The sequence below is a fragment of the Dendropsophus ebraccatus genome, chromosome 8 (assembly GCF_027789765.1).
Source record: "Dendropsophus ebraccatus isolate aDenEbr1 chromosome 8, aDenEbr1.pat, whole genome shotgun sequence".
In the NCBI taxonomy this organism is placed as follows: domain Eukaryota; kingdom Metazoa; phylum Chordata; class Amphibia; order Anura; family Hylidae; genus Dendropsophus; species Dendropsophus ebraccatus.
The window spans coordinates 32,150,762-32,276,058 of record NC_091461.1 but is presented as its reverse complement, the minus strand read 5'-3'; the positions used below and the strand labels follow the sequence as shown (position 1 = coordinate 32,276,058).

Sequence of the window (125,297 nt, the reverse complement as noted above, 5' to 3'; positions counted from 1 at the left end):
TTTCTGTACCTTTTCACCCCCAAAAAATTATAAATTATATATATATATATATATTCCTGTAGTTTTATAAAGAAATCAATTTAAAACCTGTAACTGTACATAGCTAAAAAGGAAAAAAAAAAGATATGTTAACGAATGCATATATAGTAATGTGATTATAACTTATAATAATATGATGGATGTTCCGTCATACGCTGAGGTTCTCCAGCTTTCTTCTCCAAGTGCCGGAGCCTTCCTTTGGCCACACAGCATGATGCCAGTTTGTGGTCATCTTTAGTCTATTACATAGGCCGATTACTGGATGAATGAACAATGGTAAGAACATTAGTTCCCGATGATTGCCCTGTGTAAATGCCCGCCAATCGGCCGTTGAGCAACTCGTTCATCAGCTGATCGCATCTTTTATGCTGGGCTAAAAATTATGATTGTTTCTCAGCAGCACATTTCCTCAAGAATAGAGCGGATGTGGCGACAGTAATGGAAATGAATAGCCACTCGAATGATTGAACCATCGTTCATGCAGCCGTTCACTCATGATAATTGCCAAGTGTTCATTGTGATTACTGAAATCAAAGCCAGAAATGGATCATGCATGCAGGACGAGTATAAAGGAAAGAGTGAGACGTATCTTCGCATTCCTGGCTTGTTATTCTGTAATTGCAATTAAAAACCTGAATGTGTGAACACAACCTTGTTAGACTTACTACATGGTCCATTGGCTGTCATAACGAACAATTATCTGCCCATGTAAAGAGCTCCTTAGGTTACATCACTCCGGGTAATTTTGCTATGTTATAAAAAAAACTGGGCTTTATGGTGCCTGGAGGTCAGATAAAGTAGTGATCATGAAGTCGATAACTCCTGCCAGACTCTTCCCAGTCCGATTGATAACAAAGGATTATCGATTGCATTTAACTTCACGGCAGAGAGATAAGACTGGCCATAGAGTGGAACATCTGTCTGGGATACATCCAATGTTACAGCATTTTAGGATATTTCTTCCCCCACCCAACTGAGCTCATGGCATTTCCTGTAGTAGGAAACAGGAATAGGGCAGACTCTAAATTTTTTCCCTTGAATTTATTTATTTTTTTTGTACAAAATAATGATCCCTAAAGAAACAGCAATTGATTACATTAAAGTGTATGGAACATCGGCCTTAGTGTGTACTCTCTGTATACACTACGGCCGTTGTTCTCTGTGGCCTCACAAAATAATTGACAGGTCTATATTGTTTTTTTTTTATCCTTTATTTAAAGTGATGTCAGACAAAAACATTGGAAACAATTCCGCATCCAAATAGGGATAAAGGACATAACAACCAAAGAGTATACACAGTAAGTCAAAATCACTCCTTGGAGTGAACATTGTGTTCCATGGTAAAATCCACCGCGTGGGGGAGAGGCTCTGACCCCTCTGCCCAACATACAACAATTTTTTAAATGTTATGTAAGAGGAAAGAGCCCTAGGATCGAGGTCCAGAACCCAAGCAAAGAACAGAAGTAGAAGTTTCCCGTTAAGGAGAACTGAAAAGATACAGGAGAAGTAAGAAAAATATAATTAAATGAAAATAAATAAAATAAAATACAAAAAAATGGGGTATTTTAGATAAGGCAATAACCAAATAAAATTGAACAAAGTAAGACAGGGTAAGGAGGGATGGAGGAGAAAAAAAGTCAGTCCGAGGAGGGCCACCGTCCCAATGTAGCAGGGGGCACCCAACCTAACAATCGGCCTCAAGCCGAAGGGGTGTCTCTTAGAAGATCCTTATAGGAATCAGAATCCTGATAGGTCAATATTGTACAGCCGCTATTCATTGAAAATTGACAGTGCTCACAATGTAAAGTACAGCTTCCGGATGTACTTTACACCGTGCCTATGGCAAATTGGAGTGCGGGCACACCTGAATGTGCCCGCATTCCAGTTAAAATAAAGTGATGCAGTATCAGCCGAGTGAACATGTCAGACATCGGCCTTTGTTTGACACGGCCATGTCAAACAACGGACAATGTTCTCACAGTGTGTGAACATGGCCTAAGACTGTATTTTGCTATCTTTTTTTAATGTGTGTGAACATAGCCTTATAGTGGCCCTTATAACCCATGAGCATGCTGACACACTTTGCATAAATACCAAGTCGGTGTGTACCTTAATGTGACAAGGCTGATTATAAGTCTCACGACAGCCCTACATAGACTACAGCAGAAGTGCAGTGTGTTCAGTGTATACAGATGAAGCAGATGTCATTCCCCTACAGCAAAATATTCCTGGATGTTGGACCATTTAATCAGCACTTAAGTGTTGGCAATATGCTGCCCGGCCTATGCGTCAGACCTGAGTGACTTTCCTGTTGACTGATCGGAATTAATGTTTGCTCTTTAAGGTAACAGGGGGGACAGGTGGACAATGGGCCATGTAACAAAAGACATAGTGGTAGAAGGGTCAGCGTGTTAATGAATAGGTATTCACAGCTCTGCCAGGCCAGGGAGATCTGATAAGAGACAAGGAGGAGGGAGGCGTCTACCAGAGCCGCTTTCATCTTCCATTAACTCCTTCTGCAGTGAGGAAATTGTAGCCCAGCCGTTGATGATGATGACATTTTAATGTAAATAACTGCGAGATGCATTTACATTAGCACACGGACCAGACAATGAGTCCACTGTAAATCAATAAAGAAAAGCTTTGCTTGAAAAAAATTCTTAAAAAAACACCAGCATCATAGACGACGTCACCGGTCATCCCCACTTCCAAAAGTATGTGGCCTAAGAAGTTGCTAATATATGTTAATGTATGTTTTAATCTTGTTGGCAGCCTGAATACATAGAGAATAGTGGATCCCCCAAATGGGATTTAAAGGGTCTGACATTTATTTTACTGATTGGGGCCAGATAGGAAAACCTTATCTGTTTCTATTTTCTCATTGTTGAACCAATGTTTAAAGGGATTCTTTAGCAATTTTTTTTTTTTTTTTTTCAAATCAACTGGTGCTAGAAAGTGTTACTTCTATTAAAAAATCTCAAGTCTTCCAGTACTTATCAGCTGCTGCATGTCCTACAGGAAGTGTTGTGTTCTTTTCAGTCTGACACAGTGCTCTATGCTGCCACCTCTGTCCATGACAGGAACTGTGCAAAACAAGAGTCCGTGGAGCCTCGGTTGCGAGTCTCAAAACACAGGAATAGCCAGATATCTCTAGCCTGTTGCCACGGGGTGCCTACATGATGGGGAGAGCAACACCACCACCCTGATAGGTAGCCGCTTAAGCCCCACTCGGGTGCGAGTATTGGAACATAAATAGGGAAACAACAGGGTGGCCCCTTTCTGTCAAAGTCTAACTCAAGGTGCAAGTATTGTGACATCAAAAGGGCTTGCCAAGGCAGGCATCCATCCATAGACAGCTGTTTTGGGGTATTTGCCCCTTGTCAGCGTGGAGCAGGATTCTGGCTGGTTGGGGCAATGACAAATCAACCAACAAAACACAGTAATGACTGAACTCAAGGAGATCAGTGAAAAAATTCTCAAGTACTCAATCAAGAGTCTCCACTTATGCCCCCCAAAACATGACAGGAACTGTCTAGAGCAGTAGCAAATCTGAATAAACCTCTCCTGAAAAGTAAAAACAGATTTTTTATTAACATTATCATTTTTAATATTAGTTTTTTTTTATTTTTAATTTTAGATGCTTTAGGATATGGTTTAAAAAACTGAAGCACCCTTTAAGATTCTGTAATTTCACACAAGGCCCATTGTGTTCAGCAAAGAAATGACTCGCCACCCAGTGTCACACTGATCAATGCTTTAAAAGAACCATTCACATTCAAATGAAGAATTGCATCTTGTAAACTGGGTGTACTTGTGGTTGTAACCATCATAATATTGAGAGTGCAGCATCTACAGCAAGCGATGCCTGCCATTCATATGCTAAAAAATGGCAGACAAAAGATTTTTCAGATGTCATTTAAGAGGTATAAATACTCATTCTGACTGAAAAGTGCATGTAAACTAATATAAAGGAGAGGGTCTGTTAGATGGTGCTCATCCCAGGAAGAATATTTTTTATATTGAGGCATATGGACATGAGTGAAAATTGTGGTGTTTACATCTGGACGTGTTCTCTTAGGGTCCTAATATAAGGGACGATTATCGTGCAGAAAATCGCTATATTGTTCAAATTAAAACAATAACCAGTTCATGTGTATGGCCGGCTACAATTGAAAAATTGTTTGTGTGTCATTGATCGCATATCTCTCCGGTATTAAGGGCGTTTTATAAATTATTATTAATAATAATAGTTCTAAGCTGACAATAAAATCATCATCAGTGGTTCGCTAATTGTTCGCAAAATGTACACATTGGGGAGATTTATCAAACATGGTGTAAAGTGAAACTGGCTCAGTTGCCCCTAGCAACCAATCAGATTCCACCTTTCATCCCTCACAGACTCTTTGGAAAATGAAAGATGGAATCTGATTGGTTGCTAGGGGCAACTGAGCCAGTTTCACTTTACACCATGTTTGATAAATCTCCCTCATTGTTCGTTCTTTTGCTGGGATCACAAAGAATAAACGATTGTAACTAATGACTATCGTTTTGTGTGTTATGTGATCGATTTCAGGTTGTCCCCACAAGCTCTTATTAGCAATCTTTATTGTTTGTCATTAAAAATTGCTTTGCTAATAGGACCCTCAGCTGATATTCTGTCATATAGTACATTACTGTCACTTTGAGGGTATGTTCACACAGAGGGGAGGGGAGATGGTCACATTGGGGGGGGGGGGGGGGGCGATAGGCTCGTCCCTAGTGCATAGAGCTGGGCCAGTGCATAAACAAAGAAAGGCACAGCGTGTGGGAATTGGGCAGTGTTTAAAAAAAAGGACCGCGCCACCGAGATCCCTGTGCCACCACCAATCTGCTACTTGAAAACAAAAAAGAAACGATGTACTTAATGGTAAATTCGCTTGAAGACCCCCATACACGTTCAATAACTGATGGGCTATCGATCAACAAGCCGTCAGTTATCTCTCCTGCCGAGCCACCATCCTCCGCATGCACAGGAGCGTTCGGCACGGCTGAGCGTTTCTGTTCTCTGTGGGTAGGGGATTGGTAAGCCACAGCATGAGCACTCTCGCTGTGGCTTATCTCTCTATGAACAAAGGGGTCGGCTATGATTTTCCATCACGCCCAACCACTATCACCATCTACCTCATCTGTCGTTGTTTTTTCCTAACGGCCCCATACACCTTAGATTGACGGCTAAATCGGGTACAGGCCATCTGAAGTCTAAGGGCCATACTACACGGGATAATTATTGTACCGAAAATCGTTATATTGTTCGTATTTAAACGATAATTGTTATGTGTGTATGCAGGCAACCATCTAAAAATCATTTGCGCGTCATTGATCACATCTTTTGAGCTGAACCTAAAATCATTGTTAATTGTTGGCTGTAATTCCACATTCGTTCGCTAATCATTTGCTGGGAACAGATGGAGTTAATGTATATAGTAATGATTGTAACCAACGAATATCGTTATGTATAATATGGTGAACAATTTCAGGTAGCTCTCGTTTGCAATCGTTTATCGTTAAAAAACGCTTCATCTACTAGGACCAGAAACAGAACAATAATTTATTGATGAAGTCAACAAGTTCAGAAACTGTTTCTAGGAAGAAAATAATTTATTAACAATAGGGTGTACAGAAAATGACTGTATGCTTATGTTTAGCACAATGCATGGAGGAGCTCACTTCCTCTATGTGATACAGTTACGCAATGTATTTGTAGGGTACCTCCCTATGTTATAAACAAGGCCAGGAAGAGAGCGTAAAAGAAATGTGAACACCACAGGGGTTCTGCTGAGTAGATTAAGAGAGGAACTTAAAGGTAATGTATGGCCAAGATTTGTTTTTACTGATTAGATCCTGATACTGGAAGAAGGAACATGGTCTTTTTTTCTAATCAGTTTCTATTTTTATTGTCATTTTTATTGTACTTTTTTTCCCTTCTTGAGTTGTTTTTAACAACATTTAGTAACATCCTTTATGACAAGCCTCATGGACATAGACACAATGAACAGCAGTCCGTCATTAACCCTCTGTCATTTACCGATCAGGACCCCTGCAGTTCGATTCCGGGGGTGCTGATCTTTTTCCCTGACTGCCGGAGGAAGAATACTTACCTCCATGTGGTCTGATCGGCGATCTTCTCATAAAGCCTGCCTCAGAAAGCCTGCCTCTATGAGAAGCGTAACAATAATACTGATAAATGCTATGCTATGGCATAGTATTAAACAGTATATGCAATCTAATGATTGCATTTACTAGTCCCCCAGAGGGACTTAAAAAGTCTAAAAAAAAATAATAATAGTGTTTTTAAAAATTAAAATTAAATAAAAAGTGATTAAAATGTCCAATCTACACAGATATGATACTAATAAAAACCAAAAAGATCATGGCGCAAAAATGACATCCCATACAACCATATAAGTGAAAAAATAAAACTGTTATAAGGGTAGCTTCACACGTACCGTATCACAGCAGATCCGCAGCAGAAAATCTGGTGCGATACGGTACGTGTGAAGCTACCCTAAGAGTCACAATAGGAGCATTTTTTTTTTTTAAAAGCCCTTACATGGCCCTATAGATGGAGAAATAAAAGCGCTATAGATCTTAGAAGACGTGGAGGGAAATAGAAAATGCAAAAATAAAAATTGGTGCGGTAATTTAGGCCATTTTGGACTAATTCATTAAGGGGTAAAAAAAATGTAAGTCCCCATGGGAGACTATTATAAGCAACCGTTACATTGCTTATACTGATCAATGCTATGCTAGGATGGCAGGCAATGGCTGTGTTTAGACTACGATTTGAAAATGTATTTGAAAAATTATTATTGTACACAATGCTGACAAAGCTTCTTATAACTAAGAACGCCCCAAAATAAGATATTTACCGTTTTACTGTCTTTTCAAACACTCTCTTCTTGCTGCAGGAGACAGATTCTATAGAACGTTTTTGGCTCACCTCCTGCAGCATGGAGAGAGATGGAAAGAGAAGCACTTAGCTGAGCTCTTCTCCCTGCTGGTTCTAGCAACCAATTGAAATGTTTGACGTTTTTTTAACCGATAACTTCAAATAGCAACATTATTAGAATATGCTAAACAGTTTTATGTCGTATATTTTCTTTTCTGACACTTGATTATATGTGGTGTTGAGCAGAACCTTTTGTTACTTAATCACATTTAAGGGGTCAGATGGAGTTCATACTGTTCAGTGGAAGAATAAAAATGCTATAATTTTTTTGTATTTTAAGCATGATTTATGCCCCTTAGCCTCCTAATTGTGCTCCCTGAGCAAAATTTACACCCCTTATGCTAGCTTCACACTGCCTTAACATCTTGGGAAAATGTCATCGTGATTTTTTTTTATTTTTTTATGCAAAAACACCAGCAGCCACATGTTAGTGGAAGTTTATGATATGCCTTTTACACATGGTGTGTTTTATGGTGTGGCATTTTTCTCTCCCTGTGTTCTACAGCATCAGCCAATCAGCAGTTAAGGCAGGACCTTATGTAGTCTCAGCTCAGCCAGTTAGCGGCTGTAGTGATGTCCCGCTTCAGCCTCTGATTGGCTAATTAGACATTTGAAAAGCCGGAGCCCAGCACACTTCAAGCTCAGTGTGCCGGGCTCTGATGAAGAAAGAAGACATCAAAGTGAGTATGAACACACACACACACCGCTCCCATTCCAGCAAGGAAGGGGGGCACTTAACCCCCTTTCTTGCTTGTATGGGTGAAGTGTGATGCATCCTCACTTAAGCCACTCCTTGGGTGCCAGATTGTTCAGTATGGTACCCAAAGGGATAAATTAGGGTGCAATGAATCCTCACTTAACCTCTTGGGTGCCAGACTGTAACCAGCTATCTGGAAAGATGCTGCATACTGTAAGGAGCAGAACACCTGTCAAAATTATGCTTCTTCTGCTCCTGCCTCCTCCTTTTTTTTTTGGTGACTCTCCTTTTCAGGTATTGGTATCCAGAGTTGTATTTGTCAGATTCATTGTTGATGACCAGCATTTTTTTATTAATAAAAGGGTCAGCAAGGGGTGTAAGGGTGTTTTTTTTTTATAAAAAAAAAAAATTCAATTGTGTCTGCGTTTTTTATTTAATTTACAGGCTTAGTAGTGGAAGCCACTGAGAGCAGCATCAAACTGGTGGTCCTGGTAGCAGGCTGGTATTATTAAGCTAGGGAGGGATAAAATAAATGGCCCTTCCTACCCTGGTACTACTAGGCTGCTGTTTGGTTAATTAACCTGACTGGTTATGAAAATGGGGGGGGAATCCTTTTCACTTGGTAGGGTTCCCTCCACTTTCATGACCAGTCAGATTAACCAAACAGCAGCAACCTAGTAGTACCAGGGTGGGAAGGGCCATTTATTTTGCCCCCCCCCCCCCCGCCTAATAATACCAGCCTGCCACAGTCCAGTCCAGGAGCGGCAATTTTAATGCTAGGGAAATACTGGCGCCCGGCTCTTTCCAGTACCCCTGGTGTAGGTGGAGGTTAGTGTTAGCCATTTTATACTGGCTAACACTAAGTCAGAAAAGACACAAACACATGAAAAAAAATCTCTTCAAGGGGAGACTGTCATCCCTCTTCAGTGGGCAGGGTTATAATTGCTAACCCTGCCCATTGAAGAGACAGAGGACATGTGATCCCCAACATGGAGGGTGAGGGCCAGGAGCAGGGAGCAGTGTCAGAGTGGACTGAGTTTTGATGATTATATGCGTCCAGAGGGAGTAAGTGCACCTAGAAAACAGCAAAGCTGTGCAGAATCCATAATAAATGTATATTGGAAAGATGAAAAGCTATGGGTGGGCAATTTATAAAAGCAAAAATTATTTTGGGGGAAATACCCCTTTAAGCATCCCAATGACACCCCTAAGCCTAGCAATCACACACTATCTTACTAAGTCACCAACCATCTGACTATTCAATTAAAAGTTTAGATCTAAATAGGGCTAAATAGTAAAACCTCAGTAAATAAGGGGGTATAGCATGGATGTAGAAACACAGTTGTGATAAGGACACCTAAGACAATAAAGTAATATAAAATATTCTTCTATCTCACCACAGGTGAGCGTGCACACTATAGATGGATCCAAACCAGCATGGCTTTACTGAGGGCCGATCATGTCAGACTAATCTCATTGATTTCTTTGATTATGCCACAAAAGTGCTGGATGAAGGTGGTGCTGTGGATATCGCCTATCTGGACTTCAGCAAAGCTTTTGATACAGTTCCCCATAAAGAGCTGATAGAGAAATTGGAGAAAATTGGACTAAATCCCTGGATAGTTCAGTGGATTTGTGGTTGGCTGAAGGAGAGATATCAGAGGGTTGTTGTTAATGGTGTATATTCCGAGCAGAGACTGGTTACAAGTGGTGTGCCACAAGGGTCTGTTCTGGGTCCTATTCTTTTTAATATGTTTGTAAGTGACATAGGAGAAGGGTTGATAGGTAAAGTTTGTCTGTTTGCTGACAACACAAAAGTGTGCAATAGGGTGGATATTCCTGGAGGTGTCAGTAATATGGAAAATGATTTAGCTTTGCTAGATACGTGGTCCAAACAGTGGAAATTGAAGTTCAACGTTTCCAAATGTAAAATAATGCACTTGGGGAGGAGGAATCCTCTATCCGAGTATCACATCGGCAGTACTGTGTTGGAAAAGACTTCAGAAGAGAAGGATTTAGGGGTAGTGATTTCTGACAGCCTTAAAATGAGTCACCAGTGCAACCAGGCGGTGGGGAAAGCAAATCGTATGCTGGGGTGTATAGCTAGAGGTATAACCAGTAGGAAGAGGGAGATTGTGATCCCGCTGTATAGAGCTCTGGTGAGGCCACATCTGGAATACTGTATCCAGTTCTGGAGACTTCATCTAAAAAAGGACATTGATAAAATAGAACGGGTCCAAAGACGAGCTACAAAAATGGTGGAGGGTGTGAGGCATAAACCATATCAGGAAAGACTTAAGGATTTGAATCTGTATAGTCTGGAGGAAAGACGGGAAAGGGGGGACATGATTGAAACCTTTAAGTATGTTAAGGGACTAAATAAGGTTCAAGAGGGGAGTGTTTTTAGTAAAAAACTGAGCTCAAGAACAAGAGGACACAGTGAGAGGTTAGTTGGGGGAAAGATCAGAAGCAATGTAAGAAAATATTATTTTACTGAAAGAGTGGTAGATACCTGGAACAAACTTCCAGCAGAGGTGGTTGGTAAATCTACAATAACAGAATTTAAACACGCCTGGGATAGACATATATCTATCCTAAGATAATAAGGAAGAAAATACTAAAAGGGCGGACTAGATGGACCCAGTGGTCTTTTTCTGCCGACAATCTTCTATGTTTCTATGTTTCTATGTTTCTATAGATGAATGCGGTGATGGTGCGCTAGCTTTATAAATCCCCCTGTGTAAATGGAGCTTTTCATATTTTCTAACTACATGAATCCTCTATTCCATTCACTGTATTACACCTGTGGGGGCTGTGACCCCAGCCAACTACATCACACACAGTCTGCTATTATTTTCATTCCTTTTTTTCTTTTCTTTCTTTTTTCCTTAATAATCCTCTTTAATTTTGTAAAGAAAAGGTTGCAGAAAAGCCTGAAATAAAAGCAGAAGCCGTGTTCTACTTTAAGCCTACGAGACTGGCAATCAGGATTGTGTTCATCAGACTTACCAGCGGTGACCCCTCTCTTCTCCTCGCCCGCCTCCCCCTATGCAGCTGCTATGGAAGAGCGGCTGCCAAGACATTCCTCACATTGCTGCTGATATCAAATATTTCCAAAACCTCTGCCATCATTCTGATTCCACATCCTGCTAATATCTAGGAAACAGCAGTAAGATAGACGCCCCCTACAGGCTGCCACTATCATTACCCCTCTACCCCTCATCTACACTAAAGATTTATACCTCCCCCCACTAAGTTATAAAGCTTTGTTTTTGTGGACTATGCCAATGTTTCCCCTACTGTAACTGCAGCTGCTCCACATATCAACTGCTACTCAAAGCATAACCTGTTTTAGCCAAGATTCCTTGTAGCATACAGGATATGCTTACTTGTAGATATTTTGCTCCATTCATGTGAATGGGGTTATTTCTGCAGCATGTGCATAGATTTCTACAAAGCCTATTCTGATATATGGAACAGTCACAGAGCTTTCTACAACAAATATGCTACATGTGACCGTACCCTAATTTCAGGGTATTATGCAAGTAAATGTGGAAGGAATTAAAAGGGCATTCCATGATAAAATAACTTGTCCCCTATTTACAGGATAGGGGACAAGTAAGAGATGGTGGGGGGGTCCGACCTCCGAACCCCCTGGCAATCTATATATTGGCCTGTGGCTCCTTTAATTTAAGTAGAGCTCTATTCACTCTGGGACCTTTAAAGAGAATGAATGGAGCTGCGGAGAGAGCCGAGTACAGCACTTTGCTCTTTCTGATGGCTCTATAGGAATGAATAGAGCTGTGGGTCACGTGCCCTATTCGCAACTCTATTTAAAGCCGATGTCTATTTAGTAGCCGCTGGCAAATGGAGGTCGGGTAGGGGACATGTTATTTTATCATGGAATACCCCTTTAAATATGTGATAGATTTGAGAGTAAACATAAATATGTGATGAATGACTGGTTGCACAAAAACTTTCCAGTTCTAAAAATTATTTAATATGTAACACTATAGTTGGGAAAGCAAATGTGTTGGGTCACTTGATGGCCATGCACATGCAGGGGCACGTCATATACATATATATATATATATATATATATATATATATATATATATATATACTGTATATTCATAGCATATATTTTCTGAACAGTGCAGCACCTTTAGATGCAGGAAAAAACATATGCTATTCCCCGCTCCCCGCTATCTAGACATGGGGATGGAGACCAGGCGGTAACTAGTCACAGCCCCTTTACCTGTCAGCACGGTCTGCGAGGGTAATTAACAGGCAAAGAGATGTAGTGGCTTGTTGGGTAATAGAAATTTTCCTGCATCTAAAGGTACTGCACCACCCAAAGAAGATATGGTAGAAATCCTTCTTACCAGACCTATTGAGCAATGCTACGGATTTAAATAATGGAATCCTGGTGATTGGTTTCCTCTAAATGTAAATATAAATATAACCTCTGTATTGTATAAATAAATAAAAAATTAAAAATGCGCTGCGGAATCTGTTGGCGCTATACAAATAAATATTATTATTATTATTAATAATAATAATAATAATAATAATAATAATAAGAATAATAATAATATTAATAATAATAAATGTGCAGAAGCAATAGAATCATGGTTGTAAAGTTGTACATATCCTTTTTATTATCATTGATCATTTTATAATTTAAAGAATTTTAATAATTTTATAATTTTTCAACCAAAATCTGGAGAGGGTTGAAAAAATAGAAACTGTGCAAATTTTTCCATTATAATTTTGCCCTGTCAGTTCCACTCCTGACTGAAATACTATGTGTGAACATAGAGTAAAAGTTATATTTATTAGAAGTGACTCCTGGTATACTTACCTTCATTTTCACTTTACACTATGTAACTCTATATATAGAATATTAGGTCATATAATAGTACAAATTACAAAAAAATATTCCGGATCGTGAGACACTGGAGATGTGCGACATGTGGGCAATTCAGATGATTGTCTCGGCAGTCTGAACTTTGACCTCTCTTTCCTGGAGGCCTCTGAGACCGCTACGCTCCCATACCTTTATACATCTATATATAATGTTTATGTCTCTCTGCAAAAAAATGCAAAAAAAAATAAATAAATCAAATAAACCAACCGGCAGAACAATTTTATTCATTGTCATTATTTTTCCCAAATCCATTTTTTTTATGTACATCTCCTCGTCTCCTAGGGGAGAAGAACACATTAGTATTATATAGTAGAAGTAGTAATATTAGTATTATTGATATACAACCTCATTCTTTTGGCGCTTTTCCTAGCCAGATCCATCTAATAAATTATTCATTGTGTTAGTGAATGGAGTCGGCACTATGTCACACAGGGCAGTGATATCCCAGAAGAGAAGGCATGGCTCCAGCAGGAGTTTACACAGTGACTCGTCACAGAAGGCCAGCTGTTGCCCAGGTTATGTGACTCACACATTCGGCTGTGATTTTTCGTTTTTTTTTAGGCATTGAGTGTTTACATTTAGACCCTGAGCTATTGCTGCTATAGTAACCGCATGGGAAATCTGCCAACATCACTCCACTCAATGTCTTCTAAACCAAAAGGTGGTGGCGGGGTAAGTTATAATGTCTAATGATTATTATTGCATTACTAAAAACACAAAATACTAAAAAAAAAAAAAAACAGGAAATACACATAATAGAGTCTATGCAAAGTATATGGTACTGATAAAACTAGCAGAGCTCTGTGATATATAATGTGACAGTAGACTTGGAGATGATGGGAATGAAAGACTGTAGTCCTCCAATATAGTGATCAGTGGTGGTCCCAGCGGTCAGACCCCATGTGATCTAGCAGTTATTAACTATCCAGTGGATATAGTAGGTGATAGTTTTTTCTAAAAATGGGAAGTTTTTTTTTATAAAAAGGAAAAGCACTTTGTATTCTTTTTGTTTTTGTCATTGTTAAAGGGGAAACTCCAGCTAAACCTAAAAATCTGATGCAGGCAGGCGGTGGGGGGAACATAATAAGGAATCCATACTTACCCTTCCCCATGTCCCCACGGCGCAGCATCTCCAGCTCTCTGACAGATGCTGGTCTCCTGTAACTCCTGGCTTTGTGCATTGTCACTTCCCAAATGTAAGTACCCACTCAGCACAGCATTTCTCTGCTGGGACGTGATGTGGCTGGAGCAGGAACTGCAGGAAACCAGCAGGAGTTGCGTGAGCGGTGACGCTGTGCTGCAGGGGCACAGGGGTGGGTAAGTATAGATTCTTTATTATGTTTTCTCTTCACCCTTTCAAAGGGAACCAGTAGTTTGGGTAGACCCCTGTGGCTGCTGCCTGCCCCACCACCTTTGAGTGACATGTATATCTTTATGTATGTGTAGAGAAGGATGTGTCACTCAAGGCTGATGGAGAGGAGAGAAGCTAAGGACACCACCCCTGACTAGCTACCCCATTCCTGTTTAATACTATAATTTCTGTCACACTGTCTAATTTTGCCCATAACAACCAATCGCAGCTCAGCTTTCATTGTACTAGAATTTGTTACGACATGAAAACTGAGCTGTCATTGATCGTTATGGGCAAAACCAGGCAGTTTTGACTTTAGACAGATTGATTAATCTGGGCCATTGTGTCATATTGCTGGAGCTTTAGCTGCCTACAGCTTTTCTTCTTCTATTCATGCTACTTATTTAGTTCCGTCCATTAGCTTTGATCTTAGAAACCAGATTGTGACCATTAGGGAGACGCAAGGAAGGAAAGAGACAATGATTGGAGACTCTTGGTATCTTTCAGTGCGCTAATAGGGTATGTGGGACGTGAATACTGGAGGTGAGGTTTCACCTTTTAACATGTTATCGTATTAGGTTGAAAATTCTATGGTGATCCTTTTTTTTAACCCCTTAGGGCCTTGTTTTTTTCAGGAACAGGTGTACTTTGTAATGGTAAGTTTCAATCTGCCATAAAATGAATAACGTAACCCCCAAAATATCATTTATGGGGTGAACTTGGGTCAAAATTTTGGGGGGGTTCCGTGTTTAGGTAATGCACTTTGCGGTAAAACTGGCATTTGTTCTTTATTCTATAGGTCAGTCTGAACACAGCTATATGCATGTTTACTAGGTTTTCTAACATTTTACTATTTTTATTAGCAGTAAAACTTTCTTTTTGCAAATAGGCATATTTAAAATAGCCCTATTGTAACTCCTATAGCGCATTTATTTTTTCACCTACAGGGGTGTCATTTTTTTTGTGCCATAATCTCTAGTTTTTATTAGTAACATTTTTTTCTAGATCAAACGTATTGATTGCTTTTTATTAATGGTTTTTATACATAAAATGTCATTTAAAAAAAGCAATCTCTGCGTTTTTTACCGCTTTTTGTTCATGCTCTTCACTGTGCAGGAATAGTATTGTTTTATTTTAATAGCTCGGACGATTACACACGCTACGGTATATTATATGTTAATTAACTTTATTATTTTGAATAAAATAGGAAGGGGCGGGTGATTTTCACTTTTATTGGGGGAGGGGCTTTGGGGCATTGTGTAAAACATTTATTTACTTTCACTTTTATAGTTTCCTTAGGAAACTATCACTTATATACATTACATTGCAAACACTGATCCCTGCTATGCTGGGATCAGTGTTATCTGTGATCTTCTGATTTAGCCTGCCTGTGGCAGACTCTATCAGAAGACTGAACAGAAGACTGCACGGAGGTAAGCTGTATACCTCAGTCAGTCAGTCAGGAAAAGCGATCAGGACGCTCGCAGACAGACTGCTGGGGTCCCGATCACTAAGTGGCCAGAGATCCTCTGGTCATTTATACTTAAACGCTGCGATGGCAGCGTTTAAGGGGTTAATGTCAGTCGGCCACGCGATTGTGGCAGGCCACCATTGAGGGTGATGGACTGGCTGCAGACAGCAGCTGGTCCTCACCGGCTATGGAGCGAGCGGGGACGCGCCAGGGCATACATTAACACCCTCCTGCGTTAAAGGGGTAGTGTGGCGCTAAACAATTATTCACTAAATAACACACATAACAAAGTTATACAACTTTGTAATGTATGTTATGTTAGTGAATCGCGATTGGCTGAGCACAGTTATGCTCAGTTAATCGCGGCTGAGTAGCTGATGACGCGGCAGAGGGCGGCCGGCACAAGGGACAGTCGGAGCGGTTCGGCCGGCCATCCGAAGATGACATCATTGGCACAAGATGGCGGACGGGGGTCGGCAAGAGGCAGGTATGTATAGAGCACTACACTTCCGGGTCTGGTGTGGGTAGGGGGAAACAAGGGGAAGGGGCCATTCACTAACATAACATACATTACAAAGTTGCATAACTTTGTAATGTGTGTTATTTAGTGAATAATTGTTTAGCGCTGCACTACCCCTTAAAGGCACAGGCAGTGGGGCGTAAAGGGGTTAATATACCCTTATAGTGGTAGAGTGGAGTTTTTTTCTGATGTACAGCTCCACATGTTCTTCATTGGTGTTGGTCATAGGAGTTGACTGCATAAAATTCCAATATTGAACTCAATGAAAAAAAAATTAAAATTCCATCATTGTAAGAAATTAGTCAGAACTGAATGTATTTAGATTTAAAAGAAATCATTTACTGGGTATATTCAAAGCTATTCAAAGTGTTTATTAAAGTGCACCTGTTGTTTCATGTTCCACCACCTACTGGTAAACCCAGCCCCCGTTGGTACACCTCACAACCTACAACTCTACCTTCCCCCCCACACACACACACATCCCAACCTACTGCAAACAGCGCCCCCTGCTGTTAGAAAGTATAGACTAGGGTTAAAACACATAAAGGCCAAAATATTTAATTAAAGTATATTACAAGATTGTCAGTAAGCCCAGGATCTGTTGTTAAAAAAATTATAACAACAAGTACTCTTTATAAAGACCAATTCTTTTAGGGGAAGTAACTTTTCCACTCCCTCATATGTTTTCACCAATCATCCATTTGTTGTCTTATACTTTCTTGCAAAAAAAAAAAAAAAACTAAAATAGTTTAACAAAATCATATATAACTTCCACTATGCTCCAGGACAAGAATAATACATGTACAGCAGTTAATTTATATTCCTTGAAATTTTCAGGATGTTTTATGTGTTTTATGTGGTTTTTGTGGCTTCTTTTTAATGTCTATGATGACATGATTTTGCTTTCTTGGACAAAGACCATCTGGATTTACTGACTTGTCTCTCTTTCATTTTCACAGTTGTTGCCATAGTGTTAAATATCTCTGTACATAGATTTATCATTTCTGCTGCTGTAAATCAGTGTTTCTCTATTCCAGTCCTCAGGGAACCCTGACAGGTGATGAACTAAGAATTTTAATCTTAATATGAGAATATGAGAATCTTAATATGAGAATCTTAATACAGCACATGTGGTTAGCAAAACAATCTGAAGGGCTTTAATAATGAGTGAATTTGAGAAACACTGGGCTGAATGATCCAATGACCTGAAACATTATCTCAGTCCCATCCACTTGAATGGGGCTGAGCTGCCGTACAAGACATACCCTGTGTTAAAGCGACTCTGTACCCATAATCTGACCCCCCAAAACCACTTGTACCTTTGGATAGCTGCTTTTAATCCAAGATCTGTCCTGGGGTCTGTTCAGCAGGGGATGCAGTTATGATCCTAAAAAACAACTTTTAAACTTGCAGCCCTGTGTCAAACTGGCGTAGCCTAGAGTATCTGTGCATAATGGTCCTTTTAGACGGAGCGATAATTCGCCCGATCGCACGATTAACGATTTTGAATGAACAATGTGTTTTTTTATAACGATCAGCATTTAAACTGAACGATACATCGTACAGAGAAATCATTTTGCGATCGCTTAAGCCTATCTCACACATAGGTCGAATCGTTGAAAGACTGTTTACACGGAACGATCTGCGAATTTTTTGCAAACGATCAACGACTATTTGAGAACATGTTGAAAGATCAAAATGAACGATTTCTCGCTCGTCGCTTGATCATTCGCTGTGTTTACACGGAACGATTATCGCTCAAATGCGATCGTTATCGTGCAAATTCGAACGATAATCGTTCCGTCTAATAGGACCAATAGGCTAGCACAACCTCTCTGTGCCTCCCCCGCGCCCCCCTCATCATTAGGAATGTAAGTTTAAAAGTTGTTTTTAGTAACGGCCAAACGGACCCGAGGACAGATCTTGGATTAAAAGCAGCTATCTGAAGGTACAAGTGGTTTGGGGGGGTCAGATTGTGGGTACAGAGTTGCTTTAATCAGTAAAAGAAAATCAAGGCTATACATTCTCTTTAAAGGGAATGTGTCATCGTAATTTTCTATCAACATTATAAAATAATCCTGAAATCTTACAATTTTCATTCTTACAACTGGGGCTAAATCTAAGCTGAGACTTTCTGCTCTGTCTGTGATGATAAGAGGAGGCTGCTGTAAATTGATCTGTACAGCAATTGCAGCAGCATGTGTGATGATCGTGCCTTTGCAGCAGCATGTGTGATGATCGTGCCTGAAAAGACATCAGTGCCACTCTCTGCGGTGAAGATCCGACCTCTGCTCCAAAAACTGCGCTTTTGGCATTAAGTCCGTGCCTGGTTTTGTTCTGTTCTTTGCTTATGTCTTCTGTGATCCGGTCCATGTTTTCTTAGTTCTCCCTGCACTTTCCTTGCTGCAGTCTATTCACTAATTGTCTCTGCTGTGTTCTGATTGACAGGTCTCTTCACCTCTGGCTTTCTGTGATTCTCTTGTGTGTTTCTCCTGCTCTACCTATCAGCTTGGAGTCCGGGACTTCTGTTCCCTTATAGCTTGGTTTCTCCCTTCACTCTGGGCTCTTGATAGCTTTGTCCAGCTAGTCTGTTCAGCTTGATCCAGCGGTTTGCCTTATTGTTTGTATTCCTGGTTTCCTGATCCCTTTGCTTGTTTCTTGCCTTTCTTTGTCTTTTGGTTCAGTGTTCCTCGCTTAGTCCTCAGTGTTCCTTGCCTTGTCCTCAGTTTATCTTGCTACTATCTCTGGCTTTTGTTTCTCAGTTTACCGTGTTGCATCTCTGGGTTTTGTCCTCCACTCGTTTGGTTCTCCATTCCTTGCTGCCTTCTTGGTCCCGTCCTTCTGTGTGTGTTTGTGACTTTGCCTTGTCTACTGTCGTTGTACCTTGTTCGCCTGTACTATGTCTTGTCTGTGTTTTGCATTTATTTGAGTGCAGGGACTGACACCCAGTTGCGGACGGTCAGTTAGGACCTGCACTGCAAGTAGGTAGGGACAGTGTTGGGGGTGTTAGCTATAGGCAGGGCTGGATTAAAGGGAGGGCACCAGGGGCACGTGCCCCGGGGCCTCCACCACTTAGCCCACCAGCTCGAACCCTAGCAGAACGGTGCTGCTTACCCAGGATATCAGGCCATGTAATAGGGCCCTAACACCGTGGGCAACAGCGCGCAGAAAGTGCTGTGTTCTCACATTGCTTTATTAACACAAACACAATGTGGAAATACACTCTGATACTTAGTCCACCCCCCCCCCCTCTGCTCCTGTCTCTAGGGCCTGGCATCTTTCCCTGTACTGCAGCCTCGTGACCACGAGCATAACAGAAGAGGATACTGACCCATACAGCCAGGAGCGAGGAGGGGTCTGTGCTAAGTCACCTACAGTAAGCAGCCATCTATATAGATCGCGGTATAGTTTATTGTCGCCCGGGGCCTCCACCAACCTTAATCCGGCCCTGGCTATAGGGCCCACTTGTCCTTTGGCTCTTTGTTCCCCGGGGCCCTGACAGCATGAAGATAAAGGAGACAATTGCAGCTTAAAGGTCACAGAGTACGTTCAATAAAGTTTCACATTCATCACTAGACGACACTAGACAACAGACTTGGTCTAGTGTCGTCTATGTCCATGAGTCTGGCTGTAAAGCACATCCCTAAATGCTGTTAATGTCACGGCCGCCGCGGCGGCCCGTGCTCCGGGCCGCCGCCGCAACTCCCCTCTTCCCCATGCAGCAGCCGGTGTCCATAGGCAGGGACCCGGCGCTGCTGTTACTTCGGCCCCGGGGGGCGCCTCACCTCTCCACGCTCCTGTCCGTCGCTGTGCCGGCCGGCGCGCGCGTCCCCGCCTCCTAGGGCGCCCGCGCGCCGGCTGTCTCGGATTTAAAGGGGCAGTGCGCTCCTAATTGGTCTTGCACACAATCACTCCCTATAAATTCCAGCCCTGCCCCACTACAGGTGTTGGAGCCTCTACATGCTTCCCATAGCGTTTGGCCCAGCTCCCTGTTGTTCCTGATTCCTGTCCGCTACCTGGTCCCTACTCCTTGTTCCTGGTTCCTGCTTCCCCGTTACACTTTAGTTCCTGTGTTCAGCCTGTCACCTGCAGTCACGCCTACAGACCTCTGCCAGTACCATCTCCTGCCTACTGCTCCTGCCACGCCTCGCCTGCCGTCACCAGCAACCAAGCCAGGGGTAGCGACCTGGGGGTCGCCTGCCGCAGCAAGTCCATCCCGCCTTGTGGCGGGCTCTGGTGAAAACCAGCGGCCCCTTAGACTCCGCTCCCTGGTGAGGTTAGTGCCATCGCTGGTGACGGTCCAGTGGATCCACTACTCCAGGCGTTACAGTTAAAAACATCTCAGGCAAGATGGCAGCCTCCCTAACAATGTACACGAAGTGAAAATAAAATTACAGTCAGAAAATAAAAACAGATTAGAATAAAAGAACAACTTTTAGTATCAGTCTCTAATCAGTAAATGGAAATCTAGGTGAGATATTCCCTTTAAGGTTTGATAATACAAAGCCCCTCTTATTTGCAGGGTGACAGGGATAGGGGTATGGGCATAATAAGAACTAGTACAAGAAACTGATTAGTCAAGAAGATCTCAAGATCTTCACCATTTTCTTCTCTGAACTAGGCGACAGGAAAAGTCTGAATAGCAAACTACTTAGCTTCGAAAGAGAAAAAAAAAGTCATATATAAGGAAGTTTATACTGTGCTTGTATCTTGTTCTTTTCACAGGAAGGATTGCTCTATCACTTCCTGTGCCGCCAAGCTTTTCCTATTATGAGCAGCCGGAGTCATTTTTCATTTCTCCTTCAGTAACAGCGTTGAATTCTTCTTGCAGCTGCTCCAGTCTTGCTATGGTTTGTTCCTTGTCCCATACATACTGTGCACTAAACAGACAGCAGATTGCAATCACCACTTCTTGTCTGCAATGAGAAAGTTAAATAATGACTCTTGTGTCCCAGCAGGGTACAAGCGAGAGGTGTGTAAGCTTTTATGGGAAAAGTTTACTGGTCTCCTCGGGGCCATTAGCAATGAAGTAAAGCGTCTTCTCTCGATATCGTTATTATAACTATCTGGCTGACATGGAAGAGTAATTATCCGAAACTTTCCAATTAGTATTTGTTGCCACCATCTGAATTCCTGAGGACACATATGATGAACGTCTTGAGAAATATACATCTCCCATAAGTGCTTATAAGTTCTGACCTCTAGTTGTTAGGCAAAGTTACAGAACATTGGGACTTTTGGGGTCGTATATGATTAGAACTTCTCCTTGAACATTTCTTGATAATAGTTGTTTGACAACACTTTTTTTGCATACAGGAAGTATTTGCATTTATAGAAATGTCACACAGTTAAAGGAGAAGTCTGAGCGCAGACTTTTTTTCAAAACTGCCAGGGAGGAGGTGGGTGAACAAAACAACATGCACCTACTTTCCCGGGTCCAGCGCTAGGGTCCACTGTCCTCCGCTCTGGTTCCCGATTCTTCGGCCACATCTAGGTCTGAATGGGATCTGGGATGGGATGTGTCAGCCCTGCTCAGCCAGTCAGCAGCCAAGCTGTGCAGCCCCAAGTCCCCTCTCTAGAGCAGGAGGGGACTGGAGATCAGAGTGGAGGACAGCATGCATGTTGTTTTTTTTCACCCACCTCCTCCCTGGCAGTTTTGAAAAAAAAGTCTGTGCCCGGACTTCTCCTTTAGGAGGTCCCTTGTATAACACAATGGGGGACATGTATGAAAAGGAGAAAATGCCTTTTTTAGGCGCAGATGGGGCAGATTGTCATAAAAATATTCGCAAATGGTATTTTTGCAAATATTTTTTTTGGCATCGGCCCCATATGCGCCACCTTCGCCAGTGGGGCAGAGAGAGGGCGTTACGGGGGGTGCGGCAGCACGCAGAGGGGGCGCGACCTCTGTGTGCACCGCATTTATCATTTTGCCGGCGGAAAAATGATACTGAAACCTACGCCATCTCTGAGCTGGAGTAGGTTTAAAAATTTTCGCACGGATGGGTGCGTGAGTGAACTTTATTGTCATAAAGTGACCTAATAATATAGCCACACAGCCACAAAAAATACCACCATACTTCGAATAAATAAAAATGCTATACAATGATTACAAAATAGCACCATATCCCACCACTGCTCAGATTGGCCTCCTTTCTATGATACTAGGCTCCATATCCTCGGTCAAACGGGGAGTGCTTTGCTATTTCCTGACTGACGCCTGAATGGTCCTGCTGCGCCATTCATTAGTGCATTAGTGCATTAGTGGTCCTCCCTCATTAGTGCATCTCGGAGGTCAACCACTTCTCACATATGGTGGGAATGGTGGCAGAATATACAGGCCACAATAAGCAATTCAGTCAAACCTGGACAACATGGTTACTATTCCGTGACAGCCCTGAAATGGCAAACTATCTTGCTACTCCCTGAATTTGTTTTGCGACCTGGTTTTCTGCCCAAATAAGGTGTAGGGTGACTGACATAGCTGTCTGTCCGGCTGTTGTTGCACCCTGGCATCCAATACTGAGATGGGGGCATGTGTCTGCTCTCAGCAAGGATCCCTGATTGTGAACTTGCTGCCTTCATTCATGTTCTTCTGGATTGCTGTTTTTCTGGTGACTGACTTGTTCCTCCTCACCTCTAGAGATGAGCGAACCAGCCAGATTTCTGGTTCGTATGAATCAGAAATCTCGGCGGCTGACTCCCGCTGTCTGCCGCCTCCGTGCAGCGGGTGGATACATCGTAAGGAACGCCTGGAAAACTGGGATACAGCAAATGCCAATGGCTGTATCCCAGTTTTCCAGGCGTTCCTTACGATGTTTCCACCCGCTGCACGGAGCCGGCAGACAGCGGGAATCAGCCGCCGAGAATTCTGATTCATACGAACCAGAAATCCGGCTGGTTCGCTCATCTCTACTCACCTCTGCCCTTGGACTGAGACTTGGTACTGCATCATCTCCTGTCCTGACCCTGACCTGACTCTTATCTGCTCTTGTCTCTGGTTTTGCCTCTGTCATTGCTCTCCCAGCTTTTGGCCCTCCGGTATGTTTTTTTTTAGTTTCTAGTTTCTTTCTAGTTTGGTTTTATTTGTGATGAGACGTTTTGATCAGGACTGACAACTTTAGTTTCTTCCCTGACTGAGGGTGAATAACAGACAATTGAACACTGTGAACAGTGTGATTAAAGGGGAACACCACATTTATTTTCTTTCAGAAAATTGTATAGATTTGTAATTTACTTCTATTTAAAATTCTCCAGTCTTCCAGTACTTATCAGCTGCTGTATGTCCTACAGAAAGTGGTGTATTCTTTTTAGTCTGACACAGCGCTCTCTGCTGCCACCTCTGTCCATGACAGAAACTGTCCAGAGCAGGAGAGGTTTTCTATAGGGATTTGCCACTGCTCTGGACAGTTCCTCTTATGAACAGAGGTGCCTGCAGTGAGCACTGTGTCAGACTGGAAAGAAAACCCCAGTTCTTACAGGACATACAGCAGCTGATAAGTAGTGGAAGGCTTGAGATTTTAAAACAGAAGTAGTTTACAAATCTGTATAACTTTCTGACACCATTTAAAAGGGGAAAAAATGCCCTTTAATTTATACTATTATACTATTAATTTATACCAAAGAAAGACAAAATGATGACATAAACCATTATATAGTGAAATTGTAAAACTGTCATAAAGTGACCCAATAATATGAGAGTGGATGATGGAGGAGGTCTACACTGCACACCACACAAATGATTCCATGCTACTTCATGTTTGGGGAAATGTATACAAATGTTTGCTATAACTTTGTAAAAAGAATACGTTACAAAAAGTCTATGCAAAGTATTCTCTTACAAAGAAAACAAAGAATATCATGCAAAACATGGCGTGAAAGAAACCTCAAAGTGGGCACCATTAATAGTATAGCCAGCAAAGCCGTTATTGCAAGAACAACATGGACCTCCAGGTCTCACAGAAAGATGGAGGGCCCCAAATATATGGCATCAATCCTAAGGCTATGGGGGAGATTTATCAAACATGGTGTAAAGTGAAACTGGCTCAGTTGCCCTTAGCAACCAATCAGATTCCACCTTTCATTCTTCACAGACTCTTTGAAAAATGAAAGGTGGAATCTGATTGGTTGCTAGGGGCAACTGAGCCAGTTTCACTTTACACCATGTTTGATAAAGCTTCCCCTATTTTCTCACTAAGTAAAACAATGGTTCTTGTCATAACAAACTTCTATATCTGAAACCTAAAGTGTTAGGGACCTATTAGACAAAGCGATTTTTACCGATTAGCGATTAACGATCGCAAACGAGATTGTTCATCGGTAACCTGAAATCGTTCCCTATATTACACAGAACGATATTCGTATACGATCATTACAGCGATTGATACTATGATCGTTTAATCCATCTGATCCCAGCAAAAGAAGGAACGATGTGCATTTACACTGAATGATTAGTGAACGAATGTGGAATTACAGCAAACGATTTTTGGATCAGATGTAAATCAATGATCAAAGATTTTTCGATAATTACCTGCAATTACACAGGATGATTATCGTTTAAATTCAAACGATATAAGGACGTGTAACGGCTGTGTGTAAACAACTAAAAAATAACGTCCAGTGTTTGCAAAAGACGTCTGAAAATAATTGTCATGATTATTATTTTAACGTCCGTGCAGGCAACATCCATCATTTTCTACACTGTGTGCATTGGACGGCCGTCATTCCTTTGACTTCAGTGCATTGCATTAAGGTCAATCAAAATGTAGCAATAACGGACGTCTTTTCTTTTTTACTTTTGAGCAGAGATGGGCCCCTCCAGTTGCTGGGCCCCGCTGCTTGACATCCATTTACTTGACATTTGAGCCAAATTCGGCTTCGAGTAAAATAATATTGTTATAATATACATGATGACCCCTTGTCTATCACAATGATGATGGTGAGGTGCAAGGGGCCAGTGACTAAATACCGTAAGTAAAGTGTGTAACGGATACTACTTTCCTACTACAATGAGATACCACACACCAATAGTCTATTATTGATGAGGGTGTAAGAGACGCTGTGCAGGTGCGGCCGCAGAAAACTGACACATTTAGCCTTAAAGGGGTTATCCAGCGCTACAAAAACGTGGCCACTTTTCCCCCTACTGTTGTCTCCAGTTCAGGTGTGGTTTGCAATTAAGCTCCATTTACTTCAATGGAACTGAGTTTGAAAACCCCACCCAAACTGGAGACAAGAGAGGGGGGAAAAGTGGCCATGTTTTTGTAGCGCTGGATAACCCCTTTAATACCCCTCCCCCTTCATCCCGCAAATATCATGTGTCATATATATTACCAGTCTCCTTCTATGGGACACAGGGACCTCTCAGGCAACTCTACAGCAATGACCCTGATAATAATATTTATTTGTATAACGCTTACATATTCCACAGCACTATTCGTTTGTTTTTTTTCTCACAACATTATCATTACATTACATGCACACATTACAGAATTTAATCATTAAAGGAGAACTACGGACAAAAAGTAAATTTTAATATGTTATTACATAAGCAAAGTTAGACAAATTCCTAATATACACTAATTATGGGAAATGCACATATAGTATTTCCTTCAATTTAGTAGATCAGGTAGGCTTAAATTTCTCTGAAAAAAGGTGACGTCACGAATCCCTAGTCTATACCTGCAGGATCCATCATGGAGCACAGTATATGTTGCTGAACTTTGGTCAGAAAAGCACAGGAATGGCCATTACATGTAATTTCTACATATACTGCGCCCCCTGCGGGACTCTACAGGTTTAGACAGGCAGTCGTGACATCACTTTTTTAGAGAAACAGCACTATATGTGCATTTCACATAATAAGTGTATAATAGGAATTTGTATAACTTTGCTTATGCAATAACATATTTAAAATAGTTTTTGTCGGAAGTTCTCCTTTAAAATAAAAATACAAAAGGAGTGCATGACCTGCTCACAAGAGTTTACAGACTAGGAAGACTGGGGGTGACACAAAAGCTTACAGATTAGGAGGACTGGGGGTGACACAAGAGCTTACACACTAGGAGGACTGGAGGTGACACAAGAGCTTACACACTAGGAGGACTGGGGGGGTGACACAAGAGCTTACACACTAGGAGGACTGGAGGTGACACAAGAGCTTACACACTAGGAGGACTGGGGGGGCACAAGAGCTTACACACTAGGAGGACTGGGGGTGACACAAGAGCTTACAGACTAGGAGGACTGGGGGTGACCCAACAGCTTACACACTGGGAGGACTGAGGGGTGACACAAGAGCTTACACACTAGGAGGACTGAGGGGTGACAACAGCTTACACACTGGGAGGACTGGGGGTGACACAAGAGCTTACACACTAGGAGGGCTGGGGGTGACACAAGAGCTTACACACTAGAAGGACTGAGGGGTGACACAACAGCTTACACACTGGGAGGACTGGGGGTGACACAAGAGCTTACACACTAGGAGGGCTGGGGGTGACACAAGAGCTTACACACTAGAAGGACTGAGGGGTGACACAACAGCTTACACACTGGGAGGACTGGGGGTGACACAACAGCTTACACACTGGGAGGACTGGGGGTGACACAAGAGCTTATACACTGGGAGGACTGGGAGTGACACAAGAGATTACACACTAGGAGGACTGGAGGTGACACAAGAGCTTAGGCTGGGTTCACACTGCGTTTTTGCAATCCGTTTTTTTCATCCGTTTTTTGAAAAAAAAAAAGAATGAAAAATGGATTGCAAAAACGGATGCATTTGTGTGCATCCGTTTTTCCATTGACTTCCATTATAAAAAAAAAATGGATCAAAACGGATCCGTTTTTTTTGACGGACACAAAAACCATGCTGACACTATTTTTTTTGTCCATTAAAAAAAAACAGATCCGTTAAACCTATGCTAACAACGCAGTGTGAACCCAGCCTTACACACTAGGAGGACTGGGGGTGACACAATAGCTTACAGACTAGGAGGACTGGGGATGACACAAGAGTTACACACTAGGAGGACTGGAGGTGACACAAGAGCTAACAGACTAGGAGAACTGGGGGTGACACAAAAGCTTACAGACTAGGAGGAGGACTGGGGGGACACAGGAGCTTACAGACTAGGAGGAGGACTGGGGGGGACACAGGAGCTTACAGACTAGGAGGACTGGGGGGGGACACAGGAGCTTACAGACTAGGAGGAGGACTGGGGGGACACAGGAGCTTACAGACTAGGAGGACTGGGGGGACACAGGAGCTTACAGACTAGGAGGAGGACTGGGGGGACACAGGAGCTTACAGACTAGGAGGACTGGGGGTGACACAAGATCTTACAGACTAGGAGGACTGGGGTGACACAAGAGCTTACAGACTAGGAGGAGGACTGGGGGGACACAGGAGCTTACAGACTAGGAGGACTGGGGGTGACACAAGATCTTACAGGCTAGGAGGACTGGGGGTGACATAAGAGATTACAGACTAGGAGGACTGGGGGTGACACAAGAGATTACAGACTAGGAGGACTGGGGGTGACACAAGAGTTACACACTAGGAGGACTGGAGGTGACACAAGAGCTAACAGACTAGGAGGAGGACTGGGGGACACAGGAGCTTACAGACTAGGAGGACTGGGGGTGACACAAGATCTTACAGACTAGGAGGACTGGGGGGGGGACACAAGAGATTACAGACTAGGAGGACTGGGGGTGACACAAGAGATTACAGACTAGGAGGACTGGGGGTGACACAAGAGATTACAGACTAGGAGGACTGGGGGTGACACAAGAGATTACAGACTAGGAGGAGGACTGGGGGGGCACAAGAGCTTACACACTGGGAGGACTGGGGGAGATACAAGGGCCTACACACTAGGAGGACTGGGGGTGACACAAGTGCTTACACACTAGGAGGAAGACTGGGGGGACATAGGAGCTTACAGACTAGGAGGACTGGGGGACACAAGTGCTTACAGACTAGGAGGACTGGGGGTGACACAAGAGCGTACAGACTAGGAGGAGGACTGGGGGTGACACAAGAGCGTACAGACTAGGAGGACTGGGGGTGACACAAGAGCGTACAGACTAGGAGGAGGACTGGGGGACGCAGGAGTTTACACACTAGGAGGACTGGGGGTGACATGATCTTACAGACTAGGAGGACTGGGGGTGACCCAAGTACTTACACACTAGGAGGACTGGGGGTGACACAAGAGCTTACACACTAGGAGGACTGGGGGCAGTAGTGGATTATAATAGGGGCATTCCGGGCGGCAGCCCGGGGCCCTGAGATCCTGGGGGGCCCATGACCACCCAAAAAGACTTATACTGTCAGTGGTGTTCTGTCTCCTGGCTACACTTCCGCCATGATTTGCAAAAAAAATCAGTTTTTTTAAGGCAATTTTGCACAAATCAGGACATCATGACATTATCTGTCCTGTACTATGAACGCAAGGCTAGTGCCACCATAGTTACAGTGGGGTGGGGGGGCCCAGACTTGGTGAACAGCCCGGGGCCTATGGTAAAGTTAATCCGCCCCTGACTGGGGGTGACACAAGAGCTTACACACTAGGAGGACTGGGGGAGACACAGGAGGCAGTAAGGGCTTTATTTGCCGATGATCCAGCCATTATATATACCATCGGAATGTTCCTATAGGTGTTGGGTGAGCCGGTCACACGCCAATGTCTGAGTACAGGTACAAAGTGCATGGAACCATCAGAGATATAGAAGGTAAGGGGACAGCAGAAATTTAGAGAATGTTATAAGCGTGCTTCAAGAGATAAGTCTTCAGAGCGCTTGGAACTTTGTTGGGAATGAGTCTGAGGTCTTCAGGCGTTCCAGAGAACTGGTGCAGCACGAGCTACGTCCTCGAGGTGAGAGAGGTTCTGATTATAGAAGATGTTAGTGTAAGATCATTAGCAATAGGATGATAGGTGGAGATGAGGGAAGAGATGTATGAAGGGGCAGAGTTGTGGAGAGCTTTATGGGTGAGGGTGAGAAGTTTGAACTGAATTCTGCATGTAATAGGTAACCAGTGCAGTGACTGGCACATGGGGAGACGTCAGTATAATGGCTGGAGAGGTAGATGAGCCTGGCTGATGCGTTCAGGATAGACTGGAGAGGGGAGAGCTTAGAGAAAGAAAGACCGATTAGTAGGGAGTTACAGTAGTCAAGACGGGAATGGATCAGGGTAACAGTAAGGGTCTGAGCTGTGTCTATTGTAGGAAATGGTGGGGATTCTAGAGATGTTTTTAAGTTGTAGGTGACAGGAGCTGCAAGAGCTTGAATATAGGGAGTGAAGGATAGATCCAAGTCTAGCATAACCCCCAGACATCGAGCTTGATGCACAGGAGTTATGCTAGTAGCACAGACTGAGAGTGAGATGTCAGGTCGAGGTTGGTTAGAGGAAGGGAATACAAGAAGTTCTGTTTTAGAGAAATTAAGTTTGAGAAATAGAGAGGTCATAGTGTTAGAGAGAGCAGATAGACAGTCAATGGTGTTTTGCAAGAAGGCAGGGGAGATGTCGCGGGAGGAGGTGTATAGCTCGGTGTCATCAGCATAGAGATAGTATTGCAGGCCAAACCTGGTATTGGTCTGTGGTCTGGAGCCTGTATAGAGGGAGAAGAGGAGAGGACCCAGGACCGATACCTGGGGAACCCCAACAGTAAGAGGTAAGGGAGAAGAAGTAGAGCCAGAGAAGTATATACCGAAAGAGCGGTCAGAGAGGTAGGAAGAGAACCAGGAGAGAACAGAGTCCTTAAGGCCATAAGAGCAGAGCATGGAGAGGAGGAGCTGGTCAGAGATCTCTGGCCACCCTTCACTCATACATCTTTATGGGGAGACCATAACCTTTTCCCTAAACATTCACTGCTGAGCATGTCTAGATTAAAGGGGTTGTCTAGTGTAAAAAAAAAAAATATATATATACTGTATGTATATATATATATATATATATATATATATATATATATATATATATATTTCTTATAAAGAAATAAAAAGGAGGTCCTTTGTTTGGTGTCTCATTTCTTGGCCATAGTGTAGATCAGCTATAAATAGCGGCTCTTGATTTGGAAAACCTGTCCTGTCCTGATTTATACAGACAATACATTGATATGAATATGCACTCTGTAATGCTTCATCTCTCCTGTGATGGCGCTGCAGCAAAGTTAGAGACCTTCTCCACTGATTCCACTTGAGGGTTACAGGGTTACCCTCTGTAATCTTATTCTAAGGATTGTCTAAAGCAGAGGTCCCCTTTAAGACTATTTCTGTAAAGCTTCTATTTATGGCCTATTAGTTGTGTTCATATTACAGTATGACCAAAGTGTATGAATAAAACTAGAAGCCAACCTTGTCTTTATTCATTAGATGGCCTAGGAGAAAAGTGGTCTGTTGACCCATAATTGATGATTTTTGCCTGTTACATTCTCCATACATTTGAAGAATACAGAAAAACAAGTATATACTGTGTATATGTTATACAAGCTTAAGATGGGAACATCCCTTTAACATAAGCCTCTTACACTCATATGGCTTTGCCGCACTGGATATGGTACTATTGCTGGCATTTCACAGCAGGACGTGTCTGTCACCTCACTGTGCGGATAATAGAATAGATGAGTGAAAGAACAGATCACAGGACTAGAAATACCCTCACATCATCAGGCACAGGTTTAGAATTTGTCTGTTATGCCTATCCAAAAAAATAAACTTATTGTCATGTGATTGGATATAGATCAATAATATGGTTATGAGCTACATATGAATAGATAGATGATAGATAGATAGATAGATAGATAGATAGATAGATAGATAGACGATAGATAGATAGATAGATAGATAGATAGATAGATAGGAGATAGATAGATAGATAGATAGATAGATAGATAGATAGATAATAGATAGATAGATAGATAGATAGACGATAGATAGATAGATAGATAGATAGACGATAGATAGATAGATAGATAGATAGATAGATAGGAGATAGATAGATAGATAGATAGATAATAGATAGATAGATAGATAGATAGATAGATAGATAGATAGGAGATAGATAGATAGATAGACAGATAGGAGATAGATAGATAGATAGATAGATAGATAGATAGATAGATGATAGATAGATAGATAGATAGATAGATAGATAGATAGATAGATAGAAGATAGATAGATAGATAGATAGATAGATAGATAGATAATAAGAGATAGATAGATAGATAGATAGATAGATAGATAGATAGATAGGAGATAGATAGATAGATAGATAGATAGATAGATAATAGATAGATAGATAGATAGATAGATAGATAGATAGATAGATAGATAATAGATAGATAGATAGATAGGAGATAGATAGATAGATAGATAATAGATAGATAGGAGATAGATAGATAGATAGATAGATAGATAGATAGATAGATAGATAGATAGATAGATAACAGATAGATAGATAGATAGATAGATAGATAGATAGATAGGAGATAGATAGATAATAGATAGATAGATAGATAGATAGATAGATAGATAATAGATAGATAGAGTTTATATACTTTTTAAAGAGAATGCACCACTCGGTACACTGCTTTGTGATCTTTACATGAACAGCGCCGATGCGGGGATGCCAGTGGCACAGTCCTTTTTTTCAAACCGCGACCTGGTTCTTGCGCACGGCGCCAGTCTATCCCTGAGCACCAGCCCGTCCCGGAGCACTGGGGGCAGATTGCCGGCCCCCACTATGACAATCTTCCCTCCCCTCTGTGATGTGGCTCCATTGATTGTAATGGAGCCGCGTCACAGAGGGAAGCGGGTTTCATCACATTGGGGGCTGGCGGGCCGATGCTCAGGAATAGACTGGCGCTGGGAACCGGGTGGCAGTTAAAAAAAAAGGATCACGCCAATGGAAACCCCCACACAGGCGCCAGTCTGTTTATGTTAAAAAAAAACTAAGCAATGTACCTAGTGGTACATTTGCTTTAACAAGAAGATTCAGTTTATAGGGGGTTTCCAGGTTTCTAACATTGATGCCTGTCCACAAGATTCGGCCGATTATCGCTTGGTGGAATAGAGAGAACGATCAGCCGATGATTGTGTCATCGGCTGATCGTTCATTTAGGTTTAAACCTAAAATCATCGTTCGCCACCCGCACATTGCTACGGTGGAATAGCAGTGTGCGGGGGCGACCGACGATTCAAGCAGAGCAGCACCATACATTACCTGCAGGGCTTCTCCTCCGCTCCGTCTTCCTCCTGGTCCCGCGTGCAGCATCAGCTCCGGAGCGGCTTGACTGAGCTGTCAGACGCTCAGCCAATCACAGGCCAGGACCGCCGCGGCCTGTGATTGGCTGAGCGGTCTGACAGCTCAGTCAGGCCGCTCCGGAGTTGATGCTGCGAGCGGGACCAGGAGGAAGACGGAGCGGAGGAGAAGCCCGGACAGGTAATGTATGCTGCAAGGGCTGCAAGGACATCGGTAACGATCTCCCTGCAGCCCTCGCTTAACGATAATCGGGGACGTGAAATAGGCCCAGTAGACGACCGCCGATCTAGCAGATCGGCACTCGTTTACATCGTTGCTCGGCCCGTGGAATAGGTCCCTAAGGGTCCATTTACACAGAAGGATTATCTGCCAAAGATTCGAAGCCAAAGCCAGGAACAGACTATAAACAGAGATCAGGTCATAAAGGAAAGCTTGAGATTTCTCCTCTTTTCAAATCCATTCCTGGCTTTGGCTTTAAATCTTTGGCTGATAATCTGTCAGATAATCTTTCTGTGTAAATGGACCCTAATAATACCTGATTAACACTTCTATCAATCAGCTGTTCAGGAGAGCAATAGACTTCTGTAGGACTTCTGGCACCATTTACTATATGCCAGTGCCAGTGCCGGTGCCGGTACAGGAGCTCTCCCGGCGGGGTGCCAAGACTACCAGGAACATTGTTAAATGGTTGTGTCTGGCAGCACCAGTCCCCTTTAAACTACTGTGATGCCACTTGAAGAAGGCAATATGGATGCTTGTAGAACACAAAGGGGCACTGAGTGGGGGGCACTAAAAGGCACTATTTATTTGGAAGACTGCTGGCATAATTTCTGTATTAAGTCTTTATAACTGTATGGCACAACTGGGTCCCCATTTATATGCGGGACACAAAGGAGGCATTATTACTGAGTGGGGCCCAAGGGGAGCCACCAGAACTCATATGTGACAACTGTATGAGCACTGTATAGTGATATTATTGGTTGTATGGGTAGTCTGTAGCTACGGTATATACGATATATATGGCTTATTGGTAGGTAGGTGATATTATTGGTAGTTACGATATATATGGCTTATTGGTAAGTGATATTATTAGCTGTATTGGTGGTTGGTAGTTACGATATATATGACTTATTGGTAAGTGATATTATTAGCTGTATTAGTGGTTGGTAGTTACGATATACTGTATATGGTATACATGGCTTATTGGTAAGTGATAATATTAGCTGTATTGGTGGTTGGTAGTTACGATATATACTGTATATATGGCTTATTGGTTGGTATATATGTTTATAGTGTGGAGCCATCCCCTTCACAGTGTTCTTCCTGCATAGTGACACTAGACCTTGGTGGGGCCTGTAATCTAACAGCACTCCTTATTTCAAGGATGAGAAGCCTCTATAGATCACATAAGCCTCATTTTAACTAAGTTTCCCTGTTATATTTCATATACGCTGGATAAAACTAGTCTAGTGCTATAACCCTTTTCTCCAGTAGATGGCACACGCACATAGGTGACTTATACTGGATACAACCATCAACCTTCATGGATTTGATATTGCTGTAATTTCGTCTGCAGGATCAATGCAGTGCAGGATGTACGCTACATTTGGCTCCATTAACAGTAATTGAGGTGAAGGAGCTCTATAGCTGGCTGAGCGCCCTGCAGACCTTTGAAATCATTTATGGCAAGTAGTTAAACAAGGAAAAGGAAGAACTATTCATGGAGTGTTTACAGCAAATGAACCAATCGTTTTTAGCAATAAACGTAAAATACATTAAAACTCAGATTGCAGCAGTTTAACCCCTTAGGTATGTAATCCATCCTGACCACTGCATCTAAGTGGTCTGGCTCCCTCTGTTACCCCACTCCGGTGGATTCCCTCAGCCGTTATCCATAGTTAGATTTGGGTATGGGGTCTAAGGACCCTATTCCACCGGACAATTATCGTTCAGATTATCATTAAGTCGTTTGAATCTAAACGATAATCGTTCGGTTGAATAGCAGTTAACGATTAACGACCGAACGAGAAATCATTGATCGTTTAATAAGACCTGGAGCTATTTTTATCGCCGCTCATTCGCAAATCGTTTGCATTGAATAAGATGTCGCTCGGTCGTTCGCAGTAGTGACGAACGCAATAGCGACGACAAGACGACCGCAAGAAGGATCATAAGTAATGATTATCGTTCCATGTAAATGGGTGAACGATTTCAGGTCTTTCGCAATATCGGTCGTTTGTATCGTTTATCATTAACGATTATGCGAACGATAATCGTCCCGTGGAATAGGGCCCTAAGGCAGGCGTAGGGAACCTTGGCCCTCCAGCTGTTGCAAAACTAAAACTCCCATCATACCTGGACAGCCAAAGCTGTCAGGTCGTGGTCCCGACTATAGGCACAGATGGTTGAGCTAATACAGACGTATAGTCAGTAACAGACTATAAGGGTTGTAACTAGGAGACTACTTAGAATATAACAGACAAGAGCACGAGATAAGAGCATAGTCAGGAATGGGGTCAAGACTGGGGTATTTGGGGCCCATCAGAGGAAATTATCCTGGGGGCCCACCAATGAAGAATTATTGAGAAACGACTTGTCAGTCAGTGTTAGTGCAGGTTCTAAAGCTGGGGGCCCACCGGAGGATCTGGTTCTCTGGGGCACTGGGGTCAAGGGTCATGGCCAAGAGTAGAACAACAAGTACCAGATGAACAATCTAAAGTCCCTGTATACCCCAGACTATAGTCAGCCATACCAGCCACTTGATTTAAGGTGAATAGGGCTCTCCTTAAAACCCCCCGACAGGAGATGCCGGTGATAATAGGGGGTTGTGCGAGATGGAAAATCACTTCCTGACCCTTCTGTTTGGTGAGAGATAAACTGCAAGATTAATGGAGTTATGTAGAATTAGAAAAAACACAGCTACTTTATTGCAAAAACAGCACCACCCCTGTCCTCAGGCTGTGTGTGGTATTGCAGTTCTCCACCATTCAATTCAACAGGACTGACCTGCAAAACCCACACCCAAAGTGAGGACAGGAGTGGTGCTATTTGTTGAAAAGAGCAGCCATGTCTTTCTGATGCTGGATAACCCCTTTAATAATGGCCAGATATATTGCTGCTCGTAATTTACACACAGGACAGCTTCTTCTGAAAAGTCACCTGAAATGACAGGTACATTATAAGGGCAATTTAGTAAGCCAAGTAAGAGGCATCTAAACTTAGACTGGACAGCCTAAAGATATACTGGATTTAGCACTGAATTTACTGAACAGCCTGAGCCACCATGATAAATCTGACACGTTAGTGTAGACTAGATTGTGTAGTGTAAAGGCCGTATTGCACGGGCCGACAGTGAGTCAGTGACTTGTTCCCTGCTATTCCCCGTGGCAACAGCGAGCGGGAGAGTCCCGAGAGGGCCAGAGGGGTGGGGGGGGGGGGGCTGCCCGGGTGATCGCTGATCGTCCGGGCAGCCCATAGGATATAGTGGCGGTCTGCTGCCGCCGCTCCTATTTCGCGGGGCGACGGCAGCAGATCGCTGCTATAAAAGTCATGTTGAAAGACAAACGACTTCAACGATCAGCCGACATGAACGATGTCGGCTAATCGTTGCCTCCTATTCCACGGGACGAATATCGGCCGTAACGGCCGATATCGGCTGCATACGGCCGATAATCGTTCCATGGAATAGGGCCTTAAGGGTCCATTTACACAGAAAGAATATCTGACAGATTATCTGCCAAAGATTTGAAGCCAAAGCCAGAAACAGACTATAAACAGAGATCAGGTCATAAAGGAAAGCCTGAGATTTCTCCTCTTTTCAAATCCATTCCTGGTTTTGGCTTCAAATCTTTGGCAGATAATCTGTCAGAATCTTTCTGTGTAAATGGACCCTTAGGGTGGTATAACCCAGGCAGACGATGCACGATACACTAATAGGTAAGCACTCCTTTAATGACCAATGTTTTCTTAACCAATGAGCTGATGAGAGAACATGTGCTTGATCATTCGCTGTTTGCTGAGCCTATTCCACATGCCTTGCCCTGTTCCGGCTGTAATAGGGCCATCATTTTACATTAGCTAAGTATAGTACAATATCAGTACATTTGCCCCATTCTGTCTGCCATGTACATTGTTCGCCACAGACACCCCAAACATTTCCTGAAGCACATTATCCCACAGCTGGGGGTCTAGATAAAGTTTTGCAAAGGAGATGTTTGCAAAGAACTCCCTACAAGAGTTAGGAAATCTGTATAATGAAGTTGTATGAAAAGTTTGAGCGGCCTCGTGACTGATTTACTAATGCTCTTGCAACCTGGTTCCATGCTCCAGTATATATAGTAAGTAGGTTCCCGATAATAGTATAAAGGACCCTCTGGGCCACCAAATAGTAAAGACTCCTTGTGCCCCCATATAGTAGTTAGGACCTCTCTGTAACCCTATAATGTATAGACCCCTCTGTGTCCCTAAATAGTAGTTATATACCTCTATGCAGCCCCCATATAGTATTAAGGCCCTTTATGATCCCATGTAGTAGTTAGGCCTCTCTGTGCAGGTAGGCCCCCCAGTAGGTAGTATCCCCATGGTAAGCCCCCTGGTAGGTAATATGGCTCATGGTAATCATCCCCCAGTAGGTAGTATCCCCGTAGTAAGCCCCCTGGTAGGTAATATGGCTCATGGTAATCGTCCCCCAGTAGGTAGTATCCCCATAGTAAGCCCCCTGGTAGGTAATATGGCTCATGGTAATCATCCCCCAGTAGGTAGTATCCCCATAGTAAGCCCCCTGGTAGGTAATATGGCTCATGGTAATCATCCCCCAGTAGGTAGTATCCCCATAGTAAGCCCCCTGGTAGGTAATATGGCTCATGGTAATCGTCCCCCAGTAGGTAGTATCCCCATAGTAAACCCCCTGGTAGGTAATATGGCTCATGGTAATCATCCCCCAGTAGGTAGTATCCCCATAGTAAGCCCCCTGGTAGGTAATATGGCTCATGGTAATCATCCCCCAGTAGGTAGTATCACCAATGAGGCATCCCCTTTTTGAAGTATAAGGGTGGAACAGATTTGAAGCTGCAGATTTGCTTTGTACGTGTGAACCCATCCTTAAGTAAAAAAAAAAGAACATACTCACCAGGCTCAGATGCAGTCCCTGGTGTTCTCTCTTCCTCCCTGTCCTTCGTCCAGTGACCTTACTCAAGCACCGGACTGCAGGACAGCAGCCTCTTGTGTTTGCAAGCATAAATCTGACTGCAGTCACAAGAGGTGGGGTGATTGGCAGGGTGTGGAGCCAATGGTTCTTTGCTCTGTCAATCATTGCACCACATTTAACTGTAAGTACTATTAGGAGTGCTCACAGTGAATGGGCTAGGTGTGTGCATGTATGCAAGGAACTACATGTATGCAAGGAACTACAGTGCAGCCCCATTGAAGTGAATGAGAATGGGGGTCCTAAATACGGTACAGTATACCCTAGTGTCCTGCCATTATATATGAGATGGGAAAACCTGTTCAATGTTCCTGAAGTCGGGCTGGCCTGGCAATAAATCAGTAACCTTTTAAACATTTTATGTGCAAAATACCTCCTGGTGTTAAAGGGACTTCTCATTCATGGCCTATTTAGAGGTGCCATGTCTTATTATACACAGTGACTGTCCGGCTTTGGCCATAGCAACCAATCACAGCTCAGCTTTCATTTCTACCAGAGCCTGTCACTATATGGATTGGATTGCTATTGGTTTCTATGGGCAGACAGTTTCTGGCCAAGTTGAGTTCCATAATGCTGCTCAACTCCTATTCACTTAAAGGGGTTGTCCAGCTAAAATCTTTTTCTTTTAAATCAACTGGTTTCAGAATGTTATATAGATTTGTAATTTACTTCTATTTAAAAATCTCAATTCTTCCAGTACCTATCAGCTGTTGTATGTCCTGCAGGAAATGTTTTCTTTCCAGTCTGACACAGTGCTCTCTGCTGCCACCTCTGTCCGTGTCAGGAACTGTCCAGAGCAGCAGCAAATCCCCATAGAAAACATCTCCTGCTCTGGACAGTTCCTGTCTCGGCCAGAGATGGCAGCAGAGAGCACTGTGTCAGACTGAAAAGAAAACACCACTTTCTGCAGGACATACAGCAGCTGATAAGTATGGCAACACTTGAGATTTCTTAATAGAAGTAAATTACAAATAATAGTGCAACATATAAGGTTGATTAAAAAAATAAACAGGGTATATTACAAAACTGCTTGCGATCACAACCCGATGAATTTTTTTTTATTTTATTTTTTTGCAACAGTGCGGCTCTTTACGGCTTTTTTTCATAGCACGCAGTAGGGTATGGGATGCTGTATGGGCCAGATTCCCTGATGCATACAACATACCATTCAAAGGTATTTCAGCACAGACTATAGCCCTGTCACGTGGTATGAATCGCTGTTAACCCTTTATTGGAGATATGTTTAGTATAAAATTGCAAAACGAAAAGGTAGCGTATTTGCCTATAGCAACCAATCAGGGCTCTGCTTTCATTTTTCTAAACGAAAATTGAAAGGTGGAATCTGATTGGTTGCTTTGGGCAATGCCTGTTCTAGTTTTCCTATGTCCATCATATGATAAAACCATATGCGCTTCACGTATAAGTAGTTCTGAGCAGCGTCCCACACATTACGCTAAGTGCGTACGATATTTACGTACGCATGCGTAGTGGATACCAGCGCGCTCCTCGGTGACGTCATCGGAAGGCCTAGCTCTCCGTTCTTCCCAGAAGCAGCTGCAGGTGGCGGCCGGTCAGTGCGCCCATAGCCGCCTCTAGTGTTCCCATTCAGAGTCATTGTGTTCGGTCTAGCGGCAGGAGGAGGCCTTCCCCTCACCTCAGCGCCCGTTCTGACGCCTGTGTGTGTCGGTAGGGATCAGGGGACATCTACGCAGTAGCCTCGCTGGTAGACGCGCGTTGGCCTTTGCCGTCGTCCATTGTCGCATCCGGTATAAACCGACGGGGGATAGTGAGGCCCCCACAAGCGCGAGCCTTTGTTACCATGGTGAAGAAGAACAGCATCCCGGAGAGGTGAGTATGGCCAGTCCGCCATGACGTTACACATTGATCTGCTTTCTATCCCCCATCTCCAGTCTGTGGCCCTCCAGCTGTGGGGAGAGCATGCTGGGGGTTGTAGTCCTACCTCAGCTGGAGGGATACAGGCTGGAGACCACTGCTACAGGGCAGTCCCCTAAAGGTAGGTATGTGTATATGGAGGTAAGTATAACCCTGTGCACCATAGACTCCTGAGCTGCTGCTAATATGGCTGCTATAGACCATGAGCGATAAAAAAAACTGCGAATAAAATCAGTGTAAAACTGATCATGCAAAAAAAAAAAAAAAAAAACATATATATATATATATATATATATATATATATATATATATATATGGAAAAATCTGGAATAGGAAGCTTGGTGTGACCCTGACCATAAGCAGGAATGATGCTTATCCTGCGATCAAGGTCCCATTGACTTCAATGGGACATTAAGGGCCTGTTCACACAACAAAAGAGGTGGAATTTCAAGCAAGGCCCACGCTGCGGACGCCACATAAAAACTCTGCCAGTCCCGTTTCAGTGGGATTTCTTGTGAGCCTTGCTCAAAGGATTGACATGGAGGTGCACAAGAAATCTCATTCAAGTGGCATCCGCGGCGAGGGCTCTGCTTGAAATTGTGCCTCTTTAGCGCAGTGTGAACGGCCCCTTAGCGTGTAAAGCTGTGTATGTGACATTACTACTTTTTTGCGTGGATCCCATAGAACGCTATTAGAGTAGGTTTTCTGATGGTGAGACCACATTGCTTTTCTCCTGGAAGATGCCACTAAAACTAGACTATTAGCCATGTGACCGTGCCTGTATACGGGTGACTTCCAGCTCTAGCTGTGATCCCATATATATATACTATAACTTCATGTGCCTTTATTTTTACTGAGTTGTCAGAAAGCTTTACAGATTCGTAAATTATTTCCAGTAAAGTCTTCCAGTACTTATCAGCTGCTGTATGTCCTGCAGGAAGTTGTAGATTCTTTCCAGTCTGACACAGTGCTCTCTGCTGCCACCTCTGTCTGTGTCAGGAACTGTCCACAGCAAGAGAGGTTTTCTATAGGGATTTGCTGCTGCTCTGGACAGTTCCTGTCATGGACAGAGGTGTCAGCAGAGAGCAGTGTGTCAGACTGGAAAGAATACACCACTTCCTGTAGGACATACAGCAGCTGATAAGTACTGGAAGACTTGAGATTTTTAAATAGAAGTAATTTACAAATCTGTATAACTTTCTGACCCCAGGTGATCTGATAACCCCTCTGGAGTACCCCTATTAACAAGTGTGAACATGGCTTAAAGGTGCCCATCAAAGTTAAACTACAGCTCGTGCTTTTTCAGAAAAAAAAAATGTGAGCATGCGCAATAGTCTGATCACCAGTATCACTTGTCGGTCCTATCAGCCATATTATGGCAGCAGCCTTACTTACTGGTTACTATGTCATGAAACCCTATTTCAGTCCAGTTACCTGATGAGCTGCAGATCCATGTGTAACCATGTAGACTGTGTCAAATGTTAAGGATTTTAAAGTGACCCAGTGATCTCCCCATAAGGTGATCTATATGTAAGTGTATGGCGATGGCAGACACTTGCACTATAGTGATACCTGTTGGGCAGAAGTGGATACCAACTGTATGTTACTGAATGTCTCATAAAGGTATGTAATTCATACGTGGATACTGGTATTAGGTAAGTTTACATGTTTTTATTTCGGGCTCCTGATCCGAGCTTATGTGGCCCTAAACAGTGTATAACAAGCCTGTCCTGTGCTACATGGTGTATACTAGCACTGCAAATCCACTGTCTGTTGTTGGTTTTGGATGGTTGTGTGAGCCCTATAGGGTTGTTGGGTAATGTTGCCTTTTCTAGTTATTTTTTCTGTAGATGTAAAGGGCAAATGTAGTCTAAGATGTCGGCTCATGATTTATAATGCTGTTTTGTGGTCGTTGCGCTCTGAAGAGTTTGGTCACGTGCGTCTTCCATGACGAGATATTGACCGCCTTCTCCTCTTCACTGCGCCGTCATACCTTCACACTTGGATGTGTGTGATTTCGACCTTTTATTGAAGTTATACCATGTAATGTCGATATACTAAATGGAGCCAAGCAGCAAAATTGAGAAGCCATCTTCAGCTTAGGATCCAGGTCTGTGTCAGAGAAGAACAGTGGACCAGACGTGTCCGTTCATTAGGTGGATGCCTATTTATCCGCAATGCTACACGTTTGCTAAGAATCTGCTTTCCCCTGCGGTCACAGCTGATTATCAGCAACGAGTGTCCCTAGAAACACTTGTTTGGTCGATAATCGGCCTGTGTTATGGTGCGTTTACACAGACAGATTTATCTGACAGATTACAGCCAGGAACAGACTATAAACAGAGAACAGATCGTAAAGGAAAGACTGAAATTTCTCCTCTTTAAATCCATTCCTTGCTTTGGCTTCAAAAATCTGTCAGATCTGTCTGTGTAAACGCATCGTAAAAGTGACAACGATCAGCTGATGAGCAGGAAAACCCCCACCGTTCGCAACTTTTACGCGGCACTAAAAATTTTTGCTATTGGCCGCACGTCATATGGCCGAAGATTTATTTTAAAAGGATCTTCACCTGTATTCAGAAAGCTGTGCAAGATAGAAACAGGAGCTCTATTCAAAAAGTTTGGCAAAAAGTTTTCTTTTAGAGACAACACGACTCTTGTCTCCAGTTCAGGTGCAGTTTGCAATTAAGCTCCATTCACTTCAATGGAACTGAGCAGCAAAAACCCACCCAAGCTGGAGACAAGAGTGGGGCTGTCTCTGGAAGAAAGTGGTCATGTTTTTGTAGTGCTGGATAACCCCTTTAATAAGGTTGAAAGAAGATGAGTCCATCAGGTTCAACCTGGAGAAACCCTCCTGTGTTGATCCAGAGGAAGGCAAAACCCCCTATGAGGCCGATGACAATTCCCCTGTCACTGGGAAAATTTCAAAATGCTGTTCGGTTCCAGCAGTGATGCTTCTCCATTAGAATCAAGCCTGGATACGTCACCAAGGGGATATCATTACACTGGGGGGCGCCGGGCCCACCTCCACTGCATAGAGCACCCCGCTGCACATAAAGAAAGCTGTGTCGAGTTCAGAAAGTTTTATATAGATTTTGTAATTTACTTTTACTTTAATTTTCTGCTGTATGTCCTGCAGGAAGTGGTGTATTTTTCCCAGTCTGACGCAGTGCTCTCTGCTGCCACCTTTGTCCATGACTGGAACTGTCCAGAGCGGGAGAGGTTTTCTATGGGGATTTGCTCCCGCTCTGGACAGTTCCTGACATGGGCAGAGGTGGCAGCAGAGAGCACTGTGTCAGACTGGAAAAAATACACCACTTCCTGCAGGACATACAGCAGCTGATATGTACTGAAAATGTTTTAAATAGAAGTAAATTACAAATCTATATAACTTTAATAGCTGATTTGAAAGAAAAATAATTTTGCTGCATAACCCCTTTAAGTCTATGTTCTGGCACAGATATAAGAAAACCCCTCCAGAGATAGATGGCCACATTTTAGGAGAACGTGTTCAGTTATCACACTGCCATCAGATGATCTGAGTAAATAGTTTGTGTCTATATGTCTTACATTCTCATAAGATAACTCTGTATAGTCAGGGTATGGTGATACATGTACGTGGATAGTCTGAGTGTAGACTGTGCCAATTATCTGAGTACTGTATAAGAACCTTGCGGGCATCACACATATCCAGACAACTGAGTGCTAGCCCCAAAGCCCAAAACTGCATATAACATACAAATACGAGAAGGGAGCTTTATAATAACAGGCTGCACCTCAAAATAATGTACCAAAGTATCTAAATCTTTTATTATGCACAACCACAAGTCGGCTCCATCCACCCCTCGGAGAGCTGCACTGTGTGATATACTTTTTATTTTTCACTTTGGGATTTTTTTTTTTTTTTTTTGCACCCTTCTATTTCTCCTTGTGTTTCTATATTTTACTACTGCTGGTGCATGCCACATGGTGTAGATGCACCGTATGATGTACCCTGCATTTAGCACTGACATTTTTAGCGCTATTTTAGCACTATTTTTCATTATGATTTATGTTGATTTATCTGTTGCTCTCACTTTGGTGGGATTGTTTGGTGTACATTGAGCTTTATAAGGCTCTGTACATGTATTTTGTATGGTTTTTAAATGTCTTGTAATTTTTTTGGTTGTGCATGATAAAAGATTTGGATACTTTTATACATTACTTTAAAGGGAACCTGCCAACCCCCCGTGCCAGGGTGACAGGCTCCCGACCCCCCGTTAGAGCCCCCTATACTTACCTAATCCCGCCGGGTCCCGCTTCTGGAGGTGGTCGGGTGATGAAGGTCTCAGCCGCTGCAGCCTGGCGCGCGCGCTCCTCAGATGAGTCCAATGCTCATAGAGAATGACAGGAGAGTCCAGCGCTCCGTCATTCTGAGTGTTGGACTCATCTCTCAGCGCGCGCGCCGGGCTGCAGCGGCTGAGATCTTTATCACCCGACCACCTCCAGAAGCGGGACCCGGCGGGATTAGGTGAGTATAGGGGGGTCGGGAGCCTGTCACCCCGGCACGGGGGGTGACAGGTTCCCTTTAAGACACAGTCTGTTATTAAAGGAGAAGTCTGGTGAAATTTTTTATTAAAGTATTGTATTGCCCCCCAAAATTTAGACAAATTACCAATATACACTTATTATGGGAAATGCTTATAAAGTGCTTTTTTTTCCCTGCACGTACTAATGCATCAAGGCTTCACTTCCTGGATAACATGGTGATGTCACTTCCTGGATAACATGGTGATGTCACGACCCAACTCCCAGAGCTGTGTGGGCTGTGGCTGCTGGAGAGGATGATGGCAGAGGGATGCTGTGGGACACAGGACACTGGAGGGACACTGAGCATCCCTCTGCCATCATCCTCTCCAGCAACCACAGCCGCACAGCTCTGGGAGTCGGGTCGTGACATCACCATGTTATCCAGAAAGTGAAGCCTTAATGCAGTAGTAAGTGCAGGGAATAAAGCACTTTATAAGCATTTCCCATTAAAAGTGTATATTGGTAATTTGTATAACTTTTGTGGAGAAATACAATACTTTAATAAACATTTTCCCTGGACTTCACCTTTTAAGCTCCCTTCCTCATTTCTGTAATCTATCTCTGAGGAGGGTCTGCATTTATGTTTTGGATGTGTGAAGTTTTCTTTTTGAGTGTGTTGTACACTGGAATCCCACATAAAAAGCACCCCCCACCCTCCCCGTTTTCCCCATACACAGGAAAGCACAGCCAAACATTCCTGTGTTCTCTGTGAGGAGTGGAGTGTTAGGGTGCCTTCACACGTACCGTATCGCTGAGTTTTTAGCGCTGCATGTTTGGTGCGATTTTTACATGCGAGTTTTGATTTTCACATGATTTTCATGTGAAAATCAAAACTCGCATGTAAAAACGCAGCGATAAATACGCAGCGATACGGTACGTGTGAAGTTACCCATAAAGAGTCTGTCAGCTGTAATTCAAGTTTCAAACTGCTGACACTGTTAGAAAGCTGTAAGGACAAGGAGACACATGATACCTTTCATATATCTGTCTGTGCTTTCAGGATGTAGAACAATGTTTTTATTCTGTGGAACCAAGAGTCAGAGGTGTTCGCTAACTCCTGACTAGCTGCGAGCTGGAATGCCTCCTCCCCCTCTTACTGCTTGATTGACCCCTGGAGTCCCAAGCAGGTTCAGATATGGGAGGGAGGAAGTGTTACAGCCTAGTGCACTTCAAGAGCTCAGAAAAGCCTCTTTTTAGGGTAAATTCACACTGGCGGATCCGCCGGGAGTCTCACGCACAAAATCCGCAGCTAATCTGCAATACACTTGTTGTTGTTGTTGTTGTTGTTGTTGTTGTTGTTATTATTATTAATACGTGTATTGCGGATTTCGTGCGCGAGACTCCTGGCGGATCCGCCGTGTGAATTTACCCTTAAAAGTATTTTTTTATGTAATGGAATCACAGACAAATATATGAAAGGTACCTGGTGTCTCCTGGACCAAAGGGCTATCTAATAGTGTCAGAAGCTTGGAACATGAATTTCAGCTGACAGATTCCCTTTAAGATATAGACATGGGTCTGCCCATCTTATACATGTGTGCACGCACAGGGTCCCACTTCACTTTCAGTATCTTAACACTCCCTGCTGTGCATCCATTTCTATGTTCTGCTGCAATGACATTGCAAGCCCACCCAGATAGTGTCCCACCTCAGTTGCCAATTGACTGAGGAGGTGGGGGTGTTAATAGTCAAGAAAATCTGTCTGAATACCTGACACTAATCAGTATTTACATTCAGGAAACCATCAGGAATTCCTGAGTACTGTAGTTTCCACGCCCAATACAGTCTTGTGGGTCAGGATACCTGACCGGATTTCCTGTTTAAAAAAAAAAAAAAAAATCTGGCCAGATTTTCCTGATGTGTAAAGTAGACCTTTAACCCCTTAAGCACCCATGATGTACCGGCATGCCAGAAAGTCTGGGGGCTATCAGCAGCCGGGTCCTCGCTGGAAATAATGGGCCACAGTGGAACGACGGCCAGCAGACCGTTGTATTCTAAAATTTTTCAGCATGTTGAAGGACAAGGATCAGCCGACTTTGTGCATGTCAGCTGATCATTGCCTTTTAACAGGAGCTATTACATCAAGTTATTATTGACCATAACAGCCGACAATGCTTGGTGTAATAGGGCCTTTAAAGGAGAAGTCCGGTGAAAATGTTTATTAAAGTATTGTATTGCCCCCCCAAAAGTTACATGTGGATCCTTGCCCATCAGATATATTGGTATTTGATCAGGAGTGATTAGTGGATCGAATATTTAGAGGTTTTTGTGCAGCCTCAGACCCTACCTCAGTCCTAAAATAGGACTCATTTAAAAAATCGTGCTTTAGAAGAGCAGTCACCATAGTAAAATCCAAGCTTGTATTCATTTGGCCGTCAAAGGGCGAGAGACGGTTACATAACTAATAGGAGTCTCATCAACAAAATCGCCTTCAGGATAAATCTGTAGTTTTCTTAATAAAATGCTTATAAACATCACTTGTGTTTGGTTCTGTTTTTGCAAGTTATTTATGAGGCTATGTTCACACACCACCTTTTTTGGTCCAATAGCCATGTTTTAGAGGACGGCTGTCATTTCATAATGATGGTCTTTATTTGTATAATGCAGTTATTATGAAATCACAGACTTTCTTTGGCTTCAAAATGACAAAAAAAGATGGCGTGACATAACCTAAATCTGACAGAAGCCCAGACCTGTTACCCATCGCTGCTAGGGGTCCGCTTTTATTTTCTTACCCTTCTCAGAAATAATGGAGGCTTCACTGTTAGGCTAGGTTCACAGTGTGTTTTTATATACTCTTCTTTTTTTTTCACCTTAAAAAGGCTAGAGAAAGTATACGTTAATGGTAAAAATAGATGCCAATGCCATTGACAGTCTAAGAAACTGACTGTGATGTATACATCTTTTTTTTTTTTACACAAATGTTATTTTGTGTATGTCAAAATTAAATGTCCCCTAAGGCTACACACTACAAATATGCCTTCAGTGGCATAGAGATCTCTAAATCGACCCCATGTACTTCTGTGGTCCGAACGTTGTCTTCTCCTGACTACACTTGGGTGATTTTCTGCACTATAAGTTTATACATAAAAAGTGTAGCACACAACACATGAGTCTGAGTACAGACCTGTCTGTGAGAACTGATCGGGGGTGTCTTCCCACTTAGACCTCAATGGATCATGAGAATGAGGGTCACTTGTCTCCTGAGTGAATGGAGAGGCAGTATGCATGCGCAACCATAGGACTTCTAAGCTCACACATGTGCTGCCGCTTCATTCACTTGGAGGAAAATTGATCTCTATTCTTATAATTGGTAAAGGTCCCAGTAGTGTGAGCCTCGCTGTTACTTACAGTCCAGTAAGGTATAACTTTTAATTCATGCCTTGGAATAAATATTTTTACCTCCAATAATTGCCCCATGTAAAAGTAACATTGAGCAGTATTTAGTATGTGATCAAAGTGGGAATTTGTATTGTTTAATAGCACAACACATAAAGACTACTGTTGCGACACCATTGATTTAAAGAAAAAAAAAAATCACAGCGTGACAGGTTTTAGCTACAGAATTTGCACCTAGCACTATGCAGCCGTTCAGTCATGCAGCAAAAAGGGGCGGAAGAACACTGAATGCCATGGCTGTTGGGTATTCCGGATATTGCCATGTGACTTAATGGCCTGTCTTTACATGTCCTTCACAATTCCTCCCCTTCGGTCTTGCATTTTCCTCTGCCATAGGATGTATAGGCTCTAGGGGAACTCTAGTGCCATAAAGGATTTAGTGATGAGCTAGCACACTTTCCTGCTAAGGCGCTGGCCAAGGATGACTTGTGCACAGTGCGAGACAAGAGGAGGGACTTTTACGCAGCATTGACGAGCGCCATTAGTTATGGTAAGCGCTATTTCTCACCGTCATCATGCTACTGAATTAGGAGTCCTATGGAGCCCTAATTTAGTGCCAGTAAGCGACAGTGTCCGTACATAAAAAATTGTAACCGCATAATATCAAGTGATCAGTTTTATTTGGACCAGTGATCTGAGCCAGTGCACACAAGGTCTGGGCATCAGTGCTAGGAAACCGTGGCCCTTGGCTAGTTTAACATGCATCTTGTGGAGTATCTTCATGCAGTGATGTAAAGAGCATACCGAAAATGATGTGATAAAGGTAAAACCTTGAGCAAGAGGCCATCTCATTTGCATAAAAGTGGCAGATGGAGAAATTATTCCAAGCACAGTCATGGTATCTGCAGCTGAATACAACACGTGTTCGAACACACAAAGCAATGGCACATAACATCAGATGAGCACAAAGACTTGACTCCAATGGGTGAAAGAACACATGGATCACTGATCAGTGGAAGAACATGGCTGGGTTAGATGAACCCAGGTCTCTTCTGCACCATGCTGATGGGAGGGTCAGAATTCGGCACAAGCAGTACTGCAAGACAACATTGTGAACCACCTTGCCAACCATGTTCATCCTTTCGAATGGATGGCAGAAAGACATTCCCAGTAGGACAGTGCCACAAGTGTTGGATAGGTTCCAAGAACATGACAGTTCACTTTCATTGCTTCCCATGTCTTCGCTGTCCCCAGATCCAATAGAGCATCTCTGGGATGGGTTAGAACAGGCTGTTCAGAAAATGTTAGTACCTCAATCTGTGCAATACAGTCCTGTCCACATGGGCCAATACCCCTGCAGAACAAATTAATCACTTAGTGGAATCTATGCCAAGACAAGTTCCTGTAGTTCTGAAGGTCGGTGGAGATCCAACATGCTACCAGTTCTGAAGGTCGGTGGAGATCCAACATGCTACCAGTTCTGAAGGTCGGTGGAGATCCAACATGCTACCAGTTCTAAAGCTCGATGAAGATTCAACATGCTATCAGATATGTGTCTCTAAGAAAGTGGCCTTTCACTGTTTGTTCTGATGGCTACATGTATAATATACAATATGGAGATCCATAGCATTATGTAGCAGTCATCAAGATGCCTTTCATAAGGCTGTCTTCTTTCAGTACATCATTCTGCCTCATACTGCTTTGGTTCTCTTGCTTCCTGTCTGAGTTCACTATTGGGTGGGAAGCTGATACCGTGCTCCAGTAATCCGGTCGACAGCATCTCATACCCTATTGATGAAGATGGTGGCAAAGGTTCATGAATATGGCTTTATTTAGGATAACAGGCCTCTAGTCTTTTAGTGTCAAGTAATTGGGGCTTTATGTCCAGTAGTGAGAAATAGTGACCGGCGCTATCGCAATATGAACACGGTCTTATGAGGATATCTTGTTAAATGATGATGCCCTTAACATACAGATATTATGGGGTGCTCCGTTCCTACTGAAGTGAGAAAGCATGAATCATAACTTAGAAAAAAAGTAGCGGAAGGGCACTCACCATAAAACATAACTTTTATTGCAGCTTCATAAAATCAGTCCATTCTTTTTAGGTGATGCAGACGCCAGCACCATGAGGTGAACAACACGTAACAGCCGTTTCGCGTGCGTCAGCACGCTTCTACAGACGTCTGACGCACGCAAAACGGCTGTTACGTGTTGTTCATCTCATGGTGCTGGTGTCTGCATCACCTAAAAAGAATGGACTGATTTTATGAAGCAGCAATAAAAGTTATGTTTTATGGTGAGTGCCCTTCCGCTACTTCTTTTCTAAGTTATAATTGGGGCTTTATACCACTCCTGTTGATGGTGTTATATGTGGTGATCTGTGCTTGGACTGTGAGCTATGTGTATCCAACCTATTGGTTAGATTTGTGGAGTTTCCAGATCCAAAGGGCATTCGTGGTTTTATTGGCAGCATCACAGTTAGGACTAGTAAAAAAAACAAAAAACAAGATATCATCCTATTTTTAAATGTTGCCTTGTTTGAAGCATGGCTGCAGAGATGCCAGTGAACATGGCTTTAGGCCTTGGATGTTGATGGCTGTTCTAAAGTCAGCAGGCTACCTTCTACTAGGTAGGCATGTATACTGTCCTAAGTAAGGGGGGTAGTATGCTGGTAAATTTTAAGTCTATGGATGATGGATCTGATTATAGTACCTGGAGGTGCCACCACAGACCACATACTCCTTATAACCTTATTGTCTCCTTGATATACACTGTCTAGAGCTTCATACTTAGAGGCCCGGTATGCCTTACTCCTTTCCCTTTTATAATCACCGATCAGGTTCTGCGGTGAAGGCCTGGGGGCCGAAACACCAGCTCGAGGCTCTTAGTGATGATCAGGATAGTATATAGCTCGTTCTTTGGGCTGCACTAACCATTTAAGATCGACTTTGTGACATACTGTACTAAACAAAAAGCCAACTTGTATATGGTTCTAATTTACTTAGAGGGTGGGACTAACCAACTGGCTCACCAAGAACCATCTTCTTATGGTCATTGTGAGAATCTTCCCCATTCAGAACTGTGTTCTATAGTTTAGGCAGTATATTCCACCAGTGGTCATTGCTTGTGGATGTTACGCCCAGCTACATCAGTACATTGTACTGTAATTGGTTGCTGTAAGCGGTGGCTGACAACCTTCTCGTACATCAGTTTACTACAAATGAGGGGAGATGAGATTGATCCAAACACAGTTAAGTCAAATAATTTACTTTTTTAAGGAAAGTAACAAGTGGGCTCTGACATATCAGGGCCACCCACCTGCCTAGGGGGATCCCACTCTGAGATCTTGCTCAAGTCGTACTGCCAATGTTACTGGGTGTGTATGGGGGTCAGATAAATGTTTATTACTCGATGTTGCTTCCTAAGCATATAGACCAGCAGCCCCAGGGCACCAAGCCAGCCAATGTACTTTTTTTTTTTTTTTTTTAAAGTATCTTTCTAAAATGGCATTGACACTGAATTGTATAAAATGTTAGTAGTCTGTAGTTGAAATCCTAAATGTCATGTTTTTTTTCTTACGCAGATGGCGCTCCTTGAAAGCAGTTGGACAGCGGGTACCAGGTTCTCGATTTATTGCCTTCAAAGTACCACTGAAAGGGGTAAGAATGAGTGGGTGCATAAAGAGCACCTTGTTCTTTTGGTAATTGTTGCCTTCTAGGATAGAATACAAGGTATTAGCAACAGAACACTTTGCAGTTTTTAAATGGTTCAGCTTTTAAATGCTTACTTTTAACATACAAAAAAATGTGGTTAACATCATTTATGTGCTCAAAAATGTAAAAAAAAAATAGTTTTGAGAACTTTTTTTTTTTTTTTTTTTTTTTTTTTTTTTTTTTCGTTTAGTATAATGTAAGTCAATGGAACATGGGTCTGAATTGATGGCATACAGCTGCATCTGTGTCTCTCGCCCCCCCCCCCCCCCCCATAAAATGTATCCGTTAAACGGACTGCAAAAATGCAGTGTAAACCTAGCCTTACTTTCTAGTACCAGTTGATTCGAAAATTTATCTTTTTTCTCTCGAGTTCCCTTGTAAGACTTCCGATCAATGTTCTTTACGAAAAAGGGGGGGAACACAGTTCACTTTTGGAGTGGGCGCAGCCGAATTGTCTTTTTCTGAATACAGAAAGGTCATTGGGGGTTGTCAGGGTAATTACAAAGCTTATTTTCTTGTAATTTTCCTTAGGGTGCCTTCACACAGAGAGATTTATCTGACAGATTATTGAAGCCAAAGCCAGGAATGGATTTGAGAAGAGGAGAAATCTCAGTCTTTCCTTTATAACCTGTTCTCTGTTTATAGTCTGTTCCTGACTTTGGCTTCAATAATCTGTCAGATAAATCTCTGTGTAAAAGCACCCTAACTATAGGTTATTATTGACTTTGGATAGATAAATATCTCTCTTCCCATCCTTTGACTCCTGTGTAAAATCCCTCCAACAAGAGAGAATCTCCAAAGCTATCCAACCTGCAGTAAATGCTATTAGCCCATGTGTATGTCAAGCATATACAGTACTTACTGCTTTACCATAGATTTCTTAGCAGGCATTCATCACTTTTTATGTCAAAGCTGAGTGTGTATATGGGGGTGGGCAGATCTGCAGGGTTTCAGCTGCTTTATACTAATTTTACACATGATGCCCTCCTATGAGCAATTCTGTTTAAATATATTCCTCTCTATATCATAAAGCACTGCAGCCTGTGGTGGCGCTATATAATAATTATGATACATGTCACATGTCTTCTTTACAGGTCGCCAGTCAGCGCGTAACACAGAACCAGAAGTTCACCCCGAAAGATTTAATAAATACAATCCGCCAGCAAAATGAAGAGCTGGGGCTAGTCATAGACTTGACCAACACTGAACGTTACTACACCACTAAGGTAGAGTAAATCATGATGATGATATCAACACAGCACGATCTACGGAACCGTTCTGTGATCTTAATATATTTCTGTATTTTTTGTGAAGGATTTACCAAAAAGTGTGCAGTATGTGAAATTGCACACGGCAGGACTCAAGATTCCAGATGACGCCACTATTCACCAGTTCAAGAGGGTGGTATGGAAATTTCTGGCTGCTAATTCCGATAATGGTAAGCATAGATGGATTAGAAAACTTGTGATCTCACTATATATCTCTGCATATGAATATACACACATGACAATGCACATTAGATTTGATCTGTAGCCGCCATAATATGTACGTTTCAGGATGTTGGCGAATCTCGTAATGGAGTGTAGTTACTGTTGCTCCACAATTTAGAGCTGTCATCTGAGCTGGGGCTGTAATGGATGCTGTGTACCTTGCATTACTGTAGGTTCCGATTGATTTCAGCTATTGAGTGTATTGTGTGCCCTGTAAAAAAGAAAGTGCTGGTAAGAATGGAATGAAATGTGCAAGGTAAAGTGAGACACTAGGTTCCCATTGGAATTATTTATTAGGGAGTGCTAATGAACTACCTATATGAGTCCCAAACATGGCCGCCTTCTCTTTGAGATACGTAAAGGTTTGTTCTTAGATAAAACTTTTCAAAAGTGCCTATAGGGTTCAGCTACAAGTAAATCCATGTGTTCTGCTCTTTAAATAACCCTTTTTTTGTGTCTTACTAGATAAACTCATCGGTGTTCACTGTACTACTGGAATCAACAGGACCGGATTTCTTATTTGCAGGTAAGGTAAACTATCAACACAGGGCTATCGCGTTATAGCTCGCTCTGTATCTAAATGCTTTTTGCCTTTTGATACCTATAGGTACCTGATTGATGTAGATGAATGGAGACCAATGCATGCGTTATCTGGTAAGCCCGTAGATGATGGATTTGTGTGTCTTTGTGCAGTTTTAGGCTATAGATTGACGTACTAAAGATTGAATTTAAGCGGAAAAAGGATCATCTTTCCGAACTTTCGTGCGTTGTGAGAACTTAGCAATATGTATTTGTTTTTAGAATTTATTTGTTTTCATTGTTTGCTTTGAAGCGTTCGGTCAAGCTCGAGGACACCCAATTGAAGGGACAGTGTACATTGAGGATATCGTGAAAGGACCCCCTCGAAGGTATTGAACCATGGCATTATTGTATTCTGCACTTGTTAAGAGGAACTGTAACAAGGGGTCTTTGTTTGCAGGAGGAGCTTATATAAACCTGGAAAACAAACTTGTATATATGAGGGATTAGACATCATATTAAAGTAGCAACTAGGTGTCACCATTTCCGTTAAGTTCTGTACAAATGTAGTCTATGTTCCCACTGCATAGAGTCTCCCACCAGAATAGAGTGACTGTCTTACATGAGGATTACCTCCGCATTCATTGTCTATGGGACTGTTGACCTTTGGCAGTTGTATAGACTGGCAAATAGTGGTTCTTGTTGGGGCAAACCTTTTTAGGCTCATAAAATTGGCAAGAGAGAGTCCAAAGCAAATGTAGAATATAAATCATAGGGAAAATCTCAAAAGAATACCATAAAAGTTATAATGTTCCAGAATAGATATTACTAAATATTTTTGTATGTGGTGGGGATTTATAATTGATTCTTTATGTGAGAGTTTGGGTGCGGTTTGTACAATTTTAAATTTAAATGAATATTGTAAAAAGAAAAGAAAAACTTCTTTAATGGATCATGAAATTATAGAAGCGTTAAAGGTCATTTATGTACAAAAATATCTATCTATCTATCGATCTATCTGTGGTGTTTTGATTAATATTTGCTTGTTTTTTCTTTTTCTTTTTTAAATAAAGTAATGTTGGTATAGACCTGCCTCCAATGATTGATGAGCCAAGACTCGAGGATAATGAATACTATGACGACAGGTGAGTGTCCACAGCCTTTGCTATTACAAAAATCTTTGTTACTAGCAGGAGTTTGCGTTACCAGACCCATAAAGATTTTAACATTTATTACTAGAATGCCTTAAATTAATTAAGGAAACATTCTCCTAACCTATTAGTTTTTAATACGTTTTTGTACTTTTTTGTACTTAAATCCCCTGCTGCTACATAGAGGCAGATGCGCTAGGAAGGGGGAGTTGATGAAAGACGTAACATGTTTTTCCTTCCCCGCTCCAGTGCTGGTGCCGGTATTCTGCCACTCCAGTCCCCCGGTCCCGGCCTCTTCTGGGTCTGAGTGAGAATCTGGGATGTGACATGCCAGGCCTGCTCAGCAAGTCAGCGGCCGTGGTGGGGTACCGTCTCAGCCGCTGACTGGCTGAGCAAGCCTAACAAGTCACGTCCCAGGTCCCCACCCAGAAGCATCTGGAAACAGAGCAGCAATCTTAGGCTCCGTTCTCAGGAAGTAAAACTGTCAGAATCCTGCCAGCCTCCGTGTCATAATGGCAGTCTATGGGAGGCTCGTGTGCCTCCTCTCTCCGCACTGAAGAATTCTTCAGCGCGGAGAGAGGAGGCCCGTTTGAACGGAGCCTTATACAGTACAGCTGCAGAAAACCCTACAGACGTGTAAAGCTGGCCTTAAGGTGGCCATACACCCCTCAATAACTGTCAAGCGAACAGTTGACAGTTCTCTCTCCCATCCTGTCTATACACATGAACAATCAGATGGGGAGCTTTAATCTGGCCATTCTTGTAAGAAAGAAACACTGAAGTCACCATATAAAGCATTTTTTTTAAAGCTAGTCATACACATGACGTTGAGCAAGATGACAGCCATTACTCCCAACTATGCCAAAAACATGTCTGCTGGGCTCAACGTTCAAATTTGAATAGCAGATAAGGGAAATTCCCCTCTACCGATTGAAATAAAAGATCGAAATCATACATGTCTATTCCCTATTTATAATCCCCACCCCATTGTGGCAAATGTTAGAGTATGGAGAGATGATTTCTATTACATTCTGCAAGAGAAGAATTTTTATAAACTACAGATTTCTAAACCACCAGTGAGAAAGAGATCATCAGGTAGTTACTGAACATACAGAGGGAGTTTAGAGCGTTGCTTCAAAGCAGTGTCTTTCCTTGATACAATTCTCTAAATGGTAGACTCCAGACTAATGTTGAGTGAACCTGCCAGAATGTTAGGGTTCTGCAACATTATGCAAATCCGAACCCTTAATGTTTGATACACCACGGCTGCAGAAGTTGGTTGCCACCCTAGGGCTACCAAGAAAACATGGATACAGCCTAGGGCAGCATTCAACTTCTGCAGCCGCAGGTAATCAAACGTTGAGGGTTTGGATAAAGTTGCCAGACCCGAACATTTTGATGTCCGCTCAACACTACTCCAGACACGTTTGTGATTATAAGTTAGATTCATTTTAAGCAAAAGCTCCATTCGATTGACAAGGAGGATAAAACAGTTGCATATATTCTTTTAATGTGATACTTCTTGCAGGGATCGAAGGCCTCGGGAAGACTCCTTAAGGTCATTACTTGATCTTATTCCAGGAAATGAATATTCAGATTTCGATGCTCGTGATCCAAGGCCATTAATGCCATATATGAGAGCTAGGCCAGATGAATATCAAGATGACGGTAGGGAGTTTTACAACCCCAGGCCGGAGTTAAGAGGGAGAAGGCCACCACTTGAGGATATGGATGAAGATATTGACCTTCGCATACCAATGCAACATCGAGAACGTCGAGATTTTCCCTCCAATGTGCCAGAACATATGAATGCCCCTGAAAGGTTTCGCAGGCCAATGGATCCAGAGGGCAGATATAACCCTGGGCTAGAAAACAGACAAGATTTTCAGAGCGCTGAACCAAGGCCTCTTATGGGTGCCCGAGATAACTATGGAGCTAGAGATATGCAAAGGCCCCGTGGAATGCCTAATGAACAGATGGGTTATGAAGATAGAGCAAGAGGGCAGCAGAGCCCAGTGCAAGGCTTTTACGAGCAACCTTCTGATCGTATGCAGTCATTTGCACCTGGAAAGATGAGCGCTGCTGGATATGATGACATGGCAGCTGAACGGAGAGTGCGTCCTCTAAACAGGGATTTAGATTTAAGAGAAAGAGCACAGCGCCAGGAGTTTCAAAGCACGGAAAATGAGAATTACAGGTTTGACCCTAGAGAGCGAGATACAATGGCCGATTCTTTTAAAGGCCCTTTTAATGAAAGGATGCACCCAAGAAATGCGAGACCACTAGAAGGTCCTATAAATGCTAGAAATCCGCAACTCCATGGTGAAACAATGAATGAAATGGTAACGCCAAGGGACAGACGAGTCATGGAGATCCCTATGCATGAAAAAATGCACCCAAGAGATCCAAGATTTATGGAAGGGTCTGTAAGTGAAAGGTTTCCCCAAAGAGATGCCCAAGGTACTAGAAATGTAATGGATGGAAGGCCCATGAATGGACCAGTGAATGAAAGGATGCAGTCTAGGGATTCACAGTTCATGGAAGGCCCAGTAAATAATAGAATGTATCCTAGGGATCCACGACAAATGGAGGCTCCAACAAATGAAAGAATGCAGGCAAGAGGTGGAAGATTCATGGACCTTCCTATGAATGACAGGTTGAACCCCCGAGAGGAACAGCCCATGGAAAATTCAGCGACTGATATCGTAACCTCAAGGGATTTAAGAGTCTTAAGTCGCTTAATAAATGAAAGGATGGCCTCCAGAGATGGAAGATCCATGGAGGCACCTCAGAATGCTATGATGCATCCAAGGATTGACCGAGCAATGGAGGGGTCCATGAATAATCAAATGCACTCAAGAGAAGGTCCCATGAATGAACGTATGCCCTTAAGAGATGCAAGAGCCACCGAGGGGCTTATGAATGAGAGAATGTACCAGAGGGATGTACGTCCCATGCAGGGGTCCATGAATGAACAGGTGCACCCAAGAGATCCTCGGGCAATGGAGGGCTCCATGAATGAAAGGATGTACCCCCGTGATGCTGAATTTCCAGTCAACAAACAAAGAGATTTCATGAATGACACAAGGTGAGCTTAGAACCGAATAATAGATTAAATCATACTAATAAATTCTAGGATCTTCTCAATTGTGTTTGTCGGCATTCTTTATTGGATTCATTTTAGTAACACTTTGTTATATACATATATTTATTTGTATACTTTTCAATAGTCTTGTTACTTTTGGAATGTATGATTATGAATGTCCAACCTTGTATGCAAACACATTGTCCTTCAGAAGGAACAAAGCTCTCCTACTAGCCAGACCAATAGGATGGGATGTGCATCTGGAGACTCAACTCATCAAAACTATGTCAGAACCTTTTTACCCATATACACTTCTGATTGGTTATTTTTAGAGATGAGCTCAACTTGAGCATGCTAGAGTCCAATAGTTTGGCATTTGATTTCCAGTGGCCAAAGAAGTTGGATGCAGCTCTGTGGAGTCCTGAAAAACGGATACACCCTTAGGCATGCTCGGGTTGCTCTCATCTCTACTTATTTTGACCTGATGGCATTGTCCTATCTGGGCAGTCACTTCTCTAAAGAAAACAGTCTTGACATTCATCTAATGATCATGGGTTCTGGCTGCTGAAGCTCTACCAGTCTTCAGCTGGTACTACGCAGGAAAGCTGTGGGCAGCCACACCTTCATTTAGTATTACATAGGGATCATTCAGATTAATGGAAACGAGTGTAATGTATAGCTGTGCCAAGTCTGTGATAGTGGGAATTGCCCATATTAGAGGCTCTCTAGTCGACCAATAGTGGATTGTACCCACTTGGACGTCCATATCGCCCTTAACTTCCTGTACTTCTGTGCTTTATACTTATGACTATCTAAATAGACTTCTTTTATCTCTTTTCTCCTAAGACCTTTTGAAGGAAGAAAGATGAATCCTTCCGAAGACTTTAGAGGGGCTAATAGATTTGCGCCATATCCTCCCATTATGAAACAAGGACAACCTTCAGAAATTGCTAGAGGCCCGCCAAGAGATCCCCGCGATATGCTACCTGCATCACAGGATTCCACCGGCTACCCACCAAGAAGCCGATTTAACTAATATTGTCAATCTAACAACTTTCCTTTTTTTTTCCATTTTTGAAATGTCCGTAGTTGTAAAGATTTCTTGTACACCCACTTGTAAAATGTTCCAATTTCGTAGACTTAGGCCCAGATTTGTGAATGTGTGTAAAAAAAACTGGCTACAACAACCAATCGCAGCACAGCTTTAGGCTATGTTCACACTACGTAAAACAATGGCCGTAGTTTTCACCGCAAAACTACGGCCGTTGTTTTGAGGATGATACGATATAGCAATTCGTACGAACTACGGTCGTACGATGCACACAGCGTATAACGAACTACGGCCGTAGTTCGTACGGACCCGCGAAAAATGAACATGTAATTTATTTGCCGCCGGTAATGTTACAACTACAGCCGTGGATTTCAATGCGGCCGCACACGTAACATTTATTTCGGCCAAATAAAACTTGATTTTAATGTAAAAAATTTACTGAGTGGTTTATTGGGCTACTCGCAGTATTTCAATTAAATGACATGTTTCAGCCCGATTAAAAACATGCTAGGAGGCAATATTAAACAACGGCCGTTGTTTCACGACCAGCCCGTATGCTCGTAATTCTACGGCCGTTGTTTTGACCACAATTCCGGCCGGTGAAAACAACGGCCATTGTTTTACGTAGTGTGAACATAGCCTTAAAGTGATTTTGTCACCTCTTACTCTATGTGCGGTGCTGTGCTGTAAACCGTGTCACCTAGGTGGGCCTTCACGTGAAGTTCCGCCTAGGTGACACTGTCCAGTGATGAAATTAAGCGATTGTGGATCAGAAAGAAGACACACGTTTTATACAGGTATATATCAAATGTGACAGGGGGTGACAGTATCACTTTAAGCCCTGATAAAATGAAAGCTTAGCTGTAAATGGTGGATCTTGTGGGCAGTTTATACCAGCTTACACACTTTGATAAATCCTGGCCTTTTTTTTTTTTTTTTTTATAAACTATCCACTATAGGGCACCTTTTTTTTTTTTTTTACTATTATGATGTGAGGTATAAGTATAGCATACTGTAACTAGAAGATATTGATTCAAGAATTGTCTTTCCCACTATCCCCTATTATGAGGATTTGTCAGGACTCTACAATCATAAGATCATTTTATTACCATGTACCCCTCATCGTACATTGCAGGAAGCCATTTCCCTATAAGAAGGATGCTGCCTGTCACTGAAGCGGGAACATGTGACCATCACTTGAGAGGGGAAGGCTGCAGTACCATCAATACAGTGTCCTGCATCTTTATTTCCATAGTATAAAAGAGTAAAATAGGTTTTGTTAATAGTTTATGAGCTGGTCATGTTTGTAGCACCATGATAACATTTCCAACATTTATCCTCATCTAATAATATGACCTTTATTATTTCCCTTGAAGTCAGACTATTGATATAATGGAGACCTTACTGCAAAATGTGCCTGATTCAATGCATCTTTCATTGTAGTATCTTATCAGTTATTAAACCGTGCGGCTGTGTTGTGTTTCCTATGTGCTTGTGGGATTTTGTATGCATATCCTGTTTTTATGAAATGGGTTATCTCATTGCTAGGATGGACTATTAATAATGGGGGGCAGGGCTATCCAGCAGCTGTGAAACGTTTGCAGTTTTTTAGAGTTAGGAGACATCAGCACTAAAAAAGTACAGTTCCTTACATGTTTGGCAGATGAATAATCCACGGATTTTCCCTTCTCTATGAGAGGAAGAAGAGAAAAACATCAAATTGATGCCCTGTCCTTGTCTCTGACATTTATTATGGTTATGGCAGCTTAAAGTGTGGACAGGGGGGAGAGAATACATGTAGGGCAACTCACACAGACTGAACAGGAAAACCGGACAGGATGTAGACTCCTGAACGCAAAGACCTTACATCCAGCATGTAAAGTGATACTGTCGCCCCCTTTCTGTATGAGGACGTCTCTACACAGCTGTAAAGCCTAAATTCTGCAGTTTTCATACCTTACTTTATAATAGGTTTTTTGGTGCTTGATCCAGTGAAAATAGCTTTAGGTTGGTCCATTCCAATGGCTGTCGAGGGGGCGGGCCTAGATGCTAATGTCATGTGGGTGGGGCCTATGCACCGTTGTGTACGAGGCAAAGTAGTGTAGCGGCCGTGAAGTAAGGTATGAAAACTGCAGAATTTAGGCTTTACAGTGGTATAGAGAAGTCCTCATACAGAAAGGGGGCAACCTGTTAGTGTCACCTAAAAGAATGTGGATTGTGGACTGCACTATTTTGAAGGGGTTATCCAGCGCTACAAATACATGGCCACTTTTCCCCCTGCTCTTGTCTCCAGCTTAGGTGTGGTTTGCAATTAAAGAAGCAGTTCACAAAAAAATATTATTGGCCCCCCTGGTAGCTGCTGGCACGTATACTCACAGCAGCTGATCTGTGTCCCGCGGTGCGCTTTGTTTCAGTCCTGCTGCACCGTTCAAATCCGGTGCGCGCTCACTTTAACTTTTGCAGTGACTCCTCTTTTCTGTCTCGTAATTGAATGCCGGAAGTCACACACTTCTATAGAGAATGCATGGAAGCGAGTGACTTCCGGTGTATAAACACAGCACAAAAAAGAGTCGCAGAGGCGGATGTGAGCACGCGCCGGATTTGAACAGCGCTGCGGTTAGTATGCGTGCCAGCAGCTACTGGGGGGGGGGGGCAATAATATTTTTTTGTGAACTGCATCTTTAAGCTCCATTTACTTCAATGGAACTCAGTTTGAAACCCCAACCAATCTGGAGACGAGAGGGGGAAAAGTGGCCATGTTTTTGTAGAGCTGGATGACCCCTTTAAAAAAGCTGACCTGCTACCACTCCTAATGTAAAAAAAAAAAAATATATATATATATATATATATATATCACACAAACATTTTCTTTAATAAAGTTATATAATTTTATTAAAGCAACCTGCAACAACGGCCGTGATTTATTCTAAACATACGTTGTATGTGAATGAATGGAATCCCGTCCGAGGCGTATATACATAGTATACACTCATTGAATAGTGGCTGCACCAACATGTAATTTCACACAATGGGTGAACCCGCATCCGAATTCACCAGCAATGAACATTATTCGGCTGGTAATGCAGTACTGGCCAGGATGATCTTCAATAACACCGGCCGTTCTGTGAACTGGCTGGGTCACAGAACGGCCAGTGTTATATGTAGTGTGAACCCGGCCTAAAAGTGTTTGTCATCTTGGCCAAAAGGGAACATAACCTAGCATGCTTGAGACATTCCTTCAAATGTCTGAGAACTGATTATTCCAATAGAGTCTGCTGAGGGATGGACCCATGTGGCCACTCAAATGAGCTTGCTAAATCAGGCTATGTTCACACAATGTAAGTTCAGTAGCAATCACGGCCATAGTGGCCGATTTTCAACAACGGCTGTGATTACTACTGAACCTACATTGTGCTGCTCTCTATGGAATCGCTAGCGGCGCAGCAAAAAACTGACATTGAATAGCAGCAGCAGCGAACCTGTCAGTTCTGGTGTCTTACGCCAAGTGAACATTGCCTTATACTGTGATCAAAGTATATTGTACAAACCCCCCACCCATTCTTGATTATGAATTTATAAGGTGGCCATCAGCCTTCATACCACTTAGGCCTCACTGACATTTACATAATGTATTTCCCTTATTCTGGTATAACAGTAAAACGATAGCAGTGACGCCAGTGCTGAATCTGCTGGGCACTGACATTGCCCAATAGTCTGCATTGATAGAGTCCTTCAATTTACCAACCAAAAGAGCAGCGCATGCAGCACTATTTAGCTGTAATCTGTGACACGGATGTAAATGCAGCCGAATACACTAAAAATATTATCAGTCAACAGACACATTTTGATGTTGGTGTTTGCTGTATTGATTACTTACACTTTACTGATTTACAATCTATTCTATAAATGATCCTTGCTCTCATTGTGTTTATTCTGCATTATCAATTAAATATCCTTAAAATTCCTCTAATCCGCTGTATGATCATTTTTAACTCTTAATCATTCGCTAATTGTGAAATGTTCAGGCATTACTGGGCTGGGAACAAGAGCAGAACCCAGACTGAACCAGGAAAACCAAACACTGACTTGATATAGGAGAGGAGATTTAGAGCCCTATTACACAGGATGATTATCGTGCGAAAAATCGTTATATCGTTCGAATTTAAACGATAATCGTTCTGTGGAATTGCAGGCGACGATTAAAAAATTGTTCGTATGTCGTTGATAGCTGATTTAGATCTGAACCTAAAATCATCGTTAATTGTTCACTCAAGTTCCGCATTTGTTCACTAATCGTTCAGTGTAATTGCACATTGTTAATTGTTTTGCTGGGATCAGAAGGAGTAAACGATCATAGTGATGATCATAACTAACGACTCGCCTTTCAAATCCTGCGGGTGCCATCGTAACCTCTCCACCAACTGGTCTGCAGCTAAGGAGACCAGAGGTCAGGGTCTCCATTTCTATGAAAGTGCATTGGAGACCCTGACTTGGAGCCTTCAATAGCCTTGGAGAAAGAAAAGGGTCAGAAGAGCTTTGACGTCAGTGCGCTTGGGATTTGACCGGCGCTGTAGGACTGGACTGGAGCCTCGCTGTGGGACACCCATCATCACTGGTAAATATATGCACCAGCCTGCGGCCAGGGGACAAATAAAAAAAATAATGTGGAATCCTTTAAAGTGTCACTGTGGTTTAATTTTTTTTCCAGAAATCGTTAGTACAAGCGATTTTAAGAAACTTCCCTCCCCTCTATAATGCAGCTCTAAAGGAGCTGCGTCATAGCGGGGAGGGAATTCCCTGTCCTGTGCTTCAGCACCAGCCCGGGACCCGTAGATAGAACGGCGCCATACATGAGATCCGGGCTGCGGTTCCAATAACGGACTGCGGCACCTGCTTCCCCTTGGCAGCGCTGTTCGATCCGTGGGTCAGATTAAAGAGGATGTACCTGATGGTACATCCTCTTTAAAGCTCTGCCCCCTGGCTTCATGGTTCTCTTATGGAGAGGAGAGGGGTGGAGGGAGATAAGGCACCAAAACAGGACAACAAAGAGTTAGTTTACATTTACATCACTGGGCTATCGCCTCTGAAGTCAGCTCTGGCCTTTGAATCCCGGCTTTCACACAGCTCCCACTGTGTAATCCTTTGTTCTCCGCTCTCTGCTGGCAACTAATCTCCCTCTTCCCAACTCCCCTCTCCATAGATTAGACAGGGCTTAACTGATGTAAATGAGTCGAGATTTCCTGATAATGAGCAGTGAATGAGAGAGAGAGGAGGGGGGGGTAGTCTTTTTGAATGCAGATAATGGCGTATTTGTCTAATAAACCCAATTACAAAGTTTCCTAAAATCACCTGTACTATTGAGTTCTGCAAAAAAAAAGACAGAGACACTTTAAATTCTATGAATAGGGTTTGTGCATGAAGCTTGCCAGGCGTCACACAGTTGTCGGAGCAATCTGACCACCTGGTATGAGCTGCATTTCTTCCTGATGGACTATGGAGAACACACGGCCCAACTAGGCCTGTATGTAGAGTTCATGCTGCCCTAGGCACTTTGGATGCTGAGGCGCCCCCCCCGGGCACTGGCAGGTTATATTCATGGTCTATACCCTGGCACTGGGTATATACCCAGAGACTGGGGGGGCAGGGGGAGAGGCTGGAGGGCAGGGGAGACGCTGGGGGCAGGGGGAGAGACTGGTGTCAGGGGGAGAGGCTTGGGGTCAGGGGGAGAGGCTGGGGGTCAGGGGAGACGCTGGGGGCAGGGGGAGAGACTGGTGTCAGGGGGGCAGGGGAGACGCTGAAGGTCAGGGGGAGAGGCTGGGGGTCAGGGGGAGCAATGGGGGGGCAGGAGAGCAGCTGAGGATGCAGGGGGGAGAGGCTGGGGGGGGAAGATGCAGGATGGGCAGGTTGGTCCCCCCCATGCAGCGCCAGGGTCTGGGGCTGGGGTGAGCTTCCGGCAGACACAGCCAGACAGAGGCCGGAAGCTCACAGCTGCAGCCCCGCGGACCCCGACTTCTTTACTGCTCGGCGGCGCTCACATGATGTGACGTCATCGCCGAGCAGGAGAGAAGATCGGGCATCGCGGGGCTGCGGCTGTGAGCTTCCGGCCTCTGTCTGGCTGCGTCTGACGGAAGCTCAACCTGGCCCCGGCAATCAAGGACCGCGGCAATCAAAGACACACCCCACACCCCCCGGCGTGGACTAGGCACCTGTGAGCCTGTGCCTAGGGCGCTGCCCTAGGCACCGGACCAGGGGTGCCTAGTGGCAAATACGGCCCTGGGCCCAACCACTGGGCACAACTTTCAATTTAAAAAGAATCTACTACATGTGAACGCAGACTAACAAGAACCTTTTTATAAATCCTATTATATAAATGAATAGGGGCAGACTAGCTGGGTCAGTTGATCTTCTATGTTTCTTCATATCTAACATTTTTCATTAATCCAGAATATCTGTTAATCCAGTAGGCAGTCAGTGTAATTAATGACATATGTATTCCCTTCATGTTTACCATTCTGGAGAGTGTGGGTGATAAGAATAGAAAATGGGCAGAATACTGGAGGTCAGATACTATAATCAGCTGCAGCAGTACACAGTGATTTATTCCGCACAGCTAGTCACGTTTCTTGTGCCGCGCTCCGGTCACCTCCAGCCTCATTTGCCTAATGATTCTCAGCGTGATGCATAATCCATCTGACTGCTGTTTCCATTACATTGTGTTTGCGTTGCTTCCACAAACATTTTCTTACCTTCAGTCTCTTATAGTCCAGAGTTACCCATCACATTCTACCTTGTTTGTTTTTTTTTAAATAAAACCTTTTGGAAAATTAAAACTTATTGGTCTCTGTGGACAACTACTCCGGTCGTTCTGGAAACCATTTTCAATAAATATTCTCTGGTATATTATCTACTTCAGTTTGATTGGTAATTAATGCCATAATGCACATGTAGGATTATGGCACATCCACATTTCTTTATTCTATAGGTAAGTCACATGTCGTACACATCTTAAAGGAGAAGTCCGGCGAAAAGTTTTATTAAACTATTGTATTTCCGCCCAAGTTACACTAATCACCAATATACACTTATTATTGGCAATGCTTATATAGTACTTTTTTCCCTGCACTTTCTACTGCATCAAGGCTTTACTTCCTGAATAACATGGTGATGTCACGACCCGACTCCCAGAGCTGTGCGGCTGTGGCTGCTGGAGAGGATAATGGCAGAGGGATGCTCAGTGTCTCTCCAGTGCCCTGTGTCCCTCAGTGTCCCCCTGCCATCATCCTCTCCAGCAGCCACAGCCCGCACAGCTCTGGGAGTCGGGGCGTGACATCACCATTTTATCCAGGAAGTGACATCACCATGTAATCCAGGAAGTGATATCACTATGTTATCCAGGAAGTGACATCCCCATGTTATCCAGGAAGTGACATCCCCATGTTATCCAGGAAGTGACATCCCCATGTTATCCAGGAAGTGACATCACCATGTTATCCAGGAAGTGACATCCCCATGTTATCCAGGAAGTGACATCACCATGTTATCCAGGAAGTGACATCACCATGTTATCCAGGAAGTGACATCACCATGTTATCCAGGAAGTGAAGCCTTGATGCAGTAGTAAGTGCAGGGAAACAAGCACTTTATAAGCATTTTCCATAATAAGTATATATTGGTGATTTGTCTAACTTTCAGGGGATCAATACAATACTGTGATAAAAAAATTCACTGGACTTCTTTAAGATGGACAAATTGCTTTCCTTTGACTTTCTGGAAAGACGTATGCAAAGTACTGCAACACTTTAAGTGGTAATTCAGAAAAAAAAAAAAAATCTCAAGTCTTCCAGTACTTATCAGCTGTTGGATGTCCTGCAGGAAGTGGGGTATTGTTTCCAGTCTGGAGAGCTAAACAAGCAGTGCGGATAAAAACTACATTGCAAAATAATGATAAATAGCGATCATAACAGACCACAGAACCAGGGGCAGATCCAGACTGCAGAGGGCCTCTGTGCAAAAAAAGGTGTTTGGACCCCTATAACCCATTTGTTTTTCCACCTTTCTGCCTTGAAGGCACACACATATATACGCCTGGGTATCTGGTCCATGTGTCCTGGTGTCTCGGGAGGGCCCTACAGCACAGATGCCAGGACCCACTAAAGACTGTACTACAGTCTATGCAGGCCTTAGTGTGGGACTGGGGTACCTGTGGCCAACCAATAGAACTGATCATGGGGGGCACCCAAATAAAGAACCCGTCAGAAGCGACATGCTGACCTGGTCCCATCTTGGACTGATGTATCTGTGACCACAACTGCCTGAATAACAATAACTACAACTCTCAGAATGCCTTACACTTATGAAGCTCTTGGAGAATGCTGGGAGTTGTAGTTTCGGAGAGGACAACCACTTGAGTTGTCTGCTCATTTGTACTTCAAATCCCAGCACATCCTGAGGACTGAAGACTGCAGTAAATGCAGCTGCAGTGATGCAGCTGCATCAAGGCCAAAATAATCTCTGATGAGGGCGACCGCTGATTGCTGAAACATGTTAGATGTTTTTTTTTTTTGCTTAGAACATTAGCTTTGACCAAAATCACACACACCTGAACTGGAGACAAGAGCGGGGCAAAAGTGTCTATGATTTTGTAGCGCTGGATAACCCCTTTAAGCACCACAACAGTAACTCCAACCACCAGGAGATCTACTGTCAACCTCACCTCCAGTGACATGCTCAGACTGGACCTATATAGAACACTAAGAATCCATTTACACAGAAAGAATATCTGACATAATCTGCCAAAGATTTGAAGCCAAAGCCAGAAACAGACTATTAACAGAGATCAGGTCATAAAGGAAAGCCTGAGATTTCTCCTCTTTTCAAATCCATTCTGGCTTTGGCTTCAAATCTTTGTCAGATAATCTTTCTGTGTAAATGGTCCCTAAGGAAAGGCTTTCAGCTTTAAAGAAGTGAAGACGTCTAATGAGGAGCACTGGCTTACATTCCTTGAGTGTGTTGTAAGAGTTCAAGAGTTTATCAGAACTTCAAAAAGATGTGTTACAAGTGCCTGCAGCATGACCATGGATAGTTGTAAGGCCGGAAACACACATGCAATTTTTGATACAGATAGAGACAACGTGGATCTAGCAGGAAGGGAATGTGTCAGTCTTTTTTTTTTTTTCCTTTACACTGAATAGCTGCTTTCTTATAATATCCATTGTACAGGCCTGTAGACTTTACACAGACCAGTATTTATGTGTCACCTACGTTTTCTTTTACTGATTAGCGTCAGATACTAAAACTTTTTCTTTTATTTTAATGTTTCTATTTTCTGACGTTTATTTTTTTTTAGGCTGCCATATTGCCTGGGCTGTTCTCAACAGCATTTCGTAACATGCTTTACAGCAAAACTCATGGACATAGATGACAATAGGAAGTTTCAGTTTAAGGACCTATTACACAAAGTGATTATCAGCCGATATCGTCCGTTACATAATAGTATATAATAGTGTATAACAGTCTCGTGTAATAGAAGACAACGCACATGCACAATGTCGGCTGATCTTTGTTTTTCAACATATTGAAAAATAAACGATCACGATAGCAGCGATATGCTGCAGTCCCGCTGTGCAACAGGAGCGGCGGCAGCAGACTGCCGCTATCTATCAACAAGGGTAATAGCGCCGGCAGCAAGCAGGAAACAAGGAGCAAGCAAGCGCTAAGCTGACAAGTCAGCGCTCACTTGCTTCCTCTCATCACCCTATATAATAGGGACTTTAGTTTTAGTCGCAGTGGTGAGAAGGAAAACTACAAGATAGCAGGATTTTTTTTATAATATAGATAGAAAAATTATAAAGAAAAATGCCACCAAAAATTCTTTAAAAATATGTTTAGCATAAAAACATTATTTTAACAATAGGTCATTCTCTAATGACACATTGCCTTTAAGTCAAGGACTTAAAGGGAAATGAGGGAGGAAATAACAATATCCAGGCCAAAGGTGCACTGGAAGAGCTCTCCTGAACAACCCACCTTTCCTGGACTTTTAAAGGGGTTATCCAGCGCTACAAAAACATGGCCACTTTCCCCTTACTGTTGTCTCCAGTTTGGGTGGGGTTTTGAAACTCAGTTCCATTGAAGTAAATGGAGCTTAATTGCAAACCGCACCTGAACTGGAGACAACAGTAGGGGGAAAAGTGGCCATGTTTTTTTAGCGCTGGATAACCCCTTTAACACCTCATCTAGTCTAGCAGCCTTCCTGAGATGTACACCACCTGTAGCACTCTACCAGCCACATACCCGCACCATCTTGTAGAATGTTGGACTTCATTTCTTCACAACCTCAGCAATATATTGTGCCATAGATTACATGGCTGTCCAGGCATGATAGGAATTGTAGTTTTGCAACAGCTGGATGTTTGGAGCAACAGGTTTGACAACACTGCTCTATAGAAATACAGCAGGCACTAGACCAGCAGCTGTATTTATTCTTATGGAGGAGCCGGAGAGAGCTCGACTCTATTAGACACATCCATAGGAATGAATAGACCCGAGGGTCGTGTGCTGCACCTGCTCTATGCATAACACAAAAGCCAGGGGCCCGATATGGAGATCGCCGAGGGGTTCGTAGATCGGACCCCCTGTAATCTCTTACTTGTCCCCTATCATGTGGATAGGGGACAAGTTATTTTTTCTTGGAATACTCCTTTAACTGTATACTGCCTTTTTATCTTAACAACACCCCATACATATGATTGTGCAGCATGGCCAAATGTCCATGTTCTTTCTATGCGGAGGGGTAGGTTGCAGTCAGACTGCTCTAACAGCGGCTTATTGCTGCTTGTTACTGTATACACCAAGGGGGAGATTTATCAAACATGGTGTAAAGTGAAACTGGCTCAGTTGCCCCTAGCAACCAATCAGATTCCACCTTTCATTTTCCAAAAAGTTTGTGAGGAATGAAATGTGGAATCTGATTGGTTGCTAGGGGCAACTGAGCCAGTTTCACTTTACACCATGTTTGATAAATCTCCCCCTTGGTGTATACAGTAACACCTCGGTTTTCGAACGCTTTGGAACTCGAACTGCTTGGTATTCGAACGAAAATTTACCCAGAAGTAGTGTTTTGAATTCGAACTTTGCTCGGTTTTCGAACTTTTTTCGAATGTTTTTGCGAGCGTGGATGGTGGGTTGTACCTGGCGAGTTAAGCAGTGGTGACGCTTCACATACAGTACAGTGCTGTATAAGACTGCTGGAGTGCATATACAGTACAGTAGTAGTGCAGGCAGTGCACCACCATCTCCCATACATTACAGTGCTTGGATGGGGGTGACGCTATACAGTAAAGGATGGGTGAGGAGTTGGTGACTACTGTACTATAATTGCTGGTTTAATGTCCTGTACAGTATAGTGCTGTTCTGTACTGTACTGTAGTGATTATACTGAGCACTTATCAGTGTAATAAATGAGGATTGTAGGTAATTATTGGCGGCTGCTGGAACCAATTAATCACATTTACATTATTTCCTATGGGAAGACACTGCTCGGTTTTCAAACTGCTTGGTTCTCAAACTGCCTTCCGGAACCAATTAAGTTCAAGAACCGAGGTACCACTATTTCCCATCTTTTTGAATACCCTGATAATTGTGGCTCAGAGACTGCATGTATGTTCCCACCCATTCTGCAAAGAACAGGACTTGTGGATGGACCTTGTCCGATGGCCGCCTCTGCAACTCTTCCACCCAGGTCAGCTGCATCTTCCCCCACCGATCTCTGCAGAAGCAGGAGACCAAGATTGGGTTTACACTTAGAAGGGAATCTGCCAGCTGTAATTCCTGTTCCAAACTGCTAGCGCTGTTGGGGTCCTATTAGACAAAGAGATTTTTGACGATAAACGAACGCAAATGAGATAGTTTAATGTCAACCTGAAATCGCTCACCATATTACACAGAACAATGGTCGTTAGTTACGATTGTGAGCGATTAGCGAACGATAAACAATGATTTTAGGGTCGGATCTAACTCAACGATCGACACACGAACGATTTTTTGATCGTTGCCTGCAATTACACAGAACGATTATGGTTTAAATTAGAACGAATTTCTGCATGATTGTCCTGTGTAATAAGGCCTTGAGGCTGGGTTCACACTACATTTTTGCAATCCGTTTTTTTCAATTTTTTGCAATTGTGTACATTCGTTTTGATCCGTTTTTCCATTAACTTCCATTATATATATATATATATATATATATATATATATATATATATATAAAAACAAAAACGGATCAAAACGGATCCGTTTTTTTTAACGTACACAAAAACGAGAGTTCGTTAAAAAAAATGGATCCGCTTTTTTTTTAAATGGAAGTCAATGGCAAAAACCCCCCGATTAAAACGGATACATACAATTGCATCCATTTTTCATCCGTTTTTTGCAAAAAACGGATTGCAAAAACGTAGTGTGAACCCAGCCTTAGATGAGCAAATAATGTCCAGGCATTGTGGCATGTAGGTTTGCAACCACAGAAGGGCTGTATAGTGATTTTCCCATGTATTAGTTTTAGGGTAGGATAATACTACAATATTAATGTGATTATGCTATGGTTACATATTGACAATCTACAGCAATGTTTCATACAGTTGTAACCATCACATTTATTATTACGTTTTAAAAATTATTAACAGTGGGAAGGATATGATTAAAAAAAAAAATTGGGAAATGAAAGTGAGACCTAGTATTCATCAAACAAAAAGTGTTTGCCATACTTCCTCCATCACCATGAAAGAAGTGATTGTTCTGTAACATCAACCTGTCAGCATGAAAAAGTCTATATTAACTGGCACTGGTCAGTTCCTCAATCCTAGTAACTGGGTGTTGTACAATGGAAAATAGATCAACCTTTTATGTCACTAAGGGTGCTAAGCTGCAATACCTGACTCAACCTGGGGACAGATGTGGCGCTGTTTCTGTAGGAAGCAGCCATGTTTTTATAATATATAATAAGAAAACAACATGTTATTTAAAACTGATTTAAAAAAAAAAGTAAAAATGTTTGCGATTTTTGTTTACTTTTTATGTGACTTTCGAAGTAAAGAAAATAAATCTTGAAATTCCTGCTTTCCCACTGGCAAGTAGATTGGCAATAGGGCCAGCAACTGTTGGAAGGGTTCTATGCGCCATTTAAAAAAAAAAAAAAACTTTTGTATTGTCAATTGCTACTAAGACTTTTTTTTTTTTTTTGCAAACATATTTTTATTAAAGAAAGGTTTTGTAATGCATGAGTACAGTCTGCAGCAGGTGCTCTCTGTACTTGTGACAGCACCGCTACAGGGCATATCAGGTATTACAGTGTCCTTAGTGCACGTACAGTGTCTTGAATACATGCTGTGGGAAAATATTCAGGTACTACCAGTGTCCAAATAATGTGACACAATGTCCAGTAACATAGCGCCATACAGTGCCCACAAAAGTATCGCCCATAAAATACCGGTGGTCTCAGAGCAAACATGAATACCATACAAAATCCAGATATATTTTAGATACCTTTCAAAGACATTGCATTATACATTATGCCATAGGGTCCACACATATTACCCTGCAGTGCCCAGATAAATAGTGGAACACAAAACATGTGGTACCATGCACTGGCGTAGGTACCATGGAGGCAGAGCATGCAGCTGCTATAGGGCCTCTATGGTAGGGGGGCTCGGGGCTCACCTCAGCGAAGGGTGATTTGCCTCCATATTACTGCTCGCACCAGCACCACCCCACACCCCCTGGACATTCACCAGCCACACCAGCCCCCTGACCGGCAACCCCTGGACATTCACCAGCAGCACCAGCCCCCTGACCGGCACCCCCTGGACATTTACCAGCCTCTGTGTACTCATACTCATATAGTGTCTGGATTTACAGTCATGGCCAAAAGTTTTGAGAATGACACAAATATTATATTTTCACATGATCTGCTGCCCTCTGGTTTTTATGTGTGTTTGTCAGATGTTTTTATCACATACAGAAATATAATTGCAATCATATTATGAGTAACAAAAGCTTATATTGAGAGTTAGTATGAGTTAATGCAGCAAGTCAATATTTGCAGTGTTGACCCTTCTTCTTCAGGACCTCTGCAATTCTCCCTGGCTGCTCTCAATCAACTTCTGGACCAAATCCTGACTGATAGCAGTCCATTCTTGCACAATCAATGCTTGCATGTTGTCAGAATTTGTTGGTTTTTGTTTGTCCACCTGTCTCTTGATGATTGACCACAAGTTCTCAATGGGATTAAGATCTGGGGAGTTTCCAGGCCATGGACCCAAAATCTCTATGTTTTGTTCCCTGAGCCATTTAGTTATCACCTTTGCTTTATGGCAAGGTGCTCCATCATGCTGGAAAAGGCATTGTTGATCGCCAAACTGCTCTTGGACGGTTGGGAGAAGTTGCTCTTGGAGGACATTCTGGTACCAGTCTTTATTCATGGCTGTGTTTTTAGGAAAGACTGTGAGAGAGCCGATTCCCTCGGCTGAGAAGCAACCCCACACATGAATGGTTTCAGGATGCTTTACAGTTGGCATGAGACAAGACTGGTGGTAGCGCTCACCTCGTCTTCTCCGAATAAGCTGTTTTCCAGATGTCCCAAACAATCGGAAAGGGGATTCATCAGAGAAAACGACTTTCCCCCAGTCCTCAGCAGTCCACTCCCTGTACCTTTTGCAGAATATCAGTCTGTCCCTGATGTTTTTTCTGGAGAGAAGTAGCTTCTTTGCTGCCCTCCTTGAGACCAGGCCTTGCTCCAAGAGTCTCTGCCTTACAGTGCGTGCAGATGCACTCACACCTGCCTGCTGCCATTCCTGAGCAAGCTCTGTACTGCTGGTAGCCAAATCCTGCAGCTGAAACACCTTTAAGAGACGGTCCTGGCACTTGCTGGTCTTTCTTGGGCGCCCTGGAGCCTTTTTGGCAACAATGGAACCTCTCTCCTTGAAGTTCTTGATGATGTGATAGATTGTTGACTGAGGTGCAATCTTTCTAGCTGCGATACTCTACCCTGTTAGTCCATTTTTGTGCAGTGCAATGATGACTGCATGTGTTTCTTTAGAGATAACCATGGTTAACAGAAGAGAAACAATGATGCCAAGCACGAGCCTCATTTATAAGTGTCCAGTGGTGTAATTCTTACTTAATCATGACAGATTGATCTCCAGCCCTCTCCTCATCAACACCCACACCTGTGTTAATGGAGCAATCACTGAAACAGTGTTAGCTGGTCCTTTTAAGGCAGGGCTGTAATGATGTTGAAATGTGTTTCGGGGAATAAAGTTCATTTTCTAGGCAAATATTGACTTTGCAAGTAATTGCTGTTAAGCTGATCACTCTTTATAGCATTCTGGAGTATATGCAAATTGCCATTTTTAAAACTGAAGCAGCAGACTTTGTAAAAATGAACATTTGTATCATTCTCAAAACTTTTGGCCATGACTGTATATTAGGTGCTTTTCATACAATGCTCAGATTGTACCACTCAGTGAGCACGTACAATGCCTAAATAATATTACACACTATCCAGGTACATGGTGCCTTATAATGGTATAATAACGCCAATAAAAATATCAACAAGCATATGTTTACCTACTATATACATCTACTCACATAATGCCATAGATTATCCCTCCCCCACCGGCCAAATACATATGGTATACAGTGCCCAGCTAGTTTCATGCCCGGTCCTCTCCTATTATGATGGGAAGACCCACCTCCCTGAAGATGCCCACCTCCCTGCAGATTCCCACCCTTCTGCAGATGCCCACCTCCCTGCAGATGCCCACCCTTCTGTAGATGCCCATTTAATTGCGGATGCCCACCTCCCTGCAGATGCCCACCTGTCTGCAGTTGCTTATCACCCAGATGCCCACCTCCCTGCAGATGCCCACCTCTCTGCAGTTGCTTATCTCCCAGATGCCCACCTCTCTGTAGATGCCCACCCCTCTGCAGATGCCCATTTACCTACAGATGCCAACCGCTCTGCAGATGCCCACTGCTCTGCAGATGCCCATTTACCTTCAGATGCCCACCTATGCAGATTCCCACCTCCCTGCAGATGCCCATTTACCTGCAGATGCCCACCTCTCTGCAGATTCCCACCTCCCTGCAGATGCCCATTTACCTGCAGATGCCCATTTACCTGCAGATGCCCACCTTTCTGCAGATTCCCACCTCCCTGCAGATGCCCATTTACCTGCAGATGCCCACCTTCTAGCAGCTGCCAGGCTTCTGCTGACACAGGGCCTTAGTTACTCAGTGACTAGATACAACCTTAGACAAGCTGAGAGCACACAGTAAGGATACACGCTACATCATTTGCAGAAGTATGTACAAATACAGGAACTTATGATCTTTATTTAGCCACGGGCGCTATGAGAAGAAGAAATCTAAGGGGAAACTCAGCTCCAATCCACTTCTTACATCTTACCCATAATGACTGCCCTGGCAAACACTATGGTACACTGCGTGTATGACCCATCCATAAAAGCTGCCAATAAGATAAGAGTTGTGGAACACGGGAATGAAGAGAATGAAGGGAATTTATATTTTATTAAGAAGACACCAGAGAAGACACCAGTCACCATGACCCCGACATCACACGGAGACTATTAGCATGGTGTCATTCTCACAATTACACCATTCATCCCTATCATTATATTAGTCATTTACCACATTAGCAATGTATTGAGTGTATTTGTTTAAAGTTAGGACTAGTTTAAAGTTATCTACATTGAAAAGTACAGTGCTTTTCCTTCATAAATAAGGACATTTCAATGTGACCCCAAACTTTTGAACGGTAGTGTATATATATATATATATATATATATATATATCTTTTGTTTTACTATATACCTGGACTCCAAAAAACCCCACTGAAGCTGATGGTTATGAATCCGCCATGTTGGCTACAAGTGGGCTGTTGTAGTCCCATCTCAAGAACGCCACCAAAATTATCAAATGTCAAAGAGGCGGTGCCAAGTTGCTTAAGTGCCCCAGCTTGGCCCGCCTCTTCACTCCCCCTCCCTGTTCCTCCATGATTTGGCAAATCCTGCATAATAAGTTTTCCAACTATAAGAACTTGCTTTAGTCACTGAGTATTTGTCATTTTTGTCATCCTCTGTGCATGTGCAGACAGGGATAGGCTGTAAGGGACAGGGAGGAGGAGTAGGAGGTGTGCCAACATGCATCACTTGGCACCGCCTCCTTGACACATTAACACAGAAAGAGGCCATTCTTTAAAATTGGGATTCTTAAAAAAAAAAGGTGCTGTCATCCTATTAGCCTAATAACTATCTGGCACTGCCGTCAGCTCTATGCCTCATTTACAGCTGACAGATTCTATATAAAGACGACCATACAAGAGGGAGGTGTTTTTAATAAAAACTGATCTCAAGAACAAGAGGACACAGTGAGAGGTTATCTGGGGAAAGATCAAAAGCAACGTGAGAAAATGTTACTTTACTGAAAGAGTAGTAGATGCTTGGAACAAACTTCCAGCAGATGTGGTTGGTAAATCTACAATAACTGAATGTAAACCTGACTGGGATAAACATATGTCTATGCTAAGATAATAAGAATGGAAATACTAAAAGGGCAGACTAGATGGACCAGGGGGGATTTTGCTGCCGACAATCTTCTAGGTTTCGTACAGTAAACTTTGCAAACCAGAAGTTAAAGGAGAAGTCCAGCAAAAATGTTTATTAAAGTATGGTATTGCCCCCCAAAAGTTATACAAATCATCAATATACACTTATTACGGGAAATGCTTATAAAGTGCTTGTTTTCCCTGCACTTACTACTGCACAAGGCTTCACTTCCTAGATAAAATGGTGATGTCACGACCCGACTCCCAGAGCTGTGCATGCTGTGGCTGCTGGAGAGGATGATGGCAGGGGGACACTGAGGGACACAGGGCACTGGAGGGACACTGAGCATCCCTCTGCCATCATCCTCTCCAGCAGCCACAGCCCGCACAGCTCTGGGAGTCGGGTCGTGACATCACCATTTCATCCAGGAAGTGAAGCCTTGATGCAGTAGTAAGTGCAGGGAAAAAAAGCACTTTATAAGCCTTTCACGTAATAAGTGTATATTGGTAATTTGTATAAGTTTTAGGGGGCAATACAATACTTTAATAAAAATAGTTTGGGAACATTTTTTTTTTTTAAAGGGGGAAGAAATGTCGCCATATTGGTTGCCACTATAATTAGGGCTACACGTTGGCTGTGACACAGGCTACAGAGTCGAGGATCATTAGTGTTGCTTTGTGTGACCGATTCTGCAATGCAGCTAATAGTATTCAATAGATTTGTGATGTGACCTGAAAGTTGCGAACACAATACGGTAATCCCCAGTCGTGGTCAGGGCAATCTGCATCAAAGCTAAAGCTTTGGCTGCACAGGCAAGATGGGAATTGTAGTTTTGCAACAGCTGGAGGCCGAAGGTTCCCCATCCCTGTTCTAGACCTAGACTAAGGCGCTGGGTCTTCTCCTAATACACCCACAATGGCAGAACCTTAGTGATGCAGGATTCATTCGATAACATCCATGAGGAATAATATCGGCAGTTCTGTATTAGCAAAGACTGCAGAAGAGAAGGATTTAGGGGGAGTGATTTCTGACAGCTTTAAAATGAGTTACCAGTGCAACCAGGTGGTGGGGAAAGCAAATGGTATGCTGGGCTGTATATATAATGGTATACCGGGCTGTATATATAATGGTATGCTGGGGTGTATATATAGAATGGTATGCCGGGCTGTATATATATAATGGCATGCCGGGCTGTATATATATAATGGCATGCCGGGCTGTATATATAATGGTATGCTGGGCTGTATATATAATGGTATGCTGGGCTGTATATATAATGGTATACTGGGCTGTATATATAATGGTATGCTGGGGGTGTATATATAGAATGGTATGCCGGGCTGTATATATATAATGGCATGCCGGGCTGTATATATAATGGTATGCTGGGCTGTATATATAATGGTATGCCGGGCTGTATATATATAATGGCATGCTGGGCTGTATATATATATATATATATATATATATATATAATGGTATGCTGGGCTGTATATATAATGGTATGCTGGGCTGTATATATATATAATGATATGCTGGGCTGTATATATAATGGTATGCTGGGCTGTATATATAATGGTATGCTGGGCTGTATACTGTATATATAATGGTATGCTGGGCTGTATGTATAATGGTATGCTGGGCTGTATATATATATAATGGTATGCTGGGCTGTATATATAATGGTATGCTGGGCTGTATATATGTAATGGTATGCTGGGCTGTATATATGAAATGATATGCTGGGTTGTATATATAATGGTATGCTGGGCTGTATATATATAATGGTATGCTGTTCTGTATATATATATATATATAATGGTATGCTGGGCTGTATATATAATGGTATGCTGGGCTGTATATATAATGGTATGCCGGGCTGTATATATATATATATAATGGCATGCTGGGCTGTATATATATAATGGTATGCTGGGCTGTATGTATAATGGTATGCTGGGCTGTATATATAATGGTATGCTGGGCTGTATATATAATGGTATGCTGGGCTGTATACTGTATATATAATGGTATGCTGGGCTGTATGTATAATGGTATGCTGGGCTGTATATATATATAATGGTATGCTGGGCTGTATATATGTAATGATATGCTGGGTTGTATATATAATGGTATGCTGGGCTGTATATATATAATGGTATGCTGTTCTGTATATATATATATATATAATGGTATGCTGGGCTGTATTTATAATGGTATGCTGGGCTGTATATATAATGGTATGCTGGTCTGTATATATAAAATGGTATGCTGGGCTGTATATATATAATGGTATGCTGGGCTGTATATATATAATGGTATGCTGGGCTGTATATATATAATGGTATGCAGGGCTGTATATATATATAATGGTATGCTGGGCTGTATATATAATGGTATGCTGGGCTGTATATATAATGGTATGCCGGGCTGTATATGTAATGGTATGCTGGGCTGTATATATATAATGGTATGCTGGTCTGTATATATAATGGTATGCTGGGCTGTATATATAATGGTATGCTGGGCTATATATATAATGGTATGCTGGGCTGTATACTGTATATATAATGGTATGCTGGGCTGTATGTATAATGGTATGCTGGGCTGTATATATATAATGGTATGCTGGGCTGTATATATAATGGTATGCTGGGCTGTATGTATGATGGTATGCTGGGCTGTATATATAATGGTATGCTGGGCTGTATGTATGATGGTATGCTGGGCTGTATATATAATGGTATGCTGGGCTGTATATATAATGGTATGCTGGGCTGTATATATATAATGGTATGCTGGGCTGTATATATATAATGGTATGCCGGGCTGTATATATATAATGGTATGCTGGGCTGTATATATAATGGTATGCTGGGCAGTATATATAATGGTATGCTGGGCTGTATGTATGATGGTATGCTGGGCAGTATATATAATGGTATGCTGGGCTGTATGTATGATGGTATGCTGGGCTGTATATATAATGGTATGCTGGGCTGTATATATAATGGTATGCTGGGCTATATATAAATAAGGGAATGCTGGGCTGTATATATATAATGGTATGCTGGGCTGTATATATATAATGGTATGCCGGGCTGTATATATATAATGGTATGCTGGGCTGTATATATAATGGTATGCTGGGCTGTATATATAATGGTATGCCGGGCTGTATATGTAATGGTATGCTGGGCTGTATATATATAATGGTATGCTGGGCTGTATATATATAATGGTATGTTGGGCTGTATATATAATGGTATGCTGGGCTGTATATATATAATGGTATGCTGGGCTGTATATATATAATGGTATGCTGGTCTGTATATATAATGGTATGCTGGGCTGTATATATAATGGTATGCTGGGCTGTATATATAATGGTATGCCGGGCTGTATATGTAATGGTATGCTGGGCTGTATATATATAATGGTATGCCGGGCTGTATATATATAATGGTATGCTGGGCTGTATATATAATGGTATGCTGGGCTGTATATATAATGGTATGCTGGGCTGTATATATATATGATATGCTGGGCTGTGTATATATATAATGGTATACTGGGCTGTATATATATAATGATATGCTGGACTGTATATGTATAATGGTATGCTTGGCTGTATATATATATAATGGTATGCCGGGCTGTATATATAATGGTATGCTGGGCTGTATATATAATGGTATGCCGGGCTGTATATATATAATGGCATGCTGGGCTGTATATATAATGGTATGCTGGGCTGTATATATAATGGTATACTGGGCTGTATATATATAATGATATGCTGGACTGTATATGTATAATGGTATGTTGGGCTGTATATATAATGGTATGCTGGGCTGTATATATATAATGGTATGCTGGGCTGTATATATATAATGGTATGCTGGTCTGTATATATAATGGTATGCTGGGCTGTATATATAATGGTATGCCGGGCTGTATATGTAATGGTATGCTGGGCTGTATATATATAATGGTATGCTGGTCTGTATATATAATGGTATGCCGGGCTGTATATATATAATGGCATGCTGGGCTGTATATATAATGGTATGCTGGGCTGTATATATAATGGTATGCCGGGCTGTATATATAATGGTATGCTGGGCTGTATATATAACACGATCGAATCCTTTAAGTATGTTACAGGACTAAATAAGGTTCAGGAGGGAAGTGTTTTTAGAAAAAAAAAACTGAACCAAAGAACAAGAAGACACAGTGAGAGGTTATCTGGGGGAAAGATCAGAAGCAACGTGAGAAAATATTACTTTACTGAAAGAGTAGTAGATACTTGGAACAAACTTCCAGTGAATGTAAACCTGCCTGGGATAAGCATATATCTATCCTAAGATAATAAGAAGGGAAATACTTAAAGGGAAGACTAGATGGACCAGGGGGGATTTTTCTGCCACCATAGCGACCGCTATACCTAGCAACACCACTGCTCTTAGCAACCCATAGAGTGATCGCCTCTGCGCCCCATAAAGCAGTGTGGCTCTCTTCTTGTTGCAAAACTACAACTCCCAGCATGCCCTGACAGCCTTCGGCTGTCAGGGCATGCTGGGAGTTGTAGTTTTGCAACAAAAGGTCATTGCCTAGTATTGATAACTTTTTTTTTATGCATAAAATAATCTTCCAAGATGGAAGTCACCAATGTATTATATAGTAGTCCAAGAGGGTAAAGGGGCATGAGCTGATGTGGCTGAATGCAGTGCACCGTGGCACAGATTAATAATGAATAATTTATTGCCCTGTTTCCCGTGGGATTGTGTGCACTGTGTTCTTTTCATCCTTTAATCTTGTCATTTCCCCTCATGCCCTCCACTGCATGTCATCGCCTCAGCCTGCTGCTGCTGCTGCCTCATCCTCCTCTCCTTCCTCTCTCTCTCCCCCACCCCTGGTGGCCACACCCCCGCCAGGCCCCGCCCACCCCTCGCGACGCCAGCCTAATCGTGGAATCCCTGTCAATCCGCAGCGAAAACCTCCCCGTAACGACGTCTCTGATTGGTCGCTCGCTGGCCATGTAACCAATCAGACCGCGGCTACCATGGTGGAAGGAATAAATACAAGATGGCTCCTCATATAAAGCCAGGCATCTGGCTTCTCCGCTGCCACGATAAAATAACGTCTTTAATTCGGTTTAACCGACAAAGCCGCTTCCGCTGTGGCCCTGAGGAGTGAACAGCGACCTAGTGAGCGGGGTGACGAGTATTAGAGGCGACTGGGTGTGGCGGCTCTGGAGGTGGGCGGCCATGCAGTAGACGCAGCCGCCGTCCCGGAGGCTGAGGCGAGGCTGAGGAGAGACTCTAGGCCGCGGCTGTATCCCCGGCCCTCCGCTCCTGCCCGGGACGGCCCCCTCATCCGGTAGCGCTGCGGAGCCTGAGTGTGTGTACGGGGAGCGGCGCTCCGGGCCGTCATGGCCGTGTCCAGGTGCGTATTCCCCCGGCCGGGGAGGGGACAGGCCACGCCGGGCTCCACACAATGCCGGGCCCCTGGACCGGACTCTTATAAGCCGCAGCCCCCCTCAGGGTGTGTTCACACAGACCTCTGATGCAGATATGGTGCGGATTTTTTTTGAATAAGTCAGAAACCGCAGCACTTCCACCATATGTGTACATAGCCTTACAATAACAGAAAAATCTTTAATACTAGAGGCTATTTATCTATCTATATATGTGTGTGGGGTGTCACCCAGCTTTCCTATGCTCCTGATACTATAAGACCAGGATAGGGAACCTTGGTTCTCCAGCTGTTGCAAAACTACAACTCCCATCATGCCTGGAGATGTGGCTGATCAGGTGCCTGTAAAAGCAGGGTGATCATTAGCGTTCTCTTCTTTACTGTAGTCTCCATAGACCTGACAGATCTGCCCATCAGGTGTGTAGGAGAGTAGAGTGACTATGACATGATCCAGCTTTCCTATAGTCTTTATAGGCAAGACACTGTGATGTGGTGGTAGCTGATCTAAATGCGGCAGATCTGGTTTCTGGGAAAGCTGAGTGACCATTATAGCTTCCTAAAGCAGGGTTAGGCAAAATTAGTGCTCCAGCTGTTGCAAAACTACAACTCCCATCATGCCTGGACAGCCAAAGCTTTCCTAGACACCTGGAAGTTAGATCTGTCACAGATTATATAACCCTACATCTTGTCAAACATGCAGATTTTTGCTGGATATCCCTTTAACCCCTTAAGGTCAAAGCCAATTTTCGTTTTTGCGCTTTTGCTTATTCCATTTTAAGTTTAAAAGTCAACAGCGCTTGCATTTTTTCACCTAGAGTCGTTACGATTACTATGATATATAACCTGCTGCAGGCCATAGCAATCTATTGCCGAGCCGGGATCAGCGTCATTCCGACGCTGAGGCCCGGCACGGGCAGAAGAACGGATCTCCCCCCCGCGATCGCATCGCGGGGGGGAGATCCGACCCACTAGACACCAGGGATAGTGTGCATAAAGCACTTCAATGCAGCTGTCAGGTTTGACAGCTGCATTGAAGTGCTTAATTAGCCGGCGCGGCAACGGGACCCGCGCCGGCTAACAGAGGCACTGCCCGGCTGCACATGTTAGCCGGGATCAGCGCCGTTCAGAGCGGGGTCCCGGCGGGACCCCGCTCTGAACACCCCCCACGGCACCATGACGTATCAGATACGTCATGGGTTGCTAAGGGGTTAAGATAATTTCTGGCCAAGTAGGACCTGCATCAAGACATCTAGGTGACTGTCCTGTTGATTTGCGTCACCTGTCAGTGTGACCACATTGACAATGAATGGGACGTTGCAGTGTTGGTCACCATTGTCGGGTCACACAGCCAACCAAAGTCAAAGCATGGGTGGGGGGGGTCATCACAAGGTAGTGGATCACATCAAAACTGCTCTCATATCATCCTGATGGCCCAAGGAGGCTGACAGAGGAGGAGCTGTTTGCTGGGATCCTCCCTGTTGAGCTGATGTAGTTATTATATGCACAATGTAAAGGTTTTATTTCCCTCAGGGAGGCGAGGTTCACATCTGCTCCATCGTAAAAATGGCCGTGCCAGACACCAGCAGCACCTGACTGACCCCATTAAAGGCATGTTTCCAGCATTTTACCAGGCAGAATATTACAGTGAGTGGGGGTCTTATCTGTGACTGTGGTGGAGACAGAACATGTAAGGACCTGGCTGTACACACTAGTGGCTCTGTAGTCCAGAAACGTTAGGCTGTAAGGGTTTGTTCACACCGAGGAAAAGGATCAGGCTTTTCAGGGCATGATGGGAGTTGTAGTTTTGCAGCAGTTGGAAACTTTGTACTAGGAGAAGAATCTATCTTATATATATAAATATATATATATTTTTTTTTTTTTTCTTTGTGGTTGGGGGAGGGGTCCATTTTGGAATATAAGGGAGTTTCTCATAAACACTTTAAAATTTACCTCTATATAGTATGGGGTTCCCAGGTATCATGGCTGACCCCAGTGCTGGGTCACATCACCTAGAGGACACTTATTGGGGGCCACAGTGATGTCCACATGAGCAGGACACTGCGGTGACAACACATCATCATGGAGAAATGACAGACAGGCCAATTCCTTCATCATCTTACCTGCAGTGAATAGAAGAAAACCAGGGTCTGATGTGTTGCTGTGGGCAGCTCTTCATGAAGTAGTGTCCTGTCTGGTGTCCCTCCAGTCCCCCACTGCTCGTCTCCCTGCGTCTGGGGCAAGTTACCTGAGTGGGACCTGCTTATGGGGTGTTTACACTGAGAGATTTTTGAAGTCAAAGCCAGAAGCAGACTATAAACAGAGAACGGGTCATTAAGGGGCCTATTCCACGGAGCGATAATCGTCCGAATCGGCCCGATTCGGCTGATTATCGCTCGGTGGAATAGAGAAAACGATCAGCCGATCGTGTCATCAGCTGATCGATGATTTTAGGTTTGGGCCTAAATAAACAGTCACCCACTGCGCATTGCTGCATAGAATAGCGATGCGCAGCGGGCGACTGACGATCCAAGCAGCATACATTACCTAGCAGGGCTTCTCCTCCGCTCAAGTCTTCACCCCGGTCCCGTGCGCAGCAGCAGCTTCGGTGCGGCCTGACTGAGCTGTCAGACCGCTCAGCCAATCACAGGCCGGTACCGCCGCGGCCAGTGATTGGCTGAGCAGTCTGACAGCTCAGTCAGGCCGCTCCTGAGTTGATGCTGCGAGCGGGACCGGGGGGAAGACTGAGCGGAGGAGAAGCCCTGCTAGGTAATGTATGCTGCAAGGACATCGGTAACGATTTCCATGGAGCCCTCACTAAACAATCATCGGGCCGTGCAATAGTCCCAGTCTCGTTTACATTATTGATTGGCCCGTGGAATAGGGCCCTAAGGAAAGACTGAGATTTCTCCTCTTTTCAAATCCATTGCTGGCTTTAGCTTCAAAAATCTGCCAAATCTGTGTAAACGCACCATTACTAAACCAATCACTGACTGCGGAGATGTCACTTAGGTAACGCCATGTGTCTTAACATCCATGGGTGGGGACGTCTTTGGCTCATCATTCTGCTGTAGTCTGTGGACCTCCATACAGGGCACTTCTATTACAGTATGATGGCTTTTGTTAAAGCCCCGGGATCACACTGGCTATAATCCTTTGCTAGTCTACCACTGTTAAAGGGAACCTGTCAGGGCCCCCCCCCCCCCCCCCCCCCCGTGCAGGGGTGATAGGCTTCCGACCCGCCGCTGGAGGCCTGGCGCGCGCGCTCCTGAGTCCGGTGCCCATAGAGAATGAATGGTGAGTCCGACGCTCCAAAGGAGCATCAAAGGAGAATTCCGGGCAGGGATATTTTTTTAAAACTGCTGGGGAGGGGTGGGTGATAACAAAAAAAAACCCCTGCGCTTCCCTCCACTGCTCCAGCACTGGTGTCCGCTGTTCTCCGTTCCCTGGCCATTTCTAGGTCTGAATGGGGACCTGGGATGTGACGTGTCCGGTCCGCTCAACCAGTCTGGCAGACCAAGATGGCTTCATATAGTATATGCTGAGCTGTAGGAAATTATACAATACAACTGTGTACATAAGAAAAAACACTAAAAGCTTCGGTTTATTTACCAGAGCAATCTGAGAAATGAAAGCAGACTGGCTGCTGTGGGCTAAGAGAACAATCTCCTTGCTCGTGGACTGTGAACGTCTGGGCCATTGAGTATTACTCTATAAACTGGCCAGATGTGTTGAGTTACAGATTGTGACAACTTTGAGGCCAACGTGATGAGGTTCCTGCTTATAGATGTCATACAGTTTCAGGGAAATGTTTCTTATCCATTTCTGAAGCTTCTACTACAGACCTGTTTTAAATTGTGTGGTGTGGATAAAATTTAAGTGACCACAATGTGAATGAGAGGAGACTTATAAAGGCTACAGTAACCTGTTGAGCATGAAGACATTCAGACGGATTCTGCATGGCACATTTTGCCTGCAGATGTTACAGCTGGGCCTGTAGATCCTGCAGACACGTAGGTTGGCCTCCCATAAACTGCAATGGATTCCTAGCAGCTGAGGCAGTGTGGTGCTTCTCAGCAGATGCAGGACTAAAACGATCACCACAAAGCCTCCCTAGTCTAACCAGACGCTGATCGGATGCCATACAGAACCTAGATTCATTGCTGAAGACAGTATGCTTCCAGTCTGTAGTAGTCCAGGATTCTCCTTCATGACACCACTGCAGGTCCAGTTTGACGTGACCATTGCTCCTAACAGCTTAGTCAGAATGGCCAGCTTCTCAGTCCAGTCATGCACTTGCTGTCCGATGGGCAGAATGGCTTTGGTTCAGTCTTCAAAACGTACACTACCCCAAAGTATCCTCTGAGAGCCTTTTATGGGGTAGATAGGGAGGCTCTTCTATGCTCTCTGCTGGCCCAGTAACTAAGACTACTTCTGTACTCATTACATATCTGCTGGAGACATAACTGCATGCTGTGTTTTGCAGCACTCTTCTATCTGGGGGGCATTATTCAACCTTTTTTTTTTTTTTTTTTCTTCTTTCTTTCAAATTAAGTACTCCAGAGGGGAATGATTGCTGGTGTGGGGGCGGTAGGGGTGACTGACCAGAGGTGCTGAGTTGGTGGGCATGTTGGTCTACTGTTTCCTTGGTCTCATTTGTCTGCCAGTGTTTTGCCAGTCTCTGCATATTGAGAAGAAGCTGCAAAAGTCAGAGCTTCATGTACAGGACAGAAGATCACTTTGTCAAATTGTAGCCAAAAAATCATGATCTTTAAATAATAATGCACGATTAACTGCAAGTGTAACGGCATCAGTATCGGAAAGCAGCCGGACGTGGCCGGCCCAGAGCTGCTAAGCATGCCCTTGTTCTATCAGTGTGTCCAGCTGATCAATGAATCTGAAGACTGTCTAGTCTAGGTTCACAATAACTATTGGTTTGCTTCAACATGCGCCTGACCTGCAATTTTAGATCTTGGCTATATGTTCATTTAGCAAACTTTCCTCCTCCTCCTCCTCCTCCTCCTCCTCCTCCTCCTCCTCTTGATGTGCTCCTTTTTCCCTCCGATTGCAAGTCGTCTAGGTTACCGGCCACCACTCTGCTCTAAAGGCAGTGGTCTGCCTGGTGAAGGTGCTGCATCCTCTCCACGGCTGTATCTCCTGATCCCAGTGGGTCTCAGTAGTTAGACTTTGCTGTGATAACGTTTGATATGTCTGACCTGTCATGTTATTTGACTTGGTGGGTACACTCTTATAGTCAGCTGGAAGCTCAGCCTTTCACAACCTAGGATTTCGGCTTGCTGACAGGTATACGAAAAATCCCACGTGTCTTTTGCCTCAACATCTATTTACCAGTGTCAGCAGTTTGGGATGTGAATTATTATAGCTGTCAAAATTACTTTCCAACAATTTCTCGTTGGTCGTTTAATCGTTGTCTATTACACTAAACGATTTTTGTTCAAATCTAAACGCTTTTTCTAACGATTGTTCCATGTAATACCACCCTTAGGGCCCTATTACATGGGCTGATTATCGTGCGAAAAATCGTTAAATTGTTTGAATTTAAACTAATTGTTCTGTGTAATTGCAGGCAACGATCGAAAAATCGTTTGCATGTCGTTGATCGTTCGCTGTAATTCCACATTTGTTCGCTCAGATTTAGCATTTTTTTCACTAATCGTTCATTGTAATTGCACATTGTTCATTGTTTTGCTGGGATCAGAAGTAAACTATCATAGTAACGATTATCATTCTATGTAATATGGTGACCGATTTTCAGGTTAACGATAAACAATCTCGTTTGCGATCGTTTATCGTTAGTCGTAAATTATTAAAAATCACTCGGTGTAATAAGATCCTTTAGGGCCCTATTACACCAACAATTATCTGACAGATTTTTTTTGAGCCAAAGCCAGGAATGGACTATAAACAGGGGACAGGTAATAAAGGAAAGACTGAGATTCTGCCTCCTTTTCAAATCCATTCCGGGCTTTGGCCTAAAAAAAAAATCTGTCAGATCTGTTGGTGTAATAGGGCCCTTAGTCTGTGTGGGCTATCCTTGACAACAAGGTTAGGAGTAGATTCCCACCACAACAACAGTTGACACATTGCAATGTGTAATATATATATATACACACACATGATATATTATAAAAGAGTTGGGTGAATTATATGCATTTTGATTGGAGGACCTACCTCTAATGCATGGTCTGTAGCTAATGGTCTAGTTCTTTTGTCCTTCGCCCTTATAACTCTTTGCAGCAGTCGGAGCAGCTCCCACTAGTAAGAACATGAAAACAACTTTCAGAAGGAAGAGTAATCTGTGCCGTCAGGAGGAGTTCTGAGAATCGGCCATTTCCTGGCTGGCACAGGGCTGGAGGGCAAGTTAGCTATATCTGTGACCTCTTTGTACAGCAAACATGTGTGTTGGCTCAGCCTGTATGTGACTTCTATTGGACATGAACAGTTTGTGACACCAATAAGGGTTTTTTTTTCTTTACGTTCTCCTCTCCTTAGTAAATTTTTAAAGGGGTTATCCAGCGCTACAAAAACATGTCCACTTTCCCCCCTCTCGTCTCCAGTTCAGGTGCGGTTTGCAATTAAGCTCCATTTACGTCAATGGAACTGAGTTCCAAACCCCACCCAATCTGGAGACAAGAGAGGGGGAAAAGTGGCCATGTTTTGTAGCGCTGGATAACCCCTTTAAAGGCAATGTACTATCAGGCCCCGGCTGAAGCACTGGAGGCCGGCCGACCCACCCCCAGTGGGAGGAAACCCCCGCCCCTCTGACACAGCTCCATTAGAATCAATGGAGCCGTATCATAGAGGGGCGGGGGTTTCCTCGTACTGGGGGTGGGTCGGCCGGCCTCCAGTACTTCAGCCCGGGCCTGATGGTACATTCCCTTTAGGTTAAGATACATATCTGTATATCCTGTCCGTGGCCATGCTGTTCATTTCTTCAGAAAAACCTTTTAGCAATTGAGTAATCAACTTTATCCTATTAATGGGACTTTTGAGAATCAATGGGGATGTCCAGCAGATTTTAAATTCTTGCAAGGGGGAAATTGATTTCAAGTACTTACCTCTCCTCGTGCTCGCAGTGAGCGGCAGGACCCCCCCCCCCCGCCAGAAGGTATTTTCCCCAGAGTTGTGCTGCCAATCCATCAGCCAGGTCGCTATGTGTCTGCTCGAGATCCCACAGCCCGGTGGGGATCCCTGGACCAGCCCTGCTGCTCACTACAGGCACGGGGAGACCTAAGTTCATACTTGTAATCAATTCTCTCATCCCCCCCCCCCCCCCCCCCCCCTCCTTGTACACCAGCTGCAGCTTAGGTCCCTTCACACACTAAGGCTGTAGAGAAGACTTCTAAGTGTCTATAAGTGGTTTGGTAAGGATGCTGTCTGTAGATTATACATTTAGCATTGAACAAAGTGAGGAAGCCATAATGCAGGGTGGAGGGATGTTCTGAGAGCTTTTATTGCCAGGTAAACATTGGTGGCATCTCATAGTCTGGCTGAAGGTTTGTTGTACACATTTGGCAGATCTGTACTGCTGAGCTGTTGTGGAACCGGTGTAGTTGGTGTTCAGAATAAAACCCTGTTTAATTTACTGTTTGTAATGAGCTTGCCCCCTACATGTAGTGGATGTACTCCTGCCTTCAGTATTCTCCACACCAGTAGGATTGTCCAATCATAACCATCAGTCTCCTGATACGTACAATAGTCTGTGGGTAATAGATGCCGCATTGACTCCTTATGGCCTTATCCTTTAAATGGATATTATTTTAGTCTCTTTGTAAAGTGCTACGGAATCTGTTGGCGCGATATAAATAAAAATGATTATTATGGCTGCTGGATGGCACTGCGGGGATGGGTTTACACTGGCCTAATATAGCTGTATTCTGAATAAAATCTCTCTATTCCATACATCTGGATGCGTTGTCTCTGCAGCACATACCGTAATATTTTTATTGACCCTCATGCAGACGTATGGAATGGAAACTGCTGACAATGCTGTTAGTGTGACTATACAGGACTGGGAAAAACCTCTGGCTTCTGATTGTATTATGTAGTAGTGTATCAGAGCAGTGTTTTCCATATTGCTGGACAATTCTGCTAAAGAACCACTGTGACTAGTAACCGTATGTATCGTGCATCTGGCCGAGCACTTCTCTATACGTTAACATTGCGTTCTGCATATATAGATGTAAGCTAATTCATGGATTTTAAATAAAAAAAAATGTGCAGCCCATGAACGGTGTATATGGATCCCAAATAATCATACGTGGCTGTTTACCAGTGTAATATAGATAATGCATGTAACCAGTGGTCCAGTAAATGTACTTTGTATTGAAATGCCTGTGATTTGAGTTTTTGGTTTGTGAGTTTATGTAATCCCTGCTTTATGAGTGAGTGTGCCTGCAGGAGATGAATGCACACCCGATCCTTATTGCTATGTAGCGTTAGAGGGCTGAATGTCTTGGAGTCTATAGTTGGGGTGCACTGCACTTGCATCTAATGCATTGGATGGTGACACTACCTGGTATAGGAGGAATCTGCTGGAACTGCATAGAGCTCCCTCAATAAAGTAGACTTAAAGCAAAGTAGAATAAATGTTAGTTAACACGAAATATTGTGTTAGCGTATATTGTTGCTCTACCTTTTCTGTATCTTCAGAGGTGGAATGGCGGGCCAACATATGTGCACGTGGCTTAGTTAGGTTGCCGTATACTCTGCAGATATGCTAATGTATATAGTGACTACGTGGCCCATGCCTAATGTGAACTTACCCTAAATCATATGCTTTCAGTCTGTGGGCTCAGCACTTGGCACTGTTCATCTTACCTCAGTGGGCACTTAAATAGGTGGCTTAATCTTCAAGTCGATATATGCAAAAATCTATCCAAAAGGCAAGAATACCCATCTGCAGACAGCTGTTGTATCTAGTCAGTACAGAGCAGGGTGTTAGCTGGCTTATGGAAGGCCTATTGTCCTGCTGGGACTAAAGGAATACCAATTCTCCTTTAGGAGTGGGTCCTAAAGATTTGAGGACTAGAGATAAGCACAACCTGAGCATGCTGGGGTCTTTCTAAACCCGGTTGTTCAACTTTTATCACCGATGGCTGAAAAAGTTGAATGCAGCCCTAAAGGCCTTATTACACAAAGCGAATCGGCCATATTCACCCAATATCGTCCGTTACGGCCAATAATCGTCTTGTATAGTAGAAGACAACGTTCAGCTGACGTGCACAATGTTGGCTGATTGTTGCCTTTCAACATGTTGAAACCTACATGATGAGGATAGCAGCGATATTCTGCCGTTGCTCTGTGTAATAGGAGTGGCGGCAGCAGACCGCTGCTATCTCCTATAGGCTCTCCGGACAATGTAGCAATCACCGGGGCAGCTTCTTGCCCCCCGCCCCTTGCACCTGCACCCGCTTACTGCCGACCTATGTAAGGGTATGTTTACACTGAGTAAAACAAGCGGAATTCCCCCTGTCCGTTTCCCGTAGCCCACCTATGGGAGAGCGTGCGCTCCTCCGCAGCCATGTCACTCCGAGTGGCGGCAGCAAAGCGGCGCGCACCCTCTCATTCACTCACAGCGGGACACTGAGCACGGCGGGATTCTGAAGCTGAGAGATCCCGCCATCATTGCTCAGTGTGAACATACCGTAATAGTGCTGGCAGCGAGCGGGGAATGAGGAGTAAGCAAGCGCTGACCTGACAGGTTGGCGCTCGCTTGCTCCCTTTTGTCGCTCCGTCTAATAGGGGGTTACGGCTGCCTAGAACACTGATGGAGCCTTAGGCTATGTTCACACAACATGAACGACCAGCCGTTTCGTGACCCCGGCCGGGTCACGGAACGGCCTGTCTGCACAGATCGGATGATCTTTATGCCCCGGCGCATCAGCACGCGCCTGCATCAGAACTCTCCATAGGACACAAGGAAGCAAGCGGCCGGAGCCGCTCGCTTCATTGTGTGAACTGACAGGGTTTCCTACGGCCGCAGAAAACTGACATGTCAGTTCTTTGCGGCGCCGCACGGTATCCCGGCCCCAGCCTATACTATGTGTATACACTCCGGCCGGGATCGCATAACAATAAGCTATGTTCCCCTCCGCACAAAGTACGTCCGTTGTTGCTGATGGCAACAACTGCCATACTTTTACATAGTGTGAACATAGCCTTAGGCTGTATTAATGTTTTCCAGGCCACCCTAGGGCTGCATCCAACTTCAGTCACCAGTAATAAATGCCGAATGATTGGGTATAGGCGGACCCCAGCATGCTCAAGTTGTGCTAATTTCTAGTGAAGACCTGTAGGCCACTTGGGCTTCACGGGGAGTTCTTGGAAGAAAACATATACAAAGTAGCTTTCTAACTCCTTATTTCAAGGCGATAGGGGACTACTTTGCATATCTTTTCTTCCCATAATTCTTGGTAGGAAAATTTATGGCTTGTACATCTTTGACTCTTTCCTCGAAAAAAAATAAAAATCCCTTTCGTCCCACTTCACGAATGCTTGGCACTGGTTACTTTATTTCATTATTTTTTTTGTGCCTACGCGTTTCCGTGAAGGTCCTGTTTTATGACTTCATATATTCAATGTGCCAATGTTTACCGTGTAGCTTGAAGCAGTTATTATGTAAGTTCCCTTTTGTGTTTCTGAAAGTAAATTTTCCGCGGGATACGAGCGCCTACGTCACCCATAGCCGGATACCTGGCAGCGGGCCGCCCTTTGTTTGTTCATTTCTGAAAAGTAAACATTTGCACCATTTATGCTTCGCCCCGCTTTTCTTTTTAAAGGTTTTTTTCTCTTAGAACATAGTGTACGTGCAAAGGGAAAAATCATCCCGATCCTGACAGTTTTATTATGAGAGCACTTGTGCGTATCTCTTGCCATAAAATAGGAACAGATGCAAGAAAGGGGGGAAAAATGACTGTCCTGTAATACTTTAGTGACTGACATGGCGGGGAGCTAATTTTTGAAGATATGATATACTTTCATGGTATTTTTATTAACCAAAACACCAACTTATCCCTTTAAAACAAATGATCCACATCCTGTGACTCTCCAGCAAAACTACAACTCCCAGCATGCCCTGACAACTGCAGAGAGACTGGAGCACATCCTTTATTTCTCACTATGACTAATGAATTTTGCTTTTGTCCTTTTAGGTTAGACCGGCTCTTTATATTACTGGACACTGGAACAACCCCAGTAACAAGAAAAGCAGCAGCGCAGCAGCTCGGAGAAGTCGTCAAACTGCATCCCCATGAGCTCAACAACCTGTTAAATAAGGTCAGACCCTTCCTTAGATTTTCTTGTGCAGTAAAATGGTTGTTAATGCATGTGCCGGTTTTTATATCAACGTTGATCCATTTCAGGTCTTGATATACCTGAGGAGTCCAAACTGGGATACCCGTATAGCAGCTGGGCAAGCTGTTGAAGCTATTGTAAAAAATGTACCAGACTGGAGCCCAACAGCTAGAATAAAGAAAGGTATGGGTTATTAACATATTCCATTCAAAGAGGTTGTGCAGAGAAGATGGCGGCTCAAGCCTTCTGCTCCCTGGTGCTAACTACTTGTCCGTGTCTTGGAAGTATACTTTGCAAGATAGAAGGGGGCAGATGTAAGTCCTGATCATCATGTTCTTTAGCTGCATTATGTCACCGCATCGCATGCAGGTGTAGTTTAATCCCCCTCCATCGGTACATACACCTGCCCCCTCCCATACCGAAAGGGATATTCATGACACTGTCCTCTGCTGTTCACACAACCATTTTTAAGGAAAATTGAATGTGACATTATAGCTATTGCATATAGGCCTGAATAAAAGGATACAGCACACTATCTTTTAGACATTTCCTCCCATTCCTGTAAATCTAAATGCGCTTATATGTACAAAAAAAAGCTGATGGGTAGTGTGTTCTTATGAATCCATTTCTAGAAGCCGGGTCAGTGTGTTCCAATGATGAGTCTTCTGCGCCAGACAAGCTGAGCTTTGAAAGATTTGATATATCAAAGTTATTAAAACATGGCGCTTCACTCCTGGGCTCCGCCGGTGTCGAGTTTGAAGTGCAAGACGACAAGCTGGGTATGTCTTCGTGTTGCCGATTTTCTTTATTTAACCTAGAATCATACCCCTCAAATATTTAATGTGAAGTGGCCATTGTGTGAAGGGTAAATCCATACTGCAGCATGTGTAAGAAGGTACATAAATCCTAAGACTTCCATGTTACAGCAGGATCTGACAAGACACTTTAATGCGCTAAGGGGACAAATGGTCTTCTGAGGTGTCTGACATGATGAAATTGACATAAACATATAATATCCCAATCCTTTTGGGAGTTGCTGTAAGCAGCTGTCTTGTCCTTGATGTTGCTGTGGTAGCTGTAGCTTTTCCACATGACAGCTCGGAGTAGCTGCTAATGTTTTGACATTGGTTCCAGTGACTGCTCTTTGCATGTCATCTGCTACTCCTCTGCATTCTTCAGTAAGGCGACGGATGTGTCATGGCTTCACTGCGTAAGACTGCTGAGAAAGCACTGAACAAGCCATGCACTTTATATATTCTCCTGTAGCGTTCATACTCTGGATAGCTTCTCTACTATAACATTTTGCTGTTGCATGTCTGTAGTTGAGAAAATGAAATGTGATGCCTTAGTGGCAAGTGGGGGGGGGGGGGGGGAAAGGGTGTTCCCTCCTTTAGCATGTATGGCATGACGATACTATCCCTACTGCGTAATGGGAGTACAGCCACCCCCAGAGACTGCAGCCTTCAGCATATTGAGACCGCAGAATAATAAAGGAATTATTTACTACTCTTCTATTCAGTGAACATTTCTTTCTAATGGGTGGCTGGTAAGCCATAGAGCAAGGAAGTGGATACACCTAAACGTTTACTGCTGTGAACTCTAGCCTTGCTGCTGTACAAGTTTATTACTATGCCACAAAATATAAACTAGCACCCCTTTCCTTTTATCTTCTAGGTGATGTGGACCCTAAGGAAAGGATAGCTCGGCAAAGGAAACTGTTACAGAGAAAACTGGGCCTTGACATGGGAGCTGCCATAGGCATGAATACTGAAGAGCTATTTAATGACGAAGATTTGGACTACTTGCCGGCTAACACGCTAGTAACTAAACCTGTGGGTAAACCTTTTGTCGCTTTTGACATTAAGGGTATGTTCTGAGTAAAATAGGCGTAATTACGTCTTCCTCAGTGTGTCATAGCATCTCAATGGGAAAGCACGTGCTCCTCTGCAGCCGCCGCTCTCCGCTCAAAGTGACACATCCCTTCTTTGAGCAGAGAGCGGGGCTGCGGAGGAGCTGGCGCTCTCCCATAGGCTATGGGACACTGAGTAAAACAGGCGGAATCCCGCCTGTCTTAGTGTGAACATACCCTGAGAATATATTCCTGTATATGCGCATGTAACTTAATATAGTTATATATTTTTCTCTTATACAGACCCTTCAGGCAGCAGAGTTTATAGACACAGAATTTCTCCCAGGAATGAGTAACAGGCAGAAGAACAAAGCAAAACGAATGGCAAAGCTGATTTCCAAGCAGAGATCCAGGGATGTTGCGGACACCAATGAAAAGAGGTACGTGACGGGAAGTCTTAACTCCATATAATTTTTTTTTTTTTTCTTTTAATTTCAAAGGTGTTATATCAACTTTTTAAGTGATACCATATCCAAAGAATGGGGGGGGGGAACTAGCTGATAGGTGCCCCATTGCTCACAGATCCTAAGTGTGGTGGAAAATTTACCCTTAAGTAATCAGAGCACAGCACACATTCACAGCCAGTACTTAATTCATTTTCTCTAGTTGTGGATAGGGGATAATATTGGGAGTTAGGAGTACCCCTTTAATCTGACCAACCCGTTGGAGCCTAGCTAGATATGAACCTGCTGACTACCACTTCTTAATTGTCTCTCTCGTTTTCACTTTTAGCAGTGATAGTACAGATGGGGAGCCAGAGGAAAAAAGAAGAAAAGTGACAAATGTTGTTATCCCTCAGCCAGCTACAGAGTCCAAGGTGCTGATTGATAATGTCCCCGACAACTCTTCTTTGTTCGATGAGGTATGTGTTCCGTCATCTTCTGAATCTGTATTCTAGGATGGGGTCCCAAAAAACGTAAACTAGTCACACTGAAAATGCAGTCTATTCTTCTGGCATCATGTTTCTCTGCCGCCTCAATAAACTTAGGTTATCCAGCTGTTCTCCACAGGTCTGGTCCATGAAAATCCAGACAAACAGCAGAGATCACAAGGGCATGCTGAGGCTGCCGCAGGACAAATGTATTCTTGCCTACTGACTACTCAAATAGCCATTTAAAGAGAACTAGTCACCTAATTTTAGGTGTCTTTAATTTAGAAGTATGTTTCCCTTAGTGTATGGTTTGTATCGAATACTCTGTCCCGTTGCTGTAAAGTCAGGCAATGTTACAGCCCTGGGCAAAGGCAGCCTATATCTTTTTAAACACACACACTTTTGCATTTAAGACACTGGGATAATTTATTTTTAATCAGGTTTTTTTTATACAACTTTTATAAAACACTTAGTGATACACAGCGATCTTGTGCTGGATAGCGCAATATTACTGAGTATTGACGGAATGACGGGCAAAAGCTCATGGAAGCCACCGCAAAGAATACTGTAAAATGACTGTTTTACACCAACTCTTGCAAAAATAGTGGAAGACAGAAGAAAACATTTGAGGACAAAACATGAAGGAAAATATTTTTACATATGAGTGGATCCTATAGTCGGGATGGTAATAAAAATGTTGTGATTTGGTTCTCTTCAAGTAGTAGCCTAAATGGGCCAGGTTTACGGTCTTCTTACTAAAAGATTTCTGGTACTTGGACTTTCTTTTGTCATTAAAAAAAAAAAACCAACAACAAACTTTAAGGTAATCTGCCAGCTGCAATTCACATTTTGAACTTCTGAACTGCTGACACTGTTAGATAGCTGTTAGGTCAAGGAGACACATTTTACCTTTCATATATAAGTCTGTGGTTCCAGAATATATAAATATGCTTTTATTCTCCTGTGCAAAGTAAGTGGCTTTCATAAGCTCCTGAATTGTGGCAAGCTGTAATACCTCCCTGCTCCACTGTCATCCCTGACATTGCTTGTGGTGCAGCTTCCAGCTGACTGTCAATCCATCATAGATAGGGATGGACGGAGAGTGAGTTACAGCTTGAAAGAATTGATACTTGGCACAGGATAATAAAAGCAGTTTTGTGTTCTCTAAAAATGTTAGTATTTGATCGCGGAAGAGGAAGCTGTATAGAAATGGACAAATATGCAAATAATTTTCTGTCAAGTGTAGCCTAAAACTGACTGTGATATAGAGATTTTTTTTCTTTACAGAGCTTATTTTACTTGTAGCTTGCAATAGAATGCATTAGGGCTAGTTCACACTGAGCAAAAGCAGCTGAATTTCTGCGCTAAAATTTCAGCCGTTAAAATAGGTGCAAAGCTCATTTCCATTGTGTTGAATGGATATTCTGCTCTGCAGTTCACACAGTGGAATTTCCGCACTGAACGTTCCGCGGCTAATCTGCTGTCCGCCAGAAGAATGAACATGTTCATTCTTCCGCTAGCGGGAGCCTATACAAACCAATGGGGCTCTGATTTTCTGTTCAGCGCGTAATACAAGCGGAAATTATGCGCTGAATCAGTGCGGAAATGGGGAAAAGGGGGGGGGGATTCTAGTATATACAGTTACCTTGGTTTAAGAGTAACTTGGATTAAGAGCGTTTTGCAAGAAGAGCTCACAGTTTTTCAAAATTATGACTTTGTTTAAGAGCATTGCTTTGGTTTAAGAGCTCCCTGTACTCGGTGGGAGGCGGAGCGGGGGAGGGGCATGGTCTGCATAGTGGGGTCTACAGCCCTGTACTCTGACACAGGAAGTCTCTCAACTTCCAAATCATAGCAGATCCACTTCAGGCTGGGGTTTACATCAGGGGACCGGACTGTGGAGGTAATGTCTTCATAGCTGTAACCCAGCCCCCTCTCCCCCCGGACAGAGAGAGATGCATGTGTGCCCACATATGCCCTGCTGATTCCTTCATATTCCCTACAGTCTGTCAGCCCTTGTGTTTCCCATCCTCTCCATTATGAGGATCTGCAGTTCAATCCTGTATCTACAAATTGCTGCTGTGTTATCAGGCTTATGCACTTACTGTACAGTAAAGCAATCAGCATGTGGAATATAATGTACAGAAATATGACATTCAGCTATTTCTAAATCTTTGTTTTATTAATTTTACATGTTCAGAATTAAAAAAAAATCATTATTTTTGGGGTGTGGAACCAATTGTCTGCATTTCAGTGATTTCTTATGGGAAGTTTTGCTTTGGTTTAAGAGTGGCTTTGGATTACAAGCACAGTCCCGGAACTAATTATGCTCGTAATCCAAGGCACCACTGTATTCTGGTATAGTCTAGTTTACTCGCCAAATACTCGCTGAATGCTTGCGGAATCAGCGCGGATTCCTCGAGTATTCCGCTCTGAATTTGTCAAGAGCTGATTACGAGCTGAACACTTTCCTAGCGGAATACGCAGGGATTCTGCTTACATTCTGCTCGGAATTCAGCGTCAGTTGATTTCAGGCGGAAATATTTCCTCGCGTAATCCGCCTCTTTTGCTCTGTGTGAACGTAGCCTTACAGTGAAACTCCATCTGACTCTCCAGTTATTGTCAGAGCTTATACTTGTATGTTCTGATCTTGCTTCTCCTCTATGTTTAGACCAATGAGTGGCCCCTGGAGAGCTTCTGCGATGAGCTTTGTAATGAACTGTTTAATCCATCTTGGGAGGTGAGTTCAAGTTCATATGGACATATTGGAAAACAATTATTTCAGTCTGATTTTTCTGCAGTCATGTTTTTTTTAAATTTTATTTAATGGATTTCTTATTCTACACTAATTCTACTTGTATTACTTGTCTCTTAAGGTCCGTCATGGTGCAGGCATTGGTCTCAGGGAAATACTCAAAGCTCAGGGAAGAAGTGGGGGCAAAATTGCAGACAGTACATTTGAAGAGGTAACATTATAAGGCTGGCTCCATTATACAGGTGGAATAGCACAAATTTTGTTGCAGTCAGTCTGAGCATGGGCAGGGTGCTTGTAACTGCATATGTAATAATGAATCTTAGCCTAAAATCTTACTGTATTGAACTCATTATTTTAATTATTTTTTTTTTTTTTTTGTCATGAATTTTAGATGGAGCAGCAGCATCAAGAATGGCTTGAAGATCTGGCTATTCGTCTTCTGTGCGTCTTTGCTTTAGACAGATTTGGCGATTTTGTTTCTGATGAAGTAAGCTTTTTTACAAATAGGTCACTAACAACCTAATTCTTAAAGGTGTTTTGTAATGATGGCACGGGTGTGGTGGTTTTCATATGAAAAAAGTCTCAGAATAAGAATGGCTGCTTATAGGTTGAATATAGAGTTTAACAGAGTGCCCTTTATTTCATACTTCATTTTATGTCACCATGGATAGAGGTTATTGTAGGGATGGGCGATTAATTGGATTCGACCAGAATTTTAGAATCAGATTTTTTTTTTTATGGGTGAAAATTGTAAATGTGTGGCCCGGAGGGAAACCTGTGTCGGGTTGAGAGGAGGAAGGCTCTCTTGCCCCAGTCCCCTTCAGTCACAAGGGGAACACTGTTAAACTGAGAAGCAATACAGTTGTCGCAAATGTCATTAAAATAGTATCTGATTCTGTGAGAAATTTTCAGTTTATTTAGCAATAAATAAAAAAGAACGAGATTTAAATTGAGAATTGTCCAAAAAAAATTTGATTTTATTTTTTTGCCATCGGCCAGCCCTAGTTTATTGTGTGTACACAGAATATGGGTTAACTAGCTGTTGGTTGTGCCAGCAGTTGGACCTCCACGTATCAGTAGTGTTATACTCTCATAGGCTGCCATTCTCTATATTTTGTAGAGATTGCTTTTCAGTTGTGGTCAGAGAGAATCTGAGTAGTCTTAGTGTGTGAGATTTTTTTCACTTTTATGCAGGTTAAACTAAAGCCAGCAAGTTATCATAAATGAAAAACATGTATAAAGGAAAGACTAGGCCTAAAAATTACTAGCTGTTAGTTGACAGGATTATATGGGTCCCTATGTGACACAGGATTGAGCACAGATTGTATGATATCTGTGTCATACTTTGTATAGACTTTGATTTCTGCATGAAGATTAGCCCCACTGTCAATCAAAGTTTGTCAGCCTTGGCTTATGGTCTTAGAAATACAGGGATTACTGGACATTTAAACATACCCTTAGGCTATGCTATACCCCTTAAGCCTCTGTATGCAGCTTCCGTTACACTCAAGAGAATCAGTAATGTTTGGTCTTTCCCTTGCATTAATGATCAATTTCTCTAGCTGTTGTATACGCTTTTTTTTTTTCCCCCCTATACACAATGCAGAAAGTGTATGTTACCACAATGGCACCCCCCCCCCCCACATGGGGAATTTTTTAACTCCCAATGGGTTTTGTTTTTTTAATCCATCAGTTTTCCTCTCAACCCTTACATCTTAGTCTTATGATATTGACTTTTTCACAAAAGATTTTACCTTGGTTCTTCACACTTTTAGCTGTGGGCTGTACATGATATATATATTTTTTTTTACAAAAATATATTAGTTAACTGTGCTTTATTTTTACATTGAATATTATGTTATCACTTCCCTTTTCAACCTTTTAATAGCATTCTTTTCTAACCTTTTTAGGTGGTTGCTCCAGTACGGGAAACATGTGCTCAGACGCTGGGTGTAGTCCTCAAGTATATGTATGAAAGTGGAGTTCAGAATACAGTGAAAATTCTGCTGCGCTTATTGACCCAAGAACAGTGGGAAGTTAGACACGGGGGACTTTTGGGAATAAAGTATGTCCTAGCTATTCGTCAGGTAATTACCTTCTACAGCTATTACCAATGTTTAGCCTTATTACCAATGTTTAGCCTATCTGTGATGCTTGTTTTGTATCTGTCTTGTTAAAATTGGGATCCTACTTTTGTGCACTCTTGTGATACTCCTTTCATTTTGTCACTTCTGAATGAGCTGTTTGTTTTGCAGGATTTGATTAAGACTTTATTACCTAAAGCTCTACCAGCAATAATAGAAGGTCTTCAGGACCTTGATGATGATGTGCGAGCTGTGGCTGCAGCATCTTTAGTGCCTGTTGTGGACAGTCTAGTCAAGTTACAGTTCAAGCAGGTACACTTTTTTTTTTTTTTTTTTTTTACCACCTTTTATAGTTATAAAATGTATGTTACCTTAAATAAAATTGTTTGGGTAAATGTGTTCAATAGTTGTTCTCTCCACAAGAAAGAATGCAGTTTGCTGCACATTAGAGATTGTGGTTGAGACCTGTGCCTAAGGGTCCTGATAGGCCAATGAGCAGCCTGCAAGTTGGAGGGGAAGGGGCTATATTTCCTGTGTTTACCTTGTTCAGGTTTCGGTAGTAACAGGAAAATACCCTGCCACTTTTGTGTAAGGTCAAAATCATGCTTTTTCCATACATAGATTTTGGCATGTCGAAATTGTAATGAAACCCCATTGTAATTAATGGAAATACATGCTGCAGTTCACATTAAGTTGGGGAATATTATTTGCATGCAGATTCATTGGGAAAGTACATCAAATATGCAGGACACTGAATTAGCGAATTTAAATGGATCTAGCAAGCTTTTGACTGACGTTGAAAATATGGTTCACGTAGTCTGAGTCTGAGGCTACCTCCAAACAGGGAAAAATACCCCATATCTTACGGCTGCATTAAATTCTCATTTTATCAGTACATCATAAGCTAGTGTATAAATCCTGCCAAAGGTATGGTGGTCTTACAGCAGGACATTGCACAAAGTGTATGTTTAGGCCACTGACTGAATTTAGTCGCAAGACTGAGGCTATTTTTTATTTATTTTTTTTTACCTGCAGCATTAGAAAAAGTTGATTTCAGGGCATGTGTTAGTTTTCCTGGAGAACTCCTGTAATATTCTAACGGTTTACTATGCTATAAAACAAAAGAACACGGCCTTCTATTCCTCCAATGCTGCGGTGCTGCTTTCAGATCTTTTGGCCACCACTCCTGTGCTGTTCTTACTGCTTACAATGACTCCCTGCGTAGCCAAATCACTGAACAGAATGGGGGTGTTTATGGAAGAAAGAAGAACAGCACAGGATCAGGGATGACTGATGTGAGAGCTTCATTACAGTGCCGGTTAGTGGCGTTTTTACCTTAACAGTATGGCCTACGCACAGTTTACTATTGGTTTTCCCGGGGAAACTAACCTACAGTATACACAAGCACATATATCTCACTATATTATCACTTTTATATTTCAGGTTCCTTTTATACTTAGCACTTTATGGGATGCACTTCTGGAGTTAGATGACTTAACAGCTTCTACCAATAGCATCATGACCCTCCTTTCCTCTCTCTTAGCATATCCTCAGGTTCAGCAGTGCAAGTAAGTGAGAGCAAGTTTCTGGTGTCCATTACACAAGATATGGTTCAGAGTCATGACTTATAACATTGTCACTATCTTCACAGTATCCAACAATCACTCACTATATTGGTCCCACGGGTTTGGCCTTTCCTGCGACATACCATATCCTCTGTTCGAAAGGCAGCCCTGCAAACTTTATGCACCTTGTTGTCCACACAAGATCAGGTTTGTAGGGTCTATTTTATTAAATATTAGGGGCAACATTGTTTATTTTATTGCCTGCAATGCTGCTGCTGTGTCAGAAGCTCACTTGACTTGCTAAGCTAAAAAAAATGTTTGTGTTCCAGAACTGTTCAGGTTGGCTGACCCCTATCTTGCAGGACATGCTGAGGCATATATTTCAGATCTGTATTTTGGAAAGTAACCAGGAAATTCTTGACCTTATTCACAAGGTAGGATCTGCTTGATATATATTCCTCTGCGGGTTTTCTTTCAGCATGCTTGCTCTGCATTGTTGTGTTCCCTAGGTGTGGCAGGAGCTAATACACAAAGCCTCAGTGCAATATGTTGTGGCTGCTGCGTGTCCCTGGATGGGAGCCTGGCTCTGCTTAATGATGCAGCCTGCTCATCTGCCGATTGATCTAAACATGCTGATAGAGGTGAAGCCTAAATTAAAGGTGAGATATTAAGTATCGATTGTAAGTAATATTTAGGAGTGCAGTGTATTAAACAGCACCCATATAAAAGTCATTGATAGTAATTAATTGAACTGCTCTTTTGAATCCTTTTTCCCACTCTAGCTAATAGAGGATTACCAGCTGGTGGGGTTAAGTTCCTATATGCATTCCAGAACAGACCGCCAAACAATTGTTCCATAGACACTTTCCCATCCTCCCAATACACATGAATGAGCGGCATGGCTGAATGTTCATGTATTCTCTATGTGGGGAAAGTGATGCCTGTGCCCCCCCTCCCCCCCCAACCTCCACTAACATAACCTGTCGGAAGGCCCGATACACCTTAAAGTGCTCCAAACCTGTTGCCAGTGGGTGGGTCAGGCTGACTTTATACTAAAGTGTATGGGGGTACCTTTAAAACACGGGTAGGATGGCTATCTGTACACTTATACGTGTTGGGTTTTAGGATTTATATGTTTTCAGGATAGTTGCCTTAACTTAATTTTACTTTAATGTAGGAAAAGGCAGGTGGAAAACTTCGTCAAGGCCAAAGCCTAACAAAAGAAGTTACCCAGGAATATATTGGTGGCTCAGACAGTGTGACTGAAGACTCTGCTACCAGGGATTACTTGGTGACCCGTGCTCGTATGGCTGCAGCAAAGTCAGTATACCTTCTACAGACTGTTTTAGTCATCTTGATGTGCTGAGTTTACATGTTTGGCTATGGTGGTTGCTAGTCTTAGGTGTCCGAACATGACTTCTCAGTAGAGGGGCACTTTATTTATTTATTTTTCTTGCACCTATAGTAGGAGCTGTGTGCACTTAAGCAGTTTGTGCTAAAAGCCAATTACTTCCCTTAGTCCTATGAAAGACACTGAATGTTCCGGTTTATTACTCTGTAGAATCAGTTGTCAATATTCAAGTCGTTAGCCAATGTAACAAAGTAATTATCGGCTAGAATATGGTTGTTCAGCTGTGGTTCATATCAATAAGCTGCTTTTTTTAATCTCTCTATTTTCAGATTGCTGGGATCATTGTGCTGCTGTATTTGTGATCCTTGTGTCAATACCGCCACTCAGGAAATAAAGCCGGCTGAATCATTAGCTCAGTTGCTCCTCTTTCATCTGAACTCCAAGTCAGCATTACAAAGGATCAGTGTGGCCCTAGTTATCTGCGAGTGGGCCGCATTGCAGAAGGTACACAAGTTGCTTTGTTAAACTTATTGTTATAAAAAAATAGAACTCCCATGGTTGCTTACATGGCAAATCAGACCATGTACATAATTCTCCCAGCTAATTGCAGGTTTTTTTGAACAGTCTGTTTTAGTCATACACGATAACCATAAGTGCTGACCTACTGTATCCATATTGCCTGTTTTTATTGAATTTCACATAATCCTTCATGTTCTTGCATTAGGTTAAACCAGGTTTTCTATTTATCACAGCAGAGCTGCGTTTTCTGATGGTTTTTTATTTAAAAAAAAAACAAAAAAAACACTACCACTGTGGTGTCAATAGCATATTCCCAGGAACATTGAATACCTGGATTGTGGATCCTGAAATTAGGGTGGTATCGAAATTTTATTAAAGCCATTTTTTTTTTTTTTTTATAAACCAAAGACAGCTGAGGGTTCAAACACTGTCACACTTAATTATGAAAATTGGGGACACTTATGTACCCATCAAAATGGAGCAATGGCCATGTGTTCTGTTCACGGTCTGTGGGACAGCTGGAAGAACAGTTTTACTCCGGCTATCTGACTCTGTCCCACGGTTAGTAAGTAAAGCATGAATCTGTGCAGCACCATGCAGACAGTGGGTTGTGTTCCTGTCCCTGTGATTGCTGTTCCTGTCCATGTGATTGCTGTGGGGTCTCAGGCACCCCACCCCTCTCTTCTACAATTGTATATTTATCATGCATCCTGTTGATGGGTAAAATAAAACTATTTGGTAAAGCTCCTTGAAATGTTTAACAATTCCTTCAATGTGTCTGGTTTTTCTTTTTATCTAGGAATGCAAAACAGTGGCCCTGGCCGTCCAGCCGCGCCTACTTGCAGTTTTGTCTGAACACTTGTATTATGATGAAATTGCAATACCATTCACCCGGATGCAGAATGAGTGCAAGCAGCTGATATCCACCCTTGCCGATGCAAACATAGACATTCGGAGTAAAGTAAACTGCACCGTTTTTACAATAGACCAAGCCAGTGAATTGGTGAGTATGCGTTGGCATTGCTAATAATTGGGTAGATTCTCTTCTAGTTATTGTGGCTATTTGCAAAAATGCCTACTTCCCACTTCTCAAGCCAACCTGAGTGAGCATTACTGTCTTAGGGTAAATTCACACTGGCTGATTCCCAGCGGATTTTACGCAGCAAAATCCGATGTGGATCCTATGCCGATTACTTTAATGAGGATACATACTCGCAGCGGGATTAACATCCCACTGGGTGTATGTACGTGACAGCACCATTAAACCCTCCCCAGCCGGAGCATACTTGACCTCCTCCCCGCTCGGGCTTGCTTCGGCGGCACCCGATGTCTTCGGCGGGGCAGCACACTGATTTTGGCTGAGCGGCTGGCAGGGGGTTAATGGCGCTGTCACATACATACTCCCAGCGGGATGTAAATCCCGCTGCAAGTATCTAGCTGCATTGAAAGTAATCGGCATAGGATCCACAGTGGATTTCGCTGCAAATCTGTCCGTGTGAATTTACACTTAAAAGGAACCAGTTTAGTTATGCTATCCATGCTGTGTCCAGTGGTCTGTATTGATACATAGAGCAGTATAGGACAACTTGCAGTTATAAATCTGTAGAGCAAAGTGTCATGGGAAACTGAGGACGGCATAAATATACTGACGGCTACCCATAAAGCTTGCGCTTTATCAATGTGGTTAGATTGAAATTCTGCTCAGCCAAGCCAATAAACCAATATATTCGTTGTGTTCCTAGGTAACTACATTGTTTAATGAAGCAACAGCACCTCTGCGGGCCAATGCTAAAATTTACCAGCAATTAGATGGGAAAAGACAACAAGTACAGATGACGGTAATGGAAACCAATCAGGAATGGCAAGTCCTTCAGCTGAGAGTGCACACCTTCGCTGCCTGTGCAATAGTCAATATCATGCAGCTCCCAGAGAAACTTAATCCAATAATCAAGCCGTTAATGGAGGCCGTGAAAAAAGAAGAGAATGTGGTGGTGCAGAACTATGCAGCTTCATGTATCGCTAAACTGCTTCAGCAATGTACCTCAAGGACTCCTTGCCCGAACCCTAAAATTGTTAAAAATCTTTGTAGTTCAGTTTGTGTGGATTCCATTATCACCCCTTTAGGCTGCCCGGCCCCAGCACTGAACAACACAGATCATCCCAAAGGTACGTTATGTTTATGGGGATGACGTTCACTGCATTAAAAAGTTAGTTTTAACTGGGAGTTCCTTTAATCTACAATTCAACAAATTTCTGAGATCCTTTTTGAAGAGGCGTAGGCCAGATCGGTGCACTAAGGGCGGTAGTCCTGCCTCTCATGCACCAAACTGCCTAATTTACATGGGAAATAAATAAAACATTTTCTTAGTACCCCCTAGGGATCTAAGAGGTCTTTGATCACTTACACAGCAATACTATATTATAGCAGTGATCTGCTGCTTTCATGCCGTAGTGATCAGACTGACTGGTCCAGCACCTGTTAGATAACTATCTATTTTCTGTGGTTTCTAGTGCTGGTCATTGACAGCGGTTGTCATCTGCAGATAGCAGCCAGCACATGCCAAGCATTGTGTGCTCTGCTCCTAAGCCTCATGTTAACCTACCCAATATATGCAGTACACTTCCATCTCAAAATGGGTTTAAAGCAAATGTACCATCAGGTACATTCCCTTTTAAGTATTACCCATGTATTGAACGCTCTATTCACTGGTGCCAGGGGTGAAGAACTGGAGATGGGCCGGCCTGCCCCCAGTGGGTGAAAACCCCCCTCCCCTCTGAATCAATGGAGCTGTGTCATAGAGGGGTGGGGGTGTCCTCCCACTGGGGGTGGTCCAGCCCTCTTCCAGTGCTTCACCCCAACCCGGTACCCGTGAATACAGTGGTGCCGTACAAGAGAACCGGGCCGCGGTTCAAAAAAAGGACCCCGGCGACTTCTATACATAAAGCGAATACTGATGGCACATTCGCTTTAACACTGGTCCTGAGATGCGCTGACTGTTACAGAGAAGATATGTCTGATCGCTGGCTGCCCCACAGATGGGGACCCTTACTGAGCACAAGGAAGGAGTTTTCATGTCCACTTTAGTGACCTATGCACTGCCACTCTATTCATGCTTATGGGACTGAGGGTGATGGCTTAGAAACAGCTTCTATGCTACCCTGGGAATAGACTGTTTCCAGGAAATCCCATTTAATGGATTGGATACATGGATTACTTGGACATGACCAGATCAGTTTTTTTAACTATTTGGATATAATTTAGATGTTCACCACTGAAATTTTGGTACTTGTGGAAGATTGAAATTGACGTTTAAAATAGATGCAATAGATACTTAAAAATCCCTATATAGGGGTACTTTGGGCAGGGGCTTTTTTTGTAATATCCCCAGGGATTGTTTGAAAATATTAATGGACGCTTGCCTCCCTGGCTACTGCACTGCTATCCATCCTGTTGTGCAGCTGCTTCCAGGGCTTGATGTGATGTTGCAGACCCACCCAGCCAGTTGGCGACGGGATGCCGCTGCAGCTGGTAAGGTACCGCCTGCAGTACAGGAGCCAGGGAGCTTAGCGTCCTTTCTTTTTAAACAACCCATCCCTGAGAATATCACACAGGCCCCTACCCAGGGTACCCCTTCAAAGAAACCTGTGGGTAGGGGTTTCTGCAAATTCGTTTTTTTGTGCTGTAACATTTATTTCTAAATAAAGGATCAAATTCAGAAAAGGATGGCACATGTCACACGGTCACGAAGTACCGAGGAATAATCACCCTCTACAGACACCAACAAGCTGCTTTTGCACTTACTAGCAGGCGAGGTCCTACTCCTAAAGCTACAAGGTCCCAGGTGGCAGACTTGCCCACAGGAAGTGGAGTCCACACACCTGCAGAGAATGATGAGGTATTTCTAACCTACCTTGTAGACGTTTTGTAGGAACGTTCCCTGCATTTAGAGGCCAAATCTGGTGATGGCTTTATTTATTTTTTTTAATGTTGGAATGCTTTAAAAATAGTTAAACCATACTCCGCTTCCCCAGTCCCATTCAGCAACCATCCTGACTGTGTTGCTCCCCACTCTCACTGATGTGTTGTCCCCGCACTTGTCATCTCCCTCCAGTCATCACACATCCTCAAGGGTGCACCACAGTCCACTCAGAATGTCACCTCTATAACTGCTTACACTTACAAATTCTGTGACCTAAAGCCCATTTTATGTAACCATGAACACTGTCCACAAATTGATATTGGGAATGTTAGTATCCTGTTTGGTGGAAATCCAATGTCATGAGTAAAAGATTTTTAATCGGACTGCTGTGCAGCGATAACCAATAATGTATAACCAGTAAACCAATGGGTTGCCATAACATTTTATTGGCTAGCAATCACACAATGTAGCCTTTCTAATGCTGTTGCTAAAGTTATGTATTAGAAATGCAGGCATGAGTGAGAATCGGAGGCAGTCCATATACTGAGAGGAGACTCACTATACCGTTCTCAAGATTCCAGGGGGCACCAGCACTCAGGCCCCTGCAATCGTACATTTTGTCCTAATAGAAAACTCCTTTAGGGGTTAGAAAGGAATAGGGAATTGTTTTTCAGTCCTTTGTAATTGCCTCCCCTCCCAGTGGGTGTGCAGTATATATGTAAGGGTTGCATCAGATGATACATAGGCCTTCATCCCCCTAATTCATTCAAATCTCTAGACATGTTGCTATAGCTGATAATTGTATGTTTTTCACTTATGACTTCAGAGAGGCATCGGTGAAAACAGCATTTTTTTATGTGGGTTTAAAGGGGGTTATCAAGGCTTAGGGCCCTATTCCACCGGACTATTATCGTTTGCATAATCGTTAACGATTAACAATCTCAAACGCCGCTATTGCAAAAGACCTGAAAACTTTCACTCATTTCTATGGAACGATAATCGTTACTTATGATCGTACTTGCGATCGTTTTTTCTTCACTATTTATTCGCTATTGCGTTCGTATCTATTCCGAACGATGTCTTATTCAATGCGGACGAGCAACGATAAAAAAAGGTCCAGGTCTTATAAAGCGATCAACTATTTCTCGTTCGGTCGTTAATCGTTAACTGCATTTCAACTGAACGATTATCGTTTAGATTCGAACGATTTAACGATAATCTGAACGATAATCGTCCGGTGGAATAGGGCCCTTAGAGAAAAGCATGGCTAGTTTCTTGGAAGAACATCACCACCCCTGTCCCCAGGTTGTGTGGAGTATTAGTTCAGCTCCATTTACTTAAATGGCACTGAGCTGCAAAAATCCCACACCCAAACTGGAGACAAGTGTCTCAAGTGCTGTTTTAGGAAGAAAGCGGCCATAGCTTTCTCAGCGTTGCACTACTTGTCTGAAGGAAGGTAGATGTGTGAATAGCCATGGCTTCATCTAGTTTGACCACCTGCTTACACTCGAGTAGAGATGAGCGAACCAGGTTCGCGTCTATCCGAACCCGAACTTTCGGCACTTGATTAGCGGGGGCTGCAGAACTTGGATAAATCTCTAAGGTTGTCTGGAACACATGGATACAGCCAATGACTACATCCATGATTTCCACATAGCCTTAGGGCTTTATCCAACTAAAGCAGCCACCGCTAATCAAATTCCAAACGATCTGGTTCGGATGGACTCGAGCATGCTTGACGTTTGCTCATCTCTACTTATAAAATGAAAAGAAATAGGCGGGATCCCGAAGTCTGTCATTTCCTCGTCATCCTCTTTACTTGTGTTGGACTTTGAGTCCCTGGATTCCTGTTGCCAACTTTCAAGGGTTATGACTACCTGATATTCTGGAGCACCATTAACACATTCAGTACAGTTCCTTTTCATACATCTTTCTCTTTCTTTACCTAGACTCATAAGCAGCACTTAATCCAGAGAAGAGGTGCTGAATATACTCTTGCTACTATCGCGAAACACTTTGCCTCTAATTTGGCCACGGGCCTGCCACAGCTATGGGAGGCAATGGTTGGACCACTGAGAAACAACATTAACCTTGATGATTTTGGTATGTGTCCAGCATACAGCTTTCCTACAATCTTATAACTCCAGAGGAAGCATCTAAAGTGTGGCTTTATTTGTTTTATAACCGTTGTCTTGCTGCCAGTAGTTTTTGAACAATGTTCCTGCCAATTCCCGAAGCTTCTCACCAAGGTAAAACAAGATGTGTTGATGTTGCAGATGGCAAGCTTCTCTTGGAGAAAGGAGACGAGCACGCCCAGGAACTGGTCCACAGCCTGCAAGTGTTTGAGGTCACAGCCTCCGCTATGGAGCCCAGTCTTCACCCCCTGGTAAGTCAGCGGTGGAGGTTTGTCTAATAAAATACTTAAGCAAGTGTTATTTTAATGTATTAAAAGTGGAAGTTTTATTATGACCACAACTACATGAAATGTTGCCAGGCAAACTTTAAAACCGTATCAGACTGCTGTTTATGGGACTGCATCAGCTGTGGTCACTGCTTACACAAGGCATTACACAGCTACAATTAAAATGCCTAACGCTTTTAGTCAGTACATATTCTTAAAGGAGTTGTTAATAGTTATAATATATTACCTGGTCTTTCAGGAACTGCAGCTGGTTTAGTTCCTGCATTGCAGGGAATAGAGTTGAGCTGCAGTACCAGACTTGGGCCAGGGACTTCGGCCTAGCCATTTGGCAAAGGTTTGGTTCCCTTGTTTAATGTGCATGACTCTGACTGCTTTAGTGTGTGTTAGGATGGGTCTGTCAGTGCCAGTAATGTAGTTAAAGGGGTTAACCAGCAAAAAATCTTTTTTTCTTTCAAATCAGTTGGTGTCAGGAAGTTATATAGATTTGTAATTTACTTCTGTTAAAAAATGTCAAGTCTTCCCATACTACTTAGCTGCTGTATGTCCTGCAGGAAGTGTTTTATTTTCAGTCTGACACAGTGCTCTCTGCTGACATCTCTGGCTGAGACAGGAACTGTCCAGAGCAGGAAAGGTTTTCTATAGGGATTCCTAGAAAACCGAGACAGAGTTCCTGTCTCGGCCAGAGATGTCAGCAGAGAGCACTGTCAGACTGAAAATAAAACATTTCCTGCAGGATATACAGCAGCTAATAAGTATGGGAAAACTTGACCGTAAATTCCAAATCTATATAACTTTTAAAATTAATTGATATTAGAAAGTTATATAGATTTGGAATTTACCCATACTTTTTAGCTGCTGTATGTCCTGCAGGAAATGCTTTTTATTTTCAGTCTCACACAGTGCTCTCTGCTGACTCCGTGACAGGAACTCCGTCTCGATTTTCTAGGAATCCCTATAGAAAACCTCTCCTGCTCTCGACAGTTCCTGTTTTGGCCAGAGCTGTCAGACTGGAAATAAAACATTTCCTGCATGACATACAACAGCTAATAAGTATGGGAAAACTTGACCATAAATTCCAAATCTATATAACTTCCTATCTGTCGATTTCCCCACCCCACCAGTCTTGTTTGAGTATAGGGAGAGATACATCAGCCAAGACTTGCGGAGCAGGGACAGGCTGCCCGAGACCCTGCCCAGTGACTCCTGATTCAGGCAGCAAGAAAGATGACAAGTTTCCGTAAAATCTGGAATAAGAAATAAAGCCTTTATTTGTAAAGACTTCCTGCCTATGACCCCCCCCCCTTTATACAGACCTTCACATCTCTATAGTAAACCGTCAAACCCAGTGTAATATCAGTCATAATATGGACTAGAATCTGTTAAACTAGCTTTTTTTTTTTTTTTTTTTTTTTTCCCGTTTCCAGCTGCTTCAACATCTTCCTCATCTATTCATGAGTCTGCGGCATCCTTACACGTCAGTGAGGCATATGGCCTCTCGTTGTGTAGGAGTTATGAGCCGGATCGCTACCATGGAAACCATGAATGGCTTTTTGGAGAAAGTTTTGCCGTGGCTTGGCGCTATCGATGATAATACGAAACAGGAGGGAGCCATTGAAGCACTAGCTTGTATCCTGCCTTTTAAACATTCTTCTAGCTCAGTGTGTAGAGAAAATTACATTAGTTAAAAAACACACACACACACACACACACACACACACACACACACACACACACACACACACACACACACATACACACAGGATGTGAATGTTTTCATGTTGGTGGAACGGCTAAATGCTGTATACTGGATTACAGGGGTCTATTTATGTTTTGCAGGAAAGAGAAAAAAATCTGTCATTTAGTTCTATCCTCATTCTTTAGGATTAGGAGAAGTTTTGTGTAGACCATGATGCCTCCCAAAATATTGAAATTATTGCGACAGGGATAGTAACTTGCTGTTTCTGTAGAGATAACCGCATCTTGAGCATGCTTGGGTCCGACCGTTCGGCATTTGATCAGCGGTGGCTGAAGGAGCTGGTTGCAGCCCTAGGTAGTCTGTGGAAACGTGAATACAGCCTATGGCCTGCTCAAGGTGCGCTCATCCCAAATACTTTTAATCCAGTGTGTTTTGTCTTGTGTTTTTTTTTTTTTTTTTTTTTTTTCATGTATGGGTTGCTCCTTAACGATATACAAAAGGTGTGATGGAGCAGCTTGACGTTGGCATTGTTCCATACATAGTCCTCCTTGTTGTGCCAGTCCTAGGAAGGATGAGTGACCAGACGGACAGTGTGCGCTTCATGGCAACCCAGTGTTTTGCAACACTCATCAGGCTAATGCCTTTGGAGGTAAGTCAAAGTGCTTTACACAACATATCTAGCTTCCGGTTATCTGGGTTGGTATCTGATCAGCTATGCACACCAATGTTAAATCACTTTTAAAGGTTACGTCAGTTTTCAAGGGCTTTTGCAGCCCCCACTGTTCTTTCTGGGCAGACTTGCTAGTTGGCGGGGACAGAAGGATTCCCAGGGCAACTGTCTGATGTCCAGAAACTATTGTGCATAAGACATGTGCATGATATTTGACAAAGTTATGTCTGTGCTCAGCCCAATTTACTTTAGGCACTTTTTGTTAGCTGTAACACAGACTGTATGAAACGGGGACAGTCCCACTTATTACAATAGCCTGAAATGTTTCATCATTTTGAAAAAAAAATCAGACACTGTTTGAAAAGTGGCTGGGAATAGAATCGCCACGGTGGGTGGTCCCAGATGCCTTCTCTCCATATATGCTGCCTTTGGTTTTGGGGAGCATGATGGGGGGGTAACATGGTGCAGCGATTGGATATTGCATGTGGGCATGGTTGCACTCGGTGATCTGGTTATAAACCTGGAAGGCTTATGCGATGCAAGTGCCAGATAACAGAAGGCGTCACCCGGCTTTTGCTTCCCCGACGACAACCACTTTAAATACTTCTCACCTGCTGTACCAGATGCAGCCGTGAGCATATGAATGGTGCTATGTAGGGTACTGTTCTCAGTTTGCTTCTGGATTTTGCAGCTCAGTTCAATTAAAGGAGAAGTTAGGCGAAATTTTTTTTTTCCCTTTTCCCTCGACGCATACAGTTATATAACTTCTCAGTATATACTCATTACTGATTATGTGCCCTTACCAGACTTTCCCTGTCTCATCCTCTTTGTGTTTGGCAATATTCAGTACATTCAGAAACAGAGATTTTCATTGAGGTGTAAGGCAGGCACCAGAACAGGGCTAGGAGGTGAGGTGGCTAAAGACATGACAGGCCTATGAAGTTACTGAAACGCCTCAGTCTGTTCACTAATCATAACAGGAGGAAGGGGAGGAGTGCAGGGGCAGGTAGCCTGGCAGGCTGTGCAGAGACCGTAATAGTGATGCTAGGCTAATAAGAGGAATATGAATATTCAAAAGGTGGGTGGGACAAAGGAGAGGGGAGTGTACAGGCGTGAGAGGAACAGCAACAGGGGAAGAGGATCTGGGAGCTCAGACAGGAAGTGAGGGGAGACGTGGGTGTACATGATCCCTTGTTTTGTTTGGTCATTGGCATTTTTAAACAGAACCCGGAATTCTCCTTTATGGTGCGTTCACACCTACAGGATCTGCAACTGATTTTCTGCAGCAGATTTCAGTTAAATAACGGAACACAGCATCAGATTTGATGCTGTGTTCAGTTATTTAACTGAAATCTGCTGCAGAAAATCAGCTGCAGATCCTGTAGGTGTGAACGCACCCTTAAAGCGAATGGAGAAGAATTGTAACACCAGTAACAACCTGAAGACAGGGATGGTGCTGTTTTTGCAAAAAAGTAGCTGTGCTTTTTCTGATCCTGGATAGCCTTTTTGATATCTTTGCTCTCCAGTAAGGCAGGGTTTAAATTTTTTTTTTTTTTTTTTAAATGCTATATAAAAATTGCATAGTGGTTTTTGCTATTGTGTCCAGCAAAAGAAGCATATGCTGCAGTGTATTTCTTATACTATAAATCGAAGAGAAATGGATTCTGCTGTATAGCATCTGGTTGATTTTTTTTTTTTTTTTTTTTTTTTTTTATACCCTTTGGGAAAGTTTAGTTAAACACAAATGCAGTGCAAACCTGGCCATATTAGAGATGCCAGATATCATTCTGTAAATCAGCCGTCCACCAGCTATTGATTGTCAGTAAGTGGGGTAGATACAAATCAGCAGTCGCAGTATTATTGATGGGAGAGAAAAGATGAAATTTTAAGCTATAGTCTACCTAGATATACTGCAGGTTTATGGAGCAAGGAAAATGTATTTGGCAGGACGTGAGTCGCTCCTGAAGCCAGGTTCCAGCCTCCGCTCCTCTTGACTATTAGTTATAAGGCTGAAAGCTGCTGTCAGAAGTAAGGAATATAGGCAGAGGATATTATTGTAAGCCAGGTCTGTTGTAATGTGCCAGGATTTGTTTCTGTTAGCACTTTTGTTTCATGCTCTCTTCGTAAATGATGCTATGTTATAGGGGGGAAGAGCCAAGTGCTGTGTCTTCAGCCCACACTAATTCTCTTAAGTGGCATTACTCTTTGGATCACCTTGAGTTTCATTTTTAGGCCGGAATCCCAGATCCTCCCAGTATGTCAGAGGAGTTAATTAAACTAAAAGCCAGAGAGCGAAACTTCTTGGAACAACTGCTGGACGGAAAGAAATTGGAAAATTATACAATTCCCGTTCCAATAAAAGCAGAGCTGAGAAAATATCAGCAGGTAATAGGCCAATTTTCTTCTGCCGAAGGGCTGCAGTGCTTTACAATATAGTATGATACCCGGCATCTTGGTATTCCAAATGTTTCTTGGACAAACTTAAATTTTATGTCTTCATGGTGCTTTTATAGTAGTATCCTAGCTGAATTCCTGCTTTTCTTTGCCTCCTAAAGGATGGGGTCAATTGGCTGGCCTTTCTGAATAAATACAAACTCCATGGAATCCTGTGTGATGACATGGGTCTGGGGAAGACTCTGCAGTCCATATGTATTCTCGCAGGGGACCATTGCCTTAGGTAATACAAGCTTCTATCTTCTTGGTATTGTACTCCCTGATGCTCTATGAATATTTCAGTTATCATTCTGTACACTACAGGTCTCGGGAGTATAGCCGAAGTAAGTCTGCAGACAGCATGCCTCTCCCATCGCTCGTCATATGTCCTCCGACCTTAACTGGACACTGGGTGGATGAAGTTGGGAAGTTCTGCTCTAAAGAATACCTCAACCCATTACATTACACGGGTCCACCAACAGAGCGAGCCAGGCAAGTTTTTGTCCACTACGTCAAGGAAGCAGGATTTTACCTCTTATTAAATCAGGTTTTTAATGATCAGTGCCTTATGCAATTTGGGTCGGTTCCTTTTATGTAATTTTACCTCTGGCCCTGGCATTTTAAGGTGCAGTTTCAGATTTCTAGAGCTTTATTGAAGACTGATTTGGGCTCTGTTCACACTTTAAGACTGTGCCCTTTTGGAAGTCCACAAAAACATGCAGATTTCTGTGCGAACTGGGTTTTGCATGGCAAGGCAGGGAGGCAATGTCTTCCTTCTGCGCATGCAGGTGTAAATCTACACCAGCTCAGGGTGCGTTCACACGTACAGGATCCGCAGCAGATTTGATGGCTGTGTTCAGTTATTTAGATTGGATCTGCTGCAGATCCACACCATCCAATCCGTTGTGATACGGTGCGTGTGAAGCTACTCTGAGTAGATTTCTGCAGCTGCCATACTCTGAGAAATTCCCCTCATGGTGTTCATTCTCATGTACATAAAAACAAATTGCTTATAGACCTAAAGATGGATAAACAGATTCTGTATTCAATAAACTCCCTCTAGTGGTAGCTGCAGGTTTTTCATTTAGCAGTAGATTGGCGCCATTTTATTTATTGTGCTCACTTTGAGCATATATCCTAAAATACCATAATATTATGTAAAACATGGTTACGCTTTAGTTTTATAAAGGTAAATGCCCACTTTGTTGGTATTTGTGGGAAAGGGTTGTGGTGGTATTAGCTGTGTCCTCCTTGACAGTCATCATAGTAATAGCTTCACCCTTTTTGTAGGTTGCAACACCAAGTGAAGAGACACAATCTTGTGGTAGCTTCTTATGATGTTGTCAGGAATGATATTGACTTCTTCAGGTAAGCTTTCCAAATTGATAACCCTCTGTCCTGGTCTGGTCCAGCCTTTTCTGTTATCACCTTTTCTGTTATAGGTTTGCATTTTGTTCATTTGGAATTGGTTGGAATTAAATTAATGAATCTGATCTGTTTCTAATTTCTGGTGACAGGACCATACACTTTAGCGCTGTTATACTTGTATTTTTTCTTTTTTCAGAAACATGAAGTTTAACTACTGTATTTTGGATGAGGGTCATGTCATCAAGAACGGGAAGACCAAGTTATCAAAAGCTGTGAAGCAGATAACAGCAAATTATAGAATTATCCTGTCTGGTACCCCCATCCAGGTACGTGTAGGGCATTTATTCAGCAGCCATGACCTAAAACTTTCAACTGTTCAGGTTGTTCTTTGCTAATTTTTATTTTTTCCCCACTAGAACAATGTCTTGGAGCTCTGGTCGTTGTTTGACTTCCTCATGCCCGGCTTTTTAGGCACAGAACGTCAGTTTGCCGCTAGATACGGAAAACCTATTTTAGCCAGTAGAGATGCTCGAAGCTCCTCTCGTGAGCAGGAAGCTGGTAAGGAGTGCACACGCTTAGCTTTGTAGAGAAATGGCTGTATGTTGTCCATTTATCTAATCTCTATATATTTAACAGGTGTTCTTGCAATGGAGGCACTACATCGGCAAGTTCTGCCATTTTTACTCCGCAGAATGAAAGAAGACGTGTTGCAGGATCTTCCTCCTAAGATTATTCAAGATTATTACTGTTCTTTGAGTCCTTTGCAGGTAAAAAAAAAAAAGTTTTTTAAGTACTGTGTGAAAACTAACCTTTTATGTGAAGTACTGCGGAATCTGTTGGTGCTAGAGAAATAAAAAATATTAATGCAAAGAACCACCTTCTATTTGCTGAAATCCCCCTGTAAACCTCACCACTGTCCGTTGAATCTTTATCCACCGATTCTCAGGTTCAGTTATATGAAGATTTTGCCAAGTCCCGTGCAAAGACTGACGTAGATGAAACAGTCTCCGCGTCCTCAATGACCGAAGACAGTGAAAAGCCAAAGCTCAAAGCTACAGGACATGTCTTTCAGGTAATGTCGTCTATGGTGTTAAGAAAATGTAGATTTACAGAGGCGATGCGGACAGTGCTGTCTGCTGTGTCTTTCCATGTCCTGAAGTAACTTTATTATATAACCTTGTCTCTTTAGGCGCTGCAATATTTGCGGAAGTTATGCAACCATCCTGCATTAGTTTTAACTGCTCAGCATCCAGAACACAAGAAGGTCACAGATCAGCTAGCGACTCAGAATTCAACACTGAGGGATATTCAGCACGCTCCCAAGCTGTCTGCATTGAAACAAGTATGTGTGTCTAAAGAGATGAGAAACTTAGGTGTTCCGCCTAGGTTTATAACATTGATGGTCTGAACACTAGATAGACTCACTATCTGGGGGGTTGATGACACCCAGCACCCCCAACTGATCAGCTGTTCAGGGGAGCCCAATAGTCCTGTAAGCTCTGCGCTGTCTGTGTAGTGTTGCAGATAACTGCAGCTCAGCCCCTTATGAACTGAACATAAGTTGAGCTGCAGTAACCCCCCCCCCCCCCCCCCCCCCCCAGGCAAGGAATATTGTGAATATTTTATTACCCTCTTTTCTTTACAGTTGCTGTTGGATTGTGGTTTGGGTAATGGCGGCACTGCTGAGAGCGGCACTGAAGCAGTTGTAGCCCAGCACAGAGTATTGATCTTCTGTCAGCTGAAGAGCATGCTGGATATTGTGGAACATGACCTCCTGAAGCCTCACTTGCCCTCTGTTACATACTTACGGCTGGATGGTAGTATACCTGCCGGCCAGAGACATTCCATTGTGTCCCGGTAAGTTACAGCCGCCATGTAGAAATCTCACCCCTTTAGGAATATAGTTTCTTTCCACAAAGAGGAATGTATCGCCTTGATTTTCGTTTATTGACTAGAGTCAGATACTTAACTTTTTTCTCTAATCTGTTTATATATTTTTTGTACATTGGGGCTGCCATCTTGTCTGAGCAGTTTTAACGGCATTTAGTAACATGCTTTACAGCAAGCCTTATAGGTATAGACTACAACAGACAGGACCCGTCAGCTTGATGAATGTCAAGCTTGTTTCCTGAGTGTGTTTATAGACTGTATTTTTAATTTGACATAAGAGGCTAACGTTGGTGTTTTACTTCCTCCCTCCCTCCCTCCCTCCTCACTCAGGTTTAATAATGACCCATCTATAGACGTCCTTCTGCTGACCACCCATGTGGGCGGCCTGGGTCTCAACCTGACTGGTGCTGACACTGTAGTGTTTGTTGAACATGACTGGAATCCAATGAGGGATCTTCAGGCCATGGACAGAGCGCACCGTATTGGCCAGGTAGGATGCCTTAATGTCATTTAGGACAACACTCTTAGGAATTTTCCAGATGTTACAAAGTCAAGGGAAGGAAACAATCTCCAAATTGCTATGTCTAGGATAAGGTTGATTTTAAGTTTTATGTTCTATAGATTTTTTTTTTTTTTCTGCACTCAGATGAACTCTATTACTAAATATTTGGTTTATAATGCTGAACAATTTAGATAGTGATAGTTGATTTTTATGATCCAGGTTTTTTTGCCCCCTCGTGTTTCCTGCCATTTTTTACCACCATGGTGGATGCCAGCCCCATGGTTCCCCTGGCAGGAATGCTTGAGGACGTATTGACATTTTCTCTTCTCCTCCTTAAGAAAAGAGGATTTTTTTGTACTCACCGTAAAATCCCTTTCTTGTGGCTTCATTGGGGGACACAGCACCAGTGGGTATAGACTACTGCCACTAGGAGGCGACACTAGACAGAAGAAGAAGTGACTCCGCCTGGCAGCCTATACCCCTCCTACAGACACCAGGCTAACTCAGTTTAGTCACAAGCAGTAGAAAGTAGTAACAAAAACAGGCAAAAAAAACCAGGCTGGTCCCGGGAACGAAAAACCCCAAGAACAGAACAAGCCCCGGGAGCACAACCTCCAACAGGGTGGGAGCTGTGTCCCCCAATGAAGCCACAAGAAAGGGATTTTACGGTGAGTACAAAAAAATCCTCTTTTCTTGTGCCTGTCATTGGGGGACACAGCACCAGTGGGACGTACAAAAGCAGTCCCAGAGGGTGGGGAAAGAAGATTACAATCCCCATGCGGCCTGCCTAACGCACGGCGGCCTGCAGAACCTTGCGGCCCAGACTGGCGTCAGAGGAAGCCAGGATATGGACCTGATAAAACTTTGAAAAAGTGTGAACTGAAGACCAGGTGGCGGCCTTGCAGACCTGGGACACTGAGGCCTGATGGCGAACCGCCCAAGAGGCCCCCACAGCTCGAGTAGAATGAGCGGTGACCCGAAAAGGAGGAGCCCTGCCACGAACGCGGTAGGCCTCTGCGATGGCTGCCCTGATCCAACGCCCAATGGTGGTCTTGGAAGCCGCCAGCCCCTTGCGCGGACCCGACGGGACCACGAACAAGGAATCCGAGCGGCGGAAGGAAGCAGTGACTGACAAGTAGATCCGTATGGCCCGGACAAGGTCCAAACAATGCAGGGACCGTTCCCTAGGATGGGAGGGCGCAGGGCAAAAAGAGGGGAGAATGATGTCCTCATTAAGGTGGAATGCAGACACGACCTTCGGCAGGAAGGAAGGAAGAGGACGAAGCACCACCTTGTCCTTGTGAAGGACCAGATAAGGGGAGCGACAAGAGAGCGCTGCCAGTTCAGACACCCTACGGATGGAGGTAACCGCCACCAGGAAGGCAACTTTCCAAGAAAGGAAACAAAGAGACACCTCCCGAAGAGGCTCAAAGGGAGGACCTTGCAGAACCTCGAGGACTAAATTAAGGTCCCAGGGCTCTAAAGGCTGACGAAAAGGAGGGGCCAAATGGACCACCCCCTGAAGAAAGGTCTTCACCTGGGGGCGGAAAGCTAGAGCCCGCTGAAAAAGAACAGACAGGGCGGAAATCTGCGAACGCAAAGTGGAATGACTGAGGCCTTTATCCAGCCCAGACTGTAAAAAGGAAAGAATCTTGGGCGTGGAACACACCAAGGGGTGAAAATTATTCTGTTCGCACCAAGAAAAGAAGGCCTTCCACACGCGATGGTAGACCCGAGCTGACTGAGGCTTACGGGCCTTAAGCATGGTTTGGATGACTGGTTCCGAGAACCCACGAAACCTCAACACCGCGGCCTCAACAGCCACGCCGTCAAACTCAGCTGAGGTAAATTGGGGTGGAATATTGGCCCTTGTGAAAGGAGGTCGGCCCGCAGGGGAAGGCGCCAGGGGGCGTCGGCCAGGAGGTGCACTACGTCGGCGTACCAGGACCGGCGCGGCCAGTCTGGAGCGACAAGAATGGCGGGAACGCCGAGTGCCTTGATGCGCTTCAGGACTCGTGGGAGAATGGGCAGAGGAGGAAAGGCGTAAACCAGGGAGAACTGCTCCCATGGGGTCACCAAGGCGTCGACCGCGAACGCGCAAGGATCCCGGGCCCGAGTCACATAGATGGGGAGTTTGTGGTTCAGCCTGGAGGCGAAGAGATCCACATCTGGGGATCCCCACCGCCGGCAGATTTGAAGAAACACCTCGGGATGTAGAGCCCATTCGCCCTGATCCAGTCTTTCGCGGCTGAGGTAGTCCGCCGCCCAATTGTCCACCCCGGGAATGTGGACTGCCGAGAGAGCTGGAACAACCCGCTCCGCCCAACGGAGAATGCGAGCGGCCTCGGTCATGACAGAGCGGCTCCTGGTGCCGCCTTGACGGTTCAGATAGGCAACGGCGGTGACGTTGTCGGTCTGAACACGGACCGGATAACCCCTCAGGCGATCGGTCCACTGAGACAGGGCGAGAAAGATGGCCCGGAGCTCCAGGATATTGATGTGAAGCCGAGCCTCTGTCGGCGACCAAGAGCCCTGAGCTGTGTGGCTCCCGAAGACAGCCCCCCACCCGGACAGGCTGGCATCCGTAGAGACGACCAGCCAATTGAGGGGGAGGAACGAGCGGCCGAGGAGGACCACCGGAGACGTCAACCACCAAAGAAGCTCCCTGCGAACAGCAGGGGACAGGAGGATCTTCTTGTGGAGAGACAGAGGGGACCTGTCCCACTGCGACAGAATCGCTTGCTGCAGAGGGCGCGAATGAAACTGAGCAAAGGGGATCGCCTCGAAAGAGGAGACCATCTTGCCCAGGACTCGCATGCAAAGGCGAATCGAACAGGGGGCGCCCGAGCGGAGCAGAGAGACTGCCGAGCGCAGGGAGGCAACTTTGTTTGGAGGAAGGAGGACGCGGGCCATCTCGGTGTTGAATAGCATCCCGAGAAACTCCATAGAGCGGGAGGGAAGTAGGGAAGATTTTTGATAATTGATCACCCAACCGAAATTGGTCAAGAGATCGAGTGTGATCTGGAGGCTGGACAAAGTGTCCTGCTTGGAGCGGCCCTTTACCAAAAGGTCGTCCAGGTATGGCAGGACAGCCACCCCCTTTGACCGAAGCAGAGCCATCAAAGGTGCAAGGATCTTGGTAAAGACCCGAGGCGCCGTGGCGAGCCCGAAGGGCAGGGCAACGAACTGGAAATGTCCAGAACCGACGGCGAAACGTAGGAAACGTTGATGACTGGCTGCGATGGGAACATGCAGATAGGCGTCGCGGATGTCTATAGAAGCAAGAAATTCGTCCTGCTCTAGAGACGCGACCACCGACCGCAAGGATTCCATGCGGAACCGCCGAAGGCGAACAAACCTGTTCAGCCGTTTCAAATCCAGGATAGGACGGACCGAGCCGTCCTTTTTGGGGACTGTGAACAGATTGGAATAGAATCCCTGGAAGTGCTCGGAGGGAGGAACTGGGACCACAACTCCTTGAGCTAGGAGATTCTGAACCGCCCGAAAAAGCTCGGAAAGCCGTGCCGAAGAGCGTGGGAGATTTGATGGAAAAAAGCGAGGAGGTGGAATGCACACAAACTCGATTTTGTACCCTGAGGACACCACCTCCCGAGCCCACACATCGGACACATGGGCGAGCCAAATCTCCTTGAAGGAGAGCAGACGACCCCCTACTTGAGGGAGAGACCCGAGTGGTGAAGGACCCTCAGGAAGAAGACTTGGGTGCAGGACCCTTAGAAGGGCAAATAATAAAGAGGTGCGTGGCACCTGTGTCTACCTCATACGGACACTAGACTAAAACTGAGTTAGCCTGGTGTCTGTAGGAGGGGTATAGGCTGCCAGGCGGAGTCACTTCTTCTTCTGTCTAGTGTCGCCTCCTAGTGGCAGTAGCCTATACCCACTGGTGCTGTGTCCCCCAATGACAGGCACAAGAAAGTTAGAATTTGTATGTAGTTTCCATTTGCATCCATGTGCCTTAATCACTCCTTCCACTTTGTTGCAGAAACGCGTGGTAAATGTGTACAGGCTTATTACAAGAGGAACTCTGGAGGAGAAGATTATGGGTCTGCAGAAATTCAAGATGAGTATTGCGAATACTGTTATTAGTCAAGAAAATGCCAGCTTACAGAGTATGGGCACTGAGCAGCTGCTGGACCTGTTTACACTGGACAAGGTGAGCTCTGATCACTGTAGTCTTGTTTGCCAGTATGATACGGTGAAGGCTGCAGATCAGCTAGTGTTTGTGTATGTCGCGATTATTATGGAGATGGCAGCCGGCAGCCCTCCAGCTATTGCAAAACTACAATTTCTGTCATGCCTAAACAACCAAGGGCTTTGGCTATCCAGGCATGATGGGAATTGTAGTTTTGGAATAGCTGGAGGGCCGCTGGTTCCCCTTTCCAGTTAGAACTTGTATAATGTGTTGCAGCTCACACTAGTGTTCTCTGCACTGGATCGAGCTGCAATAGGAGACTAGGATGGTTGGAGATATATATGAGCCTTTTGTAGTCTTACTTTTGGCTATAAAATAGTCTTTGAATCCTAAGAGATCTTGTAGCAGCACAATTTGAATCCTGAAGATCTTCCTGTTTATATATGGCTTTGTTTCTTAGGATGGAAAGAGCGAAAAGATGGAAACATCAGAAATGGGCGGGAAGAGTTCTATGAAGACAATCCTAGACAACCTGGGAGAGCTGTGGAACCAGGAACAGTACGAGACAGAGTTCAGTCTTGACAATTTTATGCATTCTCTGAAGTAACGCCACCAATGCGGCTGCTGCTATATCCTCCTTTTGTTTTGCTGATATTCAGCAAAGGCTGAGATGGTACCATGGGCGTTGGTGTCGGTCTGTACCAGGCTGGTTTTGTTTCATGAAGGAATTGGCTCAGAGACTAGAAATGGGAGAGAATGTGTCACATGAATAATGCAGTCTTACAAGATGGAACCCGGAGGCTTGAATCCTATGTTATACTGGTGCATTACAGCTGTGGACATGGTGCACTGACAGCTGTTATCCTGTACATGTAATATTGTCCTCATATTTTTCTATGAAGTTTTTATTTGATCGGTGACTCTCGCAGTCCTCACTAGGTTAGTGGCCTCTCCCGTACAGAGTCCTGTGTGAGGTCTTCATAGAATGGCTATGGTGCACTCAGTAGATGGATGGCAGTGAACACAAGTCACATTTTATTGAGTTTTATGCCCTCGGCTGCTGGCATGAATGTGGCTTTATCTTTTTTTCTTTTTTAAGGTTGTACATTTTAATGACTATAATTTACTCTGCAGTTTTTTTTTTTGGTTGGGGATTAATAGTCCAAACTTGAGAGAACGTGGGTTTTCTGGAGTTTATCTAGCACTATGCACATGTTCTGCTCCTCTCAATCAGCAGCCTGCAGATCTGGGATTATACGCTCCGTAAGAGGCGGACGGATGTGCTTGTCATGTTTTAATAGATGATCTGTCCCTTGCACATATAGACTTGCTATGTGTCCTACTGGCAGAAAGGATTCTTCCCCTTGTGTATATGTAGTTTATATTGTATAAATCAGATACTGCTCATCCTTTAATATTTGTCCATGCGGAGTGACTGGGTTTGAGTGTTTGCTGATATGAGAGCGACTCTGCTCACGTGTTGGTGGAAAAAGGACCTTCCCCTATGTAATATATATAGAGAAAAGAGAACGCAAACCTAATGGAAATGAACGTCTGTCACAACTTTTATCGGTGGCGTGCTGTAATGAATTACTATCATTCCATTTAAACTGAAAATAAAAACTAACTTGTCTTTATTTTCATTTACTTGTTTGTTTTTTATATTAGATGCTTTTTTTTCTGCCTATGGTTTGCAATTACAGTGCAGAAGTCTGCTGGACCTTCTAGAACATTCACTTATATATTGCTGGGATGATCACATGACTTCACTCTAGAGAGAGAAACATCTTATATTCAAGTTTCCAGTGGAATTATTTTGTATTAAATGGCAAAGGTTACTCAAAAGAACAACTTTTGACATTTTTAACGGTTTGCTTTGGGGGCAAAAGTTTTTAGACCCCCACTATTAGTGGACATTCTCCTGGTTTGTTTTACCAGGTGTATTCTCTCCCCCAGCTTTGTGCATGTGACTGAAACAGACGTCCATAGTAAGCCTAGGGGACAGTCTCCTATCTCTTGTGATCAGAGCAGAAGGAGGCAGCGCTAGGGAGCTAGTGGTGGTTGCAGAAGTTGGATGCCACCATAGGGAGTCCTGGAAAATATGGATAACCTATGGCTGTATCCATGTCGCCTTTATTAACCTGTGCCCCCCCCCCCTTCTTGCAGATTAATACCATGTAGTAAAAAAAAAATGCTGCCACCTCATGGTGGATTACAGCTTTGCCTCCATGTATTGGTAAAGGTTAAAGCGACTCTGTACCCACAATCCCCCCCCAAAACCACTTGTACCTTCAGATAGCTGCCTTTAATCCAAGTCTCTTTAACCCCTTAAGGTCAAAGCCAATTTTCGTTTTTGCACTTTTGCTTTTTCCACTTTGTGTAAAAGTCCATAGCGCTTGCATTTTTTCACCTAGAGACCCACATGAGCCCTTATTTTTTTGCAAAACCAATTGTACTTTTCAATGACTGGCATTATTTTTCCATAACATATGCTGCGAAAC

At 43.3% G+C, this 125,297-nt stretch overlaps 2 protein-coding genes across 3 annotated transcripts; both read left to right on the top strand.

The window, feature by feature from the left end:
• Nucleotides 1–38,973: 38,973 nt before the first annotated feature.
• LOC138799226 (uncharacterized) lies at nt 38,974–59,766 on the top strand. The gene is made up of 10 exons (XM_069980120.1): nt 38,974–39,314; nt 50,854–50,929; nt 52,078–52,209; nt 52,298–52,421; nt 52,939–52,999; nt 53,081–53,127; nt 53,306–53,381; nt 54,066–54,137; nt 55,672–57,231; nt 58,075–59,766. Exons 1-10 carry the CDS (start codon nt 39,286–39,288, stop codon nt 58,262–58,264), a joined length of 2,367 nt encoding a protein of 788 aa, XP_069836221.1. The 5' UTR covers nt 38,974–39,285; the 3' UTR covers nt 58,265–59,766.
• Nucleotides 59,767–80,953: 21,187 nt separating this feature from the next.
• Nucleotides 80,954–124,433, top strand: BTAF1 (B-TFIID TATA-box binding protein associated factor 1). Of its 2 annotated transcripts, none has more exons than XM_069980118.1 (38): nt 80,954–81,348; nt 92,550–92,673; nt 92,760–92,874; nt 93,324–93,470; nt 94,366–94,523; nt 94,844–94,980; nt 95,336–95,462; nt 98,140–98,208; nt 98,345–98,434; nt 98,615–98,710; nt 100,134–100,310; nt 100,479–100,619; nt 101,751–101,875; nt 101,959–102,079; nt 102,202–102,306; nt 102,382–102,531; nt 103,050–103,192; nt 103,553–103,727; nt 104,542–104,745; nt 105,485–105,908; nt 107,448–107,638; nt 109,612–109,765; nt 109,939–110,048; nt 111,509–111,710; nt 112,281–112,429; nt 114,683–114,835; nt 115,006–115,127; nt 115,208–115,375; nt 116,174–116,251; nt 116,448–116,577; nt 116,668–116,809; nt 116,888–117,018; nt 117,198–117,323; nt 117,441–117,593; nt 117,897–118,108; nt 118,472–118,631; nt 122,647–122,817; nt 123,257–124,433. In XM_069980118.1, exons 1-38 carry the CDS (start codon nt 81,335–81,337, stop codon nt 123,401–123,403), a joined length of 5,541 nt encoding a protein of 1,846 aa, XP_069836219.1. In that variant the 5' UTR covers nt 80,954–81,334; the 3' UTR covers nt 123,404–124,433. The 2 variants fall into 2 exon arrangements, with proteins under 2 accessions (XP_069836219.1, XP_069836218.1); XM_069980117.1 differs by having other exon boundaries at nt 80,955–81,348; nt 95,333–95,462.
• Nucleotides 124,434–125,297: the final 864 nt, after the last annotated feature.

Coding starts and splice junctions, on each gene's coding strand:
- LOC138799226 (XM_069980120.1), top strand. CDS start 39,286: ATGGTGAAGAAGAACAGCATCCCGGAGAG. Junction 53,000..53,080: donor ACCGGATTTCTTATTTGCAG/GTAAGGTAAACT, acceptor TGATACCTATAG/GTACCTGATTGATGTAGATG. Junction 54,138..55,671: donor AATGAATACTATGACGACAG/GTGAGTGTCCAC, acceptor TACTTCTTGCAG/GGATCGAAGGCCTCGGGAAG.
- BTAF1 (XM_069980117.1), top strand. Junction 103,193..103,552: donor GCTCGTATGGCTGCAGCAAA/GTCAGTATACCT, acceptor CTCTATTTTCAG/ATTGCTGGGATCATTGTGCT. Junction 118,109..118,471: donor AGACATTCCATTGTGTCCCG/GTAAGTTACAGC, acceptor CTCCTCACTCAG/GTTTAATAATGACCCATCTA.